The 143,177-nt window shown below is 46.2% G+C and overlaps 7 protein-coding genes and 1 pseudogene across 11 annotated transcripts in view; 4 read left to right on the top strand and 4 right to left on the bottom strand.

Moving 5' to 3' along the window:
• The window catches only part of LOC311104923 (ligand of Numb protein X 2-like), an 18,048-nt gene extending 8,811 nt beyond the window's left edge, over positions 1-9,237 (top strand). Inside the window, exons 4-12 of the mRNA XM_084146901.1 lie at positions 730-965; positions 1,046-1,183; positions 1,305-1,504; positions 2,964-3,368; positions 3,466-3,660; positions 3,809-3,986; positions 4,295-4,544; positions 7,093-7,251; positions 8,425-9,237. Of these exons, the coding sequence (XP_084003027.1) occupies positions 730-965; positions 1,046-1,183; positions 1,305-1,504; positions 2,964-3,368; positions 3,466-3,660; positions 3,809-3,986; positions 4,295-4,544; positions 7,093-7,251; positions 8,425-8,560 (1,897 nt within the window). The 3' untranslated portion in view covers positions 8,561-9,237. The remainder of the gene's footprint in view (positions 1-729; positions 966-1,045; positions 1,184-1,304; positions 1,505-2,963; positions 3,369-3,465; positions 3,661-3,808; positions 3,987-4,294; positions 4,545-7,092; positions 7,252-8,424) is intronic.
• A 94-nt stretch (positions 9,238-9,331) lies between these two features.
• Positions 9,332-13,062, bottom strand: LOC311104929 (transcription factor IIIA-like). The gene is made up of 9 exons (XM_084146915.1): positions 12,757-13,062; positions 12,449-12,543; positions 12,039-12,135; positions 11,234-11,322; positions 11,083-11,156; positions 10,905-10,988; positions 10,516-10,751; positions 10,336-10,389; positions 9,332-10,250 (listed from the first exon to the last, which is right to left on the bottom strand). The coding sequence occupies exons 1-9, from the start codon at positions 12,868-12,870 to the stop codon at positions 10,122-10,124; spliced, it is 972 nt and encodes a 323-aa protein (XP_084003041.1). The 5' UTR covers positions 12,871-13,062; the 3' UTR covers positions 9,332-10,121.
• Positions 13,063-18,107: 5,045 nt separating this feature from the next.
• On the bottom strand, positions 18,108-20,582 carry LOC311144041 (large ribosomal subunit protein eL21-like). The gene is made up of 6 exons (XM_084179977.1): positions 20,495-20,582; positions 19,678-19,756; positions 19,420-19,481; positions 19,182-19,294; positions 18,552-18,702; positions 18,108-18,232 (listed from the first exon to the last, which is right to left on the bottom strand). The coding sequence occupies exons 2-6, from the start codon at positions 19,742-19,744 to the stop codon at positions 18,143-18,145; spliced, it is 483 nt and encodes a 160-aa protein (XP_084036103.1). The 5' UTR covers positions 19,745-19,756; positions 20,495-20,582; the 3' UTR covers positions 18,108-18,142.
• Positions 20,583-35,971: 15,389 nt separating this feature from the next.
• On the top strand, positions 35,972-40,680 carry LOC311146350 (ubiquitin carboxyl-terminal hydrolase 12). The gene is made up of 9 exons (XM_084182838.1): positions 35,972-36,471; positions 37,501-37,581; positions 37,717-37,930; positions 38,080-38,315; positions 38,493-38,569; positions 38,689-38,772; positions 38,906-39,103; positions 39,195-39,273; positions 39,377-40,680. Exons 1-9 carry the CDS (start codon positions 36,436-36,438, stop codon positions 39,476-39,478), a joined length of 1,107 nt encoding a protein of 368 aa, XP_084038964.1. The 5' UTR covers positions 35,972-36,435; the 3' UTR covers positions 39,479-40,680.
• A 15,423-nt stretch (positions 40,681-56,103) lies between these two features.
• LOC311100130 (G-protein coupled receptor 12-like) lies at positions 56,104-59,621 on the top strand (annotated as a pseudogene). The gene is made up of 2 exons: positions 56,104-56,207; positions 58,575-59,621. The product of its transcript is annotated as a G-protein coupled receptor 12-like (transcript).
• A 29,354-nt stretch (positions 59,622-88,975) lies between these two features.
• On the bottom strand, positions 88,976-113,431 carry LOC311100949 (actin-binding protein WASF3-like). 2 transcript variants are annotated; one of them, XM_084141930.1, is made up of 10 exons: positions 113,334-113,431; positions 103,575-103,730; positions 94,316-94,450; positions 93,914-94,067; positions 93,626-93,743; positions 93,353-93,534; positions 92,801-93,043; positions 91,928-92,229; positions 90,912-91,059; positions 88,976-90,727 (listed from the first exon to the last, which is right to left on the bottom strand). In XM_084141930.1, coding segments are annotated over exons 2-10 (1,416 nt in total). In that variant the 5' UTR covers positions 103,708-103,730; positions 113,334-113,431; the 3' UTR covers positions 88,976-90,726. The 2 variants fall into 2 exon arrangements, with proteins under 2 accessions (XP_083998056.1, XP_083998055.1); XM_084141929.1 differs by lacking the exons at positions 88,976-90,727; positions 113,334-113,431 and adding an exon at positions 104,149-104,216 and having other exon boundaries at positions 90,821-91,059.
• A 713-nt stretch (positions 113,432-114,144) lies between these two features.
• LOC311104252 (cyclin-dependent kinase 8-like) lies at positions 114,145-134,802 on the bottom strand. Its single transcript, XM_084146010.1, has 13 exons — positions 134,361-134,802; positions 127,893-127,968; positions 127,692-127,802; positions 127,269-127,409; positions 125,874-125,931; positions 125,566-125,697; positions 125,213-125,356; positions 124,761-124,830; positions 124,514-124,586; positions 124,285-124,382; positions 122,773-122,860; positions 115,408-115,560; positions 114,145-115,273 (listed from the first exon to the last, which is right to left on the bottom strand). Exons 1-13 carry the CDS (start codon positions 134,486-134,488, stop codon positions 115,148-115,150), a joined length of 1,398 nt encoding a protein of 465 aa, XP_084002136.1. The 5' UTR covers positions 134,489-134,802; the 3' UTR covers positions 114,145-115,147.
• A 593-nt stretch (positions 134,803-135,395) lies between these two features.
• LOC311144691 (E3 ubiquitin-protein ligase RLIM-like) lies at positions 135,396-141,512 on the top strand. 3 transcript variants are annotated; one of them, XM_084180784.1, is made up of 4 exons: positions 135,396-135,457; positions 136,521-136,745; positions 137,389-137,544; positions 137,693-141,512. In XM_084180784.1, the coding sequence occupies exons 2-4, from the start codon at positions 136,598-136,600 to the stop codon at positions 139,618-139,620; spliced, it is 2,232 nt and encodes a 743-aa protein (XP_084036910.1). In that variant the 5' UTR covers positions 135,396-135,457; positions 136,521-136,597; the 3' UTR covers positions 139,621-141,512. The 3 variants fall into 3 exon arrangements, with proteins under 3 accessions (XP_084036910.1, XP_084036911.1, XP_084036909.1); XM_084180785.1 differs by having other exon boundaries at positions 135,413-135,457; positions 136,590-136,745; positions 137,389-137,511; XM_084180783.1 differs by having other exon boundaries at positions 135,413-135,457; positions 136,590-136,745.
• Positions 141,513-143,177: the final 1,665 nt, after the last annotated feature.

Here is a 143,177-nt window from a genome sequence, read left to right as displayed (position 1 = left end):
GTGTTCAATGTAGCCCTACATTCCATGAGACTTTTGAAAATAACATACAGGGCTTGACATTAACCTGTTTATCCACTTGTCCTTCAGACAAGGAGGTGACTGAAAATGTTGTTGTGTTGTTTGATGCAAGAAACCCCTTTACAAAATAAAATGCATCATTAGTCCCATACCATTATTACAGATAATTAGACAAATTATGCTACCCTCTGCCTATTGGCTACTTAGCTTACTCAAGCCTGTCTCAAAATACAACACTGCCCCTTTAAGACAAAAAAAAGCTCTTTACCTGACTGGCTTTTCAAAGATGTCTGGAAATGCACACGTTTTGTGCTGTTGTAGGAAGCGATCACTCCCCCATATATGGAAATGGTCTATTTTCATATAGGCCTACTGCAGCTCTGATTGGTTATGGCGCACCGGCCTTGAATTGTGCCTGTCAATGCAATAGAATCCTACTCCGATGCGTTCTGCCTACAACTAAATCTCTTGCATAGTTAGTTTTGCATACTACCTCTTGCATAGTTCGTTTTGTTTTTGGTATGTTGCATTGAAAGTGGCTAATATTGCGTTGATTCGATCAGAATTCCCACAGTAAAGGGAAACGTTGATAGTGTTAACTAATGGGAAAAACTCTAGAAAGTTTAATCTCGTGCATCTCACGCGAGCAGCTTAGAGAGAACATTGGCCAGTTGTATAACCCCCCCCATATCCCTCTCTCTCTGTGTCCAGGTGTCCAGGGACGCGGTCTCAGCAGACCAATTTACAGGGCCCACCATGTGATCACGGGGAGGAGGGAGCCATGGTGACCAGCCCACCCAGGTCCCCCCAGACGGAGACAGACCTGCGGGAGGAGAGCTCCCCCTTGCCCCCTGGTGGCACCTCCGCCGCCAGCAGCAGTGTCCCCATGTGGAGTGACGAGCCTGGACTGGACAACCCCGCCTTCGAGGAGAGCACTGAGGAGGACAGTGAGTGAGAGTAACAACTGTGTATGTGTGTGTCTGTGTGTGTGTGTGTGTGTGTTACTAACCCCTCTCTCTGTGTGTAGGTGTGGTAGGGTTGGAGTGTGTGGTGCCCAGGGTAAAGCGACCCCTCAGTAACCCCTGCATCCACCTCCTCCGCACCGCCAGCGCCGCCTCCTCAGGGTGGGACTGCCCCGAGTCCCCGCCCCTCTCCGCTGAAGAGGGTATTACATCACTTCCTCCATCTGACTTCCTGTCCCTAACCTTCCTCTCTAAATGCCTTGAATCTAAACATTTATGAATATTAGAGATTGATGTGCTTACATGTCCCTGTGTATCTCCCAGGTTGTGTGAAGCTGCCATCCCTTCCAGAGGGTGAGATCACCACCATCGAGGTCCACCGCTCCAACCCATATGTAGAACTGGGCATCAGCATCGTCGGGGGCAACGAGACGCCCCTCATCAACGTGGTGATCCAGGAAGTTTACCGTGACGGGGTCATTGCTCGAGATGGCAGGCTTCTGGCCGGGGACCAGATACTACAGGTCCTGCATGGCTGTGATCTTTCTTCTATCTCCCCTCTTCCCTTACTTTTCCTGAACAGTTCACCCCTCTTTCCTTCCTTTTCCTGAACACTTCACCCATCTTTCCTTCCTTTTCCTGAACACTTCACCCCTCTTCCCTTCCTTTTCCTGAACACTTCACCCCTCTTCCCTTCCTTTTCCTGAACACTTCCTTCCTTTTCCTGAACACTTCACCCCTCTTCCCTTCCTTTTCCTGAACACTTCACCCCTCTTCCCTTCCTTTTCCTGAACACTTCACCCCTCTTTCCTTCCTTTTCCTGAACACTTCACCCCTCTTCCCTTCCTTCCTGAACACTTCACCCCTCTTTCCTTCCTTTTCCTGAACACTTCACCCCTCTTTCCTTCCTTTTCCTGAACACTTCACCCCTCTTTCCTTCCTTTTCCTGAACACTTCATCCCTCTTTCCTTCCTTTTCCTGAACACTTCACCCCTCTTCCCTTCCTTTTCCTGAACACTTCACCCCTCTTTCCTCCTCCTTCTCTCTTATCCTCCTCTCTTAAAGGGATACTTCAGGATTTTGGCAATGAAGCCCTTTATCTACTTCCCTAGAGTCAGATGAACTCATGGATACCATTTTTATGTTTCTGCGTGCAGTTTGAAGGAAGTTGCTAACTAGCGTTAGCACAATTGCTAACTGGCGTTGGCGCAATGACTGGAAGTCTATGGTAACTGCTAGCATGCTAGTAGATGCAATCAGAGATACATTTAAGGAGATGGGAAGCTCCTTTGGAATCATATTAACGGCCATTGTATACGTTGCCTATGCGCCGTCCATGGACCACGCAGTGCATTCTGGGAGATTCTGGGACAAGGAGAGCTCTCCTTCAAGGAGTGAATGGGAGTCAATTGTGCACTAGCTCCAAAACTCAACATTAGCATGAATTTAGTCAACAAGAAGTACAACATTACAAATATTTTCAGAGATGTGAGATAGTTCACTTGTTCTCTGTAATATCGTATAGCTTTGCAATCGTGACAGTACGTACTTTCAAGGAAAATAGGCAGGTTTCTCGAACCTGACTTTGAGAAGGGATTGCATGACGATTAGCTTAGCAACCTCGTGACGCAGCATGACTACGTGAATGCGATTGGTCGACAGTCTGCTGGGTGAGGTGTTATACGTTCCTCCATTCATTGTCCAATGGGATTCCTATCTCCTCCTTTCTCTAATATATCTGATGCAATGACTGGAAGTCTATGGTAACTGCTAGAATGCTAGTAAATACCGCAGACTTCCAGTCATTGCCCTAATGCTAGTTAGCATTGGCTCGCAAAATTACCTCTAACTTCCTTCATACTGGATGCAGAAACATAACAATGGTATCCATGAGTTCATCTGACTCTGAGGAAGTAGATAAAGGGCTTCATTGCCAAAATTCCAAAGTATCCCTTTAACTGCTCTCTCTCTCCCCCTTCCCAGGTCAACAGTGTAGACATCAGCAACGTGCCCCATAACTTTGCCCGCTCCACGTTTGCACGCCCCTGTGCCATGCTACAGCTCACTGTCCTGAGGGAGCGCCGCTGCACCTCTCGCCCGCCCCCCTTCACCACCCGTTCTGTGCCTCACGCCCCCTGCTCCACCCCAGAGAGCACCCCATCCAGCCCTGCCAGCCTGAGGATCACCCTGCACAAGCGGGACTCGTCAGAGCAGCTGGGCATCAAGCTGGTGCGGAGGACGGACGAGGAGGGGGTGTTTGTGTTAGACCTGCTGGACGGCGGCTTAGCGGCCAAGGACGGGAGGCTGTGTAGTAACGATCGCGTGCTGGCGGTCAATGAACAGGACCTACGCCACGGCACGCCTGAACAGGCTGCTCAGATCATACAGGTAAGGCTAGGGTTGAAACAGTGTTTCTGAAACGGTGAGTTGGGACAGTTCCTCTTGGCTCATGCCTAACCCTACTCCCTTTCCCTGTTGACTACAGGCCAGTGGCGAGAGAGTATTTCTACTGATTGGCCGGCCCAGCAAGCCTACCTCTCCACCAAGCTCCACCTCCAACAGAGACCTGTACTGCCATGACCACTTCCTCCCCAATCACCACCACCACCACTACAGCTTCTCCCCCAGCCCCAGCCCAGTGCCTACCTGCGCCCACCTGGCCCGCTCCAGCACCCACAGAGTGAGTACACACACCTGAGGGGAGTGTGTGTGTCTGACTGTGTCTGTTCATGTGTATCTTTGTATGCTGGAGGCCTCTCCCAATGTGTACACTGACCTCTCTTATCGTGTGTGTTTGTCTGTGTGTGTGTGTGTGTGTGTGTGTGTAGGACCTGTCCCAGTGTGTGACCTGTAAGGAGAAACACATCACTGTGAAGAAGGAGCCTCATGAATCTCTGGGTATGACTGTGGCGGGGGGGCGGGGCAGCAAGAGCGGCGAGCTGCCCATCTTTGTGACCAGCGTCCAACCACATGGCTGCCTGTCACGTGATGGACGAATCAAACGAGGTGAGCAATGGCCCACATCATCCAGTGGGAGCTTCCAATATTATTCTCAAGGCCTAATTCAAGTTGTCAGTTTTTGGTTTGGCTCTCTTCCCGTGCTCATTATCTGCTTCAGCTGTAGTCTCAGAGGTCAATGTCTCTCAGGACTATTTGTCCCTAACTAACAGTTTTTCTCTGTCCTCTATCTTTCTATCCCTCCCTCTGTTTCCCCCACTCCTGCTGCCCCTCTCTCTCTTTTCCCTCTCTCTCACACTCTTTCCTTCTACCCCCCCCCCCCCTTCCCCTGCCCCCCACACTCTCATCCCCTCCAGGTGACATCCTTCTGAGTATCAACAGCCAGGACCTGACCTACCTGAGCCACAGCGAGGCGGTGGGCACCCTGAAGGCCAGCGCTGCATCGCCCTCCATCCAGCTGAGGGCGCTGGAGGTCAGCATGGTGGAGGAGCCGGGCCAGGGCCAGAGCCCCGAGGACCAGCTGCTGCCCCCACACCACCACACACACAACTCAGACTACGACTCCTCCTGGTCCCCTTCCTGGGTCATGTGGCTCGGCCTGCCAAGGTACAGAGAAGATACCCCTCACACACACACACACCTGTTTGGGTTGGACTCATTTGGGGTGTTTGGGATATTGGGAGTTTGTGTGAAAGTATAGCTTTGACTTTATTTAGTGGTTTCATGTTAGTGTAGGTGAAGCTGAGGAAAGGAATACATTTTAGACTATTGAGATCCACCTGAAGTCATCTGTGGAGATTGTGTTTGAGTGTGTTCGGTATTGGGATGTACAGTGAGGGAAAAAAGTATTTGATCCCCTGCTGATTTTGTAAGTTTGCCCACTGACAAAGAAATAATCAGTCTATAATGTTAATGGTAGGTTTATTTGAACAGTGAGAGACAGAATAACAACAACAAAATCCAGAAAAACGCATGTCAAAAATGTTATAAATTGATTTGCATTTTAATGAGGGAAATAAGTATTTGACCCCCTCTCAATCAGAAAGATTTCTGGCTCCCAGGTGTCTTTTATACAGGTAACGATCTGAGATTAGGAGCACACTCTTAAAGGGAGTGCTCCTAATCTCATCTTGTTACCTGTATAAAAGACACCTGTCCACTGAAGCAATCAATCAATCAGATTCCAAACTCTCCACCATGGCCAAGACCAAAGAGCTCTCCAAGGATGTCAGGGACAAGATTGTAGACCTACACAAGGCTGGAATGGGCTACAAGACCATCGCCAAGCAGCTTGGTGAGAATGTGACAACAGTTGGTGCGATTATTCGCAAATGGAAGAAACACAAAATAACTGTCAATCTCCCTCGGCCTGGGGCTCCATGCAAGATCTCACCTCGTGGAGTTGCAATGATCATGAGAACTGTGAGGAATCAGCCCAGAACTACACAGGAGGATCTTGTCAATGATCTCAAGGCAGCTGGGACCATAGTCACCAAGAAAACAATTGGTAACACACTACGCTGTGAAGGACTGAAATCCTGCAGTGCCCGCAAGGTCCCCCTGCTCAAGAAAGCACATATACATGCCCGTCTGAAGTTTGCCAATGAACATCTGAATGATTCAGAGGAGAACTGCGTGAAAGTGTTGTGGTCAGATGAGACCAAAATGGAGCTCTTTGGCATCAACTCAACTCGCCGTGTTTGGAGGAGGAGGAATGCTGCCTATGACCCCAAGAACACCATCCCCACCGTCAAACATGGAGGTGGAAACATTATGCTTTGGGGGTGTTTTTCTACTAAGGGGACAGGACAACTTCACCGCATCAAAGGGACGATGGACGGGGCCATGTACCATCAAATCTTGGGTGAGAACCTCCTTCCCTCAGCCAGGGCATTGAAAATGGGTCATGGATGGGTATTCCAGCATGACAATGACCCAAAACACACGGCCAAGGCAACAAAGGAGTGGCTCAAGAAGAAGCACATTAAGGTCCTGGAGTGGCCTAGCCAGTCTCCAGACCTTAATCCCATAGAAAATCTGTGGAGGGAGCTGAAGGTTCGAGTTGCCAAACATCAGCCTCGAAACCTTAATGACTTGGAGAAGATCTGCAAAGAGGAGTGGGACAAAATCCCTCCTGAGATGTGTGCAAACCTGGTGGCCAACTACAAGAAATGTCTGACCTCTGATTGCCAACAAGGGTTTTGCCACCAAGTACTAAGTCATGTTTTGCAGAGGGGTCAAATACTTATTTCCCTCATTCAAATGCAAATCAATTTATAACATTTTTGACATGTGTTTTTCTGGATTTTTGTTGTTGTTATTCTGTCTCTCACTGTTCAAATAAACCTACCATTAAAATTATAGACTGATAATTTCTTTGTCAGTGGGCAAACGTACAAAATCAGCAGGGGATCAAATACTTTTTTCCCTCACTGTATATGTCTCTCATGTCATGTGTCACTATTATGTGTGTATGTTGGTATGCGTGTGGGCCAGGGTGTGTGTGTTACGTAAGGCGGTCCATACGGGGCGTTATGTTTGTGTGTGTGTTGTCCAGAACTATGCTGTAAACATTAACAGCTGTAGTGAGGATTATCAACTGAGAGACATGTGGTGACATCCCCAACGTCTCTCCACAATTCATCCTTCTTAGGCTGGTACAGAGAGCAGCCTCAAACTCACCCCTCCTTTTTTCTAGCGCTCTCTCCTTTTCTTCTGCTGTCTTTGTTTCTCTCCCTCCTTTTCTGTCTCTCTCTGTTTCTCTCCCTCCTTTTCTGTCTCTCTCTGTTTCTCTCCCTCCTTTTCTGTCTTTCTCTGTTTCCTCCCTCTCCATCTGTCTCACTCTGTTTCCTCCTTCCTTTTCTGTCTTTCTCTGTTTCCTCCCTACCCATCTGTCTCTCTCTGTTTCCTCCCTCCTTTTCTGTCTTTCTCTGTTTCCTCCCTCCACATCTGTCTCTCTCTGTTTCCTCCCTACCCATCTGTCTTTCTCTTGCCCTCCTTCCCTATTTCTCTCCCTGCTCTTCTCTCTCTCACTAAACCTGGCTCACCCTCTATCTCCCCCCTTCTTCCTTCTCCTGTCTCTCTCCCTCTCACTAAAACACTGACTCATTCTCTCCATCCATCTCTCTCTCTCTCTGTATTCTCTCTATCTCAGCTACCTTCACAGTAGCCATGAGATTGTTCTGCGTAGAAGTCACCCTGGGAGCTGGGGCTTCAGCATCGTCGGGGGATACGAGGAAAACCATAGCAACCAGGCATTCTTCATCAAGACCATTGTCCTTGGAACGCCCGCATACTACGATGGCCGCCTCAAGTAAGCCGTCAGTCATGTTGTTGGGTTATGAGCATAAAGACACATTTCCGTTCTCTGTAAGTTAATGGACAATAAAGTACATCTTATATTATCTTATTATCTCACATGGCCACTTTATTAGGTACACCCATCTAGTACCGGGTTTGACCCCCCTTTTCCTCCAGAACAGCCTGAATTCTTCGGGGCATGGAAACGTTGCTCAATTGGTATCAAGGGACCTAACATGTGCCAGGAAAACATTCCCCACACCATTACACCACCCCCACCAGCCTGTACCGTGCCTGCTGCTTACGCCAAATCCTGACTCTGCCATCAGCATGAATCAAATCAAATCAAATCCAATTTGATTTGCCACATGGGCCGAATACAACAGGTTCTAAGGTCAATGTAGACCTTACATTGAAATGCTTACTTACAAGCACTTAACCAACAATTCAGTTTTAAGAAAGAAAAGTGTTGAGTAAAAAATAGATAAGTAAAAAATAAAAATACAAAAATTATTAAAGAGCAGCAGTAAAATAAAATAATAGTAGGGAGCCTATATACAGGGGGGTACCAGTACTGAGTCAATGTGCGGGGGCACCGGTAAGTCGAGGTAGTTGAAGTAATATGTACATGTGGGTAGAGTTAAAGTGACTATGAATAGATCATAAACAGAGTAGCAGCAGCTTAAAAGAGGGGGTGGGGTGTGGGTGGGGTTGGGGGGGACAATGCAAATAGTCAGGGTAGACATGATTAGCTGTTCAGGAGTCTTTTGGCTTGGGGGTAGAAGCTGTTGAGAAGCCTTTTGGACCTAGACTTGGCGCTCCGGTACCGTTGCCATGTGGTAGCAGAGAGAACAGTCTATGACTAGGCTGGCTGGAGTCTTTGACCATTTTTAGGGCCTTCCTCTGACACCGCCTGGTATAGAGGTCCTGGATGGCAGGAAGCTTGGCCCCAGTGATGTACTGGGCCGTACGCACTACCCTCTGTAGTGCCTTGCGGTCGGAGGCCGAGCAGTTGCCATACCAGGCGGTGATGCAACCAGTCAGGATGCTCTCGATGGTGCAGCTGTAGAACATTTTGAGGATCTGAGGACCCATGTACCTAATAAACTGGTGTATATCTACTGTATATCGTCCATCCATGTTTATGTGCCTCTCTGTTCCCGTATGTGTCCCCTCTGTTCCCTAGGTGTGGGGACATGATAGTGGCGGTTAATGGACTGTCTACGGCTGGTATGAGCCACTCAGCCCTGGTACCCATGCTGAAGGAGCAGCGTAGCAGAGTGGCTCTCACCGTGGTCTCCTGGCCTGGCAGCCTGGCATAGCATCATGCCGTACTGAAATTACTGTAGACTGGATCTAACTAGGGCCCAATCATGCTAGACTGCATCGAAATCATGCCATACTGAAATTGTTCTAGATCGGACCTACTGTAACCCGGGCCAAATCAGACTTCATCAAACCAGTCTAGAGTGAACCGGGCCCTACGGAGGAAGATCACTTGATACTAAGCTGGACTGTGTCAGCCCCACATCAAACAGACTGCTGTGGTCATATGGTCATGTTATCGGTCTTCACTCCCACTCAGGGAGAGTGGGACTATCTGTTAAAGGACAGTACATAGTCTCTGGACTGTTTCTCTTCACTGGACTGCAGTTGTAGATACCAGGGGTGTATTCAGGTGGCCACAACGTTAGAATTTCACGGCATAGAACAGATAAGATTCTCTGCCATGTAGAATTATATAGATCAGCTCTAGGCCATGTATTTCTGTCTGAAACATTTAAGCGTTGCTTCTAGGGTTTTCAGGAGAAAACGGGATAAAACATTCACCCATTCTCTCCTGAATAAACCCCAGGCCTTACCGGATACCTGCCACGCCCTGGGGGCCCAACCCCCTGGACGCAGCCTTAGGCCTCAACACTGTGACGGCCCAGCCATCAGCTCCCTAGGGTTTTCTACGTGTGAATTCTGCAGTTTGATAAATATTTCCAACAGAGGGCATTTGAGTCCGTTTTCTTACCCACCTCTGCCTGGCTCCACATCTTCATACTGAGAGGAAAACACTTTCATATGCTAGGAGTCATTTCAGCACCTGGATGTGTTCATTCAGTGTTCTGTGAGCACCCTGAGTGGTGCATTTCAAGCACACACTGCTATTTGTTCACCATCACCCCACCTACAGATTAGCCATTATATTGAACAGATACACCTAGTGGCCACTAAGAATGAAAAGCCTTAAAATGGAAGGCAGTCAGAGCAAGAGCAGATGGGACCATTCTAGCCACTGAGGGCAGAGACAAGTGAAAAGCCACAACATCGATAGAAAGTGTTTTCCTCAAAGTTGCTGGGATGTCACGTGTCCTACTTATCAGTACACTCGTAACCTAATCATGAAACTTCTAGTCTTAAATAAGCCACACGTAGCAAATAAGCCATTTAATTTGTTTACCAAATTCACTTGACTGTAAAAGAACCGCTGCTGGAGAAGATAGATTTTGGGCCCAGTCCTCACACTTCCCAGGATGAAGGACCAGACTTCATAACATGCTATGAAAGTGAACACGTCATTTGTGAGACTCACGCCATTTGCACAGTGTCCTTTGATCAGATCTCATTGCTCAACATTTCTAGCAAATGACAAGTCCTTTCATAGTGCATTAAACCACCATTGACAATAATCCAGAGATGCAGTAGTGAGGATTTATTTGATAAGTGTTTGATACATAACTGAAAGATTTTGCTCCTGAAAACTAACTGAACAAAAATACTTGACACGGAGCAAAGAATAGGTTCCTGTTCCACAGGTTTCAGAACACCCCCATGGTTCTGATGGACCAGTCCAGGTCAGAGCAGGAGTGTTAGTGTGGCGTAGCCCAAGCAGTGTTATGGCGTAGAGTTGCCCAAGCTGGTGTTATGGAGTTTGTCAGCCAGTCTGCTGGTCTCAGCCTGTGTGGATGCTGTCGCCAACTCAGTCTTCTGACGCGACGGCTTGCTCTTTTTAGGGCGTACCTTCTGCAAAGGAAAATAGCAGTATTTATAACATTACATGAAGGGATGCTGTTCATCCCCCATATACCAAACAATACCGGTGGTGTACCTGCAGCTTTTTCTTCTCTGGGTCATGACCCACTCGGTGTCGTCTCAAACTCTCCTAAGGAATATAAAACATCATTTGACACCAAATATTCCACTGAAAGAGCCAGATTGAGTTATGCAAAACTATTTTAGAAGTGATAGGATACCATATTGTAACTCGAGTCATGTCCCATGAGCTCACCTGCATAGCGAAGCTCTTGCCACAGCCTGCGTGGGTACAGGAGAAGGGCTTCTTGCCCTCGTGGTCTGACACGACATGGTTCTCCAGGTTGAAGTGTGTGGTGAAAGTCTTCCCACACCCAGCTTCGGAGCACTGGAACACCCTCTTGGGCGCACCGGAGTGAACCCGCAGCTGATGCTGCTTCAAGAACCATGCCGCCAGGAACATCCTACTGCAGCGATCGCACTGCAGCTTGACTGAACACAACCAGTGAAGACTTTACAATTGGATCAGTTTTAAGTCAATATAATCATTTAGGACCATGTGAGAGTTCACAAGACAATGCAAAGGGATGAGAGTTGGAGCACAGTTAAGAGGGTGGTGTGTTCGTTGTTTGAGGGCCTACATACCTCTGTGCACAGCCTTCCTGTGCTTCTGATATTCTGACCAAGTCTTCCCCTGGAATGGACAGCCCTCGACAGCACAGGGGTAACCTGGGAGTGAAAAAATATGGCTAGATAAAACAAGCTTACATCTACAGGACCTCTGAGAAGACTAGGAGATGGGTGTGGCAGGTCCAGGGCTCACCTTTGTGCACCTTCTCATGGCGCTTTAGTTGTCCGGGAGCAGCAAATTCTCTCTTACAGCCCTCAAAGTTGCACCTGTGGGAAAGGGTCAGAGTTCAGCCCGATGTGGTAGAGCCTACATTCTCTTGTAGAGGCCAGTGTGTCATACTCACTGAAAGGGGAGCAGTTGTGTGTGTATAATCTTGTGTATATTGAGTTTGTTTTTCTTCTTGAACTCCATCCCACAGTCCACGTGGTCACACTAAAACGGAACACAAATCACAGCATCTCACAAACATCTGATAAATGATAATGAGCAGGACTTTCGTCGTAGTCAGACATCACCATCACTTCCTCACCCACAAAACTGGTTGAGTGGAAGTCTCGAGGCATTCAAGATATCCTGTTTAGATCAGTGAAATGTAAGGCAATCGGGAGATGAAGGTGAGCCTCAGGGTTTAGTCATGAAACGTGGCAATGCCGTCAACCGTGTAGGCAACGCCATGCACATTAAAACTAAACGGCCCTTGTCTGTCACGAATGTGGACTACAATTATTTTAACTTACTCTGCATATTGTCTGTGGTGTTGGTCATCCAGCTGGTTGAAATTTTAGACAGACAATCCACAGGAAAATATTAAACAGTCAAGAAGCAGGTCTACCTGTTGCAATCAAGAGGTTGGCCCATGACCGAAGGCACGTGCACAAGACAGAAGTACATGCACGCATACTAACAGGTGTTTACATAGCTTTGCACATGGGCAAGTCTATAGAAATTGCAACTTCAGTACTGGTGCACTAAAGAGACAAGTAAACACTTTCCTGTGGATATTTTGTCTCAAATTTCAAGCAGCGGTAGAGGAAAGTCAAATGCAATTTATTAAACATTCTGTCTTGTAAGGAAAATGTCAACGATTTTTTCAGTGCTTTGTTTCAGACTAAACCACACGGTATCACTCTTATTTCGGCTTAGCCAACCTTATAGTGCTTCTCCTGGTGCTGGTGAACACGAGCCATGTGGTTCTTCATGCTGGCATGTGTGACGAAGGCCTCGGAGCATCCTGCAGCCAGACACCTGCAGATACACACAGGAACAGATGGGAGACCAGAGGGAAGGTTAAAGGATTGATGCATTGCATGACTCAGCACAATGGTTAGGCTACTACTTAAGTTCATTCAGTAACATTTGGTTCAAAACCCATTTACAACTAAACCCTACCTTTGGTGCCAGTCTCTTTGCTTTAGCCAACTGACTGTCTGGCCAAATCATTTGGAAAGGCAACAATGAAACATTGTTGAAGGCAGAAACATCAGTCATCCAGGCTCATACACAACCGGTCAGTGACCGTGAACCATTGCCCTTTAGGATTGTGAAGTTTCATACTCACGTGTATGGCTTCTCTCCACTGTGGCTCAGCCCATGTCTGGTGAGCTGGTAGCGGGTACAGAAGCTCTTGTCACAGTTCTCACACGAGAAGGGTTTCTGTCGAAGAGAAACATCACCATCATGGATCCCTCTGTAACAAATACTAAAATCCCCATGTGTTTCTGCCCGCAGACATTCATTCACGTTGATGTAGTAGTCAAATGAAACTCAGTAGGCTGCTCATTTATCTGATCTAACAGAAATTCAAAATTCAAGACCTGTTTTGGACCATCTGTTGAAAGAGGCCAGCTGGGAAGGATAGATACTCACCAAACCTGTGTGTTTGCAAAGATGGGCATCTAACTTCCATGATTTATTAAAGGTGGCATTGCAGTTGACAAAAGAACAAATAAAGCTTTTTTGTACTTGTATCCTTTCCCCCATCTTTAATTGTAGCAATGCCGGCGTTTTGATAATGCAAAACCGAGCAGGCAGGTCGTTTACCGGCCTACATGGGTTGACACACCTGAGGACTATATATTTTAATGGACGATACCACTGTTGGATAATACAGGGGTGTTTCAATCCACGCAATGGAAAGTGAACAAAATGGAAAGCAAAGTCTGGCTCAGTAATAGCCTAAATTAATTTCAGGTCTAAGTACTTTCATTATTTTGGTGAAATATTGATGATTTATAAATTAATATTGGACACCTGCTTCGTGATTTTATTCAGCCATCACCCTACATTTGCACTTAGTTCGTTCCTGATTGGAAGAGGTTGGAACAGTGAATTGCGTCGACACACACCTGACTTTAAACCAGCCTATAGCAAGGTACTGTAAAGTGTAGACTGATTATTTGACCTGGTTAAATCATAGAGATAGTTAGAGGACACAACATTGTATCTCTCCCATTATTGTGTATGTGAGAGCAAGGGCAGAAACATTGTATCTCTCCCATTATGGTGTATGTGAGAGCAAGGGCAGAAACATTGTATCTCTCCCATTATGGTGTATGTGAGAGCAAGGGCAGAAACATTGTATCTCTCCCATTATGGTGTATGTGAGAGCAAGGGCAGAAACATTGTATCTCTCCCATTATGGTGTATGTGAGAGCAAGGGCAGAAACATTAAGGCCATCTCCATTTTGAAGTAGTACTTTTTCTTCTTCTACTACTTCTATGAGTTAGTAAACAAACTGAAAGGCTGCACACTGCCACCTGAAATGTATTGTTTGAACAGGTATAAAGCCAAGGTTGGCAATTTACTGCCACCTGCAGTTATGGAATGTTTGCTCACAAATATAATTAATTGGCTGATCCCGATGACCTGGATGGAATTATGTGATACTTCCTTAACCCATAGGAAGTCCCACCCAGTTGACTACTTAAAAATGGTGGAAGTCCAATGGCACTGCCCATGCCACAACAGGCGTTTGGGCACTAGAGTCCTCTATCTATCTCTATGGGTTAATTAACGATGCACTATGCAGAAATCTCTCTGCCGTTTCCTGGTTGCTAAAATTCTAATCGTTCGCTTAATTTCAGTTTATGTAACAAAACAAGCAAGTATAGTGTAGAGAGCCATTGTACTTTCTAAACCGCTGTGAAATATATTTTCCAGAACCCACAATATTGTATTTTCAACTGTTTGAAGCTGGTGTACAAAACCGAAAGTAAAAGAAACAAAAACGAAATTTAAGCACGGGATCATAGAAATAGCGCACAGAGAACAGATCTACCGCTTCTTAGACTTGCTGTCAATGAGAATGACAGATCTATAACACACATTTCTATGTGAATTTGGTTGGGTCGTCCAAAAAGTTACATATTGCAGCTTTAAACTTACATTCATGGCCTACAATGAAATAGGCTACTGCTTGAGATTGAAGCAAAATAGCCACTCTTGCAAATGGATGTGATTGTGTTTCTGGCTCTGATTTCCTAGACCTAGATTAGTCCTATCTGTTATTGGTGAATTCAGTAGACTAGACTAGTCATTGATCATTTTTACTGAACAGCAGTTGTTGCGATTCAGGTCTTTGAGCTTGCCTTTCTCTGATTGATTGTAGGCTTTAAAACTGTCATCCAGGCTCCTGACACTGCATTGCTATCTTCTGTCTGTGGTGTGTGTGTGTGCGTTTGCAGTCTGAGCTGAGCGACTCTCTGTCTCCAGTCTTCACACACACGTGAAATTTACAGCCCTAATCGTGGTCTTATCAACCTCCTCCATATTGTTCTATGATAGGTGTGATTTACAGTCACAACCCAGTCTTCATTCTCTTGCTCTGTCCCAATGTGATCCTCTTCAAACCTGACTCATCCAATCCTGTGGACAGTTCAAACCACTCCCAATTCTATGACACTGCTCTTTATTTAGACTTGATTGGATTAACAGTATAATATGTTTCCACAAGGATACTTTAATTGTGAATTTAGGTAGCCTATTTCTGAATTCAGGAAAGCTTGACCCAAATCAGAAATCAGAAAATCTTCAATCCAATATGGTCTGTACATTACCTAACGACTAGAGACCAACTACCATGCATGTGCCATGATCTGGTATGAAACCTTAGAATGGCTTCTCTGAATGAGGCCTATTGAGAACCCCAGGGTGTTACCTCTGCTCCCTCCCACGCTTCAGGTCACCCGGCCTGGGTCAGCTGCCACCGTTATCAGCCTTTCCCGCACAGTCCCAATCCCTCCACTGACAGGGGACGGGATCGATAACCCTGGCTCTGTATCTGTGGATGACCATGGTCTCCACTGATAACTACTCCTGACAAGTATAGGGGGGAGAAAGACCCTATCTGTCCACTATCACCTAGAGAGATACAGTGTGTTCTGTGTTTGGCCTGGGATTTCCTAGCTCCATTGTCAACCCCCCAAAACACACACACATAAACAAACACACTCCTCCCTCACATTACTGACACAAATACACCCCTCTAATCAGGCCAGAGACAATAAGGAGAACAGAGAGAGAGAGAGAGAGAGAGAGAGAGAGAGAGAGGTGAAACGAGCAGGGTTGAGAGAACAACATGAAATCATGGGAATATTGTGATAGGAAGAGAGAGACAGTAAGATGTCCGTCGTTATATCATCTCATATAGCTTCTGCTCTCCACCCTCCACCAGCGGTGTGTGTTTGTGGTTAATGTGTGACACACAGGGTCGATACGGCTGCTTTGGGCTACTGGCTGAGTTGACAGCCTCGACAGCCTCAATCTGTGTGTCAAACGCGTGTGATTAAGGAGCACATAGTAATCCACTGCTTTTACCCACATGTCCCGTTCCACGCTCCCCCTCCTCTCTCTCTCTCCTCACTCACTGTCCCTCAGACTGTTTACTTTTTCCTCCTTCAATCAGTAACTCCCATGAGTCAGCACTCCAGATGAAGGCCTGTTCTGTCTGTGACAGCAAATTCACACACACATTATATATTTGACTATCCTTGTTGGGACCTAACATGTATTTCCATTAAAAATCCTATTTTCTGTAACCCTAAACCTAACCCTTGAACCTAAAATATCATTTGTACTCATGGGGACCTGGGAAATGTCCCCACAAGGGAGAATTTTCCTTGTTTTAGTATCCTTGTTGGGATTTTGGCAGATTTCCGGTACCCACATGGATAGTAATACAATCCCACACACAGTTTCTGTAAATGTCCTTATTTCTCTCACACTATTTGTCATATCCTTGTATATTCTATCTGGCAGGACTGATATCACTATGAGAAAAGAAAGATAGGTGAAACAGTAGGTGCCCAACACCATAGAACGTTATCTGAACAACACCCAGGCCTCAATGTAGTCTATACTGATCAATAAACAGGGATTTGGATGTGCCTTGCTGATTGATCACATTGATTTTGGGTTCATGTGTTAATTCAGCTTGTTGGAGACTTATTACACCAGTTTGATAAGGCAGGTGTCTGTATCTTCTACCCTTAGGGAGACAGCCAGAGATAACAGAGGGTTACGGTCTTATGGAGGGTTATATAGCCTCCTGAGACCCAGCAATTCATTTTTGTTCTCTCTTGTAGACATCAGTTCTTGGTCCGTATCTCTGAGGCCATACATGCCACTGTGTCCCTTTGGAAGGACATTCTGGGCTTTTCAATAATATCACATGTGAGGATGTGACATTACCACTTTATTTTCCTGGTTCTTAAAAAAATGTCTGCTGTCAAAATTAGCACATTTTATGGACATTTGAAAAGAAGCACAATTATTATCATTTTTGTGAGTTTGATATTCAAATTGTGTCTAGTAAGTGAATAACTCAGGACTAGTTAAGTGAGTTGTCAGGGCTGTGTAATAATTGTATCATATTAAATAAGAGCTTATCAAGAAATGTCTTCTGTAGTGGACATTTCAAAAAACAAAATGATAAATTGTCATATCTTAACATTCATGATATGCTTCATTATACCTGAAAAAAATGGAAACACTCGAGAGAAAGTTTGTTTTCTCTTTCTATCTACCCCTTCCAGCTGCTGCTACTATCTCAGGAAACTGGTCCTAATTGGAGTAAATATTGGGTAAAGTACTGAGATAACATACAGTATTTGTCAGATATCCAGTCAGCCTCCACTGATTAAACAGCACATGTCAAGATACGGCAGAGGTGGTCCCTACTGCCCACACACACACCAACCCCAGAGCACACAGACAAACACACATAACAGGCATGACTGCATGGTCGCGTAACCAGAAAGATGTAACACTTAAATGAAGAACAATGCATGCAATGTATACTATTTACTCTCAGCCAATGCTGTGATTGAGCACCAAATGTCCTTTGAGTACAAACGGCCAAATCAGTGTCCTCTACTCATAATAATATGGAGGGTGCTTATATTTGTCCTATTTCACTCATCTACAAGTGTGTAATACGCATGTGATCTGGATTATTATTTATTTTTTTGCATATCCCTCTCCCCGAGACACCTTCGGAGAATGGGGTCACCAAGGACACAATCACTGTTTAGTGCGTTGCTTTCTCTGGAAATGTATTCTCAGGAACCTGGATATTCAATCAGTCACGGGAATGTAATTTCTCACATTGAAAACAGAAGTGGCCTACTGCAGCTCATAGGCATACATAACATGGCACTTATCCTGGTGCACATTGCCCTCTGCTGGACTGACTGGCACTCCAACAGACATACCAGGGGTACATTCAACAGGGTGCAAAGTTTAAAATGTTGCATGTAGATTGATAATTTGGCACAAATCATGTCTGCCCTGTACACAGACATATTCACAATATGTTCAAGCCTTTCTACTCAATATACCCCCAGATTGTCTGCTTTATTTTGGGCAAGCAATTGATTGCACACGCCACATTTTTGAGAAGGGCTAACTCAAGTTTAGTATTCTTAGTGGGTCTTTGAGTTGAAGCTGTATGTACTTTGAGACTACTGTGCTTGTCATTCTCAGCTCGCCGGTGAAATAGAAATAGCATTTAATTTCAATTCACTTTGAGTGATCACTGGAGGAGAACCATTACTGAACGACAGCAGCAACTTCAGTCTTCCTGGTTAGACCCTACATTAAACTGTACCACTCGATCTTCACTCATATTCTCACTCTCTCCCCCAGTCTTGGACATGCAGTAATAGTGACTAAGCCGTGGTATCGTGCATCCATAAGAGACTCAAGTCGACACAAATGGTTGTGTATAAACATTTTGTATTTTGGTCAGCACAGTTATGCCATGAACTCATATGGGATGGGCTCCAGCAGCTGGGGTTGGTTGCCCTTGGTGCTGACGAAGCGGGCGTCACGGGGAGCAGTGGGCTGCAGGGAGAGATGAAGAGGAAACGACAAATGCACAGATGAGATGCCACTACTTAAAATACAAACAATTCAAAGGACTATGTATCAGAAATAATGACATGGCTGAATTAACATTACAGAATGCATCAACCAAGCAACAGAACTGGATTGACGCAACATTCCACTAGATCAGCGTTGGTGTCCATTTTATATCTTAAATCTGGACTGTTTAATTACGTAGAATAGTGACCAACAAGCCTGGTCCTGGAGGGTGTACAGGCCGCTTAATATAGCATTAAAACACTACTGATAACGGCCCAGGTAAACGTGCTCTCCATACCTGGCGTTTCAGTTCGACCCAGGTGCCCTTCTGCTTGGCCTCCACCTTCCTCTTCTCATTCTCCTTGACACGCTGCAGGAAGCTGTCCCTGCTCTTAGAGTGCTTCACATGCTCAATACGCACGTTGATCCTCTTGGCCAGGATCTTACCCCTACAGAGAGAAGGGGACATGGCTTTCAGCTCTGAATTAAATCAGAGACATACAAAAGGCTACTGGTCACTTACATAAGAGATGTATGCAACGTAATTGACCTCCTGACTTAACAGAAAACATTACACTTCCAATGAATATCGAAATACTCATGTTACGCAATGAACTTCAACTCAGAATGGCTTTTTTTAAGTGTCTCCTTCAACAACCCTAGTTAAAAACGTACAGTAGGTGCTTGCCAGTTGCTGAAGGACAAATACTGTCCCCCACGTGAATGACCACTTAGGACATAGGACAGCCCTTGTGGCAAAGTGAAGATGGGGTTCTGAGATGCGACAGACTTCTGCAACATCAACCTTCCTTTAAAGATATTGAAATTACATCCTTTTAATTTATGAACGAGCATTACATGGCCAAGCTGGAAAGGAAATGGATAGTGACAATTTGCCATACCCCTCCACAGATTGCTTTGTACTTACTTGACCTGCTTGTTGACAATGATGCCGACAGCATGTTGGGTTACGTTGTAGACTCTGCCAGTCTTGCCATGGTAGCACTTGTGAGGCATTCCTTTCTGGATGGTACCTGTACCCTGGAGGAGAGACATTCACAATCTTAAGAATTCTGTTTTGGGGGAAGTCGAAAGAGCAAAATATAACCAATTCAGTGAAAGTGCAGTCACTACCAGTAAACACCTAGAAAAAGTGGAACACCTACCTTGATGTCAACAATATCTCCCTTCCTGTAGATACGCATGTATGTGGACAGGGGAATGGGGCCTGAGAAACAAAGTACATATACTATTCACAACCAACCAAAACTCAATTCTAAGATGGCCTTAAGAGTAGCTAATGAAGGCTTCTCAAGTGTGGATTCATGCCAGCAACACCCCTAACCTTGCGTGCTTTCTTTTAAATAACTCAAAGCAACTTAAGGCATTTCAGTATATCTTCAGTCTTTCTGATATGAACTCACCATGCTTGCGGAAGGCCCGGCTGAACATGTATCTCGTCCCCCTCCTCTTGCCTCTTGTGTTAGTCATGATGCCTGATTACTGGAACATGGACATTCACGTTAGTGAAACCCAATGGCAAAGTATACATTCTTCATTACAGTGGCTGTAAAATGTATGGTTACAAGGGTGGCTGAGAATGATGTAGACTCGGATTTAGTCAAGTCAATGGATGCATTACTGTCACATACAAAAACGTAATTAAACCCTGTATATTACATTTAGCTAGCTAGCTTACAATACCCTGGTCTGACTAACGTTCGCCTGACAATTACAATCTGTTGACAAAGTTAACTTGACTGTAAAGAACACATCGGTAGCTACTATACTAATTAACAATTATAAAGGGGGCATTTAAAACATGGCACGTCAGTCAAAACACAAGATTTACAACAGAGCTAGTTAAAGCTAATTAGCTCGCAAACTCTGTCCAATACCGATAGCGCTTAATTTCCCCAGATTGACAAGTTAACTTTACTTCAACGTGACAGTTATGTTATTTTACAGGACATGCCATATTTGCTATCTGGTTATGCCAACATTGTAAATTCCTAAGAAACCGGCAATTATTGCGAACGCTGCAGTGGCTAGGCCCACATGTGAAGCCACGCTGCTACCCCATTCACTAATCATGTCAATATATGCCACACAGACGTTCTTTCACTGATTATTTCTGGCCTCAAATGTAGAGTATGCTTTAACACACATATCAATGTATTTACATGCATTTAAAACTATATTTTATGCTTTTACGGTCTTTAAAAACGGAGCACATCTTACCCCCGGTAGTTCGCAAGATGGCGGGTACGGTGGAAAGAAAGATCGAAGGACCCGAAACTCGTCCTTCTAAAACAGAATTCAAGAGTGCCTTCATATTGCCTGCACGAAAATAAAAAAAAGCTACAACGAATTTGTCCCCTTTGTGCTGATCTAATGTCAGTTTTGATTTTATACCTTAATGACTAAACTCACATAGGGGTTGGGTAAAATGATTTCAGATCAGGAACGTGAAAAATGGGTTTAATGCCGGCGAAAAGATGGCGGAAGCGGATGATGAAGTGGATTATTTTTATTTATTTCTTTATATAACCTTTATCAGGTAAGCCAGTTGAGAACAAGTTCTCATTTACAACTGCGACCTGGCCAAGATAAAGCAAAGCAGTGCGATAAAAACAACAACACAGAGTTACATATGGGGTAAACAAAACATAAAGTCAAAAATACAACAGAAAATATATATACAGTGTGTGTGAATGTAGTAAGTTATGGAGGTAAGGCAATAAATAGGCCATAGTGCAAAATAGTTACAATTTCGTATTAACACTGGAATGATAGATGTGCAAAAGATGATGTGCAAATAGAGATACTGGGGTGCAAATGAGCAAAATAAATAACAATATGGGGATGAGGTAGTTGGGTGGGCTAATTTCAGAATGGCTGTGTACAGGTGCAGTGATCGGTAAACTGCTCTGACAACTGACGCTTAAAGTTAGTGAGGGAGATAAGAGTCTCCAGCTTCAGAGATTTTTGCAGTTCGTTCCAGTCATTGGCAGCAGAGAACTGGAAGGAATGGCGGGCAACGGAGGTGTTGGCTTTGGGGATGACCAGTGAGATATACCTGCTGGAGCGCAGACTACGGGTGGGTGTTGCTATGGTGACCAGTGAGCTAAGATAAAACGGGGATTTGCCTAGCAGTGATTTATAGATGACCTGGAGCCAGTGGGTTTGACGACGAATATGTAGTGAGGGCCAGCCAACAAGAGCGTACAGGTCACAATGGTGGGTAGTATATGGGGCTTTGGTGACAAAACGGATGGCACTGTGATAGACTACATCCAATTTGCTGAGTAGAGTGTTGGAGGCTATTTTGTAAATGACATCGCCGAAGTCAAGGATCGGTAGGATAGTCAGTTTTACGAGGGCATGTTTGGCAGCATGAGTGAAGGAGGCTTTGTTGCGAAATAGGAAGCCGATTCTAGATCTAACTTTTGATTGGAGATGCTTAATGTGAGTGTGGAAGGAGAGTTTACAGTCTAACCAGGCACCTAGGTATTTGTAGTTGTCCACATACTCTAGGTCAGACCCGCCGAGAGTAGTGATTCTAGTCAGGTGGGCGGGTGCAAGCAGCGTTCGGTTGAAGAGCATGTGTAGTATCTGAACATTTATAGCTTTGGCTGAGGTTTTCATATTGTTGGTTAAATGAACTCTACTTTGCTTTGCTGAAACATCTGGAAAGTATTACTATAGGGGCCCCCTAAAACAGTGGACATCGAGATATGTGGAGGCCAGGGATTGGTCTATTCAAAACACGCCATCTTATGTTACATAGGATATATACCATGTTTGAACAAAGGGACGGGGAGAGTGATCATATTTGAGATTGGGTTTGTTGCTCTCCAGATTCTGCAGAAGTCTGTAAATTGATGCTGAAATCTTTGATATAATAAACCATTATAATCAAGTACAGTGTCAGCGGATTCCTTGTCAACACAGCATCTCAGCAGCATTGTTCGGCCACCACAGAAATTGGAGACGAGGATTTTGGGACGTGTTGCGTCTGTTTCAGCGTTCCATCATGGGCTCCGAGCTGACTCTCGCTCCAGAGTCCGGCAGATAAGGGTGAGCTTTCTCACAACTTTGGGCGCTGGTCAGTTCGTGTGACTGTGTGTGCGTTGGGGGGACGCACCGTGAACAACCTGTGTGCTGTTATTGCTGTGTGATGAGATTCCGTTCTAAATTTCTAAATTTGTTTGCGTTGGAAACAACGCAAACAGGGGGGAGTATGTATATAATACAGGATCAAAGGAAAAAAAGGAATTGATAACACTGGGCCCAGGGAAGTTTGGCTTGAATAAAATTAAGGGAAAAAGGAATAGAATGAAGAAATAAGGGACAAGGAACTAAGGAAAAATGTATACTAATTAGGACGTAGCTGATCTACGGAAGCCCTCAAATGAGGCGATCATTAGATGGGCCACAAATCCTGGGAAGTCACTAGGTGAATTTTAGGGTCAGTTCCAAGGGACTGTGAGTTTGTAGAATACACATTCAATTGTATGTTACCTCTCGGTATATAGTTGACGAGGAATATGTCCGAAGTAGCCTCTCATTGAATATCTGCAACTCAAGGTAGCATAAATTTAGGAAGGAATATAAAGGAAAAGGAGCGACGGAAGCATGCTTTTGGAATTGTATGAATGGATGCATTCTTGTTGATTGAATAGTTTTCATGTGTGTGTGAGAGAAAGAGAGTGTGTGTGTGCGCAAATAAAGATGTCTCTGCTGTGTTTGAGCTGTGTGGATTGTGCAGAGAGTTATATGCTCGACTCATGCTATGATAAGATGTTATGTTAGATATATATACATATATATGTTGTGGTTGAGAACAGGGGTTTTAGTTTTTTGTAAGGAAATCTGTTAATTACGGTTAAAACCTTATGAGTCTCCATTTGAGAGAACATTTTCAAATTTGTTCAAATCTATGAGCCCCCGGGAGGACGTTATGATTGTATAGAGAGGATTTGTAATGGATAAGACAATAACTATACATCTGCAGATTGGAGTAGAATGGGTGAAGAAAGAGGAGAGAGAAAATAGACTAAAGTAAAGTTAAGAAACTTCGAAGTAGGATTTGTGTTCTATGTTTTGTGTTGGTTTGTGCGTTTTGTTAAGTGTTACTGTTGTCTGTGTGGTAAATGTGGTTTGTTGGAAAGAACGGAGGGACAGCTGGTCTGTCTGCTGTTTGACTTAGAGAAAAGTTACTTGCAGGAGCGCTCCTCTCACCCTGAAGTCGCACTAATAAATGAACTGCGCATGTGTGGAGTTCTAGGATTTTGTAGTTAAACAGAACAAATATGCCACTCCCCTGCCTGCACTGAGCTGCTGTGACACGCAGACTTATAGCTGAAAAAAGAAAGGGGGAGATTTGAGTACACATAAATAAAGTATTCTGTTTGTTAAGTGGCTGTTGCGTAACTATGAACCTATTTGATTTGAGATTCATTGAATTTATAAATGAGAGCTATGTTGACGGATTAAAAATGAAAATAAATAAATAAAATAAAATGTTATTGCGCTATTTATAATATTCCTGAGTTAAGCTGTTTGCTTATTTCTTAGCGCGAATGTGAACATAGGTATGTCTAAAAGGGTATTGTATGGTTGAAATAACCCAGTGAGTACATAAAATACTAAATTCTTGTCTGTTTCTTTTGTTCTCCTGTGGTGTGAGAGACGAAAGGGAGGAGACAGAGAGAGAGGAGGTGCTGACCAGTGCGTCACGCGACAGCGTGGGCTGTCCCGGATCCAGTCCAATTAAGGCCAGTACTGTTCTATCCACAAACTTACTTTCCCTTACAGGATATTATAGACACATTGTGTATGCATAAAATATTTCATGTTGTGACCATTTAGCAGGGACTTGTCAACAGACTGATCAATTGATGTAATTGAGAATTGCACATTTAAGTTTTTTTGTGCATGGGTTGTTTTGATTAGAGTTGTGTTGGAAATCCAGCCCTGAGATTATTCTGTAAAATTAAGGTGATTGGGTGCTTATTAAGCAATTGGTTTGTGGGTGCTGTAGTGTTGCTGGATTACAGGTCTTTCTTTTTTGATTGCTCTGAAGTTGACTAGTTTCCTTTACTTTTCTTTATCGGATGTGGTAAGATTGCCACTAATCAATAATTTGGTAGAAATAAAACATTTAAAATAAAAAATAGGAGGGAATGATAAGCAACATAGCTTAAAGTATTTTTTGGTTTACAAATTAATTAGTTTAAAATAATAATAATAATTAAATAATTCACAATAAAGGAATATAAAAGAGTTGTTACAATGCGGAAAAAGGACATAAAAACTATGAAAGTAATTACTCTTGTTGATGTAGTACAAAATAGTAACCCTTTAGTTAATGGTATTGCAAGGTTATCTGAAAAATTGAATAAATGTTGGCCTGACATTGAACAACCATGGCCAGTGGAAGGGACTCTTAACCCAGACGTAATTAAAATAATGCAAGTGCTTGTGTCCACATATAAGGCAGATCAAAAGAAGGGGAAAAAAGGGGAACAGCGTAAAGAAAAGAGACAAAGAGAGCTGGGTGTTCTTAAGTTGTTTGAAAATGAGGGACGAAAACTGATAAAAGATACAAAAGATAAAAGAGACAGAGGTATAGAGAAAATGGCAAAAGAGGCGAAGGTAACAGAAAAACTAATGGCAGAAGTCAATACACCTTTCTCACATAAGGATTCAGCAAAAAGACCCCCACCTTACGAGGAAGAAGTAGAGTTTAAGGACGTCTATCCTCAGCTTCCAGTGATCATTCAGGAGGGTGATTATTGCATCAGAGATGAAGATGAACAAATAATAGAGAGAGGACAAGCAGAAACGACCATAAAGATGAATCCAAACTCCAAAAGTAAGAAGAAAATGACATGTCTGGAAACTAAGGGTAGAGTGAGGTTCAGGAGGATGGAATTTGAAGAAGATGATGATGATGATGATGATCAGAGTGATTCAGAAGAGATCATGGGTGGATATGACCCTGTGATCAGACGGAGGTTGGCCAGAGCAGAAAGAAGGGGTGATGGAAGTTGGAAGAAGAAGGATACAAGAGATTCGACCTCTGATGAAAGTGAAGATGGAGACAGCGATGAAGATTTGGAGATTAAAGGTGCTTCATGTTCAAGAGGATTTTATCCTGCAATGACTAGCACAGAAGAAATAGAAAGAGATATGGATCGATGCATATCATGCTTGGATAAGGCGAATAATTTAGAAGAAGTAAGAGAATTGGAAGAACAACTCAAGAAGTTGAAGATACAGAAGGAAAAACTGCTGAAAAAAGAATCCCCCCCAAAAAATTGGAGAGGAGGTATACATTGCGGACAAGAAGAGGGAGCACAAGTAAGAAGATGATGCCAGTGATAATTCGAGGACAGAACCTGGAGTATAAGCCTTTGCAGAATACCGATATGTCAGATATACTTGAGAAGCTGCCTACTCTTCAAGATGGAGCATATCCTTGGATTTCGAAGTTGGAAGAAATTACGGTGGGAACACAGTCTGCCATAGGAGACATTAAGATACTTTTGGCTAATCTCCTTGGGATTCCAGGTATGGAAAACATTTTTCAGAGAGCTGGACTTAATCGATATATGGGGACTGCGGTGAATGATCCTGAGTTGTTAGCTGCAAGTAGAAATCAGCTGTGGAGAGCACTGAAAGATACGTTTCCAACAAATGTGCATCCTGACAACATTCTGATTGACCCACTAGGACAACAAGAAAATCTGAGAGCCTATGTGTCAAGAGCTCATCAAGTGTGGACAAATATTACCGGAAATGATCCAGATGTGAGTCAAATAGAGCAGTCAATTTTGCGAGCTAAACTGCAGATGGGGCTGCCCTCACCAGTAAGGAGCAAACTGGCAGAGGTGGTTGGACTTGGAAGCATGGCAAAAGGTGTCTTTACAGATCATATAGCACATCAAGTGGATCTATACAGGAAAAAGGAACACAACCAGAAAGAACAGGACCAAGAAACTCTCAGAAAACTCAATCAAATACAACTGGTGGAGAATAAGAAGAAGGAGAAGAAATAGGCTTTGGTTATGCAGAATCCGTGTTCATCAAATCAACAATCACTGCCACAGCTTCAACCGAACCAGGTCCAACCGCAATTGTCCTAGCCACCACTAGTGGGACCAGTTGTTTCATATCCACAGCCAGCTTCCGGACAGACACAGAATTGGAGAGGAAGAGGACGAGAAGGCTTAGGAAGAGGAAGAGGAGGAAGATTTAATCCATACTTCCAGCAATCTTCAGAAGTGTGTTATAATTGTGGACAGGTTGGTCACTTTGCCCGTGAGTGTAATGGGCCAGGAGGAAACACCAGAGGAAATTTCAGAGGAAGATACAGGGGCCAGTCAAGATCATTTGGAGGACCGGTGAACCCTTATAGGGGCCCGGAGCCAGGATTCTAGAGGTGCCCAGAAGATCCGAAAGGGGGGTGTCAGCTGGTAGCATCAGGACCGGAAAAAGATCCAACAATTGAGGTGAAAGTAAACAACCGACCATTGGAAGTGATGGCGGATAGCGGAGCTGCTTTCACCTGTGTTCGGCCTGAAGATGCTACACATCTCCCTATGTCCAATCAACTGATTCGGACAATTGGATTTGAGGGAGTGAAACAGCTGATTCCTCTTACGGAACCAATTGAGCTCTGCTATAAAAATCTGAAAACTACAATACCCATACTGGTATCGGAACATACACCTATTGCATTGTTGGGAAGAGATGCATTGTGTAGATTGAATTGTACAATAAAATGTACGCCAGACGGCTGTCTGGTAGAAGTGCCAAAAGAAACGGTTACCTTTGAGAGCTATGGTTAAAGATACTGGGAATGGTCAACTCCATAGCAATCTTTCATGGACACAGGAAGGCCTTGTAGCATTTGAAACGATCAAACAGAGGTTACAAGAGGCACCTGCACTCACACTACCAGACTACTCTAAGAATTTCTTGCTATATGTGTCTACTTCTACTGGAGGTAAATATGCTTGTGCAGTTCTTTGTCAGCCGACAGGTACAGGGACGAATCCTCAACCTATTTCCTACTACTCTACTGCCTATTCAGAAGTAGAACTAGGCTACCACTGTGCTACAGAGCAATGGTGGAAGTATATTTAATGTATGACAAAGCATCATCTGTTACGATGGGTTACCCAGTAACAATTCTTACCCATCATAGTCTCAGAAATCTTCTGAACTATGGAAAATATACATTGACTATGCCTAGGCTCAGAGACTATCATAGGCTCTTAGAGCAGGAAGATGTCACCCTAGTGAGGTGTGATACGGTGAATCCAGCTGAGAATTTGCCAACTTCAGAGGATGGTGAGCCACATGATTGTGTTCAAGAAGCAGAGAAATACTTGAGGCTTAGATCAGATTTGCAAGCCCTTCCATTACGTGAGGCAGACCTGGAGTATTGGACTGATGGGTCTTGTTATCGTGTGAGAGATAAATTGTGTGCTGGCTATGCAGTAGTTAAAGCCCAAGGAACTGGATTTGTTGTTGAAAAGGCTGAAGTAATACCACAAACTGCGTCCGCACAACTTGCTGAACTTGTTGGGATAACAGAAGCGTGTTTGTTAGCAGAAGGAAAGAGAGTGACGATATATACTGATTCTGCATATGCACATGGTGTATGTAATTTGTTTGGAGCAGTGTGGAAAGGTTGAGGGTTTAAGAAAACGGATGGTTCTCCGATACAACATCATGCGCAAATAATGAAACTGTTGCATGCTATGATGAAGCCTAAAGAGATCGCGATAGCTAAGTGTGCAGCTCATAAAACAGATGTGTCAAAAGTCACACAATGGAACAAAGCTGCTGATGAAGCTGCAAAAGCCGTCACAGGAGCGGACAAATTGGGTAAGGTTTTTCTGGTCACTCATGGAGTGGACTTGGAAGACAAAATTACGCTTAAGGATGTGATTTTAATGCAGGAAGCTGCTTCTACGATATACAAACAGTTATGGCTAGACCGAGGTGCTATCAAAGATGCTATGGGTCTTTGGAGAAACCATGAGGGGTTGATAGTAGTGCCTCTAGACCTATTAGGTCTGATGATTCAGGAAGCACATGGGTTAGCTCATGTTGAAAGGGGGGAGGTTAGGAGAAAGATCACAAAGGAGTATGGTTTTTGGGCACCATATTTGCTTGAACAGGTTGACTATGTCATAGGCAGGTGCACAATCTGTCTGAAAAATAATGTTCGCAGAGGTGTGACTGTTCTTCCTGGTTACATTCCAACACCGAGAGGTCCTATGCGGGAGTTGGTTATCGACTTTGTTGATATGATAAAACCAGTTGAAGGGAAAAGATAAATGCTGGTGGTTGTAGATAGATTTTCACGATGGCCGGAGGCATGTCCAACCAAGCGAAAAGAAGCTCAGTCGGTTGCAAAGTTTTTGTGTAAAGAAGTCATAAGCAGGTGGGGACTTCCCGATCTAATATCCTCAGATAATGGGAAAGAGTTTTGTGGATAAATCAGTGAAATTTATTTTTGAAAAAATTGGGAAAAAAGTCAGACCAAAACATTACGAAAATTAGGGTTGAAGTAACTCTAGGACATTTTGAATATCTGATTGTGCAATAATTTTCACATTTCTTTGCATATTGTTGTGATATTGAGTGTTTTCTTATGAATCAAAGGAGTGAAATGGAATGTGATTCATTTATATATATCATTTTTATATATTATTTTTGATATTGATGTTTTAATTTTCATGTGTTGCTTTGCAAAAGATACTGGTTGGTGTTTTCTTTTCTTCCAGAAGCATATGGGGAATGTGTAGAGTGGGATTCAAATACTCAAACATGGACAATATGAATGGACTGGAGGAAGTTGAACAAGGATGGTGCGGAAATGTTCAGATTCCATCATCGACGTTGCATTGAAAGTCGACACTGCTGAGGAGCTGCAGTGTAGTGGACTACATTCCAGTGTTTGCAATGATATATATACATATTTGTATGTGTAATACATAATTTGTGTCATATTCCTTCTGTATTAATTTTTTGAAGAATTATGTTTTCTGTTGTTGGGTACATGTGGGGACCTCATATGTTTTTGTTTTTTCTTTGACGCTTAGGGATATTGGGTCTAGGCAGGGACAGAGAGAATCCACAGGAGGGTCCGATGGGTCGACCAGCCTGAATGTGGATGGGTTTTTGATTGTATTTTGTTTTCTGAGGCTTTCATGTGTATTCGATTGCACCATAGCTTAAAATGCATTGATAAAGATGTATAAATTGATCTGGAGTACTTAGGTGGTCGCCTGGGGCAGAGGGGCCGTGAGAGAATTTTACTGTCTTGATTGATTGATGGATATTTGGAAAGAAAGCTGCCAGACAGGTTTTTCGCTCTTACACTCCATAACAATTTGTTTACACCTCATAAAAATGTGTTCACACTCCATAAACTTGGTTTTATTGCTAAAGTTACACAAGTTTGTCATAATCCTATTCTTTTTGTTTTCGAGACTTAATTAGTCTCGAAGGGGGGAAATATGTAGTATCTGAACATTTATAGCTTTGGCTGAGGTTTTCATATTGTTGGTTAAATGAACTCTACTTTGCTTTGCTGAAACATCTGGAAAGTATTACTATAGGGGCCCCCTAAAACAGTGGACATTGAGATATGTGGAGGCCAGGGATTGGTCTATTCAAAACACGCCATCTTGTGTTACATAGGATAAATACCATGTTTGAACAAAGGGACGGGGAGAGTGATCATATTTGAGATTGGGTTTGTTGCTCTCCAGATTCTGCAGAAGTCTGTAAATTGATGCTGAAATCTTTGATATAATAAACCATTATAATCAAGTACAGTGTCAGCGGATTCCTTGTCAACACAGCATCTCAGCAGCATTGTTCGGCCACCACACATGCATTTAGTTTTACTAGTGTTTAAGAGCAGTTGGAGGCTACGGAAGGAGTGTTGTATGGCATGGAGTTGAAGCTCAATGATATACACAGAGAATAGAGTCGGCCCGAGAATTGAACCCTGTGGCACCCCCATAGAGACTGCCAGATGTCCAGACAACAGGCCCTACGATTTGACACTTTGAACTCTATCTGAGAAGTAGTTGGTGAACCAGGCGAGGCAGTCATTTGAGAAAGCAAGGCTATTTAGTCTGCCAATAAGAATGTGGTGGTTGACAGAGTCGAAAGCATTGACCAGGTCGATGAAGACGGCTGCGCAGTACTGTCTTTTATCGATCACGGTTATAATATCGTTCTGAATCTAATGGAGGTAGAATCAAGGAGAATTGGAATATTTTCCAAAAGAAAGGAAAACGGAGCAAAGTAGAGTACAGTGATGAGAATGTCACTTTGTATCTTGTAGGAGTACGGTTTGTAAATGAAGAGCAACTGAACGAATTACCAATCTTAAGGAATCCATTTGAGATATCCAAACTCGTGGAGAGAGTGCTGGGTAAAGTGAAGGCTGTGAGGATCACGAGAGGCGGGCTGGTTTAAAAATATTTTGTTGTGGATCAGAAGAAACGTGGGTTCTTCTGATCCATAGTTCTCACCCGATTGATACAGTTGAAGTGTGGTGTGTGTCTCTTAGGAACAGGGCACCCCTCAAGGGGGTTATACTGGAGTCTTGTGGGATGTAGATGTTGAAGAGATTAAAAATATTCCTGGAGTGATTGATGCACGTCGGATGAATCGTGTGGTGAATGAAGAAAAAGTGAAGAGTATCTGTTCTTTTGTTTTTTGGTATGGAGTCTCTCCCTACTCAAGTGAGGTTAGGGTATATTAACTACAGAGTCGGAGCATTTATTCCAAGACCAATGCAGTGTGATCATTGTAAAGCTTTTGGTCATGTTTCAGGTGTTTGCAGAAGGGAGAAGCTGAGATGTCCAAGTTGTGGAAAATATAATAGTATGTGTTATAAAAGTGATATGATGCAATTGTGGTGGGAACCATGAAGCCACGTCTTTCGAATGCCCAACAAGGATGAAAGAGAATAAGGTGGCCAAAGTCCAGGCTATCCAGAGCATATCATATGCAGCAGCTGTTAAAATGGTTGAGGGTTTGAATGGTGCTCTTGAAGAGTCCATGGTGGTGGAGAGGCCTTCACTGCAGGCTGCAGGGGTTGCCTTTCACCAGCAGGATCCTGACATTTTAAAGGTTAAGAAGGTGGACTTTGTGGGCTTTATAGCTATGGTGATAAATGGCACTGCCAAGGTAGAGAGAAGGTCCAGGAAGATAGAAATCATTGTGGAAGCAGCGGAGCAGTTCCTGGGTCTGAAAGATTTATTGGCGAATGAGTTACATGGAATATTGTCACAAGCCGTACCACCCTCTCAGGCCCTAGAGCAGGGGTGTCAAACTCATTTTAGCTCAGGGGCCACATGGAGGAAAATCTATTCCCAAGTGGGCCGGACCGGAAAAATCATGGTATATATAACTTAAAAACAACAACTTCAGATTGTTTTCTTTGTTTTAATACGATCAACATACAACATAAAGCTGGAGCCTGAGGACAGTGTGTCCAAAATAGTACAAGCACAACATCACTATTAATCATAAAACACCTCAAGTTATTTGAAAGTTCTGAGGACAAAGAACACACAAACACACAATGCCTCAGTGATTAACAGAACTGTTTCACAGATCACAGAACTATATCAGGGTGTCATTTCTCAGGCAGAAATGTAGATACAAATAATGAAATCCTGTTCCCCAAACAAGTGCAAGAATCACAGAGTCAAGAATAGGTTAAATATACAAATAAAATAAAATAAATTAAAAATGTCACACCCTGGCTCGGGGACTCATTATGTTGAGCCAGGGTGTGTTCATTCTATGTTTTCCGTTTCTTTGGTGGGTGTTCTAGGTTGTCTATTTTCTATGTTTGCCGGTGTGACTCCCAATCAGAGGCAACGAGTGTCAGCTGTCGGCTGGTTGTCTCTGATTGGGAGCCATATTTAATCTGTCTGTTTTTCTTTCGGGTTGTGGGATTTTGTTCGTGTGTGTTCGTGTTGTACCATAGACGTCACGCATTCGTTGTTTATTGTTTTGTTCGTGTGAGCATTTAATAAATAGAATATGTTCACTCGCAACGCTGCGCCTTGGTCTCCCTCATTAGACGATCGTGACAGAAAATCCCACCAGTACCAGACCAAGCAGCGTGAGGAGGAGAGAGGAAGGACCTGGGATCAGGGGAGTAGGAGTTTCGGGTGGGCCACGCTAAGTGAAGAGGAGAGAGGCTGGTCTATGAAGCAATGGATCGAGAGTCTGGCGAGAGCTAGGGAGGCCTGGTCCACGGGGAGGAGAGAACCCCAGACATTTTTTAGGGGGGGGCTCACGACGTGGACGACGGGGCAGCAGGAGGCCGCGATGGAGCGGTCCAGTGGGTGTGAAGAGGAGGCCGCCAGGTTAAGGGGGCCACTGGTCACAGAGGAGAGGGAAAGTGTGGAGGCACGGCGAGAGGTACTGGGGTGTGTTACCAGTCCGGTCCGGCCCGTTCCTGATCCCTGCGTAGGGCCAGTGGTGTGTGTCCCCAGTACGGTCCGGCCTGTTCCTGTTCCTCGCATCGAGCCTGTGGTGCGTGTCGTCAGCCCGGCCCGGCCTGTTCCTGCTTCCCGCATCGAGTCTGTGGTGCGCGTCGCCAGCCCGGCCCGGCCTGTTCCTTCTCCCCGCACCAAGTCTGTGGTGCGTCTCGTCAGCCCTGTCCGGCTCGTTCCTGCTCCCCGCACCAAACCTGTGGTGCGCGTCGCCAGCCCGGCCCGGCCCGTTCCTGCTCTCCGCACCAAGTCTGTGGTGTGCGTCGTCAGTCCGGCACGGCCCGTGCCTGTTCCCCGCACCAGGTCAGGGGTGCGCTTCGACGGCCCGGCTCGGCCCGCTCCTGCTTCCCACACCAAGCCAGTGGTGTGCGTCGTCAGTCCGGCACGGCCCGTGCCTGTTCCCCGCACCAGGTCGAGAGTGCGCTTCGACGGCCCGGCTTGGCCCGCTCCTGCTCCCCACACCAAGCCAGTGGTGTGCGTCGTCAGTCCGGCACGGCCCGTGCCTGTTCCACCGGTGGCTGGTCCGGCACCGGTCAGAGGCTTCACGTCGGAGCTAGAGCAATCCGCTCCACCAGTGTTCAGTCCAGTTCCGGCCAGCAGGGCCAAACCGGACCAGGGGTACTTTGGGGGGTTCGAGAAGGAGTGGGGGTCAAGCCCGGAGCCGGAGCCGCCGCCGAGGAGGAATGCCCACCCAGCCCTCCCCTGTTTTTGCTCTTATTTAGGCGCGGTCGCAGTCCGCGCCTTTAGGGGGGGGTACTGTCACACCCTGGCTCGGGGACTCATTATGTTGAGCCAGGGTGTGTTCATTCTATGTTTTCCGTTTCTTTGGTGGGTGTTCTAGGTTGTCTATTTTCTATGTTTGCCGGTGTGACTCCCAATCAGAGGCAACGAGTGTCAGCTGTCGGCTGGTTGTCTCTGATTGGGAGCCATATTTAATCTGTCTGTTTTTCTTTCGGGTTGTGGGATTTTGTTCGTGTGTGTTCGTGTTGTACCATAGACGTCACGCATTCGTTGTTTGTTGTTTTGTTCGTGTGAGCATTTAATAAATAGAATATGTTCACTCGCAACGCTGCGCCTTGGTCTCCCTCATTAGACGATCGTGACAAAAAACAATAGCACATCAACATAAAAACATATAAACATAAATCTGAAAGCGTTGCTCAAACTCCCGTAACAGTCCCGTTATTTTATCTTTGAACCGCTTCATGTCTGCCACATGTTGGGTCGCGCACACATTTTTCAGACAGGGGAAGTGAGCTGCATCACCACCGGCAAGTTGCGTCTCCCACAATGACAGCTTCAACTTGAAAGAACGTATGCTGTCATAATACTGCGTGACAACTTTGTTGCGCCCTTGCAGCTGTTTGTTCAAGTTATTCAGGTGCTCTGTAACATCCACCATAAATGCAAGGTCCTGCATCCATTCTGCGGAATGAAATTCTAACACTGGTTTGCCCTTTTCTTCCACGAACTGTTCAATTTCTTCTCGTAAATCAAAGAAACGCCTCAGCACAGCACCTCGGCTTAACCATCTTACCTCAGTGTGGTATGGCAGGCCATAGATGTGGTCTTTCTCTCTGAGAAGGCTGTCAAACTGACGGTGATTCAGGCTTCTGGATCGGATGAAATTAACAGTTTGGATGACCACCTTCATGACGTTATCCATCTTTAATGACTTGCAACACAAAGCCTCCTGGTGCAAAATACAGTGAAAAGTCAAAAAATCACGTCCTCCATTTGCAGATTGCACTTTCTCTCTGAACTTTGTCACAACGCCTGCTTTTTTCCCGATCATTGAGGGCGCACCATCTGTAGCCAGGCTGACAGCGCGGGACCAGTCCACTCCGACCCTGTCCAGCGCGCCGACGAGTGCGGTAAAAATATCAGCTGCTGTCGTTGTATCTGTCATCGGCACCAACTCCACGAACTCCTCGGTGACGGTCAATGTGTCATCAACTCCGCGGATGAAAATGGCCAGTTGTGCAACATCTGTAATGTCCGTGCTTTCATCAATTGCAACCGAAAACGCAATAAATGACTTTACTTTTTGCTTCAACTGGCTGTCCAAATCCACTGAAAGATCGGAAATCCTGTCTGCAACTGTGTTTCTTGTCAGGCTGATATTTGCAAAAGCCTGCCGCTTTTCAGGGCACACAATCTCCGCTGCCTTCATCATGCATGTTTTTACAAATTCACCCTCACTAAATGGTTTTGAAGCCACTGCGATTTCATTAGCAATGAGGTAGCTAGCTTTCACTGCAGCGTCACTGATGTCTCGGCTGTGAGTAAACACAGACTGCTGTTTCTTCAGACCCGCCAACAGTTCATTCACCTTCTCTCATCTCCGCTGTCCTTGAAAGTTGTCATATTTGTCGGCATGAAGACTCACATAGTGGCGACGAAGGTTATGTTCTTTCAGCACTGAAACATGCTCTGAACACACCAAACATACAGCTTTTCCATTCAATTCCGTGAATAAATCGGATGACCATTTTTCTTGGAACACTCTGCACTCTGCGTCCACTTTTCCCTTTTTTGACAGAGACATATTGGGGCAATGAGGGTGCCAAAGCACATAATGTTAAAAGTAGAAGCCGTAATAAATATCGCGGGCAAAACAAAGTAGCTCATTGGCTGCACGTGCTTGACCTACTTGCTCTGCCCCGGTATAAACAGTTTGCTTGCTTAACACAATTGCTATTGCGCCATCCAGTGGACGCAATTGGAACAGCAGTTTATTTTATTGAAAAATTGCAGCGCATTTTTATACTTGACAAAATTATTATTATTATTTTTATTTATTTATTATTATTATTTTTTTTTTATCATCTCGCGGGCCGGATTAAACCCGTTTGCGGGCCTGATCCGGCCCGCGGGCCGGACGTTTGACACCCCTGCCCTAGAGCCTGAGAAGGGAGATATGGAGAATTTTAAAGAAGGAAGAAGTGGGAGTTTTGTTTTGTCAATGTACAATTTTTATTTGTGTGGATTAAGTTAGTTTCTCTATCACATATGGATTTTTTTTTACCTTGTTTTGGTTTCAACCCGTCCAATTGGTGGCGGCAATACACCTTTTGGGGTTGTAGTCCGCCATAAAACCCACAGAAGAAGAAGAATTTCAGCTGACTTCCTATTGGAGTGTTGACGCACTGTGAAGCTTCATGTCAGTGAACTGAGTGCTGAGCGACTCATCTGATAGCTAGCTACAAATTTTGTTTGCAAATGAATGGGGGAAAAAATGCATATGTTGTACTTGTGCCTCATCGAAAGATTTTATTAATGAACTGCTGACCGTGGCAGATTGCTAACTATGTCGCTAGTTACACAAGTAAATTGGATTATCGTCTTCAAAACATAGCCTGATCAAAGATTCAGTGAGCTTGACTCTGGTTGATTACAGTCGTCAATCTATGCACAGCTGTGTCCAGAATTCCACATGTGGGCATACTTGTGCATTTTATATTATGTACGCCACAGAACATGGTCATCAGATGGAGATAATTTAGCACGGCGCTAAGACCAAGCGGAACTCTCATCGCCCGTCCAGCAGTGGGCCCTCACGAGGGTCCTCCTCGCCTCTGTGCGGTGATTGGGTGGAAGATGGCGCTGGGCGAATGAAAAATCCTAATGACAGTTTCCAAATTTGCCTCTTTTTGTACCATGGTAAGTAAATGGCATCTACTACACACATTTGAGGATGGCGCGACAACCGTAGTTGTGTTGTTTCCATCTTGCGTGGCAGGGAAGATGGTTAAAATCGTCTACTTTTCCGTTGCTACCCAGTCAGTCTTCCTAGCTACTAGCTTCACTGACACGACAATCATGTTTTCGTCTCACGTTCTTTATAGTTAGCCTAGCTAGCTATGTTAATGTCGTAGGTCTACGTTGTTATATATTAGTTGTTTATGTATTATCTTACATTTTAATTAACGAAGACAACAAATCAAATGCTGTGCTCATATCCGCCTACAATATGACCTAGTGACCGCACCGCATAACTCTGCTGCTTCAGCACCTTGTTACCGCGTTTAGCTTGCACATTCATTTTGCAGCAAATCAGTGTGGGTGTCAAGGCATTTGAACACTGGACACGACAACCACCATAGTTCATTGTCAAATCTAACAAAGTTTATGGTCCACAATTGGTAACTACATTTGATCACACCTGTACTTTTCCTGGATGTCAACGATAATTTAGGTAGCCAGCATTTCCAGATAGCTCGCTGTAGTCAGATAGGGTGCTACAATGTTGTGACATGATACAGTGAGTTGTCTTCCTGAACACCAAACCACTTTGAGCTGTTTCTGGGACACAGTGGATGAGGACATGATCAGCTGCGCTCAGTAGATTGCTAGATAAGTCTGACATGTTGTTCCATGTCTTGCAAAGATAGCTAACTCTTTATTTTGGCAAACGTCATTTATTTGGATAATAAATTGGGTTTTGTTTTGTTTATTTTTTGTCTTCATAACCAGCCTCCGGCAATGTAGGCCTACTCAGGAAATCCTGGTTGTGGTGCCTTTGCACAGCCTGTTATGTCAGCCATGTTCCATTATCAAAGAATGACCCCCTCCTCCCACTGACAGCCGTTGGCATTGGATATAAAATAGCATTTAGAACTATTGATTGATACACACTCCCATAGACCTATGCTAAAAAAAAAATATCAGCACTTTGTTTCTGTGTTCCAGGGCGCCAATGCCTCCGCTCTGGAGAAAGAGATTGGCTCAGAGCAGTTCCCTGTCAACGAGCACTACTTCGGATTGGTCAACGTAAGTGAGAGTGCCGTAGTTCACATGCACATGTGTGCATAATCCGTGTTACAGATCACATGTGCCTTCTGCATATAGATGGTTAAAATCGGTGTGCATCCAGCTCTCAGCCTCACTTTTGCTTCATCCATGCAGTTTGGGAACACCTGCTACTGTAACTCGGTGCTGCAGGCTCTGTATTTCTGCCGTCCATTCCGGGAGAAGATCCTGGCCTACCGCAGCCAACCCCGACGCAAGGAGAACCTGCTGACCTGCCTGGCCGACCTGTTCCACAGCATCGCCAACCAGAAGAGGAAGGTGGGAGTCATACCACCCAAGAAGTTCATCACGCGCCTACGCAAGGAGAATGGTGAGAGGGAGATCGTATGCTTGCAGTTCAGGAATGGAAGAAGAAGTGGATGGTTGAAAATGTTGTGGGTGTGGACATTTTTACGACAGGAGTAAGAAGGATGAGGTTGACACACTCCCCTGTTCCCTTCTCTCCATCTCCCCCTGCAGAGCTGTTTGACAACTACATGCAACAGGATGCCCATGAGTTCCTGAACTACCTGCTCAACACCATCGCTGACCTGCTGCAGGAGGAGAGGAAGCAGGACAAGACCAACGGCCGCCTGGCCAATGGCTCGCTCGACTCCCAGAACCACAACAGCAACGCCCCGCCCCCCTCCACCTGGGTCCATGAGATCTTCCAGGGAACCCTCACCAACGAGACCCGCTGCCTCACCTGCGAAACGGTACCTACTGTCTGACTCCCCATGTCAACTAGTGACGTCCCTGTTGTTGTGATCAGCAGGATGCAATACTTGTCGGTGATACGCTGTAGAGAGAAGTTCTGTTGGCAGGAAGATGGACAAAATGATATTTCCGTCTGGCTCTAGTCATGACAGGATGCTGTTGTTTTCTCCCTACAGATCAGCAGCAAAGATGAAGACTTCCTGGACCTGTCAGTGGATGTGGAACAGAACACGTCCATCACACACTGTCTCAGGTAACGTCTACAACACCTGACTACAATAACACATTACATACTGACTGACCTGTGCATTGATTCTTGCTCCGTGTGACTCCCAAGTACCATGACCCCTCCCTCTCCTTCGCTCCCTCCAGGGGGTTTAGTAACACAGAGACTCTCTGCAGTGAGTATAAGTACTACTGTGAAGAATGTAGAAGCAAACAGGAGGCACACAAAAGGTCAGTATTGGCAGTGTTGTGTTTATTGTAAAAGTGAACATAAAAGTATTCTTATTTGATAACTGTTTTTATCGCTACTATAAGGTGTTTGAGGATGTGTGTCTGCGTCCACTCTGACTCACTTCCCCCCCAGGATGCGTGTGAAGAAGCTGCCTATGATCCTGGCTCTACACCTGAAGAGGTTTAAGTACATGGAGCAGCTGCAGCGCTACACCAAGCTGTCCTATCGCGTCGTCTTCCCTCTGGAGCTCCGCCTCTTCAACACCTCTGGAGATGCAACCAATCCTGAGAGACTCTACGACCTGGTCGCTGTCGTGGTGCATTGTGGAAGGTCAGTATTGTGTCTACAAGGTTGCCTAAAAGTATCCAAACTGACCCTAAAGGGTGTGAGTTTGTTCCTGACTGCATTGTCTTGTTTTCAGTGGCCCAAACCGAGGACACTACATCGCCATTGTGAAGAGTCACGACTTCTGGCTGCTGTTTGATGACGACATTGTAGAGGTAAGCTAGTCAGTTGTGTGTGTGCGCGCGAACATGCATGTGTGCGCCCTTGTGTCTTGTGCGACCCCACTGATCCGTGTTGTCTCTCCTTCCCTCTCTGCAGAAGATAGACGCCCAGGCCATAGAGGAGTTCTACGGCCTCACCTCTGAGATCTCCAAGAACTCGGAGTCAGGCTACATCCTCTTCTACCAGTCCAGAGACTAACTGTCCCTGGAGAGGACAGCGCCTCCCAGTGGAGCAGAGGAGAAAAGCCCAGTGCCTCAGCAGTAGGAATAATGGACCATACTAGTGTATACCCTCGGTGGTGTCACACACCTGCACAGGTGTCATTCATACCTGTGTATATGGAGCTACTGCAGCTCAGCCTACTTCCCCCACCCAGTCAGCCTACTTCCCCCACCCCGTCAGCCTACTTCCCCCACCCAGTCAGCCTAATTCCCCCACCCAGTCAGCCTACTTCCCCCACCCAGTCAGCCTACTTCCCCCACCCAGTCAGCCTACTTCCCCCACCCCGTCAGCCTACTTCCCCCACCCCGTCAGCCTACTTCCCCCACCCAGTCAGCCTAATTCCCCCACCCCGTCAGCCTACTTCCCCCACCCCGTCAGCCTACTTCCCCCACCCCGTCAGCCTACTTCCCCCACCCCGTCAGCCTACTTCCCCCACCCCGTCAGCCTACTTCCCCCACCCCGTCAGCCTACTTCCCCCACCCCGTCAGCCTACTTCCCCCACCCCGTCAGCCTACTTCCCCCACCCCGTCAGCCTACTTCCCCCACCCCGTCAGCCTACTTCCCCCACCCCGTCAGCCTACTTCCCCCACCCAGTCAGCCTACTTCCCCCACCCCGTCACTTAGGCTGAAGATACTGCTACAGGGGAGAGTTGTGTCAAATGTTCAGTGGATGTTGTATCAAAGTTTTATGAGTTGGAAAGATGCTTAATGAGGGTTGTACAGAGGTTTTGTGAATGAGGCGTTGGTTTTAGCATGGGTGTTTGGGTGGGTTGAGTGGTTATTTAATGATTAATGTGTTGTAATATCGGCCAGGCGTCTGCACACTCCTTCAGACTGTAATACTGCTTTGGTGCCTGGCTGGGGCCTAGTCAGTGTAGACCAGTTGACTGCAGGAGGGGGGAGGCGAGTGTTCCAAGTGTGGGGTACTTGGGTCGTGTATTTCTACCGTGTACAAAATGTGGTATTTGTATAAATATTATGAGAAGAATAAGATATTATCATAGGTGGGGAAAAACGTAAGACCATGAGAAGAATCTGTATTGACACTTTGGTGCACTTTTGATACCATTTTGTAGGTGTTGGCAAGGTTTATGTGAGGGTTTGCTTGAGAAATGGTCATTGTGAAATGTTCATTTTCTGTTTTAAAGAAAAATTAATAAAAGCTAATAAAAACTGTGTGTGTGACTCTCAGACTGGTTCCTCTTCCCCAGGTGCGCACTGATGACTCATTTATACTCAGCACTGCCGTTCAGTGGTTCTACCTGGTCACTACAGGTTCATACTGCAACAGCACAATAGCAGTCTATTTTTAATCCATTCACACCTCCAGTCATGATGCTGCAGGCTAGCCCACCCACTGTTGCCTTAACAACAACAGGGCTAGATGATGCTAGGGCAGCTCATTGTACCTAAGGCAGGTGTGGAGGAGACTAGCCACCTACAGAGACATCTGAATAAATACTTTATCACTGATCTGAGTATATTACTCAATGGGAATATATTACAAATGTATTAACTTTCATTAATGGAATATTGAAAGTGAAGGCCCTCAAGCACAGAGGAACTGAGATTGGTTTGGAATAGTGGGATGAGAATCTGGGAAGGAGGTGGTGGCTGACACAGATCATAGTTAGAATAGACATGCCCAGAATAGCAATCCACAGAGGGCTAGGAAGTAGAGAGAAGCGCTCCACATCAAAACTACATGCCATCATTATAGAACTGAAGAATAAAAATTAAAGGGAAAATCCACTAAAAAACTAGCTTTGGTATTTTCATTAGTCCACTGTTGATACGGTCCCAAAATGTTTTGCATGTCAGCAGTTACGTTTTCAAGATATTGGACTTTCAAGAAGCAAAGTTTCACCGGCCACATCATCTTTTTTTCTGATATTTAAAAATGATTCTTATAGGCAACCCACAACATGATCTTAGAATTTTTCCAGACCACTTTAACATTGTTTTAGGAGAATGAGTTTTAAAAATGAAATGTTTCAACCTTATGCTAAATGGTATTGGTAACCATAGGCTACATCATGTCAAAATAAACATTACTATGGTGAATAAATAATCCATTTTAATTTCATTTAATTAAATTCGACTTCCTGTTATTCAAATTCAATTAAAATTCAGTTTCCTTTGGGGTGTGGCCAATTAAAATTCAAGAATTGAATTGGAATTAAAGAGCAATTTGCAGCTCAATTCAGAATTGACCCCAACCCTGTCTCACACATCTGTAGGAAATTGAAATGGTGATACCACACCCTGGTAACCAATCATAACCCATCCCTGCACTTAAAAAAATATAGAAAGACACTGGCACTGGCCTAATGCAGGTCTATTGACCCCCGCAAGGTCGGAGTTCATTTTCTCATGTTAAGCCTAACATATCACAAAACTATACAAGGTGTCACAAGGCTGCCATGATTTAGACCGCTGGCTGGCGGCAATAATGCTATAAACTGTTCAGCAATATGCAACTTTTTGGGCAACCAACCAAATTCACATAGAAATGTGAGTTATAGATCTGTCATTCTCATTGAAAGCAAGTCTAAGAAGTGGTTGATCTGGTCTATGTGCGCTATTTATAAATTTCCTTTTGCATCTTTTACTTTCGGTTTTGTACTGTAGTGTCGAGTCAATGCTGGCAATTATTGCTGTAACAAAGGAGTCCGCTTAGGCTGTACTTTGATCATAAGGTTTATTCATATCACAAGATTTCAGCATAAGTTACGGATGTCATGACCACCCGGAGAGCGGCGTCCCAGATTGCAATGGCCGCTCTAACCTCTTCTTCGTTTTTACCCAGTATATATAATCTTCCCAAGATATGGGTGGCTCCCTCTACTGTCCAATCCCCTGTCTACAACACACACTTCCTGTCTTTTGTATGTGGCGTCACACTAAAACATTCCCTCTGACACTAAATCAACATCCTCTCAGGTTCCACTTAAAAACATTAACAAAGTCATAATCTTAATACACTACATTCCCCCCTTCGAGACGAACTAAAAGTCTCAAAAACAAACAGAATAGGATTATGACAAGTAACAATTTATCTTATTGAGTATCTTTAACATTAAACCAAAAACATTTCCCTCTGGAGTGTAAATACCTTTCTATGAAATATAAACAAATCTTTATGAAGTGTGAATACATTACTATGAAATATGAACAAATCTTTATGGAGTGTGAGAGCGAAAAACTGTCTGGCAGCCTTCTTTCCAAATATCCATCCATCAATCAAGACAGTAAAATTCTCTCACGGCCCCTCTGCCCCAGGCAACCACCTAGGTACTCCAGATCAATTCATAAATCTTTATCAATGCATTTGAAACTATGATGCAATTAAATACACATGAACGCCCCTGCAAACAAAATACTATCCAAAAAATATCCACACTAAGGCTGGTCGACCCATCGGACCCTACAGTGGATCTCTATCCCTGCCTAGACTCCATGTCCCTAAACATTCACGAAATAAACAAAAACATCTAAGATCCCCACATGTATTCAATAACATCAAATATCATTCTACAAAAATTAATACAGAAAGAATATGACACAAATTATGTATTACACATGCAAATATGTCTATATTTCATTGCAGACACTGGAATGTAGTCCACTACACTTCATCTCCTCAGCAGTGTTGATCCAATGCATCGTTGATGATGGAATCGGAACCTTTCCACACCTTCCTTGTTCCATCTCCTCCAGTCATTCTCCTTTCATATTGTCCCTTCATATTGTCCTTGTTTGAGTATTTCAATCTCTACATATTCCCCCAAATGCTTCTGGAAGAAAAGAAAAGACCAAACAGTATCTTTTGCAAAACAACACTTTCAAATTAAAACATCAATATCAACTAAGAATATAAAAAATGATATAAAATGATATGTGAATCACATTATCCTATTTCCCCCCTTTGATTCATAACATCATACTAAAATCACACTAATATTGAATTTTTTTTTTTTGAAAAATGATCAAATAATCAAAAAGGATATTTATCCATCAATACTCCATCCAGTCCCACTTGTCCATCTTCATCCAGATCAGGAACAGTCAACAACGGCATCTGAGTGTTGTCTCCAGGCATCACTACTCCAACCTATCTCAATATCATAGCTTTCTCAAAGGTCAGTAACAAATCACAAAAGAAAACATCACACACAGTGCTATCAAAGCTGCCATTAAAATCGTAAACCATCACTGCTCCCACTGGGCCTAACTAATCTTTCAACCAAGACTTCACTGACCATCCAGCTCCTTCAGATCTACCAAATGCATCCCTTATATTCTTCAATGCATCTATAACTATCTGGAATCAAAGTATAGGTAATATTATCAATATGATCTTCCCAAATTTTACACCATACCATGGAAAAATCCCCCCTTCTCTCTTAGACTTATCCTCCAATGATAGGCTTCCCAGACTATGAAATGTCGCCATGTCTCTTTTCACCCTATTTCCAAACCTAGATTCAGATTTATCTGTGTCCGGTGCTACCCCTCTTTTAATGGTAAAAGCCTCATATGGAAGCTTCAACGTTGACATGTAACAACATCCTGTCCATCCATAGGGTAAGAATATACAGTGGGGAAAAAAAGTATTTAGTCAGCCACCAATTGTGCAAGTTCTCCCACTTAAAAAGATGAGAGAGGCCTGTAATTTTCATCATATGTACACGTCAACTATGACAGACAAATTGAGAAAAGAAAATCCAGAAAATCACATTGTAGGATTTTTTATGAATTTATTTGCAAATTATGGTGGAAAATAAGTATTTGGTCACCTACAAACAAGCAAGATTTCTGGCTCTCACAGACCTGTAACTTCTTCTTTAAGAGGTTCCTCTGTCCTCCACTCGTTACCTGTATTAATGGCACCTGTTTGAACTTGTTATCAGTATAAAAGACACCTGTCCACAACCTCAAACAGTCACACTCCAAACTCCACTATGGCCAAGACCAAAGAGCTGTCAAAGGACACCAGAAACAAAATTGTAGACCTGCACCAGGCTGGGAAGACTGAATCTGCAATAGGTAAGCAGCTTGGTTTGAAGAAATCAACTGTGGGAGCAATTATTAGGAAATGGAAGACATACAAGACCACTGATAATCTCCCTCGATCTGGGGCTCCACGCAAGATCTCACCCCGTGGGGTCAAAATGATCACAAGAACGGTGAGCAAAAATCCCAGAACCACACATGGGGACCTAGTGAATGACCTGCAGAGAGCTGGGACCAAAGTAACAAAGCCTACCATTAGTAACACACTACGCAGCCAGGGACTAAAATCCTGCAGTACGAGACGTGTCCCCCTGCTTAAGCCAGTGCATGTCCAGGCCCGTCTGAAGTTTGCTAGAGTGCATTTGGATGATCCAGAAGAGGATTGGGAGAATGTCATATGGTCAGATGAAACCAAAATAGAACTTTTTGGTAAAAACTCAACTCGTCGTGTTTGGAGGACAAAGAATGCTGAGTTGCATCCAAAGAACACCATACCTACTGTGAAGCATGGGGGTGGAAACATCATGCTTTGGGGCTGTTTTTCTGCAAAGGGACCAGGACGACTGATCCGTGTAAAGGAAAGAATGAATGGGGCCATGTATCGTGAGATTTTGAGTGAAAACCTCCTTCCATCAGCAAGGGCATTGAAGATGAAACGTGGCTGGGTCTTTCAGCATGACAATGATCCCAAACACACTGCCCGGGCAACGAAGGAGTGGCTTTGTAAGAAGCATTTCAAGGTCCTGGAGTGGCCTAGCCAGTCTCCAGATCTCAACCCCATAGAAAATCTTTGGAGGGAGTTGAAAGTCTGTGTTGCCCAGCGACAGCTCCAAAACATCACTGCTCTAGAGGAGATCTGCATAGAGGAATGGGCCAAAATACCAGCAACAGTGTGTGAAAACCTTGTGAAGACTTACAGAAAACGTTTGACCTGTGTCATTGCCAACAAAGGGTATATAACAAAGTATTGAGAAACTTTTGTTATTGACCAAATACTTATTTTCCACCATAATTTGCAAATAAATTCATAAAAAATCCTACAATGTGATTTTCTGGATTTTTTTTCCTCATTTTGTCTGTCATGTTTGACGTGTACCTATGATGAAAATTACAGGCCTCTCTCATCTTTTTAAGTGGGAGAACTTGCACAATTGGTGGCTGACTAAATACTTTTTTTCCCCACTGTATATGCTTTATCACCACAAACCCACCAAATATCTCTAAAATTCCCAATAGTCACATTGCCAGGCAAAATCTGATCTTCCACCATCAAAGTCCTGCTGTTCTTACTAACGGGAACATAAAAAGTAACATTATATTTCTCATCTCTAACCTTATGTTCATGCTTACCCAAAGTCATCATATAATCATCACAATCTGATATTCCCATGAACATACCCTTTCCATCATATGTTTTATTAGAACAAAAACAACTTTTAGCCCTCACTGGTTTCACCTCCAATGCTTCAGGGTTCGCTGTTACCTGATTTTTCTTCCCATCTCACAAATTCACATAGGGTAATTCATTTAACCAAGAACACCTAAACCTAGGCTTAAACAAATGTTTTGACAACGACATTATTTTATCTGTTAATGATTGTTGCTGATACAACAGCCATGACAAAGCATAAGATTGACACGTACTTGATAGAGATCGAGCGACCGTCTCTAAAATGGAACCCCACGTGTCTGGTGCTGGAATTCTCAACAGACATGGACCCTCAAGATTCCTCACTGATCTTACAGAATGAGCTAGCTGCTGGAACCAAAGATTCCTACCTGCCCATCCATCTTTAATTTTCACAACAGAAGAATCAAACCCATATGCCTTCCATTTAGTTTCTCTCTTCCCTAACGAGCGGTACTGATCAAATACCTCTCCTTGTCTGTCATTAAAATCAAAGAACTCATCCTGTACCTCCATGATAGTATCCTTCACTATTTCAGATGAATCTATCTATATTCTTCAGCTGGTAGAGCACGGCACTTGTAACGCCAAGGTAGTGGGTTCGATCCCCGGGACCACCCATACACAAAAAAAATGTATGCACGCATGACTGTAAGTCGCTTTGGATAAAAGCGTCTGCTAAATGGCATATTATTATTATTATTATTATTATTCTCTACCACCATCTGCTCTCCTATTTTAACCCTATCCTTACTACCATTGACAGCACTCTCCATCCGTATCATAAACTCCTGAGTCACTCTTGCTACATCCTTTAATTTCAGAAAAGTTGTTGTTTGTGTCTGTGTCATACTTCCTACATTTGTTATTGCCGTCGTACCATTAATCCCTTTCAAAGTTACCATTAAAGTAGTTGATTTAGTTGATGTATTAACACCCTTAACTACTTCTAGTGGGAAAGCTACCGATATCCTCTGTGTATTATTTACTGTTGGAGTGGCTACTGTAATATACTTCCCCTGAACTCCTTCGGTGACTGTGGAAGCTTCAACAGACTTCAACTCTTCCATTATAAGCGTCACTTTACGAATTACATAGCCTTTTAACCAATAATTCTTAACCGGAACAAATTTTAATGCTTGCACTAGATAAGTACACATATATTCTCCCTGATCTTTCTCTGTAACATTACGCAAAATAAGTGAACAATCACTCATAACCCTCTTCCACTTCATATCGTTGTACAAACTATACCTCCTTTGACTAGGTGCAACAGCTTCTACTTCTGGTCCTGATAACAATACTTCTTCTCCATAATTATCTCTCCATGTGGGAGGAACGTCACCATCCCCCACTCCATCTCTCACAGCTACAAGGAAGATGAGCTGTATCACCCATCCTAACCCTAATAATAGTATTTTCTTCTAAAATTGGTGCTGGAGCTATTGGTTCCCTTGTAATCAAATGCGATATATTTATGGCTTTAATAACTATCAATGTTGAAAGAGTTAAATTGCTTCTCACTGTTGTTATAATAGACTGAAGCGTTGATGTCCTTGTTGTTACTTCATCCATTCTCCCTAAGACTTTTAACTCCTTACTTGTATTTCCATCTATCACCACTAGTGTCACTACATTCACTCTCTCTTCCTACTAACATTGAAACTTAGCTTACTGTCCTAGAGCTCCTTCAACCCTAGTTCTCATAACTTTTTTAATCTAATCTTTTCTCCTAACCTTTAAAAACCTTTTCCACTGATTTATTCACAAAATCCCTTTACCACCAATTTTTAGAATATGTGATCGGGAAGTCCCCACCTGCTTCTGACTTCTTTACACACAGACTTGGCAAACGATCAAACATCTTTTAGCCTAGTTTGAAATCTCTTGGTGTAGGAATGTAACCCAGAATAAATCACCCCTTTTAACTTTATTCTTCAGACAGATTGTCTAATAGGCAGTCTAATAGATTCCCAAAAACCCTACTCTTTTAAAATCTTCTACCAGACAGCCGTCTAGTGTACATCTTATTGTGCAGTTCAATTTACACAATGCATCTCTTCCCAACAATGCAATAGGTATATGTTCTAATATCAGTATGTGTATTTTAATTTCTCTTTGATTTTTATAGCAGAGCTCCATTGGTTCCTTAAGAGTAATCAACTGTTTTACTACCTCAAATCCCTATCCTAATTAGTTAATTTTACATAGTGAGATGTTTAACCTCTTTAGGCTCAACACAGATAAAAGCTTTTCCTCTATTCACCATCACTTCTCATAGTCTTTTGTTTTCACTTCAATTGTTAGATATTTTCTTCTTCTCCCTAATCGGTGCTATCAGCTGACACCCCCCTTCGGATCTTCTAGGCACTCTAGAATCCTTGCTCCTTTAAAGGTTCACCTGGAGAACAGGTGATCTTCACTTGCTCCTTTATCTTCCTCAGAAATGTCCTCTGTTGTTTCCTCCTGACGCATTGCAATCACAGGTAAAGTATCCAACCTGTCCACAATTATAACACGCTTCTGAAAGTTGCTGGAAGTGTGGCTGAAACCTTCCTCCTCTTTCTAAGCCTTCTCGTCCTCTTCCTCTCCAATTCTGTGTCTGTCCAGAAACTGGCTGTGGATATGGAACAACTGGTACCGCCCTTGGTGGCTGGTACAATTGCATTTGACCTTGTTCAGTTGACGCTGTAGCAGTGATTGTTGATTTGGTTCACTCTGATTCTTCATAACCAAAGCTTCTCTTCTCCTTCTTCTTCTCCACCAGTTGTATTTGATTGAGTTTTCTGAGAGTTTCTTCGTCCTGTTCTTTCTTGTTGTTGACATATCAGTATTCTTCAACAGCTTATATTCTAAATTTTGCCCTCGAAATATCATCTTCCATCATCTTCTTACTTTTCTCTCTTTCCTTGGCCTCAATGTATTCTTCTCCTCCAATTCTTGGGATTCTTTTCTTAGCAGTTTTTTCCTCTTCTCTTCAGCTTCTTGAGTTGTTGTTCCAGTTCTCGTTGTCTCTTCTAAATTATTCCCCTTATCCAGGCATAATAATACACATCAGTCTATATCTCTTTCTATTTCTTCTGTGCTAATCATTGTTGGATAAAATCCTCTTGAACATAAAGCACCTTTAATCTCCAAATCTTTATCGCTGTCTTCATCTTTGCTTTCATCAGAACTAGAATATCTTGTATTCTTCTCTTAGTTTCCAGACATCTCGGTTTTTTCTTACTTCTGGAGTTTTGGATTCATTTTTATTGTCGTTTCTGCTTGTCCTCTCTCTATTATTCGTTCATCTTCATCTCTGATGCAATAATCACCCTCCTGGATGATCACCGGAAGCTGAGGATAAACATCCCTAAGCTCTACTTCCTTCTCATAAGGTGGGGTTCTTTTTGCTGAATCCGTATGTGAGAAAGGTATACTGACTTCTGCCATTAGTTTTTCTGTTGCCTTCTCTTCCTTTCTCTATACCTTTGTTTATCTTATCGCTGGAATCTTTTATAAGTTTTTGTTTGAGAATGAAGGACAACTTAAGAACACCCAGCTCTCTTTGTGTCTTTTCTTTACGATGTTCCCTTTTTTCCCTTCTTTTGAGCTGCTTTATGAATTGACAGAAGCACTTTCATTATGTTGATGACGTCAGGGTTAAGATTCCCTCTACTAGCTATGGTTTGTTCAATGTCAGGCCAACTTTTGTTTCATTTGCCGGATAACTTTGCAATACTTTTAATTAATGGTATTGCTATTTTGTACTATATCAACAGGTGTAATTACCTTCATAGCCTTGATGTCCTTTTTCCCCATTGTAACAACTATTTTATATTCCTTTAATGTGAATTATTTTATTTTAGACTATATAGCCTATGGCTTCCTTCCTTTAATTATTAATATAAACTAAAAAATCAACAAAACAATTTCCCCCCCCCCCAAATCAATCAATAAAAATATGAATATTCAACAAAAAAAATAAAAAAAAATAATAATAATAATAAAATAAATGTATTTAAAAAATGTATTCAAAAAATTATGAATAATCAAAAATATTTTTTATTTCTATATCCTATTTTACTAATTTATCAATTAGTGGCTATCTTACCACATCCCATCAGGAAAGTAAATGCAAGTAGTCAACTTCAGAGCAATCCAAAAAATAAAGACTTCTAATCCTACAACACTGCAATACCCATAAACCCCCTTGCTTTATAAGCACCCAATTATCTTAATTTTACAGAATAATGTCAGTACTCGATTCCCAACACAACTGTAATCAAACCAACTGATGCACAGAAACTCCAAAATGCAAATTTTATTCAACCAGTCTTTTGCCAAGTCTCTGTGAAATTGTCATAACATCAAATATCCTGTAGGGGAAGATTTTGTAAACAGAACAGCACCAAAACCTTTTGACTCGATCCTCTGTCGCGTCACCCCTTGTCACGTGATGTACACGTCAGCACCTCCTCTCTTTCTCTCTCTCTCGTCCCATCGCCTCTCATATGACAAAAGAACAGAGAAACAGAAAAAGAATTTAGCAGTCTATGCAGTCACTGAGTCACTTCAACCATTCAATATTCCTCCGTCACATTCGCTCTAAGAATTAACTCAGGAATAATTATAGATCGCTCAATAACATTTTTATTTTATTTATTTACTTAATTATTTTTATTTTTAATCCGTCAACATATCTCTCTCATTTATCAATTCAATAGGTCTCAAGAAAACAGTTTCATCTTCAAACAACAGCCGATGTAACAACCAGAACATTCCATTCGTGTTCAAATCTCTTCTCTTTGTTCCTTCGTCTGTGTCTCTGTCTCCCCCCCTTGCACCGTGTAACAGAGGATTGCTCCCTACGTCACTCTAGTGTCGTAAAATCACACGCATGCGCAGTACATTCATCAATACGATTTCACCGTGGAAGGGAGCTTCTCAGCTCTCTCCCCAACCCAAACAGACAGTTAACAGTCCAGCTGTAACTCCGTTTTCTCCTCATAGTCAAACAACATTTAACAGAGCTCACAAAGCATAGAACCTAAATTCTACACACACAAACATAATTTAAGAGGCTTTATTCCATCGCAATGGCCCTCTAAGGTCACATGTTAGCATGCAGCATGCAGCATAATTAGCATTAGCATTAGCATGTATGTAACATGTGGCATGCAACAATGCAGCATGTACCCTACATTGCGCCTTAAATTTCTTTTTCTTTGTTCCTAACTTTATTCTGCCGTGAGTTATGGATATCCTATGAGAGGTCCCCCCAAACAGATACCCCGTCGGATACAAGATGAGCAGTAACTTACAATAAAATCTATAACCAAACTCCAGTCCCAGACTGACCTAAAACACCTAACGCGTCATAGGATTTGTGGCCCACCATGGAGGTCGCCTCGTTCCGAGGGCTTGCCAAATCCGCAATGTTCTAAATTGTATACGTATATCTGCCTTGTATATCTGCCTTATTCACTACCATCAATTGTTCTAGAATTCCTATCTCTATAGGTACTCTCCCCCCTTTTGCGCTGTCTACCAGTGCAAACAAATGTATGGTTAGCCAGACTCCCAGTTCTCAGCAATAAAGCAACACGAGGCACACATCGGTCCTAACGGTACATCTCTCCAGCGCACACTCAAATAGCCTCCAAACTAACACATTTCCAAAGTGGTGAGAAAAAAAAACTCACCCTTATCTGGCCATGACTTCAGAACGAGTCAGCTTGGCGGCAATGAATGGAACAAAGGAGAGATGCAGACCCTCCCTTTTCGTGACGCCATTTGTAGTGTCGAGTCAATGCTGGCAATTATTGCTGTAACAAAGGAGTCCGCTTAGGCTGTACTTTGATCATAAGGTTTTTTATTCATATCACAAGATTTCAGCATAAGTTACGGATGTCATGACCACCCGGAGAGCGGCGTCCCAGATTGCAATGGCTGCTCTAACCTCTTCTTCGTTTTTACCCAGTACAGTGGGGAGAACAAGTATTTGATACACTGCTGATTTTGCAGGTTTTCCCACTTACAAAGCATGTAGAGGTCTATAATTTTTATCATAGGTACACTTCAACTGTGAGAGACGGAATCTAAAAAATCCAGAAAATCACATTGTATGATTTTTAAGTAATTAATTTGCATTTTATTGCATGACATAAGTATTTGATCACCTACCAACCAGTAAGAATTCCGGCTCTCACAGACCTGTTCGTTTTTCTTTAAGAAGCCCTCCTGTTCTCCACTCATTACCTGTATTAACTGCACCTGTTTGAACTCGTTACCTGTATAAAAGACACCTGTCCACACACTCAATCAAACAGACTCCAACCTCTCCACAATGGCCAAGACCAGAGAGCTGTGTAAGGACATCAGGGATAAAATTGTATACCTGCACAAGGCTGGGATGGGCTACAGGGCAATAGGCAAGCAGCTTGGTGAGAAGGCAACAACTGTTGGCGCAATTATTAGAAAATGGAAGAAGTTCAAGATGACGGTCAATCACCCTTGGTCTGGGGCTCCATGCAAGATCTCACCTCGTGGGGCATCAATGATCATGAGGAAGGTGAGGGATCAGCCCAGAACTACACGGCAGGACCTGGTCAATGACCTGAAGAGAGCTGGGACCACAGTCTCAAAGAAAACCATTAGTAACACACTACGCCGTCATGGATTAAAATCCTGCAGCACACGCAAGGTCCCCCTGCTCAAGCCAGCGCATGTCCAGGCCCGTCTGAAGTTTGCCAATGACCATCTGGATGATACAGAGGAGGAATGGGAGAAGGTCATGTGGTCTGATGAGACAAAAATAGAGCTTTATTGGTCTAAACTCCACTCGCCGTGTTTGGAGGAAGAAGAAGGATGAGTACAAGCCCAGGAACACCATCCCAACCGTGAAGCATGGAGGTGGAAACATCATTCTTTGGGAATGCTTTTCTGCAAAGGGGACAGGATGACTGCACCGTATTGAGGGGAGGATGGATGGGGCCATGTATCGCGAGATCTTGGCCAACAACCTCCTTCCCTCAGTAAGAGCATTGAAGATGGGTCGTGGCTGGGTCTTCCAGCATGACAACGACCCGAAACACACAGCCAGGGCAACTAAGGAGTGGCTCCGTAAGAAGCATCTCCAGGTCCTGGAGTGGCCTAGCCAGTCTCCAGACCTGAACAATAGAACATCTTTGGAGGGAGCTGAAAGTCCGTATTGCCCAGCGACAGCCCCGAAACCTGAAGGATCTGGAGAAGGTCTGTATGGAGAAGTGGGCCAAAATCCCTGCTGCAGTGTGTGCAAACCTGGTCAAGACCTACAGGAAACGTATGATCTCTGTAATTGCAAACAAAGGTTTCTGTACCAAATATTAAGTTCTGCTTTTCTGATGTATCAAATACTTATGTCATGCAATAAAATGCAAATTAATTACTTAAAAATCATACAATGTGATTTTCTGGATTTTTGTTTTAGATTCCGTCTCTCACAGTTGAAGTGTACCTATGATAAAAATTACAGACCTCTACATGCTTTGTAAGTAGGAAAACCTGCAAAATCGGCAGTGTATCAAATACTTGTTCTCCCCACTGTATATATAATCTTCCCAAGATATGGGTGGCTCCCTCTACTGTCCAATCCCCTGTCTACAACACACACTTCCTGTCTTTTGTATGTGGCGTCACACTAAAACATTCCCTCTGACACTAAATAAACATCCTCTCAGGTTCCACTTAAAAACATTAACAAAGTCATAATCTTAATACACCATGCTTCATTTTACGTCATTTAGCAGACGCTCTTATCCAGAGCGCCTTACAGTTAGTGAGTGCATACATTATTTTTTTAATACTGGCCCCCCATGGGAATTGAACCCTCAACCCTGGCATTGCAAACGCCTACATCCCTGCCGGCCATTCCCTCCCCTACCCTGGGCCAATTGTGCGCCGCCCCATGGGTCTCCCGGTCACGGCCAGCTACGACAGAGCCTGGATTCGAACCAGGATCTCTAGTGGCAGTGATGCAGTGCCTTAGACCACTGCGCCACTCGGGATCTTCAAACAGCTGAAAATACCATTTTGGTTTTGGAAAATATATTTCACAGCGGTTTCGATGGTACAACGATTCTTTACACCAGTGTTTCCCAACTCCGGTCCTCGAGTATTATCTCAGTACACATATTTGTTGTAGCCCTGGACAAAAACACCTGATTCAACTTGTCAAGGGCTTGATGGTTAGTTGACAAGTAGAATCAGCTGTGCTTGTCTGGGGCCACAACAAAAATATGTACTGTATGGGGTACTCGAGGACCGGAGTTAGGAACCACCGCTCACACTATACTTGCTTGTTTTGTCACATAAACTGAAATTAGGCGAACTATTAGAATTTTACCAACCAGGAAATAGCAGAGCGATTTCTGCATAGTGCCTCTATAAAGTTGGAAATTCAAACATTGCATATTGTAAAAATAATTTTCGATACAACAATATACTAATCAGCAACCAATTATTATTATTATTATTATTATTATTATTATTATTATTTTTTATATACAGCTGTCCTGTATAGGCTACCTGAGCCTGCATGATATGAGCCGTCCTCGCGCTCTCTCCAGCATGGATAGAAAGTTGTTGTGCGTTAAACCAGTCTATTAATGGCCTCAAAACACTAGCTTACTATGGATTGTTTCATTATGCAGTGTAGTGTAGTGTTGAGATAACGATGCTGAGATGCTGTGATGACAAGAAATTCGCTGACACTGTCCTCGATTATAATGGTTTATTACATCAAAGATTTCAGAGTCAATTTACAGACTCCTGCAGACATCTGGAGAACAACTGACCCAATCTCTAATATGTTATTTCTCTCCGTCCTTTGTTCCAACCATGGTATTTATAATATGTAACATAAGATGGCGTGATTTGAATAGACCAATCCCTGGCCTTCACATAACAGACTTCCTCTGTTTTAGGGGGCCCTTATAGTAATGCTTTCCAGATGCTTCCGCAAGCTGAGCCAACTTCCTCTAACACACCATTTGCAAACGTCAGCAAAATCATAAACTGCTTAAATACTACAGTAGCCTACGAACTATAGCTATATACAGTATTTAGCGGATATTAAGCTGCTATTTATAAACTTTTTATACAAATTACACATCAAATAGTCTAACAATGAGGAAAGAAGTAGTTGGCTTGAGGATACATTTAGCCACTATTTATTGTTGAACTACACAAATGGGCTGCAATCAAGGTAAATTAAATTAAATCCAACTTGAGAGACTCCCCTGGTCTTCTTAAATCCTCCTGAGACATTAATTGCCCTCAAGAACTGTTGTCTGCTAAAGATGATATTTTTGCATATTCCAATTTATTGGCTGTCCAGTATACAGACTACCTGTCTCAGAGCTTCATATAGGCCTACAGTTAATATCTTTCCGTAAAGTGTTGAAGCCGGCAATTAAGGAGAATGCGAGAGGCTCAATTAAAGATGTTGCAGAACTGCTGTATTTGAATCACCACTCCCTTCTGCCCAGTTTTCCTGATGTTGCTATGGCAATCAAGCTGTTTTAACCATCCCTCTAACTGTCGCTTCTGCGGAGAGATCGTTTTCTAAACTAAAACTCATAAAGAACTACATAACAATGAAGCATTATGCTCTCAGTCTGAAATGCGCTTTGAACACATAAGCTCCACTTATTGCACTGGCTCCATCGTAGCCTTGACCACAGCATTTGTTTACCGATGTCCTCTTACTTTCAGTCAGTTCAATTAGGCCTATTTATTTTTCAAAGCCTGAGGCACTTTGATCAGTCACATTCTTGAAGCCCAAGAAACAAATACTTAGCTTCATAGTAGGCTACATATAGAAATTAAAAAGGTTTCTAAATTATTTCTTGGAGGGTTACTGTCAAAATGATTTATAATTCACTTTATTTTTTTAAACATAGACATCGATGACAGGCGTATGGGCCCCCACAGGGGTGTCCCGTACGCCATTCACGAACACACACAAAGAGATGCGCACAACACGCCTGTCTGTCTCTGTCCTTGAGCAGTGTGTGCAGACAGACGGATAAGTCCTCCTGGTATTGAGCTGTTGCTGCCTCTACTTCCGGTAGGGGGTAGCCTATTGAACAAACAGGACCCGTCTCCGAGTCTGGCCCGTTTGGGACTCAGAGCAGTAAAGACCCATCCCCCGATGCTACTGCTGCATCTCCATCTAATCTAGGCGCCACACCTGCCGCCAACGTTATCAATTGCGTATCATGGAAATACAGCAAGGACGCACATTTGCCTAGACCGGCGCCGAACATGAAGTCAAGGTAGGCTGTGGATAGCGGTGAATGAATGGATGAATGAATGGACGGGAGGTCTATTTGAGTAAAATTGTTACTACAACCTGGTGGTGCATTTAGAAGAACCATAGATGATAAAACATTTATGTTGAGACTAATGAGAAGGTATGAGAGGTCATCAAAGGACTAGGATTCTGAAAGTGTCTGTTTTGCGTTATTGCGAGCATCCACAGGTTGCAGCAGCAAAGAGGCGCATCGCCTCTCATAGTGGTGTGAGTTATATAACCCGTACCAGGAAGGTTATTGATAGGCCTATCAGTCCCCACACTGTTAGGCAAGTGTATGTTGTTGTTTCAATTTGTATCAGAAAGGACACAATACATTTGAGATGTTATTTACAGTGCATTCGGAAAGTATTCAGACCCCTTGACTTTTTCAACATTGTGTTACATTATAGCCTTATTCTAAAATGGATTAAATAAATAAAAATCCTCATGAATCTACACACAATACCCCATAATGACAAAGCAAAAACAGGTTTTTAGAAATGTTTGCAAATTTATTTAAAAAAACTAACAAACGGAAATATCACATTTCCATAAGTATTCAGACCCTTTACCTAGTACTTTGTTGAAGAACCTTTGGCAGTGAATACAGCCTCGAGTCTTCTTGGGTATGACGCTACAAGCTTGGAACACCTATATTTGGGGAGTTTCTCCCATTTTTCTCTGCAGATCCTCTCAAACTCAGGTTGGATGGGGAGTGTCGCTGCACAGCTATTTTCAGGTCTCTCCAGCGATGTTCGATCGGGTTAAAGTCCGGGCTCTGGCTGGGCCACTCAAGGACATTCAGAGACTTGTCCCGAAGCCACTCCTGCGTTGTCTTGGCTGTGTGCTTAGGGTCATTGTCCTGTTGGAAGGTGAACCTTCGCCCCAGTCTGAGGTCCTGAGCACTCTAGAGCAGGTTTTCATCAAGGATCTCTCTGTACTTTGCTCTGTTCATCTTTCCCTCGATCCTGGCTAGTCTCCCAGTCCCTGCAGCTGAAAAACATCCCCACAGCATGATGCTGCCACCACCATGCTTCACCATCGGGATGGTGCCAGGTTTCCTCCAGACATGACGCTTGGCATTCAAGCCAAAGAGTTCAATCTTGGTTTCATCAGACCAGAGAATCTTGTTTCTCATGGTCTGTGAGTCTTTAGGTGCCTTTTGGCAAACTCCAAGTGGGCTGTCATGTGCCTTTTACTGAGGAGTGGCTTCCGTCTGGCCACTCTACCATAAAGGCCTGATTGGTGGAGTGCTGCAGAGATGGTTGTCCTTCTGGAAGGTTCTCCCATCTCCACAGAGAACTCTGGAGCTCTGTCAGAGGGACCATTGGGTTCTTGGTCACCTCCCTGACCAAGGCCCTTCTCCCCCGATTGCTCAGTTTGGCTGGGCGGCCAGCTCTAGGAAGAGTCTTGGTGGTTCCAAACTTCTTCCATTTAAGAATGATGGAGGCAACTGAGTTCTTGGGGACCTTCAATGCTGCAGAATTTTTTTGGTACCCTTCCCCAGATCTGTGACTCGACACAATCCTGTCTCGGAGCTCTACAAACCTTTCCTTCGACCTCATGGCTTGGTTTTTGCTCTGACATGCACTGTCAACTGTGAGACCTTATATAGACAGGTGTGTGCCTTTCCAAATCATGTCCAATCAATTGAATTTACCACAGGTGGACTCCAATCAAGTTGTAGAAACATCTCAAGGATGATCACGGGGGGCCAGTATGGAAAATGTATGCACTCACTAACTGTAAGTTGCTCTGGATAAGAGCGTCTGCTAAATGACTAAAATGTTTTTTTTAAATGTAAATGATCAATGGAAACAGGATGCACCTGAGCTCAATTTCGAGTCTCATAGCATAGGGTCTGAATACTTGTGTAAATAAGGTATTTCTGTTTTTTTAAATATATATATATATATATATATTTGCTAACATTTCTACAAACCTGTTTTTGCTTTGTCATTATGGGGCATTGTGTGTAGATTGATGAGGAAAACATTTAATTTAATCCATTTTAGAATAAGGCTGTAACGTAACAAAATGTGGAAAAAGGGAAGGGGTCTGAATACTTTCCGAATGCACTGTATCTGTGTTCATATGATATTTGTTCAATATAAATAAGGCTTTACAAGTGGAATGTGCATGTTTGTGTGGGTAGATGGATACTAGGATACTAAAGTCCTCTATGAATGTATGATCTTCACTCTCTCATGTCTGTGTGGCTTCTAAAGTGAAGAGTGAGTGTGTGATCTCACATAGTGTGTGTATGTGTGTGTGTGTGTTTGTATTCATGGATTCACATTTGCGTATGTGATCTCTTACAATAATAGTGTGTGTGTTTCCAGACGGGGGCCAAAATGAGCGATGACTACGAGGCATCAGTCACCCCCAGCTGGCTGACCGCTGACTCCACTGCCTGGTCCAGCAGCGGAGACGGATTCACGGAAAACGCCACCTATCCGCCTATGGACTCCTTCCCCCCGATGTCCCCTCTCCTGGTCAGTCCCTGGGACATCTTGCTGTGCTCCTCAGGGACCCTCATCGCCTGTGAGAATGCCCTGGGGGTGCTGGTGATCTGGCAGAACCCGGCTCTCCAAGCCCCCATGTTCCTGCTGATCGGCAGCCTGGCCCTGGCTGACCTCCTGGCTGGTCTGGGCCTGGTGCTCCACTTCACCTTGGCCTACCTGCTGAGGTCTGACTCGGCCCAGCTGTTGACTGTGGGTCTGGTGATGGCCTCCTTCTCAGCCTCTGTCTTCAGCCTGCTGGCCATCACCATAGACCGCTACCTGTCGCTCTACTACGCCCTGACCTACAACTCAGAGCGCACCGCCGCCTTTACCTGCACCATGCCGTTCCTCCTCTGGGGCCTGTCCCTCTGTCTGGGCCTACTTCCCGTCACAGGGGTGAACTGCCTGGCGGAGGAGTCGACGTGCAGCGTGGTGCGTCCCCTGACTAAGAACAATGTGGCGGTGCTGTCCGTATCCTTCCTCCTGCTGTTCGGCCTCATGCTGCAGCTGTACATGCAGATCTGTAAGATCGTCATGCACCACGCCCACCAGATCGCCCTGCAGAATCACTTCCTGTCCGCCTCGCCCCACTACGTCACCACCAGGAAGGGCGTGTCCACGCTGGCCATCATCCTGGGGACGTTCGCTGCCTGCTGGATGCCTTTCACCATCTACTCCCTCGTCGCCGACTACACGTACCCACCACTCTACACCTACGCCACCCTGGTGCCCGCCACCTACAACTCAGTCATCAACCCAGTGATCTACGCCTTCAGGAACCAGGAGATCCAGAAGGCTCTGTGGTTGGTGTGTTGTGGCTGTATACCGGCCAGCGTGGCCCACAGGGCCCGGACCCCTAGCCACGTTTGACCCAGACCCAGGCCCTGGGAGGGAAGGAGAGAGGTGCCCTGGGCAGAAGGAGGCAGGGAGACAGGCAGTCTAGGCTCAGGCTCCATGGCCCAATGGCTGGGCTGTATCCAGTGATGGATGGATGGATGGAGGCAGCAGAAGGAGAGGTGGAGGGATAAGTAGAGGTAGTGTCATATAGTATATGGCTCTGAGTAGTTCCACTCTGAACGTGCCTCGAAAGCTAAATAACCGCGAGAGGCTAAAAATAGCCCAGGTGCTCTGTGATCCGCGCGCCGTGCGTCCTCCACAGACTCCATGCGAAGAAAAAAAGCAGAGGCAGAGAGAGGGCGCCTATCTTCCCCTTCCTTCCATCCATCTTTCTTTCTCTCTCTTCATCTCTCCTATTTGGCTTTAAAGCCCCCACCCTTGAGCTTGTGAGAATGTAGGCTATTATGATGTTCTGCTTGCTTTACATTCTGAGAGGTGACAACAGCCTCAAGAAGGAAAGTCCCCTGATACCCGTTGCACGTGCCATTAACCCTCCAAATGCCTTTTTATTATGGTAAGGCCTGGCTTTGATCGTTTTGATATCTCCGTTTTATCCCTCCACTTCTTCATACATAAACAAGTCAAGTAATCATACCTAATTCATTGGGCAATGAGACACGTTGAGTAGGCAGGCTGACTGCTCTTGAATGTAGAGGAGTGTGAAATGTTCCCTCTGTGAATCGAGCTGGTTGTTCAAGCGAGTCGGTTTGCAGATAGACCGGAGTTGTTGGAACTTAATGTATTTTTCTATTCATTTGATCTCTTACCCTGTCCATTAGGTTATGGAAACGCCTGATCCTCACCCCAACCTTCAACCTGCATGTTGCATAGGTGTCAGAAAACGGCGACAGTGAAATGCGGTAGGCGAAGTCATACGCAGGACACGGAGCTACTGGAAACTGTACTTTTAATAAAAGTCGCCAGTGAAATACACAGTCTCCAAACAACGGAGAAAATGAACGACCTGTACACTGTCGATGACACAAACAATAACACACAACACACAATGCACGACAGAGGGTTAAATAGGGAATACAATACAACATAATGGGGAACAGGTGTACACAATCAGACACAACAAGTCAAACACCGAAACATAGATCGGTGGCAGCTAGTACTCCGGGGACGACGAACGCCGAAGCCTGCCCGAGCAGGGAGGAGGAGCAGCCTCGGCTGAATCCGTGACAGTACCCCCCCCTTGATGCGCGGCTCCAGCCGTGCGCCGACCCCGGCCTCGGGGACGGCCAGGAGGACGCGGAGCAGGGCGAGTCGGATGACTCCGGTGGAAGTCCCTCAACAAGGAGGGATCTAGAATGTCCCTCCTGGGGACCCAGCACCGTTCCTCCGGACCGTACCCCTCCCACTCCACGAGATACTGCAGGCCCCCCGTCCGACGCCTCGAATCAAAGATGGACCGGACTGAGTACGCCGGAGCCCCCTCGATGTCCAGCGGGGGCGGAGGAGCCTCTCGTACCTCATTCTCCTGGAGTGGACCAGCTACCACCGGCCTGAGGAGAGACACATGGAACGAGGGGTTAATGCGATAATACCTGGGAAGTTGTAACCTATAACATACCTCGTTCAATCTCCTCAGGACTTTAAAGGGCCCCACAAACCGCCGACCCAGCTTCCGACAGGGCAGGCGAAGGGGGAGGTTTCGGGTCGAGAGCCAGACACGGTCTCCTGGTGCATACACCTCCTGGTGCATTCCCCTGGCAGGGGAATGAGGCGGCAGGCTTTGGAAAACCGATCCACAACGACCAATATAGTAGTGTTTCCCTGAGAGGGGGGAAGGTCCGTCACAAAATCCACCGATAGGTGAGACCACGGCCGTTGTGGAACGGGTAGGGGTTGTAACTTCCCCATGGGCAGGTGTCTAGGCGCCTTACACTGGGCGCACACCGAGCAGGAGGAAACATAAACCCTCACGTCCTTGGCTAAGGTTGGCCACCAGTATTTCTCACTAAGGCAGTGCACTGTCCGACCAATACCTGGATGACCAGAGGAGGGTGACGTGTGAGCCCAGTATATCAACCGGTCGCGAACCTCGAGCGGCACGTACCTCCGACCCTCTGGACACTGTGGAGGAGTAGGGTCGGAACGTAACGCCCGCTCGATTTCCGCATCCACCTCCCACACCACCGGTGCCACTAAACACGACTCCGGGAGTATGGGAGTGGGCTCAATTGACCTCTCCTCGGTGTCATATAGTCGGGACAGGGCATCTGCCTTAGCGTTCTGGGACCCTGGTATATATGTGAGCTTAAATACAAAGCGGGAAAGGAACATCGACCACCTTGCCTGGCGAGGATTCAACCTCCTCGCTGCCCGGATGTACTCCAGGTTACGATGGTCAGTCAGAATGAGAAAAGGGTGTTTAGCCCCTTCAAGCCAATGTCTCCACACCTTCAGGGCCTGAACCACAGCCAGCAGCTCCCTATCCCCCACGTCATAATTGCGCTCCGCCGGACTGAGCTTCTTAGAATAGAAAGCACAGGGGTGGAGTTTAGGTGGCGTACCCGAGCGCTGAGACAGCACAGCGCCTGTCCCAGCCTCGGAAGCGTCCACCTCCACCTGGAATGCCAAAGAGGGATCTGGATGCGCCAGCACTAAATGCTGTCTTCCACTCATCTCCCTCCCTAATGCGCACCAGATTGTACGCGCTCCTGAGATCTAATTTTGTGAAGAATCGCACCCCGTGTAATGACTCCGTCATGCTAGCAATCAGAGGAAGAGGATAGCTGTATTTGATGGTGATCTGATTTAGACCACGGTAATCAATACACGGGCGTATACCCCCATCCTTCTTCTTCACAAAAAAGAAACTCAAGGAAGCAGGGGAAGTAGACGGCCGTATGTAACCCTGTCTCAAAGATTCGGTGACGTAGGTTTCCATAGCGGCCGTCTCCTCCTGAGATAGAGGATACACGTGACTACGTGGAAGCGCAGCGCCTACCTGGAGGTCTATCGCACAATCTCCCTGACGATGAGGTGGTAATTGAGTCGCCTTCCTCTTACTGAAGGCGAGAGCCAAATCGGCGTACTCAGGTGGAATATGCAAGGTGGGAACTTGGTTCGGGCTTTCCACCGTCGTTGCCCCTACGGAAACGCCTAAACACCGCCCAGTACACTGATCAGACCATCCCTGGAGAGCTCTCTGCTGCCATGAAATGTTGGGGTCATGAGCGGTTAACCAGGGAAGCCCCAACACCACGGGAAATGCAGGAGAATCAATCAAATATAACCGTACTATCTCCTCATGACCCTCCTGCGTTCTCATCCGGACAGGCGCCGTGACCTCCCTGATCAACGCAGACCCCAACGGGCGGCTATCTAGGGCATGAATGGGGAAGGGCACATCAACAGGCACGGTAGGAATCCCTAACTTATAGGTGAATTGACGATCAATTAAATTCCCAACTGCGCCTGAATCGACTAGCGCCTTATGCTGGGAGTGAGGGGAAACCTCGGGAAACACCACTTTAGTACACATATGATCAGCAGAGAGCTCTGGGTGAGTTGGGTGCCTACTCACCGGGAAAGACTCATCAGTGCGTCACCCACTGCCTCGATTCCTAGGAGACCTTCCCCAGCACCGACCAGCAGTGTGTCCTCTGCGGCCACAGTTGGTGCAGGGGACAGCCTCCCTCCTGGTCTCCCTACTAGTCTCCCTAGCACCAGCACCCCCGAGCTCCATAGGGGTCGGCTCGGAAGTGCTGGGGGATGGAATGGACGGCCCCGAATCCGGACGTCCGCGGCTAGCCAACAGGGTATCCAGGTGAATCGAAATGTCCACCAGTTGGTCAAAGCTGAGGTTGGTGTCCCTGAAGGCTAATTCCCGACGCACGTCCTCCCTCAGGCTGCATCTGACGTGGTCGATGAGGGCCCTCTCATTCCATCCCGAGTTGGCGGCTAGCGTCCGGAAGTCCAGCGCAAACTCCTGCGCGCTCCTCCTCCCCTGTCTAAGGTGGAATAGACGCTCACCCGCCGCTTTACCCTCTGGGGGATGATCGAATACAGCCCAGAAGCGGCGGGTGAACTCCGCATAGCTGACCGTAGCTGCGTCTATCCCACCCCATTCGGCGTTGGCCCACTCCAGCGCCTTGCCGGACAGACAGGAGATGAGGGCGGACACGCTCTCGTATCCCGAGGGCGCCGGGTGAATGGTGGTGAGGTAGAGTTCCACCTGGAGTAGGAACCCCTGACACCCGGCCGCGGTGCCATCATAAGCCCTCGGGAGCGAGAGCCGAATCCCACTGGACTCCGGAGATGGACCGATGGGTATGGCTGATGGTGGTTGCATCGTAGGAGGAGGTGTGGGCAAACCTCCCCTCTCCCACCGCCTCAAAGTGTCCATCACTTCATGCATGGTGGTACCCAGGTGCTGGATCCTGGCCTCTTGGAGGATAATGCGCTCCTCCAGTGATCCCCTAGGCACAACTGATCCTGCTGACTCCATGGTGGTGTGTTATTCTGTCAGAAAACGGCGACAGTGAAATGCGGTAGGCGAAGTCATACGCAGGACACGGAGCTACTGGAAACCGTACTTTTAATAAAAGTCGCCAGTGAAATACACAGTCTCCAAACAACGGAGAAAATGAACGACCTGTACACTGTCGATGACACAAACAATAACACACAACACACAATGCACGACAGAGGGTTAAATAGGGAATACAATACAACATAATGGGGAACAGGTGTACACAATCAGACACAACAAGTCAAACACCGAAACATAGATCGGTGGCAGCTAGTACTCCGGGGACGACGAACGCCGAAGCCTGCCCGAGCAGGGAGGAGGAGCAGCCTCGGCTGAATCCGTGACAGTACCCCCCCCCTTGACGCGCGGCCCCAGCCGTGCGCCGACCCCGACCTCGGCCAGGATGACGCGGAGAAGGGCGAGTCAGATGACTCCGGTGGAAGTCCCTCAACAAGGAGGGATCTAGAATGTCCCTCCTGGGGACCCAGCACCATTCCTCCGGACCGTACCCCTCCCACTCCACGAGATACTGCAGGCCCCCCGTCCGACGCCTCGAATCCAAGATGGACCGGACTGAGTACGCCGGAGCCCCCTCGATGTCCAGCGGGGGCGGAGGAGCCTCTCATACCTCATTCTCCTGGAGTGGACCAGCTACCACCGGCCTGAGGAGTGACACATGGAACGAGGGGTTAATGCGATAATACCTGGGCAGTTGTAACCTATAACATACCACGTTCAATCTCCTCAGGACTTTAAAGGGCCCCACAAACCGCCGACCCAGCTTCCGGCAGGGCAGGCGAAGGAGCAGGTTTCGGGTCGAGAGCCAGACCCGGTCTCCTGGTGCATACACCGGAGCCTCACTGCGGTGGCGATCGGCGCTCGCCTTTTGCCGCCTGATGGCACGCTGCAAATGGACGTGCGCAGCATTCCACGTCTCCTCCGAGCGCCGAAACCACTCGTCCACCGCAGGGGCCTCGATCTGGCTCTGATGCCAAGGTGCCAGAACCGGCTGGTAACCTAACACACACTGGAAAGGTGTCAGGTTAGTAGATGAATGACGGAGGGAGTTCTGGGCTATCTCTGCCCAGGGAATATATCCCGACCACTCCCCCTGCCGGTCCTGGCAATATGACCTCAGAAACCTACCCACATCCTGGTTAACTTTCTCCACCTGCCCATTACTTTCGGGGTGAAAACCTGAGGTAAGGCTAATCGAGACCCCCAGACGTTCCATAAATGCCCTCCAGACCCTAGAGGTGAACTGGGGACCCCGATCAGACACTATATCCTCAGGCACCCCATAGTGCCGGAAGACGTGTGTAAACAGGGCCTCAGCAGTTTGTAGGGCAGTAGGGAGACCTGGCAGGGGAATGAGGCGGCAGGCTTTGGAAAACCGATCCAAAACGACCAATATAGTAGTGTTTCCCTGAGAGGGGGGAAGGTCCGTCACAAAATCCACCGATAGGTGAGACCACGGCCGTTGTGGAACGGGTAGGGGTTGTAACTTCCCCCTGGGCAGGTGTCTAGGCGCCTTACACTGGGCGCACACCGAGCAGGAGGAAACATAAACCCTCACGTCCTTGGCTAAGGTTGGCCACCAGTATTTCTCACTAAGGCAGTGCACTGTCCGACCAATACCCAGATGACCAGAGGAGGGTGACGTGTGAGCCCAGTATATCAACTGGTCGCGAACCTCGAGCGGCACGTACCTCCGACCCTCTGGACACTCTGGAGGAGTAGGGTCGGTACGTAACGCCCGCTCGATTTCCGCATCCACCTCCCACACCACCGGTGCCACTAAACACGACTCCGGGAGTATGGGAGTGGGCTCAATGGACCTCTCCTCGGTGTCATATAGTCGGGACAGGGCATCTGCCTTAGCGTTCTGGGACCCTGGTATATATGTGAGCTTAAATACAAAGCGGGAAAGGAACATCGACCACCTTGCCTGGCGAGGATTCAACCTCCTCGCTGCCCGGATGTACTCCAGGTTACGATGGTCAGTCAGAATGAGAAAAGGGTGTTTAGCCCCTTCAAGCCAATGTCTCCACACCTTCAGGGCCTGAACCACAGCCAGCAGCTCCCTATCCCCCACGTCATAATTGCGCTCCGCCGGACTGAGCTTCTTAGAATAGAAAGCACAGGGGTGGAGTTTAGGTGGCGTACCCGAGCGCTGAGACAGCACAGCGCCGATCCCAGCCTCGGAAGCGTCCACCTCCACCTGGAATGCCAAAGAGGGATCCGGATGCACCAGCACCATAGCCGAGGTAAGCAGGTCCTTCAAGCGTTTAAACGCCATATCAGCCTCAGCTGACCACTGCAGGCGCACCGGACCACCCTTTAGCAGAGAGGTAATGGGAGCCGCTACCTGTCCAAAGCCCCGGATAAACCTCCGGTAATAATTGGCAAAACCCAAAAAGCGCTGCACTTCCTTTACCGTGGTCGGGGTCTGTCAATTACGCACGGCAGAAACGCGGTCAACCTCCATCTCAACCCCTGACGCGGACAACCGATGTCCCAGGAAGGAGATGGACTCCTGGAAGAACAGACTTTCTCCGCCTTCGCATACAGGTCATGTTCCAACAGTCTACCAAGCACTCGACGCACCAGGGACACATGCTCGGCTCGTGTAGCGGAATATATTAGGATGTCATCAATATATACCACAACACCCTGTCCATGCAAGTCCCGAAAAATCTCGTCCACAAATGATTGGAAGACTGAAGGAGCATTCATTAACCCGTATGGCATGACGAGATACTCATAGTGACCCGAGGTGGTACTAAATGCTGTCTTCCACTCATCTCCCTCCCTAATGCGCACCAGATTGTACACGCTCCTGAGATCTAATTTTGTGAAGAATCGCACCCAGTGTAATGACTCCGTCATGCTAGCAATCAGAGGAAGAGGATAGCTGTATTTGATGGTGATCTGATTTAGACTACGGTAATCAATACACGGGTGTAAACCCCCATCCTTCTTCTTCACAAAAAAGAAACTTGAGGAAGCAGGGGAAGTAGACGGCCGTATGTAACCCTGTCTCAAAGATTCGGTGACGTAGGTTTCCATAGCGGCCGTCTCCTCCTGAGATAGAGGATACACGTGACTACGTGGAAGCGCAGCGCCTACCTGGAGGTCTATCGCACAATCTCCCTGACGATGAGGTGGTAATTGAGTCGCCTTCCTCTTACTGAAGGCGAGAGCCAAATCGGCGTACTCAGGTGGAATATGCAAGGCGGGAACTTGGTTCGGGCTTTCCACCGTCGTTGCCCCATACGGAAACGCCTAAACACCGCCCAGTACACTGATCAGACCATCCCTGGAGAGCTCTCTGCTGCCATGAAATGTTGGGGTCATGAGCGGTTAACCAGGGAAGCCCCAACACCACGGAAAATGCAGGAGAATCAATCAAATATAACCGTACTATCTCCTCATGACCCTCCTGCGTTCTCATCCGGACAGGCGCCGTGACCTCCCTGATCAACGCAGACCCCAACGGGCGGCTATCTAGGGCATGAATGGGGAAGGGCACATCAACAGGCACGGTAGGAATCCCTAACTTATAGGTGAATTGACGATCAATTAAATTCCCAACTGCGCCTGAATCGACTAGCGCCTTATGCTGGGAGTGAGGGGAAACCTCGGGAAACACCACTTTAATACACATATGATCAGCAGAGAGCTCTGGGTGAGTTGGGTGCCTACTCACCGGGAAAGACTCATCAGTGCGTCGCCCACTGCCTCGATTCCTAGGAGACCTTCCCCAGCACCGACCAGCAGTGTGTCCTCTGCGGCCACAGTTGGTGCAGGGGACAGCCTCCCTCCTGGTCTCCCTACTAGTCTCCCTAGCACCAGCACCCCCGAGCTCCATAGGGGTCGGCTCGGAAGTGCTGGGGGATGGAATGGACGGCCCCGAATCCGGACGTCCGCGGCTAGCCAACAGGGTATCCAGGTGAATCGAAATGTCCACCAGTTGGTCAAAGCTGAGGTTGGTGTCCCTGAAGGCTAATTCCCGACGCACGTCCTCCCTCAGGCTGCATCTGAAGTGGTCGATGAGGGCTCTCTCATTCCATCCCGAGTTGGCGGCTAGCGTCCGGAAGTCCAGCGCGAACTCCTGCGCGCTCCTCCTCCCCTGTCTAAGGTGGAATAGACGCTCACCCGCCGCTTTACCCTCTGGGGGATGATCGAATACAGCCCGGAAGCGGCGGGTGAACTCCGCATAGCTGACCGTAGCTGCGTCTATCCCACCCCATTCGGCGTTGGCCCACTCCAGCGCCTTGCCGGACAGACAGGAGATGAGGGCGGACACGCTCTCGTATCCCGAGGGCGCCGGGTGAATGGTGGTGAGGTAGAGTTCCACCTGGAGTAGGAAACCCTGACACCCGGCCGCGGTGCCATCATAAGCTCTCGGGAGCGAGAGCCGAATCCCACTGGACTCCGGAGATGGACCGATGGGTATGGCTGATGGTGGTTGCATCGTAGGAGGAGGTGTGGGCAAACCTCCCCTCTCCCACCGCCTCAAAGTGTCCATCACTTCATGCATGGTGGTACCCAGGTGCTGGATCCTGGCCTCTTGGAGGATAATGCGCTCCTCCAGTGATCCCCTAGGCACAACCGATCCTGCTGACTCCATGGTGGTGTGTTATTCTGTCAGAAAACGGCGACAGTGAAATGCGGTAGGCGAAGTCATACGCAGGACACGGAGCTACTGGAAACCTCAATTAATAGGGATAGAATAGCAAAGTCAATTTTTTTAAATCTCATCAAATATTATAGGCTGCAGCTCAGCTTCAGAATGTCATAGAGGAATGAATATATCCCCACATGCATCGGAGGCACGTCTTTCACAGGCCTTTTAGAGCTTGTTTCTACCAGAAGGCATCACTCAGTTAAGCATCCTTATAGAACGCTTGATATGATTTGGACATGTTTTATGCATTTATTTCAAAATATAAAGCAAAAAATAGATATCCTTTTTGCCCTTTTCTTTAACAAAGGGTATGTGATACCCTCACTCAATTCGAGCCCTGGTTTTAACCAAACACACCAAGCCCTTCCCAGGCACCGAGGTATTTAATCAGTGCATGCGACAGTATTGGAGTATTTGGCTATACCAACTTCTATGGATAGCATAATTGTGTCTGTCAAACAGGTAGGCTTACCACTTATTTTTTGGAATAGGAAGAAATAGGCTCCAATTACATATGTAATTCTATGATTATGCCCATAAAACATGTTGGTGCACGAGTGCACATATAGGATGTCCCATACCAGGCAGAAGGGAATTTTACTTTAACCTCTTCCTTCGGAAAGTTACAATGTTGCTATCACTTTGCAGCCAACTGTTATCCCACATGGCACGATCCCATAAGTGTTACAATTACAATAAAAATAACACTATTATATAATATATTTAACATATATTTTAATATTCCTGTAGAACTGTAAAAAAGAGTGAGATAATTTGAGCTTTAGAAACAAGTGCTTTCATAAATGTGTCCATGTCCTTGATGATGGGGATGTTGTACAGGATGCTGAAAATACTGCTGTGCTCTTCGAGCTGCGTAAAGCGCTCGTTGACGGACTGGATTGCAGAATCAAGAATCTGATTTTAAAAAATTACTTTGAATTTCTGCTGAGGGTCAGTCACAGGCTCATCCTCACCCTCGTAGCCAAACAGACTCCTCTTCTTCCTGGGACGGACCGTGGGCTGCACTGGGAAACAGGGCTCAATACCCATCTCCTCTGCCAACTCTTTTGCGCCAGCGAAAGCTGCATTGGAGCGGTAGTCTTGGAGGTATACCCTGGTTGAGCAGTTGAGCCACTGCTATTGAAATGTTAAAACTCACCGCCTGCAAACTCTTGTTCACTTCGAACAAGATGTCATGCCAAACGACCACTGCGCACATGAAGCCAAAGTTGTTCATCTTTGCGGCAATGCTGTTTGCCTCCAACCTTGTATAAATGTATAAATCTCTTGGATGGTGTTAAAAAACTCAACCGCCTCCAAGCAACACGATGCTGCATCAGAGAGAACCAGGTTCAACGAGTGCGCGCTGCATGGCCCTCGGATTGATATCCTGCACTCTCTTTTGAACTCCGCTGTGCCTCCCCCGCATATTCGCCCCGTTGTCATACCCCTGCCCTCTCATGTCCATGATGGCGATGCCATGTTTCTGTAGTTTTGAGATGAGCAACTCGGTCATGCCTGCCCCCATTGCGTCAAGCAGTTCACTAAACTCCAGGAAGTGCTCTCTCGTGCGCACTGACCCATCATCCTCGGTTGAAACAAAACATTCTACATTACATTTTAGTCATTTAGCAGACGCTCTTATCCAGAGCGACTTACAGTTAGTGAGTGCATACATTTTCATACTGGCCCCCCGTGGGAAACGAACCCACAACCCTGGCGTTGCAAGCGCCATGCTCTACCAACTGAGCTACAGGAGACTAACGCACCGCCATGGTCATCTGCTCTGTTTTGCTCTTGTCTGGTGTGCAGTCCAAAATTATAGAAAAATATTTGGCTGCTTTTAGATCACTGCACACTGTTTGCTGGATCTCTTGTGCCAGCATGTCAATGATTTCGTTCTGGATTATTTTACCGAGGTAGTGCACATGTGTTTCTTTGGACTGTACTCTCCTTACATGCTCCTTCATGATTCCATCAAAGATACCCAGCATTTCCACAAACTTCAGAAAGTTCCCATTATTTGGCTCGTTCAGCCTATCGGTGGTCCCACGTAACGCAATGTTCTGGGTGGCCATTACGCGTATCAGGGCTATGAGCCTCTGCAGCACCTGCTGCCAGTGGAGAGTCTCTCCGTCAATAGCCCGTTGGGCTTGGGCATCGATAGTTTGCTTGGACACCAGCCTGATCTCCAGCTCCTTCCACCTTTGGAAACTATCTAGGTGGTCATGCGACTTCTCATGCGAGCTGAGGAGGTGGCACAGATTCTTCCAGTCCCTGGTTCCATCCCTGACCAGCGCATATTTGCACTCTTGTGAAAAATGTTTGCTGCAAAAACAGAAGCCTGCATCGTTTTGCTTGGAATAGACAAGCCATGGTCTCTCCACTCTCTCCCCGTTCGCCATCCTCCTATTGTAGTGGGCAACCGAAAACTTTCATTTCCCCTCATCTCTTAGGAAATGTACCTCTTTATCCTGATGTGGCCCAGCCTGCACTAACATAACCCGTAAAGATCCATTCATATATTTTGGCCACTCACCGGGATCTTTTATGTTTTTTGTCTGGGAGTTGGATTTAGCAGCAGCACCACCACTGTCATCGGGGACGGGGACAGGGAGTGACGAATCTGAGTCCAAGATAGTAGGGTATTCGTCGGCATTGTTTGGAGGTGTGGCTAGGCCTGGTGCAACCACCTGTTCTTGTCCAGCCAGAGAGCTGTCATCAGTGGAAGTGCATGGCTCGGACTCCTCTGGTTTGCCCTCTTCGCTGCTAGAATCAGCTAACAGGGGCTCGTTGTTCTCGGCGAATGAATGTCCTCGGAGGCTTGTCATTCTCCACACCGGCTGATGGACATTGCTGCACGCTGATAAATTTCAGCAGCGAATTTCTTTGGTTTAAAGACTGTGCCTCTTTTCTCATTCGTTTTTTAAAATATTCGCTTCCTGATAGTTATTGTCTCTTAGACATGGTAGCAAATTGTTTCAAATCTCTATAGCTTACTTTTAGCTAAATTTATATCCACTAGTAGTAGCTAGCTAACATTAACAGGCTAGGTTAGGCTATTGCCTTAATCACTAGTCGGCTTCATCATAAACAAAACAATCATTTAACTGGCAGATTCCTTTTTATTAATGTTTCACAATTGGATAATCCCATATAAACACACACATCACCATAGCTACCAAGGATAGTGGGAGTGAACTTCGGGATAAGCGGGAATGGAGTGAGGGCGGGAACTGCAGCAATGCCATGAGCTGGTGGCTGGGGTGCCGTCAGCGGTGTAGCAGCTGATCAGGGGCGCCGGAGGGCGGCAGCCAATTGTCAAAATGCCGCCCCAAATTCAAGTGCCGCCATAGGCAGCGGCTGCCTAATCTTTCCTAACGGGAGGGCTGGCCCTTGGCCTAGGCCTATTGGCTAAACCGTCACTATCACTCATAGCACTTCCCCACTCCCCACCTGTTATAATACAAGTCACACTCAGGCCTAATACATTGGCATTATCCTAATATATGGTTTGTGAATTTAAAAAGCACTCTAAAATATAAAGTAGCAATCATATTTGTTTTCCTTTTTCATGAAAATGGCATCATCAGCAGTCCACCTATAATAGTCTTCTAACTGCTACCCTGAACCTCATACTGTTGCAAAAAAGAAAACCTGAATGCAATAATATATGAATGCTGAGCCAATCAGAAAAATTTATGATCATGGAAATTCCATAATTTACATATAGAATATAGACACCTAAACCCACCCCTCTCTTTCCCTATACCACATCTATGACTGACCATATCCAGATGACCAATATCCTAAGTGACAGACCATGGCACAATGGCTGTTTCAGATCTTTAGATAGCAAGAAAAGAGGAGTAGAGCAGTGACACGTCTTGTTCTTCCAGCTTTGGATGTCTCCTGCCTCCTGGAACCACTTCCATACCATGGCTGACAAAAGCCCATCAACACCACCCCCTGACCCTAGCCAGTGTTAAGGACGTCACGCTGCTTGCCTAGCGAGTACCACTTCCTCCTGATTCGGCTCACACCGAAGCTCGATCAACCCAGGACCTCCACTTTGCTAGCACACGTGATCGCCCTCCTTGACAACGTACCAACCGTTTGAGCTATCGACAAGTATTTAATGCAATAGCTCCATCGGTGACATTTCAAGCTAACTGTGGAGTGAGTTTATGGTACTGTAATGACCTGACTAGATCATAAAATAATAACTGTCCAGACAGAGGATTGAGTTTACGAATGGACGGTTTATTAAACCAACTTTACACAGGCTACTGTTTGGCCGTAGCCCACGCCAAATAAATGAAAGATAACCCACAAGCCAATCGTGACCTTCTCTTGTGAAGCCCAGACGTAAAGAGAGAGAACAAAGGCTAAACCTGGTCTTAACATCCAATGCTCCATCCCCCTGCCCAACCCCCCTCCACGCCACTCTGCCAACCGCCAGGATGCCCGGCATCAGAACATTCCAGGCATTCCCGTGATTGGCAGATAGCAGGTTGATTGACATGTCGGACCCCGCGAACACTGGGTACTGGTAGGTACAACACAACCATCTACTAGCCTAACACATAACACACAGCTGTCTGTGCGGGTCGCTACACAGCCCCCCCACCACAAAGTCCCTCGTCCCCGAGGGAACAAACAAAGTCTCTGAAGCGACCCGGAGGTCTCCTTTGCCTGCGTGGCTGTGATGGCCGCAGAGTGCCCCTCTGGGAACCAGGGGATGAAGGCAAGGACATGGGGGACAAGGAAGCGGGAACGGGTAATACAGTCCGTGGCTCTGGGGAACCACGCGGTGACACAGGGGGAGTGGGCTGTCTGGAGCCTTGTCTGCGGCACCTGGGGGTGGGTGCCTGGAGAATGTCATTGCCAGAGAGGGGAATTGTGGGGGTTCCTGTGGTTTGGGGAGAAGAGGCCCCTCTATATGGGGCTAACCTGTCCCGGTGCAGTGTCACCTTTCTCCCCCTGGGAGGAAGCTGCACCCGGTAAACAACCTCCCCTACCCTCTCCAGGACACTGCAGGGTCCCACCCAGTGACTGTCCAACTTGGGGCATCTGCCTTTTTTCCTTAGCGGGCTGTAGACCCAGACCAGCTCCCCAGCCACAAAGTGCCTTCCCCGGGTGTGCACGTCATAGTTCCTCTTCTGCCTCACACCTGCATTCAGCAGCTGCTCTCTGGCGAAGGTGTGGGCTGTCTCCAGGCGGTCCTGGAGTCTCCGGGCATACTCCGGCCCCGGGGAAACATGAGGGCTATCCAGGGGCCGACCAAACGCCATCTCCGCAGGGGTACGGATCTCTCTCCCCAGCATGAGGAGGGCAGGCGTGCAGGAGGTGGAGTCTTGGACAGCGGAGCGGCATGCCATGAGGACCATAGGCAGGTGCTTGTCCCAGTCACGCTGGTGTTTGGAAGAGACGATGGCCAGCTGCTGTCCAAGCGTTTTGTTGAAGCGCTCCACAAGGCCATCACTTTGAGGATGGAGAGGAGTAGTGCGGGTCTTGTGCATACCCAGCCTCTCACACATGGTGGCGAACACACGGGACTCAAAGTTTCTGCCTTGGTCGCTGTGGATGGACTCTGCAGCTCCAAACCTGCTGAACATCCCCGCTGTCAGGGCGTCGACGATGGTCTCTGCCTCCTGGTCAGGCAGAGCATAGGCCTCGGGCCATTTTGTGAAATAGTCCATGGCCGTGAGCACCCAGCGGTTTCCACTGTCTGTGGTGGGGAACGGCCCAACTACATCCACTCCCACCCTCTCCATGGGAGCCCCCACTGGGAACTGTTGGAGCTGAGCATGAGAGCGGCCTGGGGGGCCCTTTCTCGCTGTGCAGTTGTCACAGCGGCGGCAAAAGTCTTCCACATCCCTCTTGTGCTGCCCCCAGTAAAAGCCCTGACGGAGGCGGCGCAGTGTTTTTGTGACCCCAAAGTGTCCAGTCCCCACCCCCCCATGAGTACTCTGGAGCACAGCCTCCCGCAATGCTTTTGGGACCACCACCTGCCACCTCTCCTCCCCCGTAGCTGACTCCTTCCATGCCCGCTGTAACACGCCATCAGCCAGCCGCAGTCGCTCAAACTTTGACCACAACCCTTTGGTCGCGAGTGAGAGCGCTGTCACCTCTTCCCATGGTAGCCTCACCTGCGCCTCTACCCACTGTAGCACTGGCTGTAGGTCTGTGTCCCGTCCCTGCTGCTGCCCCCATTCAGCCACGTCGACAGTCTGCAGCTCACAGCAGACAGGCCCGCTCGCCCGACACACTGTGGCACAGACCCCCTCCTCTGCACACAGCTCTCTCTCCCGTCCCTCTCTCCGTTCACAGTGGCGGCAGCCGTCTGCAGTACAGGGCCGACGGGACATGGCGTCGGCGTTGGAGTGGCGTGCCCCTGCCCTGTGCACCACCGTGAAGTCATACGGCTGAAGCTCCTCCAACCAGCGTGCCACCTGCCCCTCTGGCTCTCTGAAAGACATGAGCCACTGGAGAGCAGAGTGGTCAGTCCTTACAGTAAAGGGCAGACCACCCAGGTAGTACTTGAAGTGTTTGACGGAAGCCACAACAGCCAAGAGCTCCCGCCGGGTGACACAGTAGCGGCGCTCATGTTTGTCAAATGTTTTGCTGAAGTACGCCACCGCTCTCTCCCCCTCTGGCCCCACCTGGGCCAGCACCCCACCCATGCCCACATTGCTCGCGTCTGTGTCCAGGATAAAGGGCAATGTGAGGTCAGGGGGGGCGAGCACGGGGGCCTCGATCAGTGCACGTTTGAGGGTGTTGAACGCCTCCTCACACTCCACTGTCCAAGTGAAAGCCTTGTCCTTCGGCAGCAGGCGGTTCAGTGGAGCAGCAACGCTTGAGAAGCCCCGTACAAACCTCCTGTAGTACGAGGCCAGGCCCAGGAAGCTCTTCAGCTGACGCTGGTCGGTGGGGGTGGGCCAGTCTCTGACAGCCGCTACCTTGTCCTCCATGGTGCTGATCCCCTCCTTCCCCACTCGGTGGCCCAAGAAGGACACCTCTCTCCTCATGAAGTGGCACTTCTCGGGGTGGAGCTTCAGACCTGCGGCAGCCACCCTCTCCAGCACACACCGTAGCGCCCCCAGGGCTGACTGGAAGGAGCTGCCATGGGCCAGGATGTCATCGAGGTATACCAGACACTGCTGTCGGGGGATGCCATCCAGCACCCTGTCCATCAAACGCTCAAAAGTAGCTGGAGCGTTGCACAGGCCAAAGCACAGGACCTTGAACTGCCAGTGTCCTCTGTTAGTGGAGAACGCAGTTTTGGCTCTGGCCTCTGGGGAGAGGGGCACCTGCCAGTAGCCACTGCGGAGGTCTAGTGAGGAGAAGCAGGAGGACCCCCTAACCAGGTCCAGCGACTCATCGATACGTGGTATGGGGTATGAGTCCTTCCTGGTTACCTCATTCAGCCGCCTGTAGTCCGCACAGAACCTCAGCTTGCCCCCCTTCTTCGGAACCATGACGACTGGCGCCGCCCAGGGGCTGTCTGAGGGCTCAATGAAGTCTGCCCGCTGCATCTCCAACACAGCCTTGTCTGCCGCCTCCTGGCGTGCCAGCGGGATACGGCGGGGACGCATCTTGATAGGTCGAGCATCACCTGTGTCGATCTCATGCTGCACCAGATGAGTCTGACCCACCTCTTCCTCACTCAGCGCAAAGCTGTCTCTGAATTCAAACAGCAACTGCCTCAACCGTTCCTGCTGCTCGGGGTCAAGACCAACACAGTTCCTCCCCCATATCTCCCTCACTGCAGACAGTGTCCTCTCCCCTCCCATCTGGGGTAGCTGGGCTGGGGGGGCGCGGCCCGGGCTCACAGAGGGCTGTGTCGTGGAGGTAGCTGGGGGAATGTAACACAACGCCGTAGGTGACAGGGGAGCTGGGGAAAAGTCACACCCAGATGTGGGGGAGGGGGGGCAGCCATGAGTCTCTGCTGCTTTTACTGTTGGAGTAAAGGGTTTGTTGGGTTGAGTGAATGTGACATTAGGGGCCATGGTGACCTCCGGCCCTCCCTGGAAGCTCAGTGTGCCCCTATTTAGGTCTAACTGGCAGCCTGTGCTCCTAAGAAAGTCCAACCCCAGGATACAAGGGTCCTGCACAGCCGCCACCCACACAGGATGACGCACAGTCCTGCCCCCTACTGTCAGAGTCATTATTCCCTTCCCTTTCATGGGTGCCAGCTCACCTGTGACTGTGCGGAGCTGCACAGTTGTAGGCTCACACTGAGTCCAACCTGGCACAATATCTGGCCTCACCAGGGTTACTGTGGACCCAGTGTCCACCAGGGTGGAGCAGGGCACCCCCTCCACAGTGACAGGGACATGACAAAAGTCCCCAACACAGGTCCGGCCCACCACAACAACAGGCTCCATCCGCTTGCCCTCGTCTGCTTCTGGGGGAAGTGGAGCCTTGCTTCCCCGTCTGTGCCGGTGGGCTCCTCCTGAAGAAGATGGTGGTTGGGATAGAAAGCCAGGGGTCCACACTACCCGGTCTATGCGGACCCCGAGCCGTTTCCCTGAGCTCTGGGGGACATGGGGCAATCTCGGCGCAGATGGCCTGGCTGGCCACAACCCCAGCAGACCCTGGGACCAGGGCGTGTGTTTCGTGCCGCCTGTAGCGACACAGCACGAATGAGTTCTGTCATTTCAGCCACCCATGCAGGCTTTTCCGGGCTGCTCTGCCCCCCAGCTCGCACAGAGGGTCTGTCTCCCTGCACCCCCACCAAAGCCCCAGCTGAAGCCCCAGCCCACACCAGCTCCCTCTCCAAAGCCATCTCCAAGGCTACCTGCAATGACTCAGGATGAGCCAGCTGGGTCTGTATGCGCAGCTCCGTAGGAGAGAGCGCCTGTATGAACTGGTCCCGTGCTAGCTCGCTCTGCACGGAGGGGGGCATGTGAGCATATGCCCGCCGAGAGAGGCTCTCAATGTCATTAGCTAGCACCCGTAGAGGCTCTCCAGGCTGCCTGCGTCTATTACTCAGTTCGGAGCGCAGTAGCCCGGGCTGTACACACTGTCCATAGTGCCTCCTCAGTGCTCCCACTAAAGCACCATAATCACGTCTGTCCTCGGGGCTAATCAATATCAAACAGGCCAGAGCTTCATCCGTGAGGCATAAAGCCAACTGCAGTGCCCTATCTTCATCCGACCACCCCCTAAAATGAGCTAACAGTTCAAACTGAGCATGAAAAGCTTCCCAATCCGCCTTACCGGAATACTTCGGGGTCTTAACGGATACGGACGCAGCCGGGAACTGGGCACCGCCATGTTTGTTTACATCCTGAGCCCCAGATTCCTCGTCCCGCCGCGTCGACGTCACCCCTTCGGTCCGCCCACCAGAATCCGCGCGAAACACAGTCGACGAAGCACTCATGCCCGCTTCAGCCGCCATCACTCTAACGTCCTCCCTCAAGCGGCCTCTGGGCTCCGATGCCCTGGCGATCTCCTCAGCCAGAACCCCCGACGTCCATGCACATGCACCTCCTTGGCCATAATCGTCCCCTACCTCCACCTTCACTTTCGGATTCCCTCGAAGCATCTTCAACCCCCGTTCTCACCTACGGTAGCTAGCCACAGAAGTCAGCTAGCTAGCTGGCTAACTTTTATCAACGTTTTTACTTCTGACACCAATGTAATGACCTGACTAGATCATAAAAGAACAACTGTCCAGACAGAGGATTGAGTTTACGAATGGACGGTTTATTAAACCAACTTTACACAGGCTACTGTTTGGCCGTAGCCCACGCCAAATAAATGAAAGATAATCCACAAGCCAATCGTGACCTTCTCTTGTGAAGCCCAGACGTAAAGAGAGAGAACAAAGGCTAAACCTGGTCTTAACTTCCAATGCTCCATCCCCCTGCCCAACCCCCCTCCACGCCACTCCGCCAACCGCCAGGATGCCCGGCATCAGAACATTCCAGGCATTCCCGTGATTGGCAGATAGCAGGTTGATTGACATGTCGGACCCCGCGAACTCTGGGTACTGGTAGGTACAACACAACCATCTACTAGCCTAACACATAACACACAGCTGTCTGTGCGGGTCGCTACAGTACGTTCTTAAGCGCTTCCAGATCCTCATTCTGCCCAGTCATATCAGCGCGTCATATCCGCGCGTCATATCAGCGCGCAGCAGTAACGAAGTGTTAATTACTTCATGGACCGAAAGCAATAACAGCCTCTCCCAGTAACATGACCACCTCCAGCATGATGATATACGACGACAACGACCAACAGCCCTTCTGCGATGCCTAGCAGAGTCCTTATACGACCAGGCCCAAACAAGGACTCTCAACTTCCTAAGACTTGTGCTGTATGTGATTTCTCCAAATGGGAAATCCGATCTTGACTTATGTGTTTTGTTTTTGAAAATGTGAATGGGCCAGGATACTGACTGCCACAGCCCAGTATTCTGTCATTAGTCATTACAATGTCACTGCCTTTTTTTTATTCTGAATCTATTGCTGTATTCTCTGTCTACGGTCTTCTTCAATATCTTACAATGAATGAAATTGGACTCGGTAAGAAAATAACTTACAACTTTTCAGCTGCACCTGCCTTTGTGAACCTATGAAGTGTTTTTGAGTGCTGTAAAAACCTAAGTCTGTTTCTGTGCATATGAGTTGCATGGCCTCTGTGTGTGTGTGTGTGTGCGTGTGTGTACAATCTGTGTACCATAGAAATAGAATTCATTCTATTTATATGGCTTGTATGGGGATTTGTGATCAGCAGCACAGACCTCCTGTATATCTGTCTCCATGGGGACAGTGGATCTGAGGACTTACTTCCAGTGTGACCCTTTGACCTCAGAGGAAATTGGCTGCTAGTCTTCCTATCATTCTGAGAGAAGTTGCCTCATCACACAAATTCCACCACAGGAATGAAACAGATAAGGATGTGTTGAAACCAATATTGGAAGCAAAGATAATACTGTATGGTGTACGTGTGGAGCGGCTGACTCTGAGCAGTAGTGAGGGGTTAAGGTAATGACGTCACATGACTGATGGAAAAATAGCATATACCTGGTATCACAGGTTCTGGTGGCTCTTCACAGACCAACAATATCAAGAAAACACTCTCCTTTACCTTTGAAGAATAATCTATTTTGTTATATTTATTGAAAGTCAAGCAAATTTCCTGCAATTCTAGTTCTACACATTTTGTCATGGGGCTGAGAGATTTTTTGTTGTTGCAGCTTTAAAGCTAACATCCTGCAATTCTAAACATTTTACCATGAGGCGGAGAGAAAAACTTTCTGTTTTAAAGTTTAAATTACGGTGCATTTATATTTGTAAAAAAAATGGCAAGAGGCTGAATGTACAGTACCAGTCATAAGTTTGGACACACCTTCTCATTCAAGGGTTTTTCTTTATTTTTACTATTTTCTACATTATAGAATAATAGTGAAGACATGACAACTATGAAATAACACATAGAATCATGTAGTAACCAAAAAAGTGTTAAACAAATCAAAATATATTTTATATTTGAGATTCTTTAAATAGCCACCCTTTGCCTTGATAACAGCTTTGCACACTCTAGGCATTCACTCAATCAGCTTCATGAGGTAGTCACCTGGAATGCATTTGAATTAACAAGTGTTCCTTCTTAAAAGTTAATTTGTGGAATTTCGTTCCTTCTTAATGCGTTTGAGCCAATTGGTTGTGTTGTGACAAAGACACGGCGGTTGGAACCAAAAATCTCAAATTTGGACTCAAGACCAAAGGACACATTTCCACTGGTCTAATGTCCATTGCTCGTGTTTCTTGGCCCAAGCAAGTCTCTTCTTATTATTGGTGTCCTTTAGTAGTGGTTTCTTTGCAGCAATTCGACCATGAAGGCCTGATTCACACAGGCTCTTCTGAACAGTTGATGTTGAGATGTGTCTGTTATTTGAACTCTGTGAAGCATTTATTTGGGCTGCAATGTCTGAGGCTGGTAACTCTAATGAACTTATCCTCTGCAGCAGAGGTAACTCTGGGTCTTCCTTTCCTGTGGCGGTCCTCATGAGAGCCAGTTTCATCATAGCACTTGATGGATTTTGCAACTGCACTTGAAGAAACTTTCAAAGTTCTTGAAATGTTCCGTATTGACTGACCTTCATGTCTTAAAGTAATGATGGACTGTCGTTTCTCTTTGCATATTTGAGCTGTTCTTGCCATAATATGGACTTGGTCTTTTACCAAATAGGGCTATCCTCTGTATAAAATAATAGCCAATCAGCGTTGAGCTAAACTGAGTGAGCTCAACTTTGAATGGTCCTGGCATACAAAAAAAAAGTGGCAAGGGAAGCCAGTTTGGATTTGGCTTCACAGCAATCACGTCAAATCAAAAGCAAAACGTCATTGACAGAAAAAACTTGAATTGTTGCATCTTGTTGTGGTGGCTAGTTAGCTAGCTAAAATTGTCCTTTTCCTAAATTAGCCATGGATGGAGATAGGGATTTGGACTTGTGATTTTAATTAATTATCCGTTCTGCCAATGATTATAACAGCGATTCTGATCCAACCATCAATGTATACATTGTGCCCCTGGCCTGAGAGGATGGAAGTTCAATATGTAGCTAGATGTAGTAGGCTAATGTTAACTAACTGGCTAATCGTTGCCCATGAACGGAAGTTAGGCTAGTGAGCTAGCATTTTAGCCAGGTAGCCTTGGACAACAAAAACTAAAAGCGTGTACTGTATGACAGAGTCATAGACCATTTCTCAACATGAGAGGATGGCAATGTCCTTTCTCTACATGTAGGATGTGTCAACATGTTTTTCTACTTGCACAAATACATGCACATGGTCAGCCACATCATATTTAGCTTACATTGATTGGACTAAATTGTTTTAGGTATCTTTTAATTGTCACCATATTAGACTAAGCAAAGGTGATTTGATGATGTTGAAGTTGAAATGGTGCTGGAATAGTGGAGGCAGCTCCTGTTTTCTTTGCAACTTGCGGTAACTCCGTGGTTCTAAAATCAATAGTTGTTTAGTGGTCCAAAAATGTCGGAAACTTTAACTTGCTTGACCAAGCTGTAACTGTTTGTTACCTTAACCGGACAGAGGTTGCTCTCCGGTTTTGTGATGAAACAAAAGTGTGGTTGAATTTATTGTGCTACTGTGTCTTCTTATTGTCTTGGCCTTAGGCCTATATATCACGGTCGCAAGGCATATGAACTAACAGGTTATAGAGCAAACAACACAATTATCACAACACTTAGGTTGTAATATGGCTTTTCTTTCTGGCTTGGCTTCCCCAGTGATTTTACCCACACACCGCTACTGGTTTGGTGGAATACAATGAACTGTTGAGTTGAACATTTTTCTGTGCAATATCCCTGTGAGCTTCCCAAGCCTATGTTGCTCAGGGTTAACAACATAAATTGTATATCAATAATATTATACTGAACAAAAATATAAACAACATGTAAAGTGTTGGTCCCATGTTACATGAGCTGAAATAAAATATCCCAGACATTTTTAATACGCACAAAAAGCTTATTTCTCGCAAATGTTGTTCACAAATTTGTTTACATCCCTGTTAGTAAGCATTTCTCCTTTGCCAAGATAATCCATCTACCTGACAGGTGTGGCATATCAAGAAGCTGATTAAACAGGATGATCATTACACAGGTGCACCTTGTGCTGGGGACATTAAAAGGCCACTCTGAAATGTGCAGTTTTGTCACACAACACAATGCCACAGAAGTTTTGAGGGAGCGTGCAATTGGCATACTGACTGCAGAAATGTCCACCAGATCTATTGCCAGAGAATTTTATGTTAATTTCTCTACCATAAGCCACCTCCAAAGTTGTTTTAAAGAATTTGGCAGTACGTCCAACCGGCCTTTTTTTTTTTCCACATCCGGCTTCTTCACCTGCGATAGTATTTTTGTCTGTAATAAAAACCCTTTTGTGGGGAAAAACACATTCTGATTGGCTGGGCATGGCTCCCCAGTAGTGAATTTGTAGTGAATTTTCATGAATAAAAAAAATAACAGAACAGTCTCAACAGCCAATTATTGCAGGATATCCAAGGACATGCAGTCATGTGAAATCCAAAGATCAGGGCCTGATGAATTTATTTCAATTGACTGATTTCCTTCTATGAACTGTTACTCAGTAAAATCTTTGAAATTATTGCATGTTGCATTTATATTTTTGTTCAGTAATAATAATAATATGCCATTTAGCAGACGCTTTTATCCAAAGCGACTTACAGTCATGTGTGCACACATTTTTACGTATGGGTGGTCCCGGGGATCAAACCCACTACCCTGGCGTTACAAGCGCCATGCTCTACCAATTGAGCTACAGAGGACCACATACATGTTGTCACGAGTGCTGTAGGTGGGTGTAGTGGTGGAATCAAACGCAGGACACCGAAGTATAGTCCAACAGACTTTAGTCAATCTCCAACAAGGAAAATACGACACGACTTGCCCGAAGGCGAAATTACGCACGAAGGCGAACAAACAAAAGCGCACTAAACAGGTGCGTAAACACTCCAACGCAGTGGAGGGAAGCTCAACCGAGCGAAATAGCGAAATAAGCCCAACACACGACAGACCAAAATCAATAACACACAACACTAGACAAACACAACGAGAAACTTATAGGACACTAATTACGCTAAACGAGAACAGGTGTCACAAACAAACAGACAAAAGCAAACGAACATGAAACATACAACGGTGGCAGCTAGTATTCCGGAGACAACGAACGCCGAAGCCTGCCCGAACAAGGAAGAGAGGCAGCCTCGGCCGAAACCGTGACAGTACCCCCCCCTTGACGCGCGGCTCCAGACGTGCGCCGACTCCGGACTCGGGGACGACCCGGAGGACGCGGAGCAGGGTGCGTCGGGTGCCCACGATGGAATTCCGTCAGGAGAGACGGGTCCAAAATGTCTCTCCTCGGCACCCAGCACCGCTCCTCCGGACCGTACCCCTCCCACTCCACTAGATATTGGAGACCCCCCATCCGACGTCTCGAATCCAAGATGGACCTCACGGAGTACGCCGGTGCCCCCTCGATGTCCAATGGGGGCGGAGGAGTCTCCCTGATCTCACTTTCTTGGAGTGGGCCAGCTACCACCGGCCTGAGAAGGGACACATGGAATGAGGGGTTAATACTTTTATATTCAACAGGTAGTTGTAATTTGTAACACACCTCGTTCAACCTTCCCAGGACTTTAAATGGCCCTACAAACCGCCGACCCAGTTTCCGACAGGGCAGGCGGAGGGGCAGGTTTCTGGTAGAGAGCCAGACTCGATCACCAGGTGCGTACACCGGTCCCTCACTGCGGTGGAGATCGGCGCTCGCCTTATGACGTCGGAGGGCCCGCTGCAGGTGGACGTGTGCAGCGTTCCATGTCTCCTCCGAGCGCCGCGCCCACTCATCCACCGCAGGAGCCTCGATCTGGCTCTGCTGCCAAGGTGCCAGAACCGGCTGGTAACCTAACACACATTGGAAAGGGGTTAGGTTAGTGGAGGAATGGCGTAGGGAATTCTGGGCCATTTCGGCCCAGGGAACGTACCTTGCCCACTCCTCCGGCCGGTCCTGGCAGTATGTTCTAAGAAACCTACCCACATCCTGGTTCACACGTTCCACCTGCCCATTACTCTCCGGGTGGTAACCCGAGGTGAGGCTCACCGAGACCCCCAACCGCTCCATAAAAGCTCTCCAGACTCTGGAGGTAAATTGGGGACCTCGATCAGACACAATATCCTCGGGTACCCCGTAGTGCCGGAACACATGGGTGAATAGGGCTTCGGCAGTTTGCAGGGCGGTAGGAAGGCCCGGCATGGGGAGCAAACGACAGGCCTTAGAAAACCGGTCCACAACGACCAGTATAGTGGTATTCCCCTGTGAAGGAGGAAGGTCAGTAAGGAAATCCACCGAGAGGTGGGACCATGGTCGTTGTGGAACGGGCAGGGGTAGTAACTTACCCCTAGGCAGATGTCTAGGCGCCTTACACTGGGCGCACACCGAGCAGGAGGAAACATAAACCCTCACATCCCTTGCCAACGTGGGCCACCAGTACTTGGCACTAAGACAGTGCACTGTCCGGCCGATACCCGGGTGTCCAGAGGAGGGTGACGTGTGAGCCCAATAGATCAATCGATCCCGAACCTCGAGCGGAACGTACTTCCGACCCTCCGGGCATTGCGGTGGACTAGGGTCGGTGCGTAACGCCCGCTCGAGCTCAGCATCGACCTCCCACACTACCGGTGCCACCAGACACGACTCCGGCAGTATGGGAGTGGGCTCCACGGACCTCTCCTCCGTGTCATACCGCCGAGACAGCGCATCTGCCTTACCGTTCTGTGACCCAGGGATGTACGTGATCTTAAATGTAAACCGGGTCAAAAACATATTCCATCTTGCCTGCCGAGGGTTTAGCCTCCTCGCTGCCCGGATGTACTCCAGGTTACGGTGGTCCGTCAAAATGAGGAAAGGGTGTTGAGCCCCCTCGAGCCAGTGCCTCCACACCTTTAGGGCCTGTACCACGGCTAACAGCTCCCTGTCCCCTACGTCATAGTTTCGCTCCGCCGGACTGAGCTTCTTGGAATAAAAGGCACAGGGGCGGAGTTTAGGTGGCGCGCCTGACCGTTGTGAAAGCACGGCTCCTATACCGGCCTCAGACGCGTCCACCTCTACCTGAAATGGTAAAGAGGGATCCGGATGCGCCAGCACTGGAGCCGAGGTAAACAGGTCCTTCAGCCTCCCAAACGCCCTGTCCGCCTCGGCAGACCACTGCAGACGCACCGGACCCCCCTTCAAAAGAGACGTGATGGGAGCTGCCACCTGTCCAAAACCCCGGATAAACCTCCGGTAGTAATTCGCAAACCCCCAAAACTGCTGCACCTCCTTCACAGTGGTTGGTGTTTGCCAATTACGCATGGCTGACACCCGGTCTACCTCCATCTTCACCCCTGACGCAGACAACTGATACCCCAAAAAGGAGACCGACTCCTGGAAAAACAGACACTTCTCTGCCTTAACATACACGTCGTGCTCCACCAGCCTCCGCAACACTCTGCGCACCAGGGCCACATGCTCGACACGGGTAGGCGAGTACACGAGAATGTCATCTATGTACACAACGACCCCCTGTCCCTGCATGTCCCTGAAGATCTCATCCACGAATGATTGGAAAACTGACGGAGCGTTCATCAACCCGTATGGCATGACAAGATACTCGTAATGGCCCGAGGTGGTACTAAAGGCTGTCTTCCATTCATCGCCCTCCCTGATGCGCACCAAGTTGTACGCGCTCCTGAGATCTAATTTAGTGAAGAAACGCGCCCCATGCAAGGACTCAGTCATGGTCGCAATCAGCGGGAGTGGATAACTGTACTTCACCGTGATCTGATTGAGACCACGGTAATCGATGCACGGGCGTAAACCACCATCCTTCTTCTTCACAAAAAAGAAACTCGAGGACGCAGGGGAAGTGGAAGGCCGTATGTATCCTTGTCTCAGAGATTCGTCTATGTAAGTCTCCATAGCTTTCTTCTCCTCCTGAGACAGAGGATACACATGGCTCCGTGGGAGCGCAGCTCCTGCCTGGAGGTCTATCGCACAATCTCCCTGCCTATGGGGTAGCAACCGCGTCGCCCTCGACTTACTAAACGCGATAGCCAAATCCCCATACTCAGGGGGAACGTGCAATGCGGGCACCTGGTTTGGACTCTCCACCGAGGTAGCCCCTACGGAAACGCCCAAACATCGACCCACACACTGGGCAGACCACTCCATCAGAGCCCTCTCCTGCCACGAAATAGATGGGTTATGGGTACTCAACCAGGGCATGCCCAGCACCACCGGATACGCAGGCGAGTCAATCAGAAATAGCTGAATCATCTCCTGATGACCCCCCTGCGCACACATCCTAAGTGGCGCAGTGACCTCCCTGATCAAGCCCGCACCCAACGGACGGCTATCTAGGGCATGAACGGGGAAAGGGACATCAACAGGAAGAAGGGGAATCCCTAAGGCTAAACAAAACTTCTTATCAACAAAATTCCCAGCCGCGCCTGAATCTACCAGCGCCTTATGCTGGGAATGAGGTGCTACCTGTGGAAAACTCACAGGTATACAGAAATGTGCAACAGAGAGCTCTGGGTGAGTGGGGCGCCTACTCACCTGGAAGGAATCCCCAGTGCGGGACCTGTCGTCCTCTCCCCTAGGAGGCCATCCCCAGCACCTAGCCGCGGTGTGTCCTCCCCGACCACAGTTGGTGCAGGAGATGGACCCCCTAGTAAGCCGACCCCTCCTCTCTCTAGCGCCAGCGCCCCCGAGCTCCATGGGGCACGGCTCGGAGGCGCTGGAGGGTGAATTGGACGGACCCCCCTCGGAACGTCCTCGGGTAGCTAGCAGGTTATCCAGCCTGATGGACATGTCGACCAACTGGTCGAACGAGAGGCTGGTGTCCCTACAGGCCAGCTCCCGACGGACGTCCTCTCGTAGACTACATCTGTAGTGATCGACGAGAGCCCGATCATTCCACCCTGCATCTGCCGCTAGAGTACGGAATTCGAGGGCGAACTCCTGGGCACTCCTCCTCCCCTGCCGGAGGAAGACCAGACGCTCCCCCGCCGCTTTCCCCTCCGGGGGATGGTCAAACACCGCCCTGAAGCGGCGGGAGAACTCGTCGTAAGTGATGGTGTCCGCGTCGATCTTCCTCCACTCCGCGTTGGCCCATTCCAACGCCTTCCCGGAAAGGCAGGAGATCAGGGCGGACACGCTCTCATGTCCCGAGGGCGCCGGGTGCACGGTGGCCAGGTACAGCTCCACCTGGAGAAGGAATCCCTGACACCCGGCCGCGGTCCCATCGTAGGCCCTCGGGAGCGAGAGTCGGACTCCTCGGGGTTCCGGTGCGGGAATGGGCTGACTGGCCGATGGTGCTGGCAGGGAGGGTGGCGGTGGAGGCGTCCCCCAGCCTCGGATGGTGGTGATCACCTCCTGCAGTGCGGTCCCCATCTGCAGGATCTGGTCCCTTTGTTCCCGGACCTTGTCCTCCAGCGTCGCCTGGGCTGCTGCGGCTCCTGCTGATTCCATTCTTTAAGGTGTGTTATTCTGTCACGAGTGCTGTAGGTGGGTGTAGTGGTGGAATCAAACGCAGGACACCGAAGTATAGTCCAACAGACTTTAGTCAATCTCCAACAAGGAAAATACGACACGACTTGCCCGAAGGCGAAATTACGCACGAAGGCGAACAAACAAAAGCGCACTAAACAGGTGCGTAAACACTCCAACGCAGTGGAGGGAAGCTCAACCGAGCGAAATAGCGAAATAAGCCCAACACACGACAGACCAAAATCAATAACACACAACACTAGACAAACACAACGAGAAACTTATAGGACACTAATTACGCTAAACGAGAACAGGTGTCACAACAAACAGACAAAAGCAAACGAACATGAAACATACAACGGTGGCAGCTAGTATTCCGGAGACAACGAACGCCGAAGCCTGCCCGAACAAGGAAGAGAGGCAGCCTCGGCCGAAACCGTGACACATGTATTGTATTACACCCTCTAAACTTATTCCACGGATCCCTTTTTGTTGAATCTGTTTAATCTGTTGTTAGTAATATTCCCCCCAAAAAATATGTAAAAATAAAACACAGGTCCCCACTTTGAGAACCCTGTACTAACTGAGATATTGTAAGAAATTGTGTGAACATGGTGTATATTTTTCCAAGGTGTTAGTTGTAACTTTGTATTGATTTGGTTAGTTTACTGAATTGAGAGATCTTGTTAATTTTGTATTAAAATAATGTGCTGTGCATTAAAAACAAAACCCCTGTGTTGGTTTGGTTTGTTTATTCTCCCTCTACATCCATTGGCTCAGTGCCTCCCCCCTCTCCTCTGTTCCCAAGGTGACTCCCTTCTTAGCTGGGTCAGTGCTATCTGGAATCCTTGGGATGTTGCTACCCTAACACTAACCCCTACAGTAACAATTACCCTTAAATAACGCTAACCATTTGAAATGTCAACTTCAATAGGGTAGGGACGTCCCAAGGATCCCAGATAGCAGTACTGTTACCATGGAAACTGTTGTCTCAGTGTCAGGGCCAGGACCATGTTGTCTCCATGACAACGGTGCAACAGTAAAGAGAGGCAGACATAACATTGTGAATATCAATTTTTATTCCTCATATTTTTCTTTATTCTCAGGGTCACAGAGTTCAAAGTTTACAGAGTTCACACTAAAAATAACCATGACAACCCTAAACCCAATCCAATCTATTCTTCATCTTCCATATCTCTGCTAGACATCACTAAGCGATTAGACTGAGCTGTTATCCATTAAGCATCCTTTCATCCTTCTCCATCTCCAATCACACACTCCGGCTACGTTCCAATATCCTTACTAGAGTACCACTTAGGAGGATGCACAGCCAGCATCGTTTCCTTCTAAGTGTAGCACATGGGGGTAGTGTGCTAGTTTGGATGATGGAATACAGCTTCCCTCTCAGGCCACTCCCTCACTCACACACACACACACACACACACCTGTCGCCTTCAGAAGGAACACAGTAGGAAAACACTTTGAAAATGTATTCTCCCATTTGTTCCAACAGAACCCTGACCACCGCAGTCCACACGGTTCCTTCTGAACGCTACCCTGACCCCCAGAGTCCACACGTTTCCTTCTGAGCGCTACCCTGACCACCACAGTCCACACGGTTCCTTCTGAGCGCTACCCTGACCACCGCAGTCCACACGGTTCCTTCTGAGCGCTACCCTGACCACCGCAGTCCACACGGTTCCTTCTGAGCGCTACCCTGACCACCGAAGTCCACATGGTTCCTTCTGAGCGCTACCCTGACCACCGCAGTCCACACTGAGCCCTCTGATTTCTCTCCATCTTCCTTTTGCTATAATCTACACATAAATATTGGTCTCAGTCCCAGATTAAGTGTTTCAGTAAAAAGATTAGAAAAGAGAAGTAGATTGTCTGCCCAAGGGGAGGTTGCTATTCTCTAAGTAACGCCCTTATTAAGACAGTAACTATACATGAGATGAGTGCCACTCCTGGGGTGCCACATATAGGGCTTCACTAGTGTTATTATGGATAAGATATTATACAGAGAGACACTGTGGACTCCTGGGGTGTATTCAAGATGCCCTGAGCGTTGCTTGAGCGTTTTAAAATGTTAACAGTAATAGTATTGAATTGAATGTTCAGTTACAATTAGTGCCAGTATAGCAGCCGAACCTGATAGTATGCATCTTGAATACACCCCTAGTGTTCCAGTTCTGAATCCTTCAGCTGCTGATGCAGGAGTCTGATCTCCCAGCAGTGCTACATGTGACCAAGGGTCACCCAGCTTATATAATGTACAAATACACCTGTATATGTGTGTTTTTGTTTTGTTGGCATATATACACTGAGTGTACAAAACAAAACATGCACTAAATTATGCATACTATGCATGCACTGCACTTTGAGGAAACTATAGACAACTGTTCTCTTTATAATGACAGTATATACACAATGTACAAAACATGCTCTTTCCATGACATAGACGGACCAGGTGAATCCAGGTGAAAGCTATGATCCCTTATTGATGTCACTTGTTAAATCCACTTCAATCAGTGTAGATGAAGGCAGGTTAAAGAAGGATTTTTAAGCCTTGAGACAATTGAGACATGGATTGTGTATGTGTGCCATTCAGAGGGTGAATGGGAAAGACAAAAAATGCCTTTGAACGGGGTATGGTAGTAGGTGCCAGGCGCACCGGTTTGTGTCAAGAACTGCAACACTGCTGGGTTTTTCACGCTCAACAGTTTCCTGTGTCCCGTGTGTTTCAAGAATGGTCCACCACCCAAAGGACATCCAACACCTTGTAGAGTCCATGCCACTATGAATTGAGGATGTTCTGAGGGCAAAAGGAGGGGGGGGGGTGCAACTGGATATTAGGAAGGTGTTCTTAATGTTTGGTATACTCAGTGTACATTTTAGTTGTTTCGTTTTTTTGTGGATGTGAACGTGCACATGTGCTTTTCAGCTTTTGAGTGAGTGAGTGAGAGAGTGATGTGTGTGTGTGTGTATGTTAGTCGGACCAGTCGTTCTCCTCCAGCTCTGAGTCATCCTCGGAGTCTGAATATTCGACGGCGATGCGTCTGGACAGGATGGTGGCCACGTCGTTCCCTACAGGCTCCCGCTTAGCCTGCTGCTCCTGCTGCTCCTGACCCTTCTTCAACTGGATACCTACAGCCAGGAAGAGACAGTTAAGACACTCTTCAACTGGATACCTACAGCCAGGAAGAGACAGTTAGACACTCTTCAACTGGATACCTACAGCCAGGAAGAGACAGTTAAGACACTCTTCAACTGGATACCTACAGCCAGGAAGAGACAGTTAGACACAGAGACACTTCAACTGGATACCTACAGCCAGGAAGAGACAGTTAGACACTCTTCAACTGGATACCTACAGCCAGGAAGAGACAGTTAGACACTCTTCAACTGGATACCTACAGCCAGGAAGAGACAGTTAGACACTCTTCAACTGGATACCTACAGCCAGGAAGAGACAGTTAAGACACTCTTCAACTGGATACCTACAGCCAGGAAGAGACAGTTAAGACACTCTTCAACTGGATACCTACAGCCAGGAAGAGACAGTTAGACACTCTTCAACTGGATACCTACAGCCAGGAAGAGACAGTTAGACACTCTTCAACTGGATACCTACAGCCAGGAAGAGACAGTTAGACACTCTTCAACTGGATACCTACAGCCAGGAAGAGACAGTTAGACACAGACACTCTTCAACTGGATACCTACAGCCTGGAAGAGACAGTTAGACACTCTTCAACTGGATACCTACAGCCAGGAAGAGACAGTTAGACACAGACACTCTTCAACTGGATACCTACAGCCAGGAAGAGACAGACACAGACACACTTCAACTGGATACCTACAGCCATTTTAGACCATTCCATTGGTCCTAAAGAGAAATCTCCACCTCCCTGGGGCACCAGGTAATGCAAAACAAACTTGCCAGACAGACACACACACACTGAATACCTCTGCCACAGAGACAGGTGGGTTAGATACAGATACGCACTCTTACCCATGCGTATGGCCGCCAGCAAATCACTACGAGCATCATTAACAGGCTGGGTGTTGTGGGGCACGGAGGACATCTTGGGAGTGGTAGAGTAGGAGGAGCCTGGAGGGGGGGGCGGAGGCATCGGGGGGGTTGGAGCCACCAGCGACCCAGCGAGTGGCAGTGGGGGCGGGGCATAGACACCAGCTGATCCCATTAGTCCTGGAGGAGGAAGTGGGCCTCCGGGGGGCGTGGCAAAGGCAGATTGTGCAGATGGCATGAGAGGAGCAGGAGGAGGGGATCCGTTTCCATGTCCCCCCATCACACTGAGAGAGAAGGGACATATGGAGGGCGAGCATGAGGCATTATATTAATCATCAATCACATCATCGTAACCATTTCAGAAATAAAAAGTATTATATGTTTATTGGCCTCTCCACAAAAACATCTCACATATAGCCATGATAATCCTACCGTACAAACATCCTCTGACAAGTTCAAGAAGAAAGACCAACAGGATGGAATTATTTCCAGATTTAGACAGGTCACAGACGAACAATGTTAAGAGAAGGCAGAGGACAACGCTTGGGTTTTGAGTGTACCAGGGCACTACTTGGTTTGTATGGGATGACAGTACATTACAGAGCCAAACGCTTAGTTCCAGAGAGAATAAAGCCTGTTGTTGATCATCAGATCAGCTAACCCTAACTCTAACCCAAACCAATAGCAGATTAAACACAACAAACCCTGGAGCCGGGCCAGAGCCCCAACAACAGAGCGTACATGGGTTTGTTTGATGTCCCTGTGCACATGTGAATGAATGTTAAATGTTCATTTGATTGTGCATTTATGCATCAATCTGTCTGCCAGCGTGTTTATTTATGTGCACTTGCTGACCTGTAGTCCACAGGTGGTAGAGACATGGATCCATTCATGTTCTCAATGGGAGGGAGAGAGGGTGGCGCATTGTGGGAGCGACCCAGGGTCCCTCCCCTGTAGACATGATCCAGAGTGACGTTTCCCTGAGCAGCCAGCTGAGCAGCCAGGAGACTGGGGGGTGGGCCGGAGTACGTGTGGGCGTGACCAGCATGATTGGTTGAGTTAGGGTAGTGGCGTTGGTGGTGGTCAGGCCCAAGACCCCTAGGAGAGAGAGTAAGGGAGGGAGATGGAAAGAGAACATTTTACAGAATGGCCAGCAGGGGGAGGAAGAGGACTGTCAGGTGTCAGCTGACAGAGACTAAATTATCCTAGTACTGGGGGAAACCCCTTATTTCCATGTGAGTAATAATCATCTATACAGAAAAGTATTATACAGACAGGTAATTATTCCATACTTTTTTACATTTGATATGTTATCTTATAAATGCATCTTTGTTTTATGTAAACTTTTCATTGACCTCATCTCATCATACAGTATGTATGTAACTTTGTGTGTGTATTTGGACTGGCCTCATCTCAGGGGACAGTGATCCCTCGCAGGTGAATCCCTGGTGGAGGGAGTGTGTGTGGCGGTGGTCGGGCCTCAGCTCCTTATCCAGGGACAACATATTCCACTCCTGACGACGGTTCCGAGCCTTACGCACCTTCTTCACCTCCCTCTGCAACGTCCCGTCCACACAACGCTTCTGCTCCTGTGAGGAGAGACATATTAGTGGAGAAAGGGAGGAAGAGAAAGAGAAGGAGGGAGAGATACAAAGAAAGAAAAGAAAATAGGGATTTTACTTTGTTCTTCCTCTTCTCTTTCCTCTTGTCCTCCGTGTCCTGCAGCATCTTCTCTCTCCACAGGTCGAAGAAGTAGGAGGGGTCAGTGTAGAACTTCAGCCCCTCCTTGTGATCGTCCCTACAGGGTCAAAGGGCAAACACGGGTCAGGGTTTGTGGGAAATGACGTCCACAACATTCCATTATGAGACTACAAAACAAGATCAGGTGAGGTATTTGACTCTGGGTTTAGACTGCCCTGCGTAGAAGAAGTTGGACAGGTCATAGAAAGGGAGGGGGAGAGAACCCACCTATATTTGGAGAGGATGTTGAGAGGTGGAGGTTTGTTACTCAGGTTGTACATCTCCTTGACAGGGATGGGAATGCTCCTCGTGGACACCACCTGCTGGTCCTGGGCGGTACTGCTCTTAAACGCCTTCTTCATGTTGATGTCCTGCAGAGAGACTGAGGACAGAGAAAGAGGACAAACAGAGAGAGAAAGAGGGAGAGAGAGAGAGGACACAGAAAGAGAAGGACAAAGAGAAAGAGGGTTGGGGAGATGTGGGAGAAAAGAGAGGGAAACAGACAGGGTGTGAGAGAATAATTTATAAAGCCTCAGTTTCAGCACTTTTACACCTGACTGGACCTCACATCACTATGCCAACGAGTAATGATGTCACTTCCTATTTCCTGTGACCTCTAATCCGTCTCACCTTCCTCCACGGTGGAGTCCAGCTGGGTGACCTTGACGGCCAGGCGGTCGATGCGGTCCTGCAGGGAGTTGGCTCTCAGGTAGAACGTGTTGGCCTCATTGAACAGCTCCCCAAAGATGTCCTCCGCATGTTTACCTGCAGTACAAGGGTAGACAGATGGATCATGTGGTTAGCATGACATCCTGGTGCACGAAATTATGCATGCACTGCACTTTGAGGAAACTATAGACAACTGTTATCTTTATAATGACAGTACTGTATATACACTGAGTGTACAAAACATGCTCTTTCCATGACAGACTGACAAGGTGAATCCAGGTGAAAGCTATGATTCCTTATTGATGTCACTTATTAAATACACTTCAATCAGTGTAGATGATTTTTAAGCCTTGAGACAATTGAGACATGGATTGTGTATTAGGGTGAATGGGCAAGACAAAAGATTTAAGTGCCTATGAACGGGGTACGGTAGTAGGTGCCAGGCGCACCGGTATAAGTGTGTCAAGAACTGTAACGCTGCTGGGTTTTTCACACTCAACAGTTTGCCGTATGTATCAATAATGGTCCACAACCCAAAGGACATCCAGCCAACTTGACACAACTGTGGGAAGCATTGGAGTCAACATGGGCCAGCATCCCTGTGGAACGCTTTCGACTCCTTGTGGCTTCCAACGAATTGAGGCTGTTCTGAGGGCAAAAGGGGGTGCAACTCAATATTAGGAAATTGTTCTTAATGTTTTGTAAACACAGTGACAGTCACTCAATTAGCCCATGTCAGTGATCATTTTTTAGATTGGTAAATTAGTCTAGTTAGTCTAGCTAGCTATCAAAACTTGTAGTAATCATGGCCTAATTACCAACCGGGCACGTAAGGCACGTGCCCAGGGGTCCTGACCTCCAGGGGGACTCCACTGATTTTGTTAGCCACTCTCACTCAGATATCATATTAACATGGCATAAGTCTGGTTATCCCCCTTCTGATAACCAGGTGGCGAATCGCATCTCTGCATGTCTGGCAGACATATCAGTGTGGATGTCAGATCACCACCTCAAGCTGAACCTCGGCAAGACGGAGCTGCTCTTCCTCCCAGGGAAGGACTGCCCGCTCCATGATCTCGCCATCACGGTTGACAACTCCATTGTGTCCTCTTCCCAGAGTGCAAAGAACCTTGGCGTGACCCTGGACAACACCCTGTCATTCTCCGCTAACATCAAAGCGGTGACCCGATCCTGCAGGTTCATGCTCTACAACATTCGCAGAGTACGACCCTACCTTACACAGAAACGGCACAGGTCCTAATCCAGGCACTTGTCATCTCCCGTCTGGATTACTGCAACTCGCTGTTGGCTGGGCTCCCTGCCTGTGCCATTAAACCCCTACAACTTATCCAGAACGCTGCAGCCCGTCTGGTGTTCAACCTTCCCAAGTTCTCTCATGTCACCCCGCTCCTCCGCACACTCCACTGGCTTCCAGTTGAAGCTCGCATCTACTACAAGACCATGGTGCTTGCCTACGGAGCTGTGAGGGGAACGGCACCTCCTTACCTTCAGGCTCTGATCAGACCCTACACCCAAACGAGGGCACTATGTTCATCCACCTCTGGCCTGCTAGCTCCCCTACCTCTACGGAAGCACAGTTCCCGCTCAGCCCAGTCAAAGCTATTCGCTGCTCTGGCACCCCAATGGTGGAACAAGCTCCCCCACGACGCCAGGACAGCGGAGTCACTGACCACCTTCCGGAGACACTTGAAACCCTACCTCTTTAAGGAATACCTGGAATAGTATAAAGTAATCCTTCTACCCGCCCACCATTAAAAAAAATAAAAATAAAATAAAAAAGGTGGTTGTCCCACTGGCTATCATAAGTTGAATGCACCAATTTGTAAGTCGCTCTGGATAAGAGCGTCTGCTAAATTATGTAAATGTAAAATGTGTTGAATTGCAGAAAATTTGCTGTAAAACTGCAAAAACAAAATTTTGTTAAAATAATATTTTTTCCGCTAACAGATTCCTCTGTATTTATTAAATGGTCTTTTTTAATCCCAGTGCGGAGTTAATGTAAGTTAATGTGTAGTGGCTAATTGTATGGCTAATAGGCTATGTGTTTGTAGACGAACTGAGGTGAATGAACCTAAAGCAGCCAAGGTGATAATGGCCGGGGTCAATTCTGCTTGTTTTTGCTGTTCTCCAAATAGCATTTTAAAGTGTTTAAACTGTACAGAAATGCAGTAAATGAGCTTCAACTGTCTTAAAATTTCACGAAAACTCAGATCCTGGCTACGGCCCTTCATCTGACGCAGAAAAGCTAATCCATGCATTCATTTTCTCCAGAATTGATTATGAGAACGCAGTACTTGGGGAGCCTGCCTGCAAATTCAATTAGTAAGCTCATACAAAACAGTGCCGCAAAGAATCTGACACAAACAAAAAAGTATTCCCACATCACCCCCATCCTTGCTGATCTCCATTTGCTTTCTGTTCCTCAAAGAAATTACTATAGAATTCTCCTCCTCTTCTACAAAGCCCTAAATGGCATCGGACCCGCCTACCTGTCAGACCTACTCTCCCCCTATGAACGGCAACCCACCCTACGTTCAAGCCACACCAAACTGGATCATGCCCCCAGGACCAGGCTCCGCACAATGGGGGACAGTGCCTTGTCCTCCCATGCACCACGCCTATGGAACTCACTTCCAGATAATCTAAGGGCTGTTCAGACTGTTGGGGCTTTTAAAGCCTTAAGACTCATCTCTATCGGATGGCCTACCCTTCCTCCTAGACTTTGATCGTTGCATTCATGATATGGTTAGACATACATACACACACACACACACACACACACACACACACACACACACACACACACACACACTACCAGTCAAAAGTTTGGACACACCAACTCATTCAAGGGTTTTTCTTTATTTTTACTATTTTCTACATTGTAGAATAATAGTGAAGACATCAAAACTATGAAATAACATATATGGAATCATGTAGTAACCAAAAGAAAGTGTTAAACAAATCAAAATATATTTTATGTTTGAGATTCTTCAAAGTAGCCACCCTTTGCCTTGATGACAGTTTTGCACACTCTTGGCATTCTCTCAACCAGCTTCATGAGGTAGTCACCTGGAATGCATTTCAATTAACAGGTGTGCCTTGCTAAAAGTTAATTTGTGGAATTTATTTCCTTCTTAATGCATTTGAGCCAATCAGCTGTGTTATGACAAGGTGGGGGGGGGGGGGGGGTTACAGAAGCTAGCCCTATTTGGTAAAAGACCAAGTCCATATTATGGCAAGAACAGCTCAAATAAGCAAAGAGAAACAACATTACTTTAAGACATGAAGGTCAGTCAATACGGAAAATGTCAAGAACTTTGAACGTTTCTTCAAGTGCAGTCGCAATACCCATCAAGCACTATGATGAAACTGGCTCTCATGAGGACCGCCACAGGAATGGAAGACCCAGAGTTACCTCTGTTGCAGGGGATAAGTTCATTAGAGTTACCAGCCTCAGAAATTGCAGTCCAAATAAATGCGTCACAGAGTTCAAGTAACAGTCACATCTCAACATCAACTGTTCAGAGGAGACTGTGTGAATCAGGCCTTCATGGTCGAATTGCTGCAAAGAAACCACTACTAAAGGACACCAGTAAGAAGAAGAGACTTGCTTGGGCCAAGAAACACGAGCAATGGACATTAGACCGGTGGAAATATGTCCTTTGGTCTGGAGTCCAAATTTGAGATTTCCGCATGATCTCCGCATGTGTATTTCCCACCGTATAGCATGGAGGAGGAGGTGTTATGGTGTGTGGGTGCTTTGCTGGTGACACTGTCTGTGATTTATTTAGAATTCAAGGCACACTTAACCAGCATGGCTACCACAGCATTCTGCAGCGATACGCCATCCCATCTGGTTTGGGCATAGTGGGACTATCATTTGTTTTTCAACAGGACAATGACCCAACACACCTCCAGGCTGTGTAAGGGCTATTTTACCAAGAAGGAGAGTGATGCAGTGCTGCATCAGATGACCTGGTCTCCACAATCCCCCGACCTCAACCAAATTGAGATGGTTTGGGATGAGTCGGACCACAGAGTGAAGGAAAAGTAGCCAACAAGTGCTCAGCATATGTGGGAACTCCTTCAAGACTGATGGAAAAGCATTCCAGGTGAAGCTGGTTGAGAGAATGCCAAGAGTGTGCAAAGCTGTCATCAAGGCAAAGGGTGGCTATTTGAAGAATCTCAAACATAAAATATATTTTGATTTGTTTAACAATTTTTTGGTTACCACATGATTCCATATGTGTTATTTCATAGTTTTGATGTCTTCACTATTATTCTACAATGTAGAAAATAGTAAAAATAAAGAAAAACCCTTGAATGAGTAGGTGTTCTAAAACTTTTGAACTGTATTATATATATATAAACTCAGCAAAAAAAGAAATGTCCCTTTTTCAGGACCCTGTCTTTCAAATATAATTTGTAAAAATCCTAATAACTTCACAGATCTTCATTGTAATGGTTTAAACTCTGTTTCCCATGCTTGTTCAATGTACCATAAACGATTAATGAACATGCACCCGTGGAACGGTCGTTATGACACTAACAGCTTACAGATGGTAGGTAATTAAGGTCACAGTTATGGAAACTTAGGACACTAAAGAGGCCTTTCTACTGACTCTGAAAAACACCAAAAGAAAGATGCCCAGGGTCCCTGCTCATCTGCGTGAACGTATCTTAGGCATGCTGCAAGGAGGCATGAGGACTGCAGATGTGGCCAGTGCAATAAATTGCAATGTCCATACTGTGAGACGCCTAAGACAGCGCTACAGGGAGACAGGACGGACAGCTGATCATCCTCGCAGTGGCAGACCACGTGTAACAACACCTGCACAGGATCGGTACGTCCGAATATCACACAGGTACAGGATGGCAACAACAACTGCCCGAGTTACACCAGGAACGCACAATCCCTCAATCAGTGCACAGACTGTCCGCAATAGGCTGAGAGAGGCTGGACTGAGGGCTTGTAGGCCTGTTGTAAGGCAGGTCCTCACCAGACATCACCGGCAACAACGTCGCCTATGGGCACAAACCCACCGTTGCTGGACCAGACAGAACTGGCAAAAAGCGCTCTTCACTGACGAGTCGCGGTTTTGTCTCACCAGGGGTGATGGTCGGATTCGCGTTTATCGTCGAAGGAATGAGCGTTACACCGAGGCCTGTACTCTGGAGCGGGATCGATTTGGAGGTGGAGGGTCCGTCATGGTCTGGGGCGGTGTGTCACAGCATCATCGGACTGAGCTTGTTGTCATTGCAGGCAATCTCAACGCTGTGTGTTACAGGGAAGACATCCTCCTCCCTCATGTGGTACCCTTCCTGCAGGCTCATCCTGACATGACTCTCGAGCATGACAATGCCACCAGCCATACTGCTCGTTCTGTGCGTGATTTCCTGCAAAACAGGAATGTCAGTGTTCTGCCATGGCCAGCAAAGAGCCCGGATCTCAATCCCATTGAGCACGTCTGGGAGCTGTTGGATCGGAGGGTGAGGGCTAGGGCCATTCCCTCCAGAAATGTCTGGGAACTTGCAGGTGCCTTGGTGGAAGAGTGGGGTAACATCTCACAGCAAGAACTGCCAAATCTGGTGCAGTCCATGAGGAGGAGATGCACTGCAGTACTTAATGCAGCTGGTGGCCACACCAGATACTGACTGTTACTTTTGATTTTGACCCCCCCTTTTGTTCAGGGACACATTATTCAATTTCTGTTAGTCACATGTCTGTGGAACTTGTTCAGTTTATGTCTCAGTTGTTGAATCTTGTTATGTTCATACAAATCTTTACACATGTTAAGTTTGCTGAAAATAAATGCAGTTGACAGTTAGAGCACGTTTCTTTTCTTGCTGAGTTTATATAGTTGTTTTTTAAAACTATTTTTCTATTTTCTATTTTATTTGATGTACTTTGGGATTATTCTTGTATAATGAAAAGCGCTTTCCAAATGTAATAAATGCAGATTATTATAGTATGTAGATTTGAACAGGACCAAGCAATAACCAGACACAGTCAATCCTAAAGACAGCAACCACACCAGAGTCAGACAGGTAGGGGCAACCAATTGAGATGGACTTAATGATTGGGACTATCAAATCTCTTTCTACCATTCTTCTGGTAACAAACTGAACCAAGAAATTGACCACCGTAATGTGAGGACCTAGAGTAAAAATCCACAGCAATCAATCTTTGCTAGAGCAAGTCTGTTTAGTTCAGGCGTCAATACGTTTTAACAACTCTAAACTTTTGTGTGTCAGACGCAAACCCACGCATGAATGCATGAATGCACACACACTCACACACAGTGCGCGCATGCTCACGCAAAATATAGACTATTTCTGTCACCATACTGACAGGATGACCTCTGGATAAATATTTAGAGGAAGGAAGGAAGGAAGGAAGGGAGATCTAGCATGCTGAGGTCCATCAACTCTGACCTCTCTTCATGGTTCTGACATTCAGTCCACCTCCACACGCACACACTCACTGGACATACTGCATCAACACACACACACGGATACGTGTACACACACACACAGCTCCTGTCCCTAGCTCAGGGCTTCCAGTCATTTATATTTAACCCACACAGCAGCTGCTGAAAGTTCCACTCCCACCACAACAACTCTCACAATGACAGAGAGAAAGAGAGAGAGAGAGAGAGAGAGAGAGAGAGAGAGAGAGAGAGAGAGAGAGAGAGAGAGAGAGAGAGAGAGAGAGAGAGAGAGAGAGAGAGAGAGAAGAGAGAGAGAGAGAGAAACAGAGAGAGAGAAACAGAGAGAGAGAGAGAGAGAGAGAGAGAGAGAGAGAGAGAGAGAGAGAGAGAGAGAGAGAGAGAGAGAGAAAGAGAGAGAGAGAGAAACAGAGAGAAAGATTTGGGGGAGGGAGGAAAACAGAGTATGAGCAAGATGGAGAAAGCAAGAAAGCGAGGGTCGAGAGAGAGCGAGAGGTGGAGCTGTGGTGGTTGGATACTGGGTATAAGCGAGGAAAGAATATCTCAATATATTCGACAGGACATTATATGGGTCGTGTCATGGTATTCAGGCTATTCCCCCTTAGGTCATAGTCACTCTGTTGAATATACCGCAGCACACACACACTGAATGTATTATTGCGGAAATATCTAAACAGGATTACATCCTCCTGTGGGTCTATGATGACAGAGTCTTGACCTAGAGACCTCTAGCTCTGATCCTGTTTCACTGAACACTGACAAATCAATCTCTGCTCCAGGATTAAACATCACTATATCATCATGTCTTCTCACAATGTCAAACAGGACTGTGCAGTGTGCACAGCAGCATGGTGACTATGAGATAGATGGTGATGAGAGAGTATTTTATGCGAGTATATAATAGTATAATATTTAATGAACAGCGGGGCAGGGAAACGAACCTGGGTCGCAAGGCAAACACCCTACCCATTGCGCCAATAGGGTTAACTCACTTGGGAATTACCATGTCTCATACAGTGAGGATCAATACAACATGAGCAGCATAAGCATGTTATTCATAGGTGTGGAAAATGACAATGACATACAGTGGGGAGAACAAGTATTTGATACACTGCCGATTTTGCAGGTTTTCCTACTTACAAAGCATGTAGAGGTCTGTAATTTTTATCATAGGTACACTTCAACTGTGAGAGACAGAATCTAAAACGAAAATCCAGAAAATCATATTGTATGATTTTTAAGTAATTAATTTGCATTTTATTGCATGACATAAGTATTTGATCACCTACCAACCAGTAAGAATTCCGGCTCTCACAGACCTGTTAGTTTTTCTTTAAGAAGCCCTCCTGTTCTCCACTCATTACCTGTATTAACTGCACCTGTTTGAACTGGTTACCTGTATAAAAGACACCTGTCCACACACTCAATCAAACAGACTCCAACCTCTCCACAATGGCCAAGACCAGAGAGCTGTGTAAGGACATCAGGGATAAAATTGTAGACCGGCACAAGGCTGGGACAATAGGCAAGCAGCTTGGTGAGAAGGCAACAACTGTTGGCGCAATTATTAGAAAATGGAAGAAGTTCAAGATGACGGTCAATCACCCTCGGTCTGGGGCTCCATGCAAGATCTCACCTCGTGGGGCATCAATGATCATGAGGAAGGTGAGGGATCAGCCCAGAACTACACAGCAGGACCTGGTCAATGACCTGAAGAGAGCTGGGACCACAGTCTCAAAGAAAACCATTAGTAACACACTACGCCGTCATGGATTAAAATCCTGCTCAAGCCAGTGCATGTCCAGGCCCGTCTGAAGTTTGCCAATAACCATCTGGATGATCCAGAGGAGGAATGGGAGAAGGTCATGTGGTCTGATGAGACAAAAATAGAGCTTTTTGGTCTAAAGTCCACTCGCCGTGTTTGGAGGAAGAAGAAGGATGAGTACAACCCCAAGAACACCATCCCAAACGTGAAGCATGGATGTGGAAACATCATTCTTTGGGGATGCTTTTCTGCAAAGGGGACAGGACGACTGCACTGTATTGAGGGGAGGATGGATTGGGCCATGTATCGCGAGATCTTGGCCAACCACCTCCTTCCCTCAGTAAGAGCATTGAAGATGGGTCGTGGCTGGGTCTTCCAGCATGACAACGACCCGAAACACACAGCCAGGGCAACTAAGGAGTGGCTCCGTAAGAAGCATCTCAAGGTCCTGGAGTGGGCTAGCCAGTCTCCAGACCTGAACCCAATAGAAAATCTTTGGAGGGAGCTGAAAGTCCGTATTGCCCAGCGACAGTCCCGAAACCTGAAGGATCTGGAGAAGGTCTGAATGGAGGAGTGGGCCAAAATCCCTGCTGCAGTGTGTGCAAACCTGGTCAAGACCTACAGGAAACTTATGACCTCTGTAATTGCAAACAAAGGTTTCTGTACCAAATATTAAGTTCTGCGTTTCTGATGTATCAAATACTTATGTCATGCAATAAAATGCAAATTAATTACTTAAAAATCATACAATGTGATTTTCTGGATTTTTTAGATTCCGTCTCTCACAGTTGAAGTGTACCTATGATAAAAATTACAGACCTCTACATGCTTTGTAAGTAGGAAAACCTGCAAAATCGGCAGTGTATCAAATACTTGTTCTCCCCACTGTATGTTACTGTTGAAACACTGGTATAAAGCGTATGTAGTCGTTTGTAGTGTGTGGTTAGTGCTCTGTATCTGTGTGTTTTCTGAGTGTGTGTGTTACTCAGGCTGCTGAGCTGGCGGATGATGGAGGAGAGGGTGTTGTTCATCACACACTCCAGCTCACTGCCAACGCCCTCTGGCAACGCCCCCCGGCACAGGTGGCGTGGGTCGATGTTCCTCTTCACCAGAGGCATGGTGACACCTCACACTGTCACACCTAGAGAGAACCACAGGACACACAATACATATGATATATGACACACTCTACTTACATAATGAACGTATTTACAGACAACTTTTGTTGTAAGTTATAACTATTGTAAATAAATATGGTTAGTATAAACACATCCACGATGCACGGAGACAGATACACACACAGCTAGTCACTGGCCAGACATATTAGCACACACTAACAAACGCACAATCCTATTCTTCCAAACAGGGTTAAAAAGACTGGGCATACAACTGTGACCCTTCCAGACCGGTCCAGACCCGTCCATGACAGTAGTAGTAGACAGTAGCAGGCCAACGTCAGAGAGATTAAGGTATTAAGAAAATAAGCTACAGTCCAGCTAATGCTTTCCAGCCTTACCACTGCCCCAGATGTACGGTCAACAGTTCAAACACAAACTCACTCTCCTGTGCCGTGCACGCTGAGACACATTCCCTTGATAGTTCAGACCAACACACACTCTCCAATGCAATTGGACACATTCACTAGACACAAAGGATTAAATTGCTCTTTCCTTGATACTAATCTAAGGTCTACATCTTCCCTATAATGGTTTAAGTCAGGATCTGAGGAGGCTAAGCTGATCCTAGATCTGTGTCTAAGGGCCGCTTCTACAGCAGATGAAAAAGGGATCTCAGAAAGCATCGGAGCGGCCATCTTATCTGGGCCTCTTCCTGCTTCCTGTTTTTACGGCCTCCGCCCGGCTCCAGCTTCCTGTTCCTCACAGTGTAACATCTCTACGTCCTGTCCTCCCAGAGGAGCAGAAGAACAATACACCCAACAGCAAAGCTGACCCCTCAGCCACTCTTTTTCAGATCTAGTATGCTAAGCTGTGTGTGTCATTGATGAATAGGGGGTTTTGTGAAGGGGATACCTAGTCAGTTGCACAACTGAATGCATTCCACCGAAATGTGTCTTCTGCATTTAACCCAATCCCTCTGAATCAGAGAGGTGTGGGGGGCTGCCTTAATCAATGTCCACGTCATCGGCGCCCGGGTGCAATTATTGTTGGGGGTTAACTGCCTTGCTCAAGGGCAGAACGGCAGATTTTTCCAACTTGCTGGCTTGGGGATTTGACCCAGCGACCTTTCAGTTACTGGCCCAATAATCTTAACCAAAGGCTACCCCCTTTGATGGTGTTGACAGAGAAAATAGTCATTTCTGACCACCAAGTAGCAACCTCCCCCCAAGGTTACGGCAGAGTCCTCAGCTGGCTTCGGTCCAATACCCCCCGCCAAGCCCTGCTTACAGCCACAAACCAATAAGGGACAACAAAGGAGAATTACTACACCATCATCTGCTGCCACAAAGCTCAGTGAAAACAGCCAATTAGGCCTGCTGTTAAAGAGATAGCATCCTGATTTGCGTATTGAACCAGGCCTACATTATTATAGAAAAACGTTAGTCTGTGAAATGTGTTGGTTTGCTCTGCTTGGAAGTTCTGCATATAGTTAACATATGCCATGAGTTTGTTTTTGTTCTTGTCTGGTGTGACAATGGGGAGATAATTAGAGGTTGGGGAGGGGAGGCAAATAAAGGAAAGTGGGAGAGAGGAAGGGAACGTGTGTGTGTGTGAGGGGGTAAATAATGTGTGTATATGGTGTGTGTGTGTGTGTGTACGAGAAAAAGGAAATGTGTGTCTGTGTGTCTAGAGAGTGAGTGAGTGAGGGAGGGGATGAGCAGGGGCCTCAGGGAAGCCACTCTGAAAGGTTCCTAGGACAATGGAGCTCCGTTCACACGGCAACAGCAGAGTGCTCCCATGCATGCCTCCCCCTCCACTCCCCTCCCAGACCTTCTTTTAACACCCCCTGAAAAGAGGGCACTCCACTCAGAAAGGAAGAGAGGGGAGAAAGAGTGAGAGAGGGGGAAGAAAAAGGAGGAAGAGAGACATGGAAAAATAGAGGAATAGAGAAAGTGGGAGAGAGCGAGAGAGAGTGAGAGTTAGATTACGATTTCTTATATTTAGTCACATGCACAGGTTTGCAGATGTAGTTTACGTATACAGTGAAATTCTTAAGCGCCGAGCTCCAACAGTGCAGGTGTGAATGAAACAATAATAATAATAATAAATACACCAGTTGAGGTCGTGCCGTTTAAGATGAGGGAGGACGATACATTTCTTTATGAGCATGGCCTTATTTCTATTACAGCATATTGGATGACTGTCATTCATATTCCATTCACCCAGCTCAATGTAACATCGATAGATTTAGGCTACTACATGATACTCAAATTTCCCTATACCCATCATGAGGTTGCTAAAACCTAGCCTATGAATGAAAGTTTACAACGTAGGTGCACAGGTCAAGATAATTTTTTGTAAATCAAGGTGACAGACAGTGACACATTGAATACCGCCTTGCACACTCTTGCCTAGCTGATCTAGGGTTTAATCATTAGTCCCACGGCTGCAAACGAGAGTTTCTATTGGACCAAATTCAGGTATGTCTATCCCTATTTTGTACCGTTTGCTTACGTTTAAGAATCGGCGGAATGAATACACCCCTGATCACACGCAAACACAGGTAACATTCATAGCAGCCACATACAAACAGCATGATCACTTTGCTCATAATTCCTCCTCTCTCACCTTTTCCCTCCGCTTGTGGAATCCAGTGCACAACACATCAGCTGTCTGTGACCAGGCGAAAAAACTTTTCCAAGCCAAACCTTCATATCATAACTGCTAACCGTTACACACAGCCTACACCGTTGTAACCATATTATCTAATGTTTAAGTCAACATAGTTAATAGAACTAACGCGTTACTAAACCCGATACAACCATACAGTACAGTGTACAGTCAGCAAGCACTTTAGCAGTTACACCGGCGGTCCCCGGTGGCAATACATTAATAAAACCAAAAGCTTGCCTTGACTTGGAAGCTACAGTGAGGGAAAAAATTATTTGATCCCCTACTGATTTTGTACGTTTGCCCACTGACAAATAAATTATCAGTCTATAATTTTAATGGTACGTTTATTTGAACAGTGAGAGACAGAATAACAACAAAAAACCCAGAAAAACGCATGTTAAAAATGTTATAAATTGATTTGCATTTTAATGAGGGAAATAAGTATTTGACCTCCTCTCAATCAGAAAGATATCTGGCTCCCAGGTGTCTTTTATACAGGTAACGAGCTGAGATTAGGAGCACACTCTTAAAGGGAGTGCTCCTAATCTCAGCTTGTTACCTGTATAAAAGACACCTGTCCACAGAAGCAATCAATTAATCAGATTCCAAACTCTCCACCATGGCCAAGACCAAAGAGCTCTCCAAGGATGTCAGGGACAAGATTGTAGACCTACACAAAGCTGGAATGGGCTACAAGACCATCGCCAAGCAGCTTGGTGAGAAGATGACAACAGTTGGTGCGATTATTCGCAAATGAAAGAAACACAAAAGAACTGTCAATCTCCCTCGGCCTGGGGCTCCATGCAAGATCTCACCTTGTGGAGTTGCAATGATCATGAGAACGGTGAGGAATCTGCCCAGAACTACATGGGAGGATCTTGTCAATGATCTCAAGGCAGCTGGGACCATAGTCACCAAGAAAACAATTGGTAACACACTACGCCGTGAAGGACTGAAATCCTGCAGTGCCCGCAAGGTCCCCCTGCTCAAGAAAGCACATATACATGCCCGTCTGAAGTTTGCCAATGAACATCTGAATGATTCAGAGGAGAACTGGGTGAAAGTGTTGTGGGCAGATGAGACCAAAATGGAGCTCTTTGGCATCAACTCAACTCGCCGTGTTTGGAGGAGGAAGAATGCTGCCTATGACCCCAAGAACACCATCCCCACCATCAAACATGGAGGTGGAAACATTATGCTTTGGGGGTGTTTTACTGCTAAGGGGACAGAACAACTCCACCGCATCAAAGGGATGATAGACGGGGCCATGTACCATCAAATCTTGGGTGAGAACCTCCTTCCCTCAGCCAGGGCATTGAAAATGGGTCGTGGATGGGTATTCCAGCATGACAATGACCCAAAACACACGGCCAAGGAAACAAAGGAGTGGCTCAAGAAGAAGCACATTAAGGTCCTGGAGTGGCCTAGCCAGTCTCCAGACCTTAATCCCATAGAAAATCTGTGGAGGGAGCTGGAGGTTTGAGTTGCCAAACGTCAGCCTCGAAACCTTAATGACTTGGAGAAGATCTGCAAAGAGGAGTGGGACAAAATGCCTCCTGAGATGTGTGCAAACCTGGTGGCCAACTACAAGAAACGTCTGACCTCTGTGATTGCCAACAAGGGTTTTGCCACCAAGTACTAAGTCATGTTTTGCAGAGGGGTCAAATACTTATTTCCCTCATTAAAATGCAAATCAATTTCTAACATTTTTGACATACGTTTTCTGGATTTTTTTGTTGTTATTCTGTCTCTCACTGTTCAAATAAACCTACCATTAAAATTATAGACAGATAATTTCTTTGTCAGTGGGAAAACGTACCAAATCAGCAGGGGATCAAACACTTTTTTCCCTCACTGTAGCTAGCTAAATAAGTGAAAAAAATACTACAAAATATAGCTAGCTCTCTCTCTCTCGTTTCTCCTTCATTTTTTAGGAAATGCAAGGCAGGTTGACATGCTCAGAGTGTAGATTTATTTACAGGTCTTGGTGATCCAATGGTGAAAGTGCCATGTTATACAAAATATAGTAAATTGACCAAATATACACGGGCAATAGCCCAAAAGAAATATACTCTGTATCAGGCTTAACCTAATCTGAACGGACACTGGTAGAGGGCAAGAAAGCAAAAATCAAATCTGTCAAACACAGGAGCTCAAACAGTTAGGCCTACATAATATAAGCACCTGGCCCCCAGGACCATACAATTACCCAATGGGCAATTACAACCAATAAACTGTTTCTACAATGTAAAAGGCAATTTCCACATCCACTGGTACATTAGTCTTAATCTGACTTAATGATTATTAATTATATTTCAACACCATGCATAAATGGAACAATGATTTTGTCTTATTCAACGTTCTGACTCCAAAGCGTGGAGCGCAGGCCACGTAGCCTATTTCTATGTGAACTGAGGCGCGCGCCCGCTCCTATTATGCACAACCAGAATGACAGAGACATTGGACACAGACACACGGAACTCCGACATAACCCGGAAAATATGAACAAAGGAAACCATACATTGAATTAAATAAACAGAACTTTCACCTCATGAGTCTTGCGAACGTGCATGTGCATGTGCACTATAAAAATCACGCCCAATCAGATCAGGTTAACAAATGGTTGGCTAAATGAAAATGTATCTCAGGCCTATCAAACGTGAAACAGAAATGTCTACGCGTTGCAATGAACGGTAAGGGGATGGAATGATGAAACGCTAGCAGTTATTGTAGTATTAGATGGAATATAGATTTCCCACATAAGGCCTATGTATTTAAAGGTGTGAAAGCAACAGCAAACATTTTAACAAGAGAAAAAAAGCATTCTCCACTGGCGGGAGTTTGGAGAGCGCAAGTGAAGAGCAGCGCTATGGTGCGTCTTCGCCACAGTAATAATTAATTTTAACAACAAATTCCAAATTCAAGCTTCATAAGTTAATTATTAATTTAAAGCAATTGTTACATACCAAAGACCAGTAGGCCTGTGCTACTAATTGTTGCCACATTACTGGTGAGCTTGCAAAGTAAACAGTTAATACTCTTGATCACCAAACTATTTTTGGAGCTGCATATTTATTTACTATGGCAATCCTCTCTTCCTACAATTTGACGTTTTCGCTGCACCTGATCCCATAACTGTACAGCAAATTAGCAATCTGTTGGCTAGCTCACCCGACCTGCGTTGATTAACAGTTTGCTGGTGCAATCAGAGTTCCGGGTGAGCGTTTCACTAGCCAATCTGTTGCAGGTTATTTTTTGCAAGGGCGATGCTGCGGCTACTGTCTCTGGCTGCGTGTAGAGTAGGCCTAATAATTTCAGTCATCGGTCTCTATTGTTGCCTCATTCCTTCATCACCTTCAACAGTTAAAATAAATAAGTTTGGTTGTCCTTATCTCCATCATTCTAATGACATGCTTGAATAATATAGGACTACAATTAGATGCAGATGGCTTTCACTTCTCTTCACGAAGATTGAATGGTTATGGGACTGAATAAATAACTGCTATAGCCTACCACGTTTGCTCTTCTTTCAAACTACCCGTGAGTTCTATTGGCTGCTGTATTTAACATTCAGAAAACAAGAGCTTGCGTCCCTCTTTGAATTGTCTATTGGTATAAGAAATGCAAAAACAAAAAAAAGAAATGTCCAGTAAGCTATTCTAGTCTAGCGTTTCCTGCATGGGACTCCAAGAGCTAAGGAGCGTTTTTTAAGGAGAGATAAAGAAAACCCTTGAATACTGTATAAATAGTAATGAGGTAAACACTACCAGTCATAAGTTTGGACACCTACTCATTCAAGGGGTCTTCTTTATTTTTACTATTTTCTACATTGTAGAATAATAGTGAAGACATCAAAACTATGAAATAACACATATGGAATCATGTAGTAACCAAAAATGTGTCAAACAAATCAAAATATATTTTAGATTTCAGATTCTTCAAAGTAGCCATGATGACAGCTTTGAACACTCTTGGCATTCTCTCAACCAGCTTCACAGGGAATGCTTTTCCAACAATCTTGAAGGAGTTCCCACATATGCTGAGCACTTGTTGGCTGCTTTTCCTTCACTCTGCGGTCCAACTCATGCCAAACCATCTCAATTGTGTTGAGGTCGGGTGATTGTGGAGGCCAGGTCATCTGATGCAGCACTCCATCACTCTCCTTCTTGGTCAAATAGCCCTTACACAGCCTGGAGGTGAGTTTTGGGTCATTGTCCTGTTGAAAAACAAATGATAGTCCGACTAAGCGCAAACCAGAAGGGATGGCGTATCGCTGCAGAATGCTGTGGTAGCCATGCTGGTTAAGTGTGCCTTGAATTCTAATTAAATCACTGACAGTGTCACCAGCAAAGCACCCCCACACCATCACACCTCCTCCTTCATGCTTCATGGTGGGAACCACACATCCATTCACCTACTCTGCGTCTCACAAAGACACGGCGGTTGGAACCAAAAATCTCAAATTTGGACTCATCAGACCAAAGGACATATTTCCACCGGTCTAATGTCCATTGCTCGTGTTTCTTGGCCCAAGCAAGTCTCTTCTTCGTATTGGTGTTCTTTAGTAGTGGTTTCTTTGCAGCAATTCGACCATGAAGGCCTGATTCACGCAGTCTCCTCTGAACAGTTGAGATGTGTCTGTTACTTGAACTCTGTGAAGCATTATTTGGGCTGCAATTTCTGAGACTGGTAACTCTAATGATCTTATCCTCTACAGCAGAGGTAACTCTGGGTCTTCCATTCCTGTGGCGGTCCTCATGAGAGCCAGTTTCATCATAGCGCTTGATGGTTTTTGCGACTGCATTTGAAGAAACGTTCAAAGTTCTTGACATTTTCCGGATTGACTGACCTTCATGTCTTAAAGTAATGATGGACTGTCATTTCTCCTTGCTTATTTGAGATGTTTTTGCCATAATATGGACTTGGTCTTTTACCAAATAGGGCTATCTTCTGTATACCACCCCTACCTTGTCACAACACAACTGATTGGCTCAAACGCATTAAACTCTGCAGCTGCAATAATAAAACACATCTTTACAATAAAAACAAATTAAGAAGGTGATCCCCGAAAGCCAGATGGAGATGTGTAAATTAGACACGCATTCGGTCCTTATATTACTGTAGCAAAGGCTATGATATAGCAAATGTAGGCCTACCTTTCACATGGAAAAAGTTACCATGATGAGATGATACTGTAGGTCTACATGCATTGTGAACTGGACTCCATACTGAGATGGGCTGTCTGTCCCCACCATGAGCATTGATGATTGATCATACAGCGAGCAGAGAGAAGGCCGTAGAGAAGACATATTTAGACATCGCATATAATTTAACAGTTCCATTTCACGTCCCTATTGATATTAATAATTTATTATAATTTACCGGTTTCTCGCAGTTATTTATCCCGGGAAAAGGGAGTGGTTTTGGGCGGTAAATCTCGGTAACCGGGTTCCCACCATTTAACCCTAGTTGGAGGAGGTCCTCCAGAAATTTTTATAATTATAAGTCTATGGAAGGGGGTGAGAACCATGAGCCGCCTAGGTTTTGTATTGAAGTCAATGTACCCAGAGGAGGACGGAAGCTAGCTATCCTCCGGCTACACCATAGTGCTACCCTACAGAGGGCTGTTGAGGCTACTGTAGACTTTCATTGCAAAACAGTTTGAGCGAGAGAGAAAAAAACACTAGTGAGGTGGGGAGAGAGAGAGAGAGTGAGAAACTGCAGGAAGTCAAAGAAAGAGTAAAGCCCTAATACAAACACACAGGAATAGCTCCGCCAGGCATGTAGGCTACTCTGACAAACTAATAACTTGCAATGCCAGAGGAAAATTACTTTTCTCTGCCACGCACCTGTGCAAGCACACTCACACACAAAACCACTATAGCCTCTCAGATCCTTAGCAGCACATTAGCCATCTCCAGAGCTCAGAGAGCTGAGGGCCTTTGAATGTCACTAGAGACATCCTGACTACTGCCACCAGGATGTAGTTGATGTGTCTCCCTAAAGACCCTCTACACCCACACACAGCTTTTACTATGGATGCCGAAATTCCTGAGCAGGGCAACATTATCCATTTATGAGTCAAGTACAGCCTCTTGGCGCGAGAGCTCGTGGTGGGTCATCAATATTGCAAGATCAATTACGTCAGGTTACACATTGCCCTAAAAATTACGCTAAAAAATCCTACTCTGACATTGCTTGATCATGCATGGTCTCTACAACATGCAATATGCCTATTACTCTATTCATAAAGATATAGGCTATGTTAATTATAGTCTGTGAACCTTATAATAATTGACATGTCACTGCCCTACATTCACAGAATAACGTAGCCCATTTCACATTTTAATAGAACAATTGTAGTTAATCTATCTTGCTTTCTGGAGAGTGTGGGTGAGCAACAAAACCAGCCGCCTGTGCGCTGGCTGCAGGCTGTGCACAAACACAACACAGCCTAGCCTACACATGCAGACACAAAACTGATGGCAAGCGCGATCAAAGTTCCTCACTGTCTCTTCCCGTTACTGATGGGTCGGCTGACCTACATCTGTTTACCGATTCTATTTCCCAGCCTGCACCGATAGCAACAATATTATAACCCAACTTAGTTCTAACACTTTCTACATCAAATGCATTTTGTCCGTTCCAGTGAACAATAATAAACCGGTTCCGAGCAAGACCAAATGGAGTATGCAGTAATAAGCTATAATTGTATTTAAAGAATCGGGCCTTGGACACAGATAACTCGTAAAGCCCTTGTGCTTCATCATTGTCATATATTGAGTATCCACTAGTGGCGGCCGGCGGCTCCGTCCAGTCAGTGGTTCGACCATTTCGATTAACGCAATTCTACATATAAAAAAATACATTCAATTAGGGGCAAAAATAAACAGTTTGGTGAGTAAAATTCACATTCTTATGATGAGTTATAAATGTATAGTAAAAACCCTCACCAGCAGTCAGAAATGTAATAGATTTCAGTCTGTCAGCATGTCCCGTTAGATACTCCTCTTGTTCGCGCTGCCATCTGTGTCCCTGGCCGTCTGGCCACTCCAAACGATCCACCGCGGGGGGCGGGATCCGCCGGCAGACTCTGCCTATCAGCATTCAGTAACGGGGATTTAATAAGTAGTGGGTGTTCCCATTGTCAAATCGCAGCCCTTGAAAGGCATGAGTGACATCGAGGTTCCCTGTCGGGCATGGATAGGGCGGGGTCTCAGGGTGTGTAGGGGAGGCTACAGGGGGCTTACCATTTTATGCAATCCAGTCCCCATGCCGTGTTAACGTTAAAGGCTTAAAATAAACACATTTTGGGGGATGGAGGATTTGGCCTACAGTTTAAAAGGGTCTTATAACAGGGGCATCTTTTTAGAGGGTTTTTTGGGAGCAACTGACACGTGGCAGGTTTAATGATAGAGCTGGACTGATTCCATTCTAGCAGCTTTAGTAACTGACTGGGATGACTGCTTGTTTTAGGGAAGCACAAGCTTTGAACTGGGCAAAGGGGGAAGATTATATTTTGTGAGAGGGCAACCTCATCTTCTGTGTAAATGTGTGAGAGCGAGAAAGACCGAAAGAGATATAGCGAAGGAGAGATCGAGAGAGGGCAGTGAATGAGTAATGACAGACCTTAGAGATAAAGAGGACGAACTGGGATTGTTCCATTATTGAAGACACTTCTATTCCTGGAAGAGAACATAACCTGTAAAAAGGCACTCACATAACACACAGAGAGAGACAGAGACAGAGAGAGAAACCCCAATGTCAACGTTTCCACTTTTATTGTCAGGATACTTGCGTCATGTAAAATATTTCAATACAGTAAAAATGCATGTTCCATTTGCCATCCTCCACACAATTTGTTGGTTTGTCATCATGGAGTTGTAAGGCTTTGCCCACATCGATAAAAACGGCAGCTCTCTCTCAGCACAACAGAAGCTGCTTCACCACTTTTTATTTTTATACAGTTAGTGAAAACAAAATGGATTAAATTATAAACTCGTAAAATCTTTTTTTTCTTCCTTTGTTTTTGTTAATTTTTTTTCTCAATAAAGCCCTCAACCAGAGCTATGGGCGGGCCCCACTAACTCCCAGAATGCTCCTGTCAGCAGCTCAATTCGGTCCCCAACGAAGATGCCCATGGAAGGGCAGACAGACACAGACAGACAGGAAGACAGGAAGACAAACAGACAGAGACAGGACAGACAGATACTCTGTCAATGCTGGCAGTCACATAGCAGCTTTAGTCTCATCGAAGCTTCAACAGGAAGAGGGGAATCCGTCTGGAAAGGGGGTGAGCTTTGGTGGAGGTGGTGCGGTAAGGAGAGAAGGGTGAAGGGAGAGGGGAGCCCCAGGTCCATCTTCTGTTTGTTTGTCTTGTGGCTGTAGTTAAGTACCAGTTCTGAAGGTTAACTTTGTAATGGTCACAAACTTGCAGCAACGATGACTTGAACCACAGAGGAACGAACGAGGGAACCAACAAACTGACAGCATCTGTTCTTCCTTCTCCATCTTCCTCTAGTTTGGAGGTTTAGTCTCCATGTGTGGCTCATGGTTGAACTGAAGTCATGTTCTGTCATGGCTAATGTTGTTGCGTTATGTCATGTTCTTTTCAGAATATTATATTTCATACTGGGCTAATTAATGGACTGCTGCAGTGAGGGTGGACCGGTGGGGTGAGGAGGGGGGGCTGTTGCCATGGACACACCCACTTCCCTCAGTACATTCTCCCTAGCGGGCATGGCGAGGGGTGGGTAGAGGTCAGGGGTCAGTAGCGGTGGGTCTGGTGTGAGTACTGCGGGGGCTGCTGGGAGGTAGAGGAGTATCCGATGCTGCTTTGGGGCAGTGATGTGCTTGGTCCGGGGTTCTGGTAGGCAGCATGTGGATTGGAGCGCTGAGAGATAAATAAGGTAACTAATCAGACTCTACATTTACAATTTAGGTTTTTACAATTTGGTATGATTTGGTGGGATAACCCAGAAATCTGCAAAATCATGCTGTATATGGTATTGCGTGTGTGTACCATACCTGGTAGTCTGAGGTCATGAGGCCACTTGAGGTAGTGACGGGTGGGACCACTCGCACCTTCTTTAGGGGCGGGCCCTGGGCATGGCTATTGTCAGGGTTACCGGTGTGCCCCGCCCCGTTGGTGTGGTTGTTCCCCTGCTGCTGCTGGTTCTTCTGGAAAATTAAACAACACCCACCCAAGCCTTCATCAACGGATCACCATACACTAACACACACTGGAAATACACTCAAATGTTTCCCTTAAAAGGCCCAATGCAGCCGTTTTTATATCAATACCAAATAATTTCTGGATAACAATTATGTACCTAACTGTAATACATTTTCATTAAAATGGCGGAAAAATAGCTTTTTAACAAAAAAACTACTTCTCAAGCAAGAAATTTGCTAGGACTGTCATAGGAGTGGTCTGAGTGGGGATGGGAAAACTGACAAACAAGCTGTTATTGGCAGAGAGGTTTGGAACCCTCTTTGTTATTGGTCTATTAACCAATTTACCACAGTGATGTCACCATGGAAAGCTGAAACTCCCGCCCATCACAAACCTGCTGATTAGAAGGTCTTGTGTACATATGATACAAATCACAGGAAAAAAAGAATTGACTTTATACTTTTCATCTATAGTTCACTAAAAACACACACTTAAATGTAATCATATATATATACACTGCTCAAAAAAATAAAGGGAACACTTAAATAACACAATGTAACTCCAAGTCAATCACACTTCTGTGAAATCAAACTGTCCACTTAGGAAGCAAAACTGATTGACAATACATTTCACATGCTGTTGTGCAAATGGAATAGACAACAGGTGGAAATTATAGGCAATTAGCAAGACACCCCCAATAAAGGACTGGTTTTGCAGTTGGTGACCACAGACCACTTCTCAGTTCCTATGCTTCCTGGCTGATGTTTTGGTCACTTTTGAATGCTGGCGGTGCTTTCACTCTAGTGGTAGCATGAGACGGAGTCTACAACCCACACAAGTGGCTCAGGTAGTGCAGCTCATCCAGGATGGCACATCAATGCGAGCTGTGGGAAGAAGGTTTGCTGTGTCTGTCAGCGTAGTGTCCAGAGCATGGAGGCGCCACCAGGAGACAGGCCAGTACATCAGGAGACGTGGAGGAGGCCGTAGGAGGGCAACAACCCAGCAGCAGGACCGCTACCTCCGCCTTTGTGCAAGGAGGAGCAGGGGGAGCACTGCCAGAGTCCTGCAAAATGACCTCCAGCAGGCCACAAATGTGCATGTGTCTGCTCAAACGGTCAGAAACAGACTCCATGAGGGTGGTATGAGGGCCCGACGTCCACAGGTGGGGGTTGTGCTTACAGCCCAACACCGTGCAGGACGTTTGGCATTTGCCAGAGAACACCAAGATTGGCAAATTCGCCACTGGCGCACTGTGCCCTTCACAGATGAAAGCAGGTTCACACTGAGCACGTGACAGACGTGACAGAGTCTTGAGACGCCGTGGAGAACATTCTGCTGCCTGCAACATCCTCCAGCATGACCGGTTTGGCGGTGGGTCAGTCATGGTGTGGGGTGGCATTTCTTTGGGGGGCCGCACAGCCCTCCATGTGCTCGCCAGAGGTAGCCTGACTGCCATTAGGTAACGAGATGAGATCCTCAGACCCCTTGTGAGACCATATGCTGGTGCGGTTGGCCCTGGGTTCCTCCTAATGCAAGACAATGCTAGACTTCATGTGGCTGGAGTGTGTCAGCAGTTCCTGCAAGAGGAAGGCATTGATGCTATGGACTGGCCCGCCCATTCCCCAGACCTGAATCCAATTGAGCACATCTGGGACATCATGTCTCGCTCCATCCACCAACGCCACGTTGCACCACAGACTGTCCAGGAGTTGGCGGATGCTTTAGTCCAGGTCTGGGAGGAGATCCCTCAGGAGACCATCCGCCACCTCATCAGGAGCATGCCCAGGCGTTGTAGGGAGGTCATACAGGCACGTGGAGGCCACACACACGACTGAGCCTCATTTTGACTTGTTTTAAGGACATTACATATAAGTTGGATCAGCCTGTAGTGTGGTTTTCCACTTTAATTTTGAGGGTGACTCCAAATCCAGATCTCCATGGGTTGATAAATTTGATTTCCATTGATATTTTGTGTGTGATTTTGTTGTCAGCACATTCAACTATGTAAAGATAAAAGTATTTAATAAGATTATTTCATTCATTCAGATCTAGGATGTGTTATTTTAGTGTTCCCTTTATTTTTTTGAGCAGTGTATATATACAGTGGGGGAAAAAAGTATTTAGTCAGCCACCAATTGTGCAAGTTCTCCCACTTAAAAAGATGAGAGAGGCCTGTCATTTTCATCATAGGTACACGTCAACTATGACAGACAAAATGAGGAAAAAAAATCCAGAAAATCACATTGTAGGATTTTTTATGAATTTATTTGCAAATTATGGTGGAAAATAAGTATTTGGTCAATAACAAAAGTTTCTCAATACTTTGTTATATACCCTTTGTTGGCAATGACACAGGTCAAACGTTTTCTGTAAGTCTTCACAAGGTTTTCACACACTGTTGCTGGTATTTTGGCCCATTCCTCCATGCAGATCTCCTCTAGAGCAGTGACGTTTTGGGTCTGTCGCTGGGCAACACGGACTTTCAACTCCCTCCAAAGATTTTCTATGGGGTTGAGATCTGGAGACTGGCTAGGCCACTCCAGGACCTTGAAATGCTTCTTACGAAGCCACTCCTTCGTTGCCCGGGCGGTGTGTTTGGGATCATTGTCATGCTGAAAGACCCAGCCACGTTTCATCTTCAATGCCCTTGCTGATGGAAGGAGGTTTTCACTCAAAATCTCACGATACATGGCCCCATTCATTCTTTCCTTTACACGGATCAGTCGTCCTGGTCCCTTTGCAGAAAAACAGCCACAAAGCATGATGTTTCCACCCCCATGCTTCACAGTAGGTATGGTGTTCTTTGGATGCAACTCAGCATTCTTTGTCCTCCAAACACGACGAGTTGAGTTTTTACCAAAAAGTTATATTTTGGTTTCATCTGACCATATGACATTCTCCCAATCCTCTTCTGGATCATCCAAATGCACTCTAGCAAACTTCAGACGGGCCTGGACATGTACTGGCTTAAGCAGGGGGACACGTCTAGCACTGCAGGATTTGAGTCCCTGGCGGTGTAGTGTGTTACTGATGGTAGGCTTTGTTACTTTGGTCCCAGCTCTCTGCAGGTCATTCACTAGGTCCCCCCGTGTGGTTCTGGGATTTTTGCTCACCGTTCTTGTGATCATTTTGACCCCACGGGGTGAGATCTTGCGTGGAGCCCCAGATCGAGGGAGATTATCAGTGGTCTTGTATGTCTTCCATTGCCTAATAATTGCTCCCACAGTTGATTTCTTAAAACCAAGCTGCTTACCAATTGCATATTCAGTCTTCCCATCCTGGTGCAGGTCTACAATTTTGTTTCTGGTGTCCTTTGACAGCTCTTTGGTCTTGGCCATAGTGGAGTTTGGAGTGTGACTGTTTGAGGTTGTGGACAGGTGTCTTTTATACTGATAACAAGTTCAAACAGGTGCCATTAATACAGGTAACGAGTGGAGGACAGAGGAGCCTCTTAAAGAAGAAGTTACAGGTCTGTGAGAGCCAGAAATCTTGCTTGTTTGTAGGTGACCAAATACTTATTTTCCACCATAATTTGCAAATAAATTCATTAAAAATCCTACAATGTGATTTTCTGGAGAAAAAAAATCTAAATTTGTCTGTCATAGTTGACGTGTACCTATGATGAAATTTACAGGCCTCTCTCATCTTTTTAAGTGGGAGAACTTGCACAATTGGTGGCTGACTAAATACTTTTTTTCCCCACAGTATATATATATATATACATACATACAGTGGGGAGAACAAGTATTTGATACACAGACGATTTTGCAGGTTTTCCTACTTACAAAGCATGTAGAGGTCTGTAAAATTTTATCATAGGTACACTTCAACTGTGAGAGACGGAATCTAAAACAAAAATCCAGAAAATCACATTGTATGATTTTTAAGTAATTAATTTGCATGTTATTGCATGACATAAGTATTTGATCACCTACCAACCAGTAAGAATTCCAGCTCTCACAGACCTGTTCGTTTTTCTTTAAGAAGCCCTCCTGTTCTCCACTCATTACCTGTATTAAGTGCACCTGTTTGAACTCATTACCTGTATAAAAGACTCCTGTCCACACACTCAATCAAACAGACTCCAACCTCTCCACAATGGCCAAGACCAGAGAGCTGTGTAAGGACTTCAGGGATAAAATTGTAGCCCTGTACAAGGCTGGGATGGGCTACAGGACAATAGGCAAGCAGCTTGGTGAGAAGGCAACCACTGTTGGCGCAATTATTAGAAAATGGAAGAAGTTCAAGATGACGGTCAATCGCCCTCGGTCTGGGGCTCCATGCAAGATCTCACCTCGTGGGGCATCAATGATCATGAGGAAGGTGAGGGATCAGCCCAGAACTACACGGCAGGACCTGGTCAATGACCTGAAGAGAGCTGGGACCACAGTCTCAAAGAAAAGCATTAGTAACACACTACGCCGTCATGGATTAAAATCCTGCAGTGCACGCAAGGTCCCCCTGCTCAAGCCAGCGCATGTCCAGGCCTGTCTGAAGTTTGCCAATGACCATCTGGATGATCCAGAGGAGGAATGGGAGAAGGTCATGTGGTCTGACAAAAATAGAGCTTTTTGGTCTAAACTCCACTCGCTGTGTTTGGAGGAAGACGAAGGATGAAGCATGGATGTGGAAACATCATTCTTTGGGGATGCTTTTCTGCAAAGGGGTCAGGACGACTGCACCGTATTGAGGGGAGGATGGATGGGGCCATGTATCGCGAGATCTTGGCCAACAACCTCCTTCCCTCAGTAAGAGCATTGAAGATGGGTCGTGGCTGGGTCTTCCAGCATGACAACGACCCGAAACACACAGCCAGGGCAACTAAGGAGTGGCTCCGTAAGAAGCATCTCAAGGCCAGTCTCCAGACCTGAACCGAATAGAAAATCTTTGGAGGGAGCTGAAAGTCCGTATTGCCCAGCGACAGCCCCGAAACCTGAAGGATCTGGAGAAGGTCTGTATGGAGGAGTGGGCCAAAATCCCTGCTGCAGTGTGTGCAAACCTGGTCAAGACCTACAGGAAACGTATGATCTCTGTAATTGCAAACAAAGGTTTCTGTACCAAATATTAAGTTCTGCTTTTCTGATGTATCAAATACTTATGTCATGCAATAAAATGCTAATTAATTACTTAAAAATCATACAATGTGATTTTCAGGATTTTTGCATGAATTTTTTTTTTTACAGACCTCTACATGCTTTGTAAGTAGGAAAACCTGAAAAATCGGCAGTGTATCAAATACTTGTTCTCCCCACTGTATATACACACACACACACACACATATACATACACACATATACATACATTTGAGTCATTTAGCAGACGCTCTTATCCAGAACGACTTACAGTTAGTGAGTGCATACATTTTCATACTGGTCCCCCGCGGGAATCGAACCCACAACCCTGGCGTTGCAAGCGCCATGCTCTACCAACTGAGCTACAGGAGGGCCAATACCACACAGTACACCAGTCAAATGTTTGGACACACCTACTCATTCAAGGGTTTTTCTTGATTTTTACTATTTTCTACATTGTAGAATAATAGTGAAGACATCAAAGCTATGAAATAACACATATGGAATCATGTAGTAACCAAAAAAGTGTTAAACAAATCAAAATATATTTTATATTTGAGATTCTTCAAAGTAGCCACCCTTTGCCTTGTTGACAGCTTTGCACACTCTTGGCATTCTCTCAACCAGCTTCATGAGGTAGTCACCTGGAATGCATTTCAATTAACAGGTGTGCCTTGTTAAAAGTTAATTTAAAGAATCTCTTTCCTTCTTAATGCGTTTGAGCCAATCAGTTGTGTTGTGACAAGGTAGGGGTGGTATACAGAAGATGTCCATATTATGGCAAGAACAGCTCAAATAAGCAAAGAGAAACGACAGTCCATCATTACTTTAAGACATGAAGGTCAGTCAATCCGGAAAATGTCAAGAACTTTGAAAGTTTCTTCAAGTGCAGTTGCAAAAACCATCAAGCGCTATGATAAAACTGGCTCTCATGAGGACCGCCACAGGAATGGAAGACCCAGAGTTACCTCTGCTGTAGAGGATACGATCATTAGAGTTACCAGTCTCAGAAATTGCAGCCCAAATAATGCTTCACAGAGTTCAAGTAACAGACACATCTCAACTGTTCAGAGGAGACTGCGTGAATCAGGCCTTCATGGTCGAATTGCTGCAAAGAAACCACTACCAAAAGGACACCAATAAGAAGAAGAGACTTGCTCGGGCCAAGAAACACGAGCAATGGACATTAGACCAGTGGAAATCTGTCCTTTGGTCTGATGAGTCCAAATTTGAGATTTTTGGTTCCAACCGCCTTGTCTTAGTGAGACGCAGAGTAGGTTAACGGATGATCTCCGCATGTGTGGTTCCCACCGTGAAGCATGGAGGAGGAGGTGTGATGGTGCTTTGCTGGTGACACTGTCAGTGATTTATTTAGAATTCAAGGCACACTTAACCAGCATGGCTACCACAGCATTCTGCAGCGATACGGCACCCATCTGGTTTGTGCTTAGTCGGACTATCATTTGTTTTTCAACAGGACAATGACCCAAAACACACCTCCAGGCTGTGTAAGCGCTATTTGACCAAGAAGGAGAGTGATGGAGTGCTGCATCAGATGACCTGGCCTCCACAATCACCCGACCTCAACACAATTGAGATGGTTTGGCATGAGTTGGACCGCAGAGTGAAGGAAAAGCAGCCAACAAGTGCTCAGCATATGTGGGAACTCCTTCAAGACTGTTGGAAAAGCATTCCTCATGAAGCTGGTTGAGAGAATGCCAAGAGTGTGCAAAGCTGTCATCAAGGCAAAGGGTGGCTACTTTGAAGAATCTCAAATATATTTTGATTTGTTTAACACTTTTTTGGTTACTACATGATTCCATGTGTTATTTCATAGTTTTGATGTCTTCACTATTATTCTACAATGTAAAAAATAGCAAAACCCTTGATTGAGTAGTTGTGTCCATACTTTTGACTGGGTAGGTGTGTATATACAGAACCAGTCAAAAGTTTGGACACACATTCAAGGGTTTTTCTTTATTTTGACAATTTTTTACATTGTAGAATAATAGTGAAGACATCAAAACTATGAAATAACACATATGGAATCATGTAGTAACCAAAAATGTGTTAAACAAATCAAATATATATATATTTTAAATCACACTATCCCAGACCCAAATGTAAAAGGTATGAGGCACTCACATTTCTGACTTTCTCTGCCTTGTCCTCTGGCTCCTCCTCTGTCAGGAACTCCCTCTTGGGGTAGGGGATCTGGCAGCCTGCAAACACACTGAGTGAGAAATACAAAGAATTATCAATCACTTATCTTACAGGATATACCCCCACATAACCCCAGACATGTAGTAATACATGTGGTACTCCGTTCTGCCACCTCTGGTCTCTTGGCCATCCCACCCCTACCGGGGGTCAGCTCCCGCTCAGCCCAGTAAAAGCTATTTTCTGTCCTGGCACCCAATGGTGGAACCAGCTTCCCCTTAACGTCAGGACAGCGGAGTCCCTGCCCATCTTCCAAAAATGTTTCAAACCCTACCTCTTCAAAGCAGTGGAGGCTCCTCAGAGGAGGAAGGGGAGGACCATCCTCCTCAATGAATTTCATAAAAATTGTTACACATAAAAAGAAGTTAACCTTTTTAGATAAAACTATACTAAATATAATCACGTCACCAAATAACTGATTAAAACACACTATTTTGCAAAGAAGGTCTACAGTAGCCTCCACAGCACTCTGTAGGGTAGCATCATGGTGTAGCCGTAGGACAGCTAGCTTCCGTCCTCCTCTGGGTACACTGACTTCAATACAAAATCTAGGAGGCTCATGGTTCTCACCCCCTTCAATAGACTTACACAGTAATTATGACAACTTCTGGAGGAAGCAAACGGAACAAAACCGGGACAAACATACCTGAATTTGTCCAATAGAAACTCTTGTTTACAACTGTTAGACTGATGATTACACCCTATATCAGCTAGATGCAGGCAAGAGTGTGCAAGGCGGTATTAAATGTCATTAAATGTCACTGTCTGTCACCTTAAATTTGTCTCTCGACCTCTGTGCACCTACGTTGAAAACTTTAATTCACAGGCTAGGTTGTAGCAAGCTCATGATGGGTGTAGGGAAAATTAAAGTATCATGTAGTAGCCTAAACCTATCGCTGTTACATTGAACTGGGTGAATGGAATATGAATGAGAGTCATCCAATATGCTGTAATAGAAATAAGGCCATGCGCATGAAGAAATATCATCCTCCCTCATCTTAAACGGCACTGACCGCCACTGCTTCAAAGAGTATCTTAAATAAAACTCCCCCCAAAAAACCTGCACTTGTCTTTTTCTACTGGCACTGACATTGCATATAACTACTTTATTGAAGTAAAATGTACTTACTACGACTGGGATGTGGTTGTCTCACTTCGCCATCTTAAGATGAATGAACTTAAGTCGCTTTGGATAAGAGTGTCTGCTAAATGACTAAAATGTTTTTAAAAATCTAATAATAAATGTATGTTGTAATACATGTAGTAATAAATGTGGTAATACATGTAGTAATAAATGTGGTAATACATGTAGTAATACATGTAGTAATAAGTGTTAAAACGTTGTAATAAGTGTTAAAATGTTGTAATACATGAAGTAAATGTGTTATAATGTAGTAATAAATGTGTTATATATGTTTTATTAGGGTCTTGACTCACTCGGAGGTGGGCAGTGGTTCCTCCAGGAAGTAAGGGTCCTGCATGGCCTGCTCAGACGTGATCCTGCGGATCGGGTCCATGGTCAGCAGCTTCTGGAGCTAAACACAACGTTAGACACATCATGAGTAAAACACAGGGAACGTTCATACAACGTCAGACTGAACAATGCTACAGTATGTAACAACAATCTCAAGGCAACGTTAGACTGAGAAAACAAATTTTAACTCACCAAGTGGAATGCTTTGCTGTCCGGTTTCACTTTGTGTTTCTCCATGTATTTTATTAGGCTGCAGTTTGTATACCTGTGATACAAGAAGGTGTTATTTCAGTTTGTATACCTGTGATACAAAAAAAGTGTTATTTCAGTGGATAAGTAGAGGACATATCCAATCTTAAAATCCTAAAATTGATCTTGTCCAGAGCTGGCAGGAAGCATGCAGGCAGTCAGGCACGCACGTAGAGAGAAAGCCACTCACGTGTTCCTTCTGAAGTCTTTCATCAGAGTGGAGTGCTCTGGCATCTTCTTGATGTCTTCCCAGTCCTTTTCTGAGGATTACGTCAAAAGACTGTCAGCGAGTGCTTGTACAGAACCGACAGATTGCTTTGGGCTCATACAAGCCCGGACAGAATAGAACTGTGCCTGGTCATGGTTTAATTACACTCGTCATTCAGTATTCTCTTTAATTTACAGTTTCCTTAATAATTTCACACATACAAGCGCCCATTTCAATGCACATAGGCATGTCCTGATAAGTTATGGGAGTACCCAGCCCTCATGGGGAACTCTCTATACCCAGGATTTGATACCAGCAACCCCCTGGTTGCCAGCTCACTTCCCAAAATATGTTTTTCGTCAGACCCTGGATTCGAACAGGCAACCCTCCAACGGCTAGGCTACCTGCCGCCAAGCCCAGCCCAGCTCTCTCACCAGCGGGGAAGCCCATGACGTTGAAGATGCGGTCCAGCTGGTCGTGGTGGTAGGGGTTACTGGTCTTGATGTCCTCTTGGCGACAGTGGAAGATGGGCTCAGACGTCAACAGCTCGGCAAAGATGCAGCCAATCGCCCAGATGTCTGACAGATGCACAGGCAAGATTAGAGATGTCACACTGTGTTCGAGCACACGCCCACTCAGAGACACCCTCTTGAACATACTTGCACAAACATGCACGCACACACACACACAGCAGAATTTGTCCTAGGATGGTGGTAGGATAGCTCAGAACTTTCTCTCTTGGTGCACAGGGCAAACACACACACATGCACCCCATGGCTGTTCTCACCGATGGCTTTGGTGTAGTGCCTGGCCCCCAGCAGCAGCTCTGGTGCCCTGTACCAGAAGGTGACCACCACAGGGTCCAGATCTGCTAAAGGCTTCAGTGGTGAGTTAAAGAGGCGGGCAAAGCCCATATCCGCTGTAGAGCAACACAACACACAAATCAATAAATAACATGATAATGTAGTATAATGTTCAAATAATGTGTAATGAGAAGTGAATTAACTATATCCATTATATGTACTGACATAAAGCCTTATAACTTCTATATAGTGACATAGAGCTGAGAAAACACGCGATGAGATTTCGTCTTACCAATCTTTACTCGACCCCTCTCTGGCCCCTCCCCCATCACTAGGATGTTGGCAGGTTTCTGAGGAAAAACAGATTACAGTTAAAGCGGCAATTAGCAGTTGAAAGAATAACAATGCTTCCTGCCCGCCACTGTTTTGCTCAAAATCTGAGGCATGGGGTCGGAGAAATGTAACAACTCTCAAATTCATAGACAGAGCTATGGATGCAAGGACTGACCACCCATGATATCAAAATGTGTATTTCACCATGTTTTGCGGCTATACAGCGTTTGCTTACATTTACTTTGTTTAGAAACATTGGAGTAAAACAAGCTCAGATTTTGGGTTCTGATGGGGTACAACAGTTGAACTACGCTCTTGAGGCATTTATTTGTTAAATTCTTCAAGAATCAATGGGTACATATCATTAATTTATAAGTCCAAAATTGATGTAGCTACTGCAGATTGCCCCTTTAATGTCATCCAAATATTTACTTCTGTTATCCTAATACCCACACTGATAACACATTAACAGAAAGGAATTAAAGATTTGTTTGGCATCATAACGCTGAATCAAATGTGAATGGTTCAGGAAGTTTCAATGCTGCTCTCTGGTGGAGTAACAATGAACATTCATTACAGCCAGGAGAGCAGGAGGAAAGGACCCCCTTCTCCTCCTCCCTTCTGCTCTCTCCTCCTCCTCCCTTCTGCTCTCTCCTCCTCCTCCCTTCTGCTCTCCTCCTCCTCCCTTCTGCTCTCCTCCCCTCCCTTCTGCTCTCCTCCTCCTCCCTTCTGCTCTCCTCCTCCTCCCTTCTGCTCTCCTCCCCTCCCTTCTGCTCTCTCCACCCTTCCCTTCTCCTCCTCCCTTCTGCTCTCTCCTCCCCTCTCCTCCCTTCTGCTCTCTCCTCCTCCTCCCTTCTGCTCTCCTCCTCCTCCCTTCTGCTCTCTCCTCCCCTCCCTTCTGCTCTCCTCCCCTCCCTTCTGCTCTCTCCACCCTTCCCTTCTCCTCCTCCCTTCTGCTCTCTCCTCCCCTCTCCTCCCTTCTGCTCTCTCCTCCCCTCTCCTCCCTTCTGCTCTCTCCACCCTTCCCTTCTGCTCCTCCCTTCTGCTCTCTCCTCCACTCCCTCATCCTCTCCACCACTTCCTCACTCCCTAGATCTCTGTGTAGGACCCAGGTGGCGTGCAGGAAACAGACACCCAGTCTCCTCCCCTCTCCTTCCTCAGTTTCTCACCAGGTCTCTGTAGGACCCAGTTTGCATGCAGGAAATGCCCCCTCTCCTTCTCTCCCACCCTCCCTTCTTCTCCTCTACCTCGTTCCCTCACTCCCTAGATCTTTGTGTAGGACCCAGTTGGCGTGCAGGAAATGGATACCCTCTCTCCTCTCCCTCCCCTTTCCCTCCCTTCTTCCGTCTCTCACCAGGTCTCTGTGTAGGACCCAGTTGGCGTGTAGGTAATGGATGCCGTCCAGGATCTGGTAGAGCAGGGACTTGACCATCCCCCTGGGCAGCTGCAGGGGCTTCTTATTAGCCTTGGACGCTCTGTGGAACTTTATGATGTGCTGTGGATACAGGGGACATCGTTAGTTTGTTTGTGTGTATGTATTACTATCCTCGTGGGTACCGTAAATCCCACAAGGATAGTAAAACAAGGAAAATTCTCCCTTGTGGAAACATTTCCCAGGTCCCCACGAGGACAAAGGCTATTTCAGGTTTAGGGGTGAGGTTTAGGTTTACAATTAGGATTAGAATTAGGGGTTAAAGTTAGGGAAAATAGGATATTGAATGGAAATCAAATGTAGGTCCCCACAAGGATAGTGAAACATACAGTATGTGTGTCTTACCCAAAGATCATGCTCGGCATAGTCGAAGAGCAGCCAGACTTTGCGGTCTGCGTGTGACAGGAACACCTTCTGCAGTGAGATCACATTAGGATGCTTCAGCTCCCGTAGTAGCTAGAAGAAGAGGAAACATTCATTCACACACACATTATGGGATGTCTCACAGACCCAGGTTAAGCCTGCTCTTGAGCTAAACACACTTACTGCAATCTCTCTGCAGGCGGACATGGAGATGCCAGTGCCTTCAATCTGCTTGAGGGCGTAGTCCTTATCATCCTTCCTGAAGACAGAGAAAAGATACAGCATCAACCCCAGTTCACTACAGTTCCCATGGGGCCTTACTACACTGAGACATAAAGGAGGCCGGCTGGCAGCTGGTGGTAGAGGAGTGGCTGTGAGAAGAGGGAAACATGCTTCAATAACCTCCCAATTTAAATAAAAGGTTATTGGTCGTGTACACATATTTTGCAGATGTTTTCGCAGGTGCTGCGAAATACTTGTTTCTAGCTCCAACAGTGCAGTAATACCTAACAATACAAAACACACAACATTTTGCAAATGTATTACAAATAAAAAAACTGAAATATCACATTTACTTAAGTATTCAGACCCTTTACTCAGTACTTTGTTGAAGCACCTTTGGCAGCGATTACATTTATTATTAGATTTTTTTAACATTTGAGTCATTTAGCAGACACTCTTATCCAAAGCGACTTAAGTTCATTCATCTTAAGATGGCGAAGTGAGACAACCACATCCCAGTCGTAGTAAGTGCATTTTACTTCAATAAAGTAGTTATATGCAATGTCAGTGCCAGTAGAAAAAGACAAGTGCAGGTTTTTTGGGGGGGAGTTTTATTTAAGATACTCTTTGAAGCAGTGGCGGTCAGTGCCGTTTAAGATGAGGGAGGATGATATTTTTTCATGCGCATGGCCTTATTTCTATTACAGCATATTGGATGACTCTCATTCATATTCCATTCACCCAGTTCAATGTAACAGCGATAGGTTTAGGCTACTACATGATACTTGAATTTTCCCTACACCCACCATGAGCTTGCTACAACCTAGCCTGTGAATTAAAGTTTTCAACGTAGGTGCACAGAGGTCGAGAGACAAATTTGAGGTGACAGACAGTGACATTTAATACCACCTTGCACACTCTTGCCTGCATCTAGCTGATATAGGGTGTAATCATTAGTCTAACAGTTGTAAACAAGAGTTTCTATTGGACAAATTCAGGTATGTTTGTCCCGGTTTTGTTCCGTTTGCTTCCTCCAGAAGTTGTCATAATTACTGTGTAAGTCTATTGAAGGGGGTGAGAACCATGAGCCTCCTAGGTTTTGTATTGAAGTCAGTGTACCCAGAGGAGGACGGAAGCTAGCTGTCCTCCGGCTACACCATGATGCTACCCTACAGAGTGCTGTGGAGGCTACTGTAGACCTTCTTTGCAAAATAGTGTTTTAATCGGTTATTTGGTGACGTGATTATATTTAGTATAGTTTTATCTAAAAAGGTTAACTTCTTTTTATGTGTAACAATTTTTATGAAATTCATTGAGGAGGATGGTCCTCCCCTTCCTCCTCTGAGGAGCCTCCACTGCTTTGAAGAGGTACAGTGGGGGAAAAAAGTATTTAGTCAGCCACCAATTGTGCAAGTTCTCCCACTTAAAAAGATGAGAGAGGCCTGTCATTTTCATCATAGGTACACGTCAACTATGACAGACAAAATGAGGGAAAAAAATCCAGAAGATCACATTGTAGGATTTTTAATGAATTTATTTGCAAATGATGGTAGAAAATAAGTATTTGGTCACCTACAAACAAGCAAGATTTCTGGCTCTCACAGACCTGTAACTTCTTCTTTAAGAGGCTCCTCTGTCCTCCACTCGTTACCTGTATTAATGGCACCTGTTTGAACTTGTTATCAGTATAAAAGATACCTGTCCACAACCTCAAACAGTCACACTCCAAACTCCACTATGGCCAAGACCAAAGAGCTGTCAAAGGACACCAGAAACAAAATTGTAGACCTGCACCAGGCTGGGAAGACTGAATCTGCAATAGGTAAGCAGCTTGGTTTGAAGAAATCAACTGTGGGAGCAATTATTAGGAAATGGAAGACATACAAGACCACTGATAATCTCCCTCGATCTGGGGCTCCACGCAAGATCTCACCCCGTGGGGTCAAAATGATCACAAGAACGGTGAGCAAAAATCCCAGAACCACACGGGGGGACCTAGTGAATGACCTGCAGAGAGCTGGGACCAAAGTAACAAAGCCTACCATCAGTAACACACTACGCCGCCAGGGACTCAAATCCTGCAGTGCCAGACGTGTCCCCCTGCTTAAGCCAGTACATGTCCAGGCCCGTCTGAAGTTTGCTAGAGTGCATTTGGATGATCCAGAAGAGGATTGGGAGAATGTCATATGGTCCAATAGAACGTTTTGGTAAAAACTCAACTCGTCGTGTTTGGAGGACAAAGAATGCTGAGTTGCATCCAAAGAACACCATACCTACTGTGAAGTATGGGGGTGGAAACATCATGCTTTGGGGCTGTTTTTCTGCAAAGCGACAAGGACGACTGATCCGTGTAAAGGAAAGAATGAATGGGGCCATGTATCGTGTGATTTTGAGTGAAAACCTCCTTCCATCAGCAAGGGCATTGAAGATGAAATGTGGCTGGGTCTTTCAGCATGACAATGATCCCAAACACACCGCCCGGGCAACGAAGGAGTGGCTTCGTAAGAAGCATTTCAAGGTCCTGGAGTGGCCTAGCCAGTCTCCAGATCTCAACCCCATAGAAAATCTTTGGAGGGAGTTGAAAGTCTGTGTTGCCCAGCGACAGCCCCAAAACATCACTGCTCTAGAGGAGATCTGCATGGAGGAATGGGCCAAAATACCAGCAACAGTGTGTGAAAACCTTGTGAAGACTTACAGAAAACTTTGACCTGTGTCATTGCCAACAAACGGTATATAAAAGTATTGAGAAACTTTTGTTATTGACCAAATCCTTATTTTCCACCATAATTTGCAAATAAATTCATTAAAAATCCTACAATGTGATTTTCTGGATTTTTTTCCCTCATTTTGTCTGTCATAGTTGACGTGTACCTATGATGAAAATTACAGGCCTCTCTCATCTTTTTAAGTGGGAGAACTTGCACAATTGATGGCTGACTAAATACTTTTTTTCCCCACTGTATACAACATATCTTCTAAGAGTTTAATTCGGGAGATGGTAACTCGTTAAACAACTTCTTCCGTGGTGCCCCAAATTCCTAATGAGTTAATTGTTACATGATTAATTTAATCGAGTGACAATGAAACATAAGTTAGGTGATTTGAATAATAACACTCATACATTAAATTAAGTAACATCACGACAACAGTATATGAATAGAAAAGGTATGTACAGCAGTAGTTAAATAGGATGAGCCACTATAATACAGTATATACATATGAAGTGGGTAAAACAGCATGTAAACATTCACCAGTGTTCAATGACTATGTACATAGGGCAGCAGTCTCTAAGATGCAGGGTAGAGTACTGGGTGGTAGCAGGCTAGTTGGGACCATTTAACAGTCTGATGGCCTGAAGAAATAAGCAGTTTTTCAGTCTCTCGGTCCCAGCTTTGATGCACCTGTACTGTCTCTGCCTTCTAGGTGGTAGCAGAGTGAACAGGCTGTGGCTCAGGTCCTTGATGGTCTTCTTGGCCTTCCTTTGACACCGGGTGCTGTAGATGTTCTGGAGGGCAGGCAGTGTGCCCCCGGTGATGCGTTGGGCTGACCGCACCACCATCTGGAGAGCACTGTGGCTACAGACGTTGCAATTGCCATACCAGGCGGTAATACAGCCTGACAGGATGCTCTCAATGGTGCATCTGTAGAAGTTTGTGAGGTTCTTAGGGGCCAAGCCAAATTTCTTCAGCCTCCTGAGGTTGAAGAGGCGCGCTGTTGCCACCATTTCAGGTTGTCAGTGATGTGCACGCTGAGGAACTTGAAGCTTTTCACCCTCTCCGCTGTGGACCTGTCGATGTGGACCTCCTGTTTCTGCTATCTCCTGAAGTCCACAATCCGCTCCTTCGTTTTGTTGACGTTGAGGGAGAGGTTATTTTCCTGGCACCACTCCGCCAGGGCTCTTGTCATTGGTAATCAGGCCTACCACTGTTGTGTCATTTGCAAACTTGATGATTGAGTTGGAGACATGCATGGCTACGCAGTCATGGGTGAACAGGGAGTACAGGAGAGGGCTGAGCACGCACCCTTTTGAGGCCCCCGTTTTGAGGATCAGCGTAGCGGAGGTGTTGTTGCCTACCTTTACCACCTGGGGGCGTCCTGTCAGGAAGTCCAGGACCCAGTTGCACAGGGCGGGGTTCAGCCCCAGGCCCCCGAGATTAGTGATGAGCTTGGAAGGCACTATGGTGTTGAAGGCTGGGCTGTAGTCCAGATGGGATAGGGCAGTGTGCAGTGCGATGAGTCATCCGTGGATCTGTTGGGGCGGTATACAAATTGTATTGGGTCTAGTGTTTCGGCTAAGGTCGAGGTGATATGATCCTTAACTAGGCTCTCAAAGCACTTCTTGGGCACAGGAACAATGGTGGACATCTTGAAGCAAGTGGGGACAACAGACTGGGATAGGGAGAGATTGAATATGTCCGTAAACACTCCAGCCAGCTGGTCTGCACATGCTCTGAGGATGCGGTTTGGGATGTCGCATGGGCCAGCAGCCTTGCGAGGGATAACATGACGTCTTACTCACGTCGGCCACAGAGAATGAGAGGTCACGCAGTAGCTCTTTTTCCAATGGTCAAATTAACTCAAAGATTGGTCTCGGGTACTGTATAAAAAACCTACATGTGAGAAGGGTCACCTTCTCACATGTATGTAGTTGTAGGTTTTTTATACAGTACCCGGTGACCCTTCTTTATACAGTACCCGGTGACCCTTCTTTATACAGTACCCGGTGACCCTTCTCACATGTATGTAGTTGTAGGTTTTTTATACAGTACCCGTGACCCTTCTTTATACAGTACCCGGTGACCCTTCTCACATGTATGCATTCACTTTTCAGAATTAGAAGATGTGTGGGCACAGGATGAATATTGTAAATAGATCTCTGCCACGTGGGATTAGAACTCACAACCATTAAATATGAGCCAACTGTCATAGTAGACTGTGCCACCAATCAATCACCAATATAAAAGCATAATCCTCATAGCCTATGTTTTTTTCCCTTTGTAAAAGCACATAGATGTGCATAAAACAGTAAGCAAAAACGTTGAATTTGGTCATATGTGGAAATGTGCCTTACCATCTTTTGAATTTTGTGTAACATCTAGTCAAGGAAGCATCGTGCTAAATATATTGGCACACTCCACTTACCAAGACCATTGCCAAATAAGGTGCGCTGTCAACTACTTTTATAGTAAGCCTTGAGGTGGTACCACCCAGCACAACTAGAAGGTAGTGTATTTCATACCGAACCCCTCCCTTGAGATGACGTAGAGGCCACTATCACGATTTCAATGGTAGAGTTGAACCGCTATTTAACTAGGCAAATCAGTTAAGAACAATTTAGCAGACGCTCTTATCCAGAGCGACTTACAAATTGGTGCATTCAACTTATGATAGCCAGTGGGACAACCACCTTTTTTTTATGGGGGGTGGGGTAAGAAGGATTACTTTATACTATTCCAGGTATTCCTAAAAGAGTTACTACTAAAATACAAAAATATCACTTTTGCATCGAACTGTCAAAATGAAGACCATATTGACGTGTTTCACTATAACTAAGCCTAAAACATCTGGTTTTCCATTAAACTTTTTTTCTCCATAAAAATGTTACTCTTTAATATGGAGACACTCCATCTTAACTCCTCCTCCACATTTACTGGATTGGTTAACAGTGCGAAAGAGAACCTCCCCCAACAGTTTTTTATTCTTCTTGTCAAGTCCAGTATGTAGGGATCTCGTTTCAGGCGTTTATTTTACGTCTGCTACGTAGGTTAGCCTCTGGCTTGCTTGGCTGCGTCAGTGATAGGCTGGCCTACTTCACTCAGTTGTTGATATTGCTGCGAAAATGATAAAAATCTCGAAATATAAAAATAACAGCATAATCTGATAGCGAAATATATCCTCAGAATTCGGTTTAGAGCAAAAACTGTTTCCTGGCTGCAATACCCCCACGTGACCTGTTACAACATCCCCCGTTCTGTTTCATCCCTTATAAAAACTATGCTTGATCGAACTGCATCCCACGATGTCAAGTTTAGCTGATGGATTTAGCGTACACATTGTACCGTTGTTAGCACGGGGATGGGCCACTGATGTCAGTACTCAAATCGAGCCAGTACATTTTGTCAGTCCTCAAATAGAGACAGTACATCTTGTCAGTGCTCAAATCGAGACTGTACATTTTGTCAGTGCTCAAATCGAGACAGTACATTTTGTCATGGAGCTCGAGACCCCGTTCTCCAGGTGATTTGACGTCTCCTGAGTGGATTCAGTGGATTCTTCAATTTACTAGTGATTTTCATCGCAATGCGAGTTACAAATAGCATTCGGAGAGGGGGCCTTGAAAACAGGAGCAATTAACGAAGACAACTGAGTTTTATTTGGAGACCGGCGGACCTGAAGGCCTTCTTCCTGGCTAGATCATTATAAACTCACCCATCTTTTCTCTTTGCTTTATATACATGGCCGTAGGTGCCTCTTCCCACTTTGCATCCCTCATATTCAAACAGGTCCTCTACACGTTCTCTCTCTCCGGTCAGCATCACTTTGAAATCATAGTCCATCTTCTCTGTTGTTTTGGTTGGTCAATTATCTTCTGCTTCCTTTTAAAGCGCCGCTTGGGAGGCAACTTATTTCACAACCCCGGTTAGAATTGAGTGTTGCCTTCCCTCGCGTCGCTCTCTCCTCAGCCCTGTTTCCACATTTAATCGCTCGGTTTATGTGTACCAGAGAAGATGCAGGGTTCTTATCCGCGACGAAGGGCCAGGTATGGGCACGATTACTACCCCGTCTTCTCTTGCTACTGCGTTTCTCCAACCGGTATCTCACTGGGGAGAACAGAAAATCCACGCACGGCTTTGTCGTAAAATGTCGTTATGTAGACTGCACAGAAAGGAACGGGAGAAAAGTGATAAGCGCACCACGTGGATTTTAACTCTTTGTAATGTGAAGGGGTTAAAATTCACACAAAAACATATCGTATTCTGCTCAAAACTTTGGTACTGGCATCTCTGTAGCCAGTTTAAAATGTCCCCCCTTCACATTTTATGACAATTACTCCACTCCTTAATCATAAATTGATGTTGGATGTCCAAAATTAGACCATTCTGGCATCTAATAAAGGCACATAGACTAGTCAAGGTACGCGCACAGACGTTGAAAAATATGTAATTGTCATTTTCCAAGGCTATTTTGTGGGCTATACCTCATCTAGAATAATTCAGACTGCGGGGAGAAAATGATCTACTGCGTGATTTTATGTAAAATATTTTGTGAAAAAGAACCAGTTGGAAATTGTAAACAGTTGTCTTCACAGTTAAACAAATATTAATAAATATATACATTGATTGAAACACAACAATTAGCTGTTTTAATCCTCGTAGTCGTGCGGTTTCGTTGGGTAGGAACAAATCTGACACTGATAGTATTTGGTCGGACAGCGCGATGTGTAGCACAAGTGGTCCCATCTTGGCTACATTGTAATCAGAGCGGAGAGGAAAGCAAACCCGTCCATATTACAGCTGCTGTGTCAGGTACAAAAATCCCTTTACATTTCGTTGTCATCTCCATTTACTCGAGCCAATAACAATGTTTAGATTGAGTATCGTATGCACTCTGTTCGTGTGTTGCTTGTCCCCCCAAAAAGTAGTATTTATTGGTAAAACCTTTCACCAGAAGATGGCTAGTTAGCTGTCGACATCAACTAACAAATGCGTTGCGCATTCAAAATGACAGCTCGCCGCTTTGAAAGGGAATGTGAAACCTGCGTATAGGTGTGAACAAGATTTTTTGTAGTTGGAGACTTTTATATAATTCTGTTGCAATAGTTAGGTGACGATTATTTGTCCTCTCTACATAGTCAGTCTGCATGGAGCCCGACTTTTCTTTGTCATGTCCCTCCTCCGTAGTGCAATGTTTGGATTTTCGACGTGTCTGTGATCATTCCTGGGTCAGTGATTGGTAACTAGTAGGATGACAACGTCAGTTTTGTTGTCCCTCCTGCGTTCTCCAACATGGCCTACTATATGATATGTTTTGTAGAGACGGCATTATTGCTCTAAATACCATGATTGTTGCTACATTTACGGCCGATAAAATATGTTTTGCTGTCTATCGCTGTGGCATTGATGCTGTTGTATAGACGTTTTCTGATGAATCCAAGGAGGTTAGCCTGCTAGCAGTCGGAACAGGGAAGGTTAGATTTTTGTTATGTCAGCTCAGCCGACCTCTTACTGGCCATGTCTCATTCCACAGCAAAGTGGATGTTGTTGTTTTGACTTGTCGTCATGGTTCATGGCTAAAGGTTTCACCGCAGAAACCGGTTTAATAACGTAAAGGCGACGGATGTTGCAAAGTCACATAATTGCATTGATCGAGTAATAGCCTTTCTGTAAATCCTGCCTTCACGTGACACGGAAGCTGTTGGACTGCGGTTTTTCCCCAGGGAATTGGATGATCTGATCGGTAAAGGCTCGTTATAATCCATGTTTGTCAAGTGTGTCAGTGACGTTTATATTCGTTGTATAGAATCTGTCAAATATGTCTGATCCCTACTCAACTGCTGCCTATGATTGAATGATGGATGTATCACAATAGTGCCTAGGTAAGATCCAGCCAGGTGTTCCACAATTCTGACACCCCAATCACCCCCTCCGTGTGCACCAGCGGTTTCCATGGTGATGGACCCTCCCGGTGGGCGAGACGAGCGGCGTCGTCAGGCGGAGCGTCTTCGACGGGAGGAGGCGTACTATCACTTCATCAATGATCTGAGCGAGGAAGAGTACCGCCTCATGAGAGACAGCAACCTGCTGGGCACACCTGGTGAGAGGAACCTAGAGCACCTGACCTCACTAGAACCCAGGAACCTAGAACACCTGACCTCACTAGACCCCAGGAACCTAGAACACCTGACCTCACTAGAACCCCAGGAACCTAGAACACCTGACCTCACTAGAACCTAGAACACCTGACCTCACTAGAACCCAGGAACCTAGAACACCTGACCTCACTAGAACCCAGGAACCTAGAACACCTGACCTCACTAGAACCCTCTATAATGCAGGGCTGCACAGCTCCAATTCCCCAGGGCAGCAGTGTTTGCTGGTTTTCAGCCTTGTTTTTAAATCCCAGGCTAATTTGTATCAGGACAGCCACGTGCCTGGTCCTCCTAGCCAATCAGTGGTGCTAATTAATGCCATGGAGAAACGAAAACCAGCAGGACTGCAGCCCTCGAGGATTGGAGTAGTTGTCCGCCCCTGCCCAAACCCAATACACTAATGCAGACTCGCTAATGCAATCTAATATAGGCCTACCCTCGCACACACACAATGATGTGTAATAACACAATAATATCACGTCATAATATAATGGCTCCATGTTGGCCACTAAGGGTTGAATTGGAACTGGACCCTCAACAATGAAGCATATATCCCCTTGACCTAACAGAGGACATGTTGTTCCCCAGGTGAAGTGACAGCGGAGGAGCTACGGCAGCGCCTGGACGGGGCAAAGGAGCGTGTGTCATCTCAGCCCCGCCCTGAACCACACCCACAGAACACGGAGGCTGGAGAGGAGGAGGGGAGCAGCGGTGAGGGGGAGGAGAGAGGGTTAGGAGGGGCAGGTAGGGATATAGGGGTGGAAATGGATGCTAAAGGGTCTGGGCTGTATAACCTAAACTTGACAGGATGTTATGGGTCTCAAAATGTTAATGACCTACTTGCTGCTGTATAGTACTGAAGTATGACTAGTAACGAGCGCTGTCTGTATAGGTACTGCTGAGACGGGAGCAGAGACATCTAACGGCGACTCACTGCTGGAGTGGCTGAACACGTTCCGACGCACCGGGAACGCCACGCGCAGCGGCCAGAGCGGCAACCAGACGTGGCGCGCGGTCAGCCGCACCAACCCCAACAGCGGAGAGTTCCGCTTCAGCCTGGAGATCAACATCAACCATGAGCAGCCGGAACCAGGGGAGCACAGTGACACCCCCGACCCCTCAGAGTTGGCCCCTGTCCCCCCTCCATCCACAGCCTCCATACACACTTCCCCCTCCACTCGCCCCTCCCCCTACACCCCTGCCCGGCCCTCCCCCTACACCCCTGCCCGGCCCTCCCCCTATCCCTCACCTCGAGCTACCCTGGGCAGGAGGGCTCAGACCCGCCGTACACGCAGTACTACCACCACCCCCCCTCTGACTCCTGCACCCTTCACATCACCCCTGACCCCCCCTACTGCTTTAAGAAGTACAACAGCCCTCCACCTCCCCCCAGCCCCATTCCCCATAACCCCCCCTACCCTTCAGGATCAAAGCAGCCCTCTACAGCTCCAATCCCCAAGCGGAGCTTCCTCCCCAGGTGAGAGGCAGGAGGAGGGGGTTCCTACCCTGGACTGCCCCCGTGTACCAACCCAGTCTGGCCCCCAGGGGGCGTCTGTGGGTCATGAGCCACGCAGAAGCAGGACTCGATCCCGCGGCCGGATCCGCAGGGCTGCAGCAGGAGGTGGGACTTCCTCCCGGTCGTCTAGGAGACGTAGCCGCTCCCCTCTTCAGAGAAACCCTGCCCCTAACTCAGCTACCTTGTCCCCTAGTGGTGGGAGTGGAAATAGTGGCTCTAATGATGGCCACACTGCCGAGCCCGGCAACGGAACTGCTTCTGTCTCCATGGAGACCGGTGAGGCCTTGTCAGAGCCGGCTGTAGTAGCAGAGGCTGGTCCAGAGGCAGGGGAGCAGGAGGGAGAGGCACACACGGCCGGGGCGGGGGGTGCAGGAGGGGTGCGGCGCCATCCCACCATCATGCTGGACCTGCAGGTGCGTCGCATCCGACCGGGAGAGAACCGGGACCGGGACAGCATCGCCAGCCGTACCCGCTCCCGGGCCCGCGCCGCCGAGAACACTGTCACCTTCGAGAGCGACAGCGGAGGCTTCCGGCGCACCATCTCCCGCTCGGAGCGGGCCGGGATCCGGACCTACGTCAGCACCATCCGGATCCCTCTGAGGAGGATCAGTGAGACGGGCCTGGGGGAGCCCAGCTCCACCGCCCTGCGCTCCATCCTCAGACAGATCATGACTGGCTTCGGAGAGCTCAGCTCCCTCATGGAAACAGAGGCTGACTCTGAGTCCACTGGGGGCACGCCAGGTCACCAGGACCCTGCAGGACCCAACGCTAACACCAACACCACACAGGCCTACCATAGCCACGGCAACGAGAGTGGAACTGGGGCGGAAGGCCAGGCAGGAGGGGCGGAGATGGAGAGAGAGGGAGCAGCAGGGGCCGAGGAGGAAGGAAGAGGCCAGGAGAGGTTAGCCGGGAGTGACGGCGGCGCCGGGGGAGTCCCCACCCCCAACGAGGGTCGGCCGACGAGCAGGGACACGAACAACCTGGTGGAGAATGGCACACTGCCCATCCTGCGGTTGGCACACTTCTTCCTGCTCAACGACGAGGAAGACGAGGAACACCCTCGCGGCCTGACCAAAGAGCAGATCGACAATCTGGCCACACGCACCTACGGCCAGGCCAGCCTGGAGGGGGAGGCGGGGCGCGCCTGCAGCGTCTGTATCAACGAGTACGCCCAGGGGAACAAGCTGCGCCGCCTGCCCTGCGCCCACGAGTTCCACATCCACTGCATCGACCGCTGGCTCTCTGAAAACAACACCTGCCCCATCTGCAGGCAGCCCATCCTCCCCGTGCACCAGGACTGACCCTGCCCTGACCTGTGACCCCTAGAACCCCCTCACCCCAGACCGCCACCGGCTACACCTCGCCACCTTTTGGTCGAACTGAGCATGCCCGAGCGGAGTGGACGGTGCATGTACATAGCTCTTTAATGTTTTCATTTATCATTGCGATATCCATTGAGGCGGGGAGAAAAAACCTATAAATGCAGAGAATAAACAAAGCTTTATTTTTTTAGACTTATTTGATTTTCAGCACGATTTTTTGTTTTTCTTTTCTTTCCTTCTTGTTTCTCTTCAGCCTCTCTGTCATGATGCTTCTGAGGTCCACATGTAGAGATAGGACTTATGCTAATGAGCTACTATAGCCAGCCGCTGCTCCTCTTCCTGACGCGCTGTGACATCACCCTGTCACAACCAGACTACAGCAATCAGTCAGACACATCTCTGGACTTGATTTGGTTGACAATGTGTAGATATGTCACCGCCGCCTGTGTTTTGGGGTTCAGAAGAGAAAGTCCTCCTCAGTCGCCTTGCATTTTAAATAAAAGCTAATATTGGAATCCTCCATTTTTAAAGCTCCAACATCCCTTTCAAAGTGTCCTCTATGATTTGAAGCTGTTTGGACAAAGGCTATTGTGTATTCTATATGACGTTTTAATTACATTTGTCTGCCCACCTGTTCAGTATATTTAAACCTAGCCATCTAACCCCATAGATCCACAGTGGATGTTCAACATTTCATTTCAATCCGTTACAGCCTTTGACACAAAAATATTAGTACCCCAAGTCAGAAAGAAATGTCTAAAGACATCTAAAGCAAAAGATAATCAAAAGTGTGTGAGGTAATTTAGCAGCAAGCACTTGTAGTAGGACTCGTCTGATATAGAGACAGGCCAATAATTTTCATGATAGATAAGGAGTTGTGCAATATCATGGAGGGAAGGAAGGACTGTTTTTAAAAAACGTTATAGTGCTGTTCTTCCTTGTTTACTCCTTGGCATCGATGATTAGTTCATCTGTTGAGAAATGGAGAGGATCTGCTCAGTAGTATGCTGTCCCTCTACCCTCAGTCTCCTAGAGATACCCCTTTTAATGAAACATTGGATCACCCCCCCACTCCTCTAACGTCTGTGTTTTAAAGTCCCTGCTCTGGTAGAACCTGCCTGTCATGACCTGATTTCGATCACCTAAGTAACAGTTCCATGTTCACAAACCTGAAAGGAATGAATAGGTGAAAGCAAAATGGTTCCGCCTCCACTCAGCCATTTTCTACATCTATCCAATCCTTTCAGATCAGTGAACAACATATTTCTTCCTCCATTAGCCTGGCCTAGATCTCAATTGGCTCTCCCTGCATGCAGTATCACCCTGTTACCACCAGGGGCAGTATTCACCACAGTACAACATGGTGAGAACTGGAGGCCAGTGGTATTGGTGTCCATGTAGGGCAGGGGTTTTCTGTGATTTTAAAACTGACTTTTGTTATGCAGACCCATTAGACAGGGGTGTGATACGGGAAATATTGCTCTTTGTATACTGAAGAATCTGAGCGTGCGTGCATTGTGGAGCTGTGAGTGTGATGAAAAGTGTGTGTGTGTGGTAGAGCTGAAGGAAGTGACAAAACAGAATGTCCTAAAATGATTGAGCAGTATTAATCAGTCACCTGAATGTTAATCTAAGACCGAGTGGGAGGGTCCGCGGCCATCGAATTCTGAATTGAATATTTATTCTGTTCCTATTTAATGAGATCAAAAACAACCTTTGAGATATTGAATACTTATTGTTATGTGATGAGATAAAAAAAAAAAAAACTGTTAAAATGAATATGTATTCTGTTACTATGTAATATAAATAAACAAGGGTTTTCTTCTCTGCTCCTTAACAATGGATGAAATACAGATGTGTTAATGCCTGGAGTTCTTTTGTGCACTCTTTATTTGCTTCCCACAGGACCACTGTCTTAATCTTCCTGTCTTGATTTTTACTTGAATTTGACTTTCTCTCTCTCTCTCTAGGCTACAAATTACTCCTAGGCCTATGAAATTATAAGAATGTAACACTTAAGTAGGGTAATGAGGTGATAAAAAAAAAAAAAAAGATGCATATATTAAATGGCCATAGTGCTAATAGTCATATTGCCTATACCTATTTAGCATGCTATTTAGCCTAGCTCTGAAGTGTTGGCCATGGCTACTGCGTTACAAGGCTAGTTTTCCACATGACATGTTAGACTATTAACCTATGGCATACATTGGCTACATGCATGTCCAGTTGAAGCAAAGTGAGTCAGGATGAAGGAACGAGGTTCACACGAGTATCTCGTTTATGCAACGGATTAGCCTTTTGGTGAGTTTGGCTGAGGACGAGGCCGCGCGCACGAACAAACACATGTCGTCTCCTATGCGCGCCCTCGTAGCTGCTGAGTTGAACCACCACGGTCCCTCGTCCTACAGACCGAATAAGATTCTTCTCCCAGCGAATGAAGCCTTGTCCCGGGCCCGCATTCCCCCGCTGTGACCGTGAGCCACGAGCATGCCAGCGCCCCGGACGCCTTCTTCCAGCCCGATACAGACCCGCACAAGATCAGGATGTACTTCAACCGGGGATCGAAGAAGATCCACAGCGAGGGAGGTAAACTTGACTAGAGGGGCGGACGCATGTACTGTAGTCTACAGTAAACTAGTACAGCTCCATGGGTAGCTATAGGGATCGAACTGGCAGCGAAATAAACATTGCGAAGAGGACGGATTGATTGATTCTATTGACAATATGTGCAATCTGTCCTATTCTATATGTACGTTAGGCTATATTATTGGAACTATAGGGGTCGGGATGGCCTTGTTGATCCCAGGACTGCGGCACGGGGGCGGTGCAGCGTGCAGCCTGGCGCTGCTTTTCACCCCTGTCATAGGCTACACAGTGAGTACAAACAACAGGGCTGTTCTTCTATTGGCATGGACAGACTCGGGATGTGGGCGCAGCGCTTCAACTGAATACGCTTTGAAAACACCGACTGCGTCCTTGTGTTTTGGAACACCAGAAGTACATTCATTTCCAATGGAATGCTGCGTTTGCCTTGCAGCATTGCGTTGCAGAGGCAGTTGCAGTGCGTTCTGTGTGGTGCATACGTTGGATTTATCGAACCTATGCGTCAAACTGTATGCGTAAACGGGTTGACAGAAATGGTAGCAGAAGGTGAATGTTGAACTTTTGTTGCACACATATCTAGATGATGCTGCATACTATTTTGCGCAATGACATAGTCAGTGTGTTCAAAGCGTTACACATACAGTTTGATGCATAGGTTCGATAAATCCAACATATGCACCACACAGAACGCACTGCAACTGCCTCTGCAACGCAATACTGCAAGGCAAACGCAGCGTTCCATTGGAAATTAATGTACTTCTGGTGTACCAAAACGCAATGATGCAGTCTGTGTGTTCAAAGCGTCTGCAACACAATGCTGCAAGGCAAACGCAGCGTTCCATTGGAAATGAATGTACTTCTGGTGTGCCAAAACGCAATGATGCAGTCGGTGTGTTCGAACCATAAACAGTGCGCGCACTCGTCCTGCATGT

This window comes from Coregonus lavaretus, assembly GCF_964263955.1.
Source record: "Coregonus lavaretus genome assembly, chromosome: 2".
Lineage (NCBI taxonomy): Eukaryota > Metazoa > Chordata > Actinopteri > Salmoniformes > Salmonidae > Coregonus > Coregonus lavaretus.
This window is presented reverse-complemented; position numbering and strand designations above follow the sequence as displayed.

Coding starts and splice junctions, on each gene's coding strand:
- LOC311104929 (XM_084146915.1), bottom strand. CDS start 12,870: ATGGGGGAAAGGATACAAGTACAAAAAAGCTTTATTTGTTCTTTTGTC. Junction 12,544..12,756: donor TTTGCAAACACACAGGTTTG/GTGAGTATCTAT, acceptor TCTCTTCGACAG/AAACCCTTCTCGTGTGAGAA. Junction 11,323..12,038: donor ACCAGGAGAAGCACTATAAG/GTTGGCTAAGCC, acceptor GTTCCGTTTTAG/TGTGACCACGTGGACTGTGG.
- LOC311144041 (XM_084179977.1), bottom strand. CDS start 19,744: ATGACTAACACAAGAGGCAAGAGGAGGGGGACGAGATACATGTTCAGC. Junction 19,295..19,419: donor GAGATATTGTTGACATCAAG/GTAGGTGTTCCA, acceptor TCTCTCCTCCAG/GGTACAGGTACCATCCAGAA. Junction 18,233..18,551: donor GGGTCGAACTGAAACGCCAG/GTATGGAGAGCA, acceptor CTCTCCCTGCAG/CCCACTGCTCCCCGTGACGC.
- LOC311146350 (XM_084182838.1), top strand. CDS start 36,436: ATGACAGTTTCCAAATTTGCCTCTTTTTGTACCATG. Junction 37,582..37,716: donor ACTACTTCGGATTGGTCAAC/GTAAGTGAGAGT, acceptor TCATCCATGCAG/TTTGGGAACACCTGCTACTG. Junction 38,570..38,688: donor TCCATCACACACTGTCTCAG/GTAACGTCTACA, acceptor CGCTCCCTCCAG/GGGGTTTAGTAACACAGAGA.
- LOC311100949 (XM_084141929.1), bottom strand. CDS start 103,707: ATGCCTCTGGTGAAGAGGAACATCGACCCACGCCACCTGTGCCGGGGG. Junction 94,451..103,574: donor CCGCCAGCTCAGCAGCCTGA/GTAACACACACA, acceptor CTTGTACTGCAG/GTAAACATGCGGAGGACATC. Junction 93,744..93,913: donor AACATCCTCTCCAAATATAG/GTGGGTTCTCTC, acceptor TTGACCCTGTAG/GGACGATCACAAGGAGGGGC.
- LOC311104252 (XM_084146010.1), bottom strand. CDS start 134,488: ATGGACTATGATTTCAAAGTGATGCTGACCGGAGAGAGAGAACGTGTA. Junction 125,932..127,268: donor GGGTCCTACACAGAGACCTG/GTGAGAGACGGA, acceptor GTTTTTCCTCAG/AAACCTGCCAACATCCTAGT. Junction 124,587..124,760: donor AAAGACTTCAGAAGGAACAC/GTGAGTGGCTTT, acceptor CTTGTATCACAG/GTATACAAACTGCAGCCTAA.
- LOC311144691 (XM_084180784.1), top strand. CDS start 136,598: ATGGTGATGGACCCTCCCGGTGGGCGAGACGAGCGGCGTCGTCAGGCG. Junction 136,746..137,388: donor CAACCTGCTGGGCACACCTG/GTGAGAGGAACC, acceptor GTTGTTCCCCAG/GTGAAGTGACAGCGGAGGAG. Junction 137,545..137,692: donor GAGAGGGTTAGGAGGGGCAG/GTAGGGATATAG, acceptor CTGTCTGTATAG/GTACTGCTGAGACGGGAGCA.